We start from the raw sequence: 144,179 nt of genomic DNA, 5'->3' as shown, positions 1-144,179 counted from the left end.
AAGAATGACATTATAAATTCACAGACAGTGTGTGAAAATATGGATGCTCCACACACTGAAGATCTATACTATCAGCACAGTTTCAGGATAGAGTCACCAATTCAGTATCCGACCAAATGTCTCCCCTTCTATATATTGGCATATATTTTGGCGCTGTAATGGCGACAGTTGGAGAGCGTCCCAAGCTGTAAGTGATTCATGTTTTTTTTTTGTTGTTGTTGTTTTTTTGTGCTTTCCTGACTGAAAGTGTTTGAGTGGGTGATTCCTCGGACTCTATGAATGTTTGCCCTTTCTGAATGTGGTTTGCATTGGAGATCGGACCTTGCTAAGCACCTTATTTTCATGATGAGACTATCGGTGACACTGCTGCTGCTGCTCTGGGCAAAGGAGCTTCTAATGGCCTTTTTGGAAAGTCATGGAGGTGAAATCCTGTGGTACAGCCAGGACGATCTGCTGCTATTGCGGCACATGGACTACTCCGTACCGGACCTGGACAACTGTGGATCATTGCTACTGAGACAACGTGGACCGGGTCGTGTTACGACAAGGAAGCGGGGAAGGAGGGGTGGAGTAAGGCAGAGGCTGAAAAGACTCACCAGTAAAAGGATGAGCCAACAAAACCCAACAAAGCTCCGGGACCTGATCAGATCTCCGGTCAGCTGCTGAAGTCCTGCTGCAGCCAACTGGCAGGTGTTCTCTGTCATCTGTTCAATCGCTCCCTGTCAGAACACTCCATCCCATCATTCTGGAAATCCTCAATCATCTGCCCAGTACCCAAAAAGACAGCGCAATCCCACCTGCGACAATGACTATCGGCCTGTGGTATTAACATCTCTGGTCATGAAGGGGTTTGAAAGGCTCATTCTTTCCCAGCTCCAGGAGGAGGTCAGTATGCACGCTGACCCCCTTCAGTTTGCATACAAACAGCATAGAGGTGTGGATGATGCTGTTTTGACCCTGTTGCACGCCACCCACACACACCTGGAGAAGCCCAAGTCACTCGTCAGACTGGTCTTGGTGGACTTTTCAAGTGCATTCAACACTGTGCAGCCTCACCTGATGGGACAGAAACTGCTCCAGATGGATGTCAACCCACACCCAATCATCTGGATCCTCTCATTCCTCTCAGACAGACGCCAGAGGGTCCGAGACAATGGTCACCTCAGTACATCCAGGTCACTTTCCACAGGAGCTCCACAAGGCTCTGTAATCTCTCCAATCTTGTACACACTTTACACCAATGACTGTAGGAGCACTAACCCGGACATAACTTACATCAGATACTCTGATGACACTGTGATCATGGACACCACTGACTCACCGGGACAATTACAGACTGAGCTGGGCACTTTTGCAGGGTGGTGTAGGCAGAACTGTCTTGACCTCAACTCCTCCAAAACAAAAGAACTGGTGATTGACTTCTGTAAAGCCCCGTCCATCATCCCTCCTCTGTCAGTCAACAATCAGCCAATTGAAAGGGTTAATTCATACAGATATCTCGGGACCATAATCGACCATAAACTCACCTTTCACACAAACAGTGAAGCCATCTTCTCCAAATGTCAGCAGCGCCTCTTTTTTCTCAGGAAACTTCACAGACTCCAGGTTCACCAATCAGTTTTAGCAGCTTTCTAGAAGTGTTTCATTGAATCAGTTATAACTTTCAGCATATCAGCCTGGTTTGGTTCACTGTCCAACATCCACCGCAATCCACTAAACAAAATCATAACAATGAGCAGTAAAATAATCGGACTGGCACAGGAGCCACTTCTCAGCATCTACAATAGAAGGACTAAACAAAAGGGTTCTCAGATAGGTTCAGACACCAAACACACACTGCACAGCCATTACAAACCCCTCCCCTCAGGTCTAAGGTACAGATCTCTTGCTTTCAAAACAAAGAGAGTCGTGTCCAGCTTTGTACCCTCATCCATCAGACTAATGAATTGGAATCAGAACTCCCAATATATGTGGGTATGCTAAATTACTCTCTATAGGTTTCCAACAAGCAGGCTAACATAGTCAGGATTAAGCCAATCTGATAAGGGTCTCACAGACTGAGTGACTGAACCAGCTGACAGAGTGAACTGTAGAACTGCTGGTCGCAGCTAAAAACCATGAAGCAAAACACTTCTCTCAGTTTCCAACAAATTATGCATGAAAGGACTCAGCAACTACTAAATCCCACCATTATTTCTTTTATTCATCTTTGCTGAGCCATGGCTACCTTTCAGTATTCATCCTACGAAATATTTTCACATACCACATCATATTAAAATAACATGAAGATCTGAATGATTCTGGACTATCTTTGTTTTACATTAATAATACCAATGAACACTAACCACAACCAACATGTGGCCCCTGGTGATGTGAATCTAATTTCAGACAACCCTCTGACTATTTTCAGGTCAAGAACGTGCAGGGAGTCTGCTGTGAAAAAGATCATGCAGGACATGAAAGATGGATAGAAACTTCAGAAGAGCCTGGACAGCTTCACAAGAAGTCACAAATGCCGTTCACTGTCATGCGCTTAGGGTGGATATCGTCTGCATTTCCTGCTACGCCCTCATGTTCTCTTGGGAGGTGATCACTTCAGTGCCTTTAACTCTAGAAGAATCCAGCTCAAGCTATTCAAAGACCCTCGTCCTACACTAAGGTTTCTATTTGACAGAAAGGTTTTCAGATGTGTGCCGTACACCTTTTGTCACATCCCCTCCAAATTCATTTCTGCAAGGCTTGAAGCTCTGCCCATTGCACAGGATCTTTTTTTCATATTTAACTGTTACTGAAGGAGGACCATTACTGTCCAAAAATAACTTTGAGAAACAGATTCTATATTTGTGAAAACTGTGCAGTCTCTGCCACAATGTGAATCCTACTGTCCAGGTAAAACTTTATCTTACTTTTGTTAGTCATAGATTTTATCTGAGAACAAAAGATTATGATTGGTGTTTGATGGAGGAGGAGCCAGTCGGGACATTACTGACAGTCCTCATTCTCTTATAGTTGGATGGAGGTCTGCAGATGAGGAGGAGTGAGTGAGGTACACGTCAGATGTTTGACAGGAAGAGACAGCACAGAAAAACTGAGGTGAACATCACTCTTTGTAAATCCACAGAAACCTGTACACTGGTGTACCCCATACTGTAGAGAGGCCCACTTTACAACACACACACACACACACACACACACACACACACACAGTCACATTATGTTTTTTAAATATTTTATTGTAATTGTTAATTGTTTTAATAATTGTTATTTTCATGCACTTTGTGAAGCACCTTGTAACCTTGTTCAGATAAGTGCTACACACATAAAATTATTATTATAATTACTATTACTATTATTACTGTTATTATTGCTATTATTATTATTATTATCATTATTACTATTATTATTATCACTATTACTATTATTATTGCTATTATTATTATTATTATTATTATTATTATTACTACTATTAATATCATTATTATTATTATCATTACCATTACCATTATTACTATTATTATTATAGCTATTTGTGTGTGTTTGTAGGTGCATGTGAGGAGCGCCATGAATCCACCAGTACAGAGGGAGCAGTCACTGACAGCGTCCTCTGAGCTGGTGGGGACAGGACACTTGTTGAGTCTGGTGGGTGAAGAGGGTGGTCTCCTGGGTCGAGGTGGAGGTGCAGGGACATTCTGGACTCACTCAAGTGCTGAGAGTGGATCAGTGGTCTGCTGTGGCGTGGGGTCTACCTGAGATGATTGACGTCCACTCTCAGCTGCCCCAGGAGCACCAAAACCTCAGAGGAGTCCTGTCCTATAAAACAAACACAAGTAATGAAGACTTTTTAACTCAACTATACATGGAATGATATTATAATCAATGAATAATATTCAACAAGGCTCCTGTGAAAAAAATAATTCACATATGTAAAGTTAACGTTATTTCAGCACCACTTTATGTCACTATGGTACTTTTGTAGTCTTAGTGAGGGGATTACTTACTGAACTCACTGAATGAAAGACGCCCATCACTCTCCATCTGGTCCTGGAGTCATCCATCCTTCTCATCTGGTCCTGTCTTGGTCTTTCACGCTGTCGCATCTTGTGTGTGTGTGTGGGGGGGGGGGATCTGGTCCACCTATAAATACCTAAGTAAAAGAGACTTGGAGACTTTTCTTTCTGTTAGTAATAATTACTTTCTCTCTGTTTGTTGTATCCACCTCCACCTGGAAACACAGGACAATGCAGCAGAGTGGGCAAAAAAGGCAATGTGATATTATTATATTGGTCAGTGTCAGAAATACTTGTGTCAATATTGTCATGATGTATAGACTCACCTTTCTCTAGTATAGCCACCTATACTTAAAAAAGGAAAATAGATAATAATAGCATGCTTCACCTGTTAACTGGACTCAACCCTGACATCCCAAGTAACTTCAGGCCAATCTCCAACCTACCCTTTCTGTCCAAACTACTGAAACATGCTGTAACCTCCCAACTGAAACACCACCGCTCTGTCAATGACATGTATGAAACATTCCAATCCTGATTTTGATAAACCAAAGAACTGAAACTGCCCTGCTTAAAATCACTAATGACCTCTTTCTCTCCTCTGATGCCAGAAACCTCAACATCCTCATCCTCCTCAACCTCAGTGCCGCCTTCGACACCATCAGTCCCTCCATCCTTCAGACTTCAGACAGACTTCAGTTCATCTCCATCAATAACTGCAAATCCCCCACTACTCCCCTCCTCCAATGTGTCCCCCAAGGTTCAGTTTGGTCCTCTTCTCTTCATCCTGTACCTTTTCCCCATTGGTCACATAATCCGCCGTCATGGTGTCCAGTTCCATTGCATCGTCAATGATATCCAGCTCCTAATTTCCACCAAGACAATCTCCACTGCCACCCACTCAACCCTGACAAACTGCATCACGGAAATGAAATCCTGGCTTCAAACAATTTCCTTCAATTAAACTGCAACCCATCTGAAATTATCATCACTGGACCAAAAGCAGTCACCAAATCCACCCATAACTTCACCCTCAACAGCGACGGCTCCACAGTATCCACCTCACTCACATCCGAAATCTTAGTGTCATTTTCGATTAATTCCTGTCCTTTGACCGGCACATCAAACATATTACCAGTACAGCCTTCTTTCACCTCAGGAACATCGCCCGCCTCCATCCATCCCTCTCCTCCTAAGCTGCAGGATTTCAAAACGCTCCTCATAACATATAAATACCTGTCTGAGCTCCTCCACTATCACATTCCAACGGCACACTCCGCTCTGCCGATGCCAACCTCCTGTTCCTCTTCCATGAGGAACAAAGCACAAATCCTGGGGGGACAAGGCCTTCTCCATCGCTGCTCCCATCCTCTGGAGCTCACTCCCCAAATCCATCCAAGACTCCCCCTCTCTCTCCATATTCAAAAAATCACTCAAGCCTCACCTGTTTAACGCTGCTTTTATTAAATCACTGACAATTTTTTCTCCTCATCCCTTATTTGTTCTCTTGTTTGTTCCTTGCCTTTTTTGTTGTTGTTTTGTCCCTGAATTTGTAAATCGTCTCTGAGTGCACTGGAAAGTGCTATATAAGTATAATGTATTATCATTATTAACTCAGCACTGGAACATCCATCCAGTGTCATCAACTATAATGGAAAAAGTAAAATATAAATAAAAAGCCCTGAGGCTGTGTTAGCCTCGCCAGATGGAAAGGCTGCATGGGGCTTTACCCAATCACTGGTAGATGCATCCACCACCATCAACTATTACTCAAAAGTCAAATGTAATCAAACAGCTCTGGTGCAAGACGCTACCAAGGGCTGTGTTAGCCTCACCAGACGCAAAGGCTGCCTGGGACTTTATCAGTCCTTCCAGGCACAAAGGTTTCCCAATCACTGGTAAATGCATCCAGCAATGTCAACGATAATAGAGTAAAATGTAAATAAAAAGCCCTGGTGCAAGACGCTACCGAGGGCTGTGCTAGCCTTGCCAGACGCAAAGGCTGCATGGGGCTTTATCAGTCCTTCCAGACACAAAGGTTTCCCAATCAGGGCCATCAGTCTTCATCTGAGGTGCTGTCATCGGGCCTCCTCGGGTACCGGAAAGAACTCGGCCAATATCTTCTGGGCATGGAGGAGCTGGAGCTGGAAGTGGAGGGTGCAGAGTTCCTGTAGTCCTCTTCTCCGCTTCTGTGTGTGGAGGAGCTGTGGCAGGAAGTGGAGGGTCTTGGCTCTTCATTGCAGTCCTCACAGGTCTTCCTCTGCCTCTTCCCACTTACCTGAGGTGTATCGCTGTCCTCCCTGCTTCTCTTTGTGGCAGAGCTGAGGCCTGAAGCGGAGGGTCTTGGCTCACAGTCGCAGTCCTCACAGATCCACCTCTGCCTCTTCACACTTACCTGAAGTGTGTCGCTGTCCTCCCTGCTTCTCTTGGTGGATGAGCTGAGGCCGGAGGCTGGGGAAGCAGAGTCTTCAGACCTCAGAGAGACTGGGGGCAGATCTTCAGGACGCTCCACTGGCTGTGCAGGAGGCTTCAGGGAAGGAATGGGAAAATAACGGCATCCTGGCCAATATCTGTCGTCATCAACGTCCACTTCATCCTCTATGTCCTCTTCCTCCTCTTCCTCCTCGCTCATGGACCCGTACCCAGAATCTTCACTCTCCAGGGCACCCCGGTCCTCATCGTCAAAGTTTTCCTCGTCAAAGTGTTCCTTGTCAGTGTCTTCATCGTTGTCCTCCTCAGCCTCAGCCTCAGACTCATTCTCTTCATCAGAGAAAACTGGGGGAATGAAGTCACCTACGTGTACATCACCTGCCTGAACCTCACCTTCATCATCGTTGAGGATCCAGATGAGCCATCTGCCGGGTGCTCAAATTATAATATCGGAGTGACTATTTGCACCCCAGTATAAATAGCCTTGGCCTCTTAGCTGGGCTATTTTCACGCCTGTATGACAAGTAACAACAAACTTTGCACATACAAAAAACCTAACTGACGCAGACCTCCTGTCTGTTTCTGTATACTGACACCATTTCCCTCAGTGGAAACAAAGCTTTTATTTACTCTTATTTCACAGATAAGAAACAATAAATTGTGAAGACAATAAAGCCTCCACTAAAATAGCATTTTAAGTCTTGTGTGTAATTTATCCTTCAGGGATTTATACTTTGGGATTTGTAGGTTTCATATGAACAGAGGAAATCTCCACTCATCACTAGGCTAATTTATACAATGTAAAATGGCATAGGCTTGTGCTAATAACGTTAGCATTTTGTATGTGTTTGGAAAACCTGTTTAGTATGACAGTTGTTTTGTCGGTGAATCTTTTGAGTTGTAATGGAGCCAAGTTGTGTGCCGTTACCTTTGTTACATGTTGCTGTTGTCCCTGGTTTTATATGAGAAGAGGGAAAGATCGCCGGCCACTAGGCTAATCTATACAATGTAAAATGCCATAGACTTGTGCTAATAACGTTAGCATGTTGTAGCCTGTTTGTGGGGAAAATGTGTCCGGATAAAGACATGTGTTTGTCTGTGAATCAATGGCGCCACCACGGGGTGGCCAGGGGTGGCCACGGCCCCCCCTATAAATTTGCTGGCCACCCCACTCGCCAGTGGGGACCAGGCGTTAGTGCGACCTCCCATAGGTCCGACTACCCATAAGTCCGACTACCCGCTAATCCAACCATACAGGTCTACAGCGAGTTTTATCGTTTTAGTCCCATAATGTCGACCGCCCATTAATCCGACCATTTTAATTACATCATTCCGACCGTCGGATTTCATACCCAGTAGTCCGACCACCAGTTAGTCCGACCACAGCACTTCCAACATGAAGCAGTCTGTGCATTTCTCCCTCACTGCGCCGGCATGGACTGTGAGGACAGTTGCGTTTATCTCATCAATGGGAAATTACATCCATCTGCTATCTGTGACGTACATGCCCTTATTTGGATAACACATCCTGGTATTCCCCACACATGAAGCCTATTGACAGCGTAATGCGCTCTGGCTGCAGATGTATATTAAGCATTAATCCGTTCTTGCAGCACGTCTACAGAAAGTATTTTGTTAGAGACAAACCATCCACCTGTCTGTCATGTCACCTGTAGGCTACTAATGTTTTGCCTAGCCTTGACCAGCAAATTCATCAGCTTGTAACAATTCGCCAACAACAGAAACTGAGGCTTATGTCACAACGCTACTTTTACAGGTCACGGGAGGCACAGGTTCACGGTGCCAAGCTGAAACCCCTGATATAACATGAAACCCCAAAAAACTTAACTCTTTTTGCTTTCAAAATGCAGCAATTAATTGTATAAAAATGAAAAGGACTCGTATGGTTAGATTAACTCAACAACTTTAGTGTAATTAAATTAAATCAAACTCAAATTAACACGCGTCCAGCTCGGACGATTCACTCAATTAACACAGCGCTTCACACCGGTACAGAAAACAAATAACCCCCACTGTGCATTTACTGCTTGTTTATTAATTCCAGTCACGTTTTATGTGTGTGAGATCCTGCTTGTGTGTGCGTACACCTTGAATATCATATGTGAGGCTATTTCATAACTAAAATGGTGGTGAAAATATTTAACTTTGCTAGACGGCATTTCTCTGAGCCATTTGATAAAAGGAAATAATTTATTAGCTGTGGAAAAAAGGCAACATAATGTGGAATTATAGGTTAATCAATCTTTGCTTCCTTTAATTTAGTTTGGATAACAGTAGTAGCCTAATAGTAGCTGCAGCAGCAACAGCATTAGTTGCCAACAGCTGTCTTGTTTTTACTTCTTTATTACCTCCGCCAAGGAGGTTTTCGCCGGTGTTGGTCTGTTTGTCTGTTTGTTTGTTTGTTTGTTTGTTTGTCTGTTTGTTTGTTTGTTTGTCTGCAAAATAACTCAAAAAAGTTCTGAACGGATTTTGATGAAATTTTCAGGAAAAGTTTATAACGGGACAAGGAACAGGTGGTGATCAAATTTTGGTGGTGATTGGTTGAAGTGAAGTGGATAAAATAATAAAATGGTGGGAAATTCGAGCTGCTTGGCGGAGGTCTGCACTCTCCGAGTGCTTTTCGAGTTACAGATATGCGATGTTATTTGGCCATGGTGATCGCCACTTGCTGTTGGTTTGCAGGACTTCTGTTTTTCTGCTGATGCTGTTTTTTTTTTTTTTTATCTATGTACACTGTCTTGGTTCGTTGTGTCAGAGGTAGTGAGTTTTGGAGTTTAGACATTTGTTTGTTTTTGCATCTTCAGCACCAAGGACAGCGCTTAAAGTGATTTTGTTATAACCGCTGCCTGTAACAGGCTCGGGGACATCTTCAGCACCAAGGACAGCACTCAAACTACGGTAGTTCTTGTCTGTTTTTGTCATGTGGTAAATTCTACTGTTGGCCTCCTTATGGAAAAAATGTAATAAAATTTGCATTTGTTAGAACTTCTTAATGTTTTATTTGTGTGTAGCTTATGGCAGCCAGTCAGCAGCCTAGTGAGTGGTGATGTGCGATGTGCTATACAGCAGGAAAAAAAATACAATGATGTCACACATTCATTCATTCAGTTGGCAGCCCAGCCCCCCCTGCTTAAAACATCTTCCCCTGTGTGGGGAATATCAGGATGTGTTATCCAAATAAGGGCATGTACGTCACATATAGCAAATGATGTGATTTCCTGTCAATGAGATAAACGCAACTGTCCTCACAGTCCGCGCATAGAGGCATTGCAGCTGTTTAGTGGTACCATTGCTCTGTGTTTACTGAAAGGGGAAGTTGCCTGGTCCTGGTCCAGTACCTGCTTTTTCCCAGTAATGGTTTTGATTACAATAAATGTACACCTTCAAATTAAGCTGTATATGTGTCTTTTTAAGGAAAAGGATAACTAGCCTATTTTAAAAACAATTAATCGCCTAACACATATACATAACTCAATAAAACAAGATTATTGTGGAACTCAGAATGTTAACTGTACTGTTATTAGTCTATGCACATTAGATCATTAGTAACATCAAATGTAACACAATAAACCAAAGTATATCAGTGGGCATTTCCTTAAGTCTTTCTGATAGTTTTTTACTAGCCTATATACTACAACAGTATAATAAAATCCTGAAATTATGGCTTTTAGTTTTGGTGTGCCACCCCAAGATTTTAAGTGGCCCCATCTGGCCATCCCTATGAAACATTTCTGGAGGCGCCCCTGCTGTGAATGCTTCAAGTTATAGTGAAGCTGATTTGTGTAGGCTTTTTTTTTTTTTTCAAAAATTCTCTATTAAGCCATATTTAATGTGTTTTAAATCATCTAAACTTTACAGCACTTCACAGAAACCTCCGTCGCTCACTAGTGTTTTGGAGGTGTAACTGCAGAGTGACACAGACACACCACCGCAGAAGTAAAAATGCTCACAACAGTGTGGGTGACATGCGTGGTCTACGCACAACCATAAATCCGCTTAAAGAAAAGACACTTGGCATGGTTGCATAGTAATGGTAGGATAGTTAGCTACGTAGCTAACCTAGGTCCTGAGGGTTGAGGTTGAGAAGATAATAGTTTAGTTGTACAAAATAAGAGTAGGCTACAAATATTTGCACCAAGGTGGGTATAAACAGCACACATCACTATAATCCAGGGTATGAATAGCATCCGCTTCTAATTGTACCCGGTACAAATAGCAATATGTTGATATTTGCACCAGTGTGAAAATAGCCCTCATCTTATAATATATTAGCCATACATTATAAGGATTTCTGATTAAGTCTCTCTTTAAATATTTTGGATCAAATGAGCAGCAATCAAAATTTAAATTGGAAAACACTACAACATACACATATACTAGGTAAATACAGCTGCACTACATCAGTATCAAAGTTCACCAACACACAAGAGGCTACCTTCTAACAGTAATATCAAATACTGTACAGCTCAGCCTCCAGTTTGAACAGATGACAGCATGATAATCAATTAATGCTGCATTATATAGCATCAAATAAAGCTGCAGTAACAATGTGATCAATCCACATCACTTCAGTGATGACTTAACGCCCCATGGTTTGCAATAAACAGTGTAAATGTATTTCACATGTGTCGCACTACATGTATCATTACGTAACAGTGCACCATGGCTACATAAATCCAAAAAATACCTCAGTGAGCTCTGTGCAGACTCAACTACAAGTTTATAACACATTATTCTCAAAGTGTATGAGCTGCAAATCACAGTGCGTGTAGCAGGTGATCTCAACAAGGATGCAGGGCGCACACACATGGTCAGTCACGTACAGTTTAATCTCTCAAGACAGATTCTGCAATTTACATTGTAAAGGAAGAAAAAAAAAGTTTTTTGTTTTTGTTTTTGTTTTTTTACCAATGGATTTCCAGATTGTGTACAGTTAGGCTACATAACAAATCCTTCTCATGTCGCTGGCAAACAAAATACCACACTAACGAGCGAAGTGCATTTCAGTATTAAATATTGAAATTAAGTTTATTTAATATGATATACTTTGACACTAAGAGAACCAGATACAAAAAGCCAGGCTTCAACAATCAAAACAAACAAACTCAGGAGACCGTGCCCTGGTCTGATTACACCTGTGCATCCTCACATCCTGACTTTGACTTTGAAAATTCGGCCAGTCACCATCTTTTTTTTTTCAGTAGAACTTATCACAGATTGTCACATGTCGATAATTTGATACCCTCAAATAAGCAGTGTTTTCAAATCACTACATTAATTATTAACACATTCCGCACCTGTCCCGGTAGATTTAACACATCCTGTCCATCAAAAACATCAACTTACTCAACAAACCGTGCATTAGTGTGATAACTGAATGTGATCATTATAAATTAGCGTCTGTTTTCACCAAATCTGGAGTTTCTGACAGACCTAACAACATGCTGTGAACTGATCAACTTTTAAACCCAAACATTTACACTAATTTCTACACAGATGACCCTTTAAACAATTTCAGAGGTCGTGTCAACCAGTAAAATGCTAAAATAAATATAGAAGTTGTCTTACCTGGAGGGTTAAAGTCCCTGGGGGACATCTTTGGGTTTTCCACAAAGTTGAGTGGTCCGAAAGGTTGAAAAGTGTTTTCCAAAACTTCTGCTTTCTGCTCAAATCTCAGAGAGTAATCTTTCCACAGGTTGGTTCTGGTCCAAATCCAAGTGCAAAGTGAGAGATCACAATGATCTGAAGGCCTTATAAACGTGACCTCAGCCGGGTCACCGTTCTGTTTCTATGACATTGATGTCATAGAAACAACGCGCGTGCGAGTGACTGAGACAGAAAGACTGACACTATTCAGTTATATTTTCATATTTGTTCATGTCTTAATTTTAGTTTTAGGCTACTTGTCTCTTTTATTTTTCACTGATTTTCATTAGCATTTCTCTCTCTTTTATGACAGTGTAGCTGCTGCTTCTGTGTAATTACTGCCATTATTAACCCATTATTAACTAAAAACATAAATCAAACCATAGCCTTTATGAATATACAATAAAAGAAAGCTAGTAATGTCTACATAGATTACACATGCAGCACAACATTAATGACTGACACTGTAACACTCATAGTTTTCCATTTTATAACACATCTAACAGTAATGACAGCACAGTGTGACAGTTACTGCACCTATCAGTTCAGTAAAACCCTCTGCTGAGGTATGGCAACACCACCTTGACAAACCACACGCAGAACTGCAGCACAATGTAATACCAGAGCCAGCAGTAATAATTTTGATAATTAGTCTACTTTATATTTAATCATAATTACGTTTGCTCGTGATTATTAGTTTAGACAGCAGTAGGGTTGTCTGTTGTAGCATAGCAACATTTTTTATTATAGTTTGCAGAAATATACTGGAGGCGCTGGAGGGGGCAAAGCATACAGCAAGATAAATATATAGATAAGTGATATTACAGACAACAGAGCCTCCCCACAGCATTCAACCATCATTTCTTGGTTTAGGAAGTGGCTTCCAGATAATATTTGATATTCTAGGTCCTGCATAATCAAGGAATGGTGTCCATATATGATGAAATATACCAAATGTACCTCTAGACCAGTATGTCATATATTCCATGGGTAGGAGTGTTGGTGGCTTGTTTGAAATCCATTTCAGTGATATACATTTACGTGCAGCATATGTTAACACACTCTTTCTGTAAACCCTCTGGATCTGTACGTGTGGCATTCATAGCAGAAGGCAAACTGGATCCAAATCTAATTCTTTATTGAAAACCAAATTTAACTTTGAAACAGCTTTCAACCAAAACCTCTGAATATGTACACGTCCATATAGTGTGTCTAAAACCAACCTCCTCTGCACTAGCCTGCTCTGTTACAGGTAATAATCTTGCACTCCAAACCTTAAATCATTTAAAGGTAAGGGCAAAAAGGGCTTTTGTGTTTTATAGGTTATAGTCTTGGATTAGGAAGCAGCTTTATACTGTTTATTGTAGCTGGCTGATGTGGAGCTAAATACACATTACATGCACTGCCAGTTGGCCCAATGTACTGTCAACTATGCATTGCATTTTACAGGCTCACAGTAGGTTTTGAACATTCTAATCTGAAAACTAGTAAACTAGTAATAGAGTGCAATATTTAACTCTGAAATATAGGAAAGTTAAAGTATAAGGTAGGGGCTCTGATTTCAGCTTCTTAAATGTGATTTTTGTTTGTTTTTTTCTTTCTTTTCTCCTTTATGAAAGTATACTGAGTAGGCTACAAAATTTTTGAGGATGTCACCTTTTTGGAAAAACTAATCGACATTTTTCACCATTTTCTAATATTAACACTGCAAAAGATCAATCACACATGCACACACACACACACACACACACACACCTCCTGTATATCAACAGGCAAGCAGCAACCTCCAGGGCTGAAAAATGAAGCTAACGTGAAAGTGCCATTTCGATGAATGGCCACTTATATATAAATATATAAATAACTTATAATTATCCGACAGCAGAGCGGGGAAAAGCGAGTGGGAGACCCGGCTCTCCTGTCGGCAACGGAGCGGGAAGAAAGCGATGGCGACAGTAGCACCGCGGACCGAGCCCCTCTCCCCGCTCGGCCGAGGCCGGCTCCCCGCTCGTTTTTTTGGTCGGCAGGAGAGCAGGCAGGCAGGAGGCCAGCCGGCTCCCTGCTTGCCAGCCTCGTAGAATCTGCCGGCCTCCTGCCTGCCTACCGGCCTCAGACCGAGGAAAAAGCGAGGGGGACAGCAGTGGAGCGGGGAGGCATCGGATGCAGGCATTGGATCGCTTTGACTTGTAAAATATGCTAACCATGCTACTAGCTTATTTTTTATCTAAACTTAGCTTACAAAGCTCTGCATTAGCAGACTTTCGCGGTGTGGTTTTCCATATATAAAACTAGGTAACCTAGGTCAAATTTGATTACATTAATTAATCTGATATGATTGAAATTAATTCACAAACAGCCTATATCTTAAAGTAATGGTGGCGGCATGGAAGTACAGAGGAGTGGGGCGCTCACTAGGTCCACAGAGGTTGAGCTGTCCAGAGGGCGGGCCCATTGGCTCTGCAGTGAGCAGCCTCTCCTTGAGACTGGCTCCAAATCGAGCTAGTCTCTATAGACCCCCATGTTTAAATGCCCAACTTCACAGCAGAAATAAACATGTTTATTATTATTATTGGTACAAAAAATGTTTTTGGTCTTTACAGCTGATTTCCCCGTTCACAACAACTGTATGGGGGGTGAATTTTTCTATAACTCACTCACAGTTACACACCATTAAGGGTGCGGCTGCTTTAGCACTTCTCGCCCAAATCACTTCTGGTCCTAAGAACAAAATTGGTGATGGGCAGAATGCCGAACTTGACGCTTCAAAATGGGAGTCCACAAGGGCAATGGGTGATGTCACAGTAGCTACGTCCATTATTTTTATAGCTAGTCTATGGTAACAGGACATTTAGACATTGAACTGACAAAGACCTTTATGGGTTTTGATGCATTTGAAAGGCTCATTCTGCTACCATGTTTGTAATATAAATCACTGTAACAGTTTTGTGTAATACAAGTATTTCATTAAATATTTAGGCATTACTTTGGGTGTGTAAGACAAAGAAAAATCATGCTCCCTCCATAAATACAACAAGAGTAAAAGTCTGAAGCCATGCTGCGAGGACGTAATAATCATTTCACATAATAAATAAAAATAAGGATAAAAAATGGAGAAAAACCATTGCTTTGCTTGACCCGAGAAAGGCGTCACAGATTCGGCCACTGCCATGCACACACGCCTCCTTTATATCAACGGGCAAGCAGCAACCTCCAGGGCTGAAAAATGAAGCCAACGTAGAAGTGCCGGTTCCTTGAATGGCCACTTGAGACTGGCTCCAGGAACAAGTCAGTTCCCATAGACCCCCATGTTTAAATGTCCAACTTTGCAGCAGACATAAACATGTTTAACAATTCAATAACATGTTTGGTGATTGATCGCTAATATTCTGATGTCCCACATTAGCTTCTATAAATTATTAAGGTTAAAAAAAAGTTGTTTTTGTCTCTATATGCTCTGTACAGTTTTTCTGTTATTTCTTTATTTATTATAATTTTTTTAATATACCACTAACTACTTATTTTTTATAATGTCTCTGTGTATGTGTATTGCTGCTGTCTGTGCAGCTGTGACAGCCTTGTTTCCTCTCTGGGGCTCAGTAAAGGTTTAGTTTGTGTTAGTTACCATCCTGACCTGTAGGGGGCGCGTGTTGGCGCTGCGGCCCTGCATTGGATGATGTTGAGGTTTCGCGGATGTATCGGGAGCGCGCGGCGCGTCTCAGGGCGGACACTGTGCTATCAGCGCTCCACTCGCATGTTTTGATTCCTCAAAGTTACAGTCAGTGGACTAGCTGTAAAATGTCCACAGTAACGCAACCTGCCAATGACCAGTATGTTTTTCGTCGACGTGAGTTTGAAGAGCAGCCGCCAGAGAACCAGAGAAGATGGCATACTCCTCAACAACACGTCCACGGTGCACGGCAGACCGCACTACACCACCAGCGACACCGGGTAAAGCAAAAGTACATTAACAAGCTAGCTGTAGCCGTTTATTAGATTTCATGCTAACCGTGACACGGGACATTTACGGCCAGGACTCAGGAGTGGTTCCACTGTGTCGGAGCTAACGTTAAGCTCAGGGAGGTCCTGTCGTAGTTAAATAGCTCGTCAGCGTCAGTTTAACTTACTACGACTTCAATTTGATCAGTTTTCAGTTGTCACTTATCCTGTGTAATAAGCCTAGATAACCAGCGCGTGAGCCAAGCCCTAGTTAAAAAATCTAATACTTAAATATTTCTTTTCAAACGCAAGCAATACATACATGGCAGAACATGGGCTATGAATATTGCGAATGAACAGGATCAGATATTCAAGTCGGGATATAACTTGTAACATATAACATATAAGCCCTATATGAAATTGGTGGATAAGTGGCTGCGTGGTGTAATACACACAATATAATACAGCAGCTGTTCACACCGAAAAGAAGGGTGGCTCTTCGTCTTTTAAGCTTCTAAAGCCATGTCCTACTAGCAGGTGTCTGTGTATGTATTAATATGTTGGCAACTTTAAATCAAACGTTTTTTCAATGTAGTTTGGTGGCATTTTCTCCTCACAAGAGATACAGAATATCATGTGACAGATCCAGGCCTTACCAGTTGAGTAATAATCTGCAAGTTTAACAAAGTAGGAAGGCAGGCTTTTTTTGTTGACAGCCCCCCACCTATAGTAGTAGGGTTTTAACTGCTGTTTCGATGTCATTATGCACACAATGTAGCCTAAACACAATAGGAGTTAAAGGGATGGTTCAGGTTTTTTGAAATGGGGTTGTATAGGGTTCTCATCCATAGACCATATGTGACACATAGTAAATGTTAGTTGGCATGCCCTCAGTTTGGAGAAGCAGGTAGGAGTCTGATATTAAAGCTAGCAATCTGCAACAAAACGTGTTTTAGCCACCTTAAAGAAGTCCCACCTAAAAAAAACTATCAGTTTAAATGTATGCTGAATTGAGAGTATTTTCACTGCTTCAGGGTACCGTAAGGCAGTAATTTCTGACAGGAAAATAAAGCTGATATATCATTCTCTTCAAAGCCAGACTACACTGAAAAAACAGTGATTTAATATCACTGAACACAGGAGCTGCTGGTCAACTGCTGCTTGATCGGTTAGTTTGTCTGTGTTATTGTGATTGTGGTGTTTTAAAGGGTTAGTTTGGATTCACCAAAGTCACACAATAACACTAACTAACTGATCAAAGCAGTGGTAGATGAGTAGCTCTGGTGTTTAGTGAGTTAAAATGACTGTTTTTGTTGGTGGAGTCTGGTGGCTTTGACAAGAGCATAGAGAAGATGGAGAACTGAAGACGTTAATGTCTTTTCCTGTTGGAACAGGCTGTCTGACGGAGAGGTAAAATAGTAAAAAATACTTAAATATAGTGCCCACTTAAACTGATAAATTGTTTATGGGTGGGACTTCATTTAGGTGGTGAAAACATGTTTTCCAGTCCACAGCAGCACATTGCTTAGCTTCCATGTCAGACTCGAGGCTGCTTCTCCAAACTGGGGGCATGCCGAGTGGCATCTACTATATGAAATAAACTGACTGTGGATAAGTACCTCATACACTCCCACTACAAAATATCTGAACTATCCCTTTAAGACTGCTAACACCAAACAATACATACGACTTGATGCATATTATTATAGTTTGTTATTTTAGAAGATAAGTGACATTATTTGTGGCATAATTAGATCATTTATTATGTTACTGTAGATTTTATGTTTGTCATTGTACAACCATAATGTGATGTTTTGACATTATTTGTATTTCGAACTGGCTAGAGCTTTCACTTCTCCTTCAGGCTAACAAGTAAAACCACACACCATTTGGTATGTCAGTGTCACTGTCTTTGATGTGTTTTTCCTGGAATGAAGGTTCTAAGTTTCAGTTTATGACTTGTTATTTCACCTTTGTCTTCATTTATTAATTTTTTTCAAACCTGGGTGCAGCCGGTGTCGTGCTGCTGTGTAGCAGTCAATTTGTTATTTTTGTCTGTGGTAGAGCGATTGTTGTGTGAACCATTGCAGACGTGATGGGGTGTGTCTCTGAATGCACTCCAGTTTAGTAATGAAGTACATTGTTATACAGTGAATGGGATTACAGGCTGCCACAAGATTACTGATTCGGGGGGGGCAGTGATAGCACAGCTCAGAAGATTGTGTCATAGTCAATGAGTCTGTCCACAGTAAGAAAGAAAGATAGGATTTAGTGTCTTTACAAGCTGTTTTTAGCTACATCCATACTTGTCATTAATATTCACATTTCACAGAAGCTAATTAAAGTTAATAACATCAATCATGTGTTAGACAAGGTAATAATCAATCATTAACATCGGTTTATGGTCTATGCTTGCTTGCAGGCACACCTAAATTTAAAGTGCACCGATGTTAGTGCACATACTGAGGAAACGGACGCAGTTCTTTTTACAATGCATTCTGGAATTATCAAGGGAGATATTGCTTAATAATAAGGAAGTCACTGTAATTACTGTTGTCTGACTTGTATTGTTTATGTCAGCATCATTGTAAGAGTCACTGCTGGGAACTGTGTAACAGTGTGTTTTCTGAAGCTTTTAGTTACTAGATATGAGAGCTCATGATAGTTGTATGAAGAGATGATAATAGGAGATTACTAGGGATGTCCTGAGCTTTTTTTTTTTTTTAAGCCCTGATGTGAGTCAGTTCTGCTGAGTCCAATCCTTATATTAACCTAAATGTTTAAGTATGTGTCTGGCTCATTATAATAGCAGCTGCAGTCTGCTGTCACAAGCTACATGATCCAAATACTGGAGGTCCTGGTTCTAAACTGTTAGTCTGGTGAGCCTAATTTAAAATTATGATAGAAATAAAAGTTTAAATGGCAGAATGAGACTCCTGAAATTGATGAGACGTAGTCAGCTAGAGAGACGATGTATGACTCTGTTGGACAGACAATTCAAGCTTATTAGTACCGACCCGAGCTTGCACACGAACCAAACAGCCAAGATTAACTTTTGCATGTTGTTTTCACTGATAAAAACATCAAATGATGATGATGTAGTTTTTGCAAGGGTTCAAACAAGCATGTTCCTTTATGTCTGGAATATGATTTGTAGGCTGGGACAGACCTGTTGTAGCACCACAGTGCTTAATTTATAATGATATTGTGTGACACATTTTACCTTTATCAAACAATTGCAGCTACTGCGATTTGGATATTGCACTTGGTCATATTGCGATTTCTATAATATTTCAATTTATTGTGCAACCCTAACCAGATGACAGTTAGTGCAACAAGAAGACAATTGCAGTAATTTTTCAAGCAGAAGTGCCAAATATTTGCTGGTTCCAGCCTCTGAAATCTGAGTCCTTCCTTTACCATACATGATAGTAAATTACATATCTTTGGGATTTGAATTGTTGCTCAAATAAAAAAAAAAAATGAATTCATCACTTTAGGATGCTGGAAGTTAACATGGGCGTTTTTCACTATTTTTATGCCTCTGTGCTGACAACATCCATGGCTGGAGGCATGTGTTTTGGGGTTGTCTGTCCGTCTGGAATGCCTGGAAGAGATTTGCTCAAATTTTGGCACAAACGTCCACTGGGACTCAAGGATGAATTGATAAATTGGTGGTCAGACTCACTGTGACTTCAAAAAAACACGTTTTTAGTCATAACTCAGGAATTCATTAGCCTGGAAATCCAGACCCAAATCTAGAAAGATTTAGGGTCTGGCTATGAGTAATGAAAATGGCCCAACTCGAGGGGCGGCACCAAGCATGCATTTGAAAATATCACTGCGTGCAATTGGATAACACTACGACCAATCAGAACAATACACAGGGTGACGTATACGCTTAGCTACCAGCGGAGCTAACAGGTAGATTAGACTCTTGCCGTATCCGGTCGGCAAAACACCAAAAACATCCTTCTTGCAAAGGAAAGATTCGAGCGCCGTCTTCTGTTCCTGTTTTAGAGAAAAAGCCAAGTCTAACTCATTCATTGTAGTGGCCAAAGCCGTTTCAGACAGCTGGTGTTCATCCGTAGCCATCTTGCAATGTTAACTGACTGATTCCGGACTTCGTTTTTGCAGCGCTGTCGTCATCTGTTTAGCTTGCCTCTGGCCCGCCTATATCAGATACACCCATGTGATTGGTGCAGCTTGGCTACAAGGGCATGGGTAATGAGCATCATTACTGATTGCCAGAGTGACTCGCTGAGCAAATTGAAATTGTGCTCTTGAGATTGGATTTCCAGGGTAGGAATTCATATGCTAATTACAACAAAAATTCACACAAAATAAAATGACAAAGTGATGGCATTTTATATCCAAAAGGTCAAAGGTCAACTTCACTGTTACAACTCGTTTTCTGGCCATTACTCAATATCATATCTCAGGAACAGAGGGGAAGACGTTTGGTCAGATACTGAATCAGTAAGTGACACTTATCTCACTTATCTTGGGTGTCCACCTTGAAACTGTGCTGCTTGTATAGATCTTCTGTGCTGCTAGGGGGAAATCAGTGTTTTAGGGTATGTAGCTCCTTTATAGTAACATCCATATTTGATGCATTGTCTACTGTCTTGACTACATTTGAGTCTTGACAGACATGGATTTAAACGGATACTTGACTGGTTGGCAGAGGCGTACATCGCAAATTGATAATAATTGATTAATTGGGAAAATAACCACCAAATTAATTATCAGTTATGAAAAAAATGATTAATTGCAGCCCTCACTTTCTTTTTACCCTAAGAGACAGCATGCTAATTTGTCTCATTAACATCACAAGCTGTTGTGTTTATCCTTGTATGCTACTCCTACAAGGGGGAAAATACAGTAAACATCTGAGAAGGGAAAAAGTTGGAAAAAATCTTCTGAGTGGAAAAAAAAACAGGTCTCAAAGTGCTGAGAACGTTAAAACAAAGCCAAGAGGAGTATGATTAATTAATGAGGAATATCAACAGTATTGCAGCAGTTCTGCTCATTACTGATGGAGATTTTATGACCATATGATAGTGTGGGATATGTTCATTTGTATTTATAACCTGCTCTGAACTCTACCTCCACAGGCTGATGGCAGCCGGCCCCGACCTGGACCTCCCAGTGATCCCAGCGCCAGATGGCCCCACGTAGATGACCCCACCACCAGACAGCCTCAGCTGGACGACTGTGAGCGGATGGGGACTCTGTTTGGGATGCTCAACAAGTGTCTACGTGGGATGGGCTTCAGCCAGATGTACTTTGGGGACAAGATTGTGGAACCAGTTGTGATTGTGTTCTTCTGGCTGCTGCTCTGGTTCCTGGGCATCCAGGCACTGGGACTGGTGGGAACTCTGTGCATCATCATCATCTACATCCAGAAGTAATTGGAGTGGATGATCAGAGTGGAGCCTGCTGTTTTTCTGTGTTTATTGCTTACATATGCGGGACTCATTTCATGCTAATGGATGTTTGGATTGGAATCTGCAGTGGATCTGTGCTTATAGGGGGGCGGCTGTGGAGAGGGCTACACTGCTCTGTAGTGATGGGGGCTAAGCAGGTTTCTAGAAATGGTTTGTTCACTCAGAGTAGATCCAAAGCTGGGTCCATTCTTCAAGATTATCTGGTCAGGAGCTTCTCCTCCCTCAGTAATAGGAGAGGTGTTGTCCTGCTGCCTCTGCTGTTATTGTGATGTAATGGTATTGATCTGCTGATTTAGAGAAACAGGAAGATATTGCAGGAAATGGTTTGTCTCTGTTTGTATCAGAGGCTACAGAGTGAAGACCTGGAGTCCCAGCATTCAGGAAACAGAACTGCACACATGTCTGTGTAGCGTGTTTCACTTAAAGAGATCTTTGTTAACATACAGTATGTGAATGTGGTGTGCAAGCGCAGCACTTATATGCCTCCAATAATCACTTATAACAAAACAGTGTCTGAATGTAACGCTGACATGCAGTACACATTATGTTCTTCTGAAACCTTTTAGCTATGAAATATTTACCTACTTTGAGATAGATACTAGGGATGCACAATATATTGATGGCTGATAAATGACAAAAAGTTATTATTGTTATTCCATTGTCAGGTAATGCACAGACTTTTTGCAGCAGCTGTGGAGAGGGATTCCATCTGTGAAACTTAAGCCCCGTTTCCACCCAACACTTTCGGTATGGTACCTTTGAAACCAAAAGTAACCCTTCAGACATGGTACCTAGACCCTAGGTACATTTTCATCACAGACAGTACTCTGAAATGTGGGCGCGGCCGTTGTCACTCACTGCTTTGTCCACCACTCGCTGTATTTCCTCGTCCCCGGTGCCACAGAGGGAAGTCTGCACCGCATTTATCAGCCACAGAATGAGGCTGCATGCCGATATTTTCAGAACAAAATAGAACAGGCTGCAGTGAGAGTCTCTCTTGATGGCATATTTTAAAATAGCGGGTTTGTGCATTTAGTCCTTCTCAGGCAAGCACAGCCAGTCATAGCCCACAGGAATGACATTCCACAACGCTTTTTTTTCCTCCAAGTGAGGATTAGAATATATGCAGTTCACCAGTCTGGTCAAAATTAATATATATTTATAAGCACTTCAGAGATCTACTCATTTCTAAAAGTGTGTGTCATCTCATAGAGAGAATCAAGTAATGGAATGGTCAAAGTTTAACATTGAAATTTAAGGTGTGCTGATGGATCCAGGTTGTCAACTCATGCATTGAGTAACCTTAAATGTTGCCGGCAGTTGGCTTTGTGAATAAATTGACCAATCAACAGACTGCAGTGTTTTAGCTCCACCTTTTAGTACCAGATCTGTGTGCTAGGTACCCCAACAGAGGGATGACCAAAAATGAGGACAGTAAGGAACAGTTCCATTGGTACCATCCACAACTCTTCACAGTGGAAACAGAAAAAAGTGAACCAAACTGAACTAAACCATACCGTACCGAACTGTATGGTGGAAACAGGGCTTTTGTTCTGAGGGGATCAGTTCTAAATAAGTGAGCGATCCTGCGTCTCTAGCTTTTCCTCCTCTGCTCTCTGTTTTGGTGCCTGTGCTCGCTCCATTCACCTCCTCCCACTACCAGGAAAAACACATTATTATCACTTAACAGTATCAGTCCTGAAATTACACATAGGCACATCTCGAGCAGGTAGAGGTGGAAGCCCTCCTCTTTTCAAGGAAACTGACAGGAATGTGAAGGACTTCTTACAGTCATGGAAAGATAGACTGACATGTTGGGATAGACTTTGGTTTTGGAAACTAATTGTGTTCAACAGATACAGTAATGTTCTTGTGGAGAGAAAACTACATTTATGCTGGATGCAAAAAAAAACCAAACGTTCACAGTCTTCCAGTTTGTCTTCTCTGCTGTTGCAGAGCTGCAGTGTTACTCCCCTCCGTTACACTGACACACTGAATCTTAACATTGACTATATTTACATGCATTAATATTCAGGTATTCTGAAAAGGACATATTGCTACTAAACTGTTTACATGGCCAATGAAAAATGAATATTCCACTAAAACCCCCATTTACATGCAGCCAGGCATACTCTGATGAACATGCCCTAACTTGTCGTTCATGTCAAAATACTGAAAAATGAAAAAGCTGAAGCTGCTTGTGACATTTTGCTTTTTCTACACCAAAATAGGATTTTTCTAATTTTCCCACTGGTGGTGGACTTGTGTGAACACAGCCTTTCATTCCTTTAACCACATTTTTTTAAAAGGCCTATGTTGCAATATTTGCTTTAAACCTTTTAATTTCCAACTCTTTCATAATGTTTGAAAGTAGGTGTGTTTCTCCTTTCCACAAGAAATGTGGGCTTTTCTTTTGGGCATGTGTCTCTATCTGCCAGGCTCAAACACTGCCGGCAGGTTGGTTTGTGCACAACACAAAGAGCTGGCTGTAAACAGGCAAGAGGCCGTGTGTAGCAAACTGCTGTAAAAACCCCAATCAAGAGGCATATTGCAAATGTGCTGTAAACATGTCCAAAGAATGCTCCTTATTAATACCCACATATCCCACATGTCTTATTTGGAAAATACTTTATCATAATCATGGAATATTAGTGTGCATGTAAGCAGAGTGAATGTGCAAGAAAACTACACTGGAATATTAACTGAGAAACTGGCATTCACAGAGTTAATTCATATGTAGAGCTACTGGTAAAATATCTATCATATCAGACTAGTAATTGTTTTGGGATTTTGGTCATTTTGTGAACTACCTTTCATCTGCAGTCTGCATATCATCAAATGTACACAGTTGTCTTCACCTGTCAGACCGTTTCAGTTGAGTGCAATTATCACAGAATGCCTCTTTTTAATCACCATATCTGATTGTAATCCTACCCAGAATCCTCTGAGGTTTATGTGTCATCTGACAGCAAATCTAAATCTAAATGTTGACAATGCAAAGTGAATTAGATATTGCCAATCCTGTCTCTAGGAATCACTTGCATATGCAGCATTTTGGTGATGGCTATTTACATAAACTGGCAACATTTCCGTTCTACACTAACTACCCCATAATGACAGAGCCAGTGTAGGATGTTAAAAATATCTGCCAGCATATTAAAAAAAACTGGAATATCACATTAGTATTCAAACTCTTAGTACTTAGTTGAAACACCTGTGGCAGCAATTACAGCCTCCAGTCTTCTTGGGTATGACACAACAAGCCTTGCTCACCTGTATTTGGGGATTTTTTTCCATTCATCTCTGCAGAGCCTCTGGTGCTCCGTCAGGTTGCATGGGTTCTGTCGGTGGATTGTTTTCAGGTCTTTCCAGAGATGTTTTATTGGGTTCTGCTCAGGGCCCTTTGTGGGCCACCTGAGGTCATTTACAGAGTTGCCCCTGTAAGCCCCTCATGTATTGTCTTGGCTGTGAGCTCAGGGTCATTGTCCTGTTGGAAGGTGAACCTTCAGCCCAGTCTGAGGTCCTGAGGCCTCAGCTTGAACCACGTTGTCATTTATGACCTCTCTGTATTTTTGCTCCATGTAGATCCTGTGAGACCTTATAAAGACAGATGTGTCTTTCCAAATCATATCCATTTAATAGAATTTACCACAGGTGGATTCCAGTCAAGGTGTAGGCGCATCTCAAAGAGAAATGAGAGGCTAGATATCAAGTGTCATAGCAAAGGGTCTGAATACTTATGTTAGTCTGATGTTTCAGTTTTTTCTTTTTATTAAATTTGCGCAGAAATTCTAAAATCCTGTTGTGGCTTTGTCAGTGTGGGGTACTGAGTGGACTGATGAGGGAGAAAATACAACTATTTTAGACAACTGCAACAAAACAACATCTGAATGCCCTGTATGTTCACCATTTATCTTCAAAAATATATTTGCACCATTTTGTTCCCCTAGAACGGTTTGATGTTATACAAAGAAGTTGCATTTAGATGTAGTCATTGTCAGGAGAAATGGCTGACAAGGCAGGTTGAAGGAAGGTGAAACAAACAACTGATTGCAGTAACTCCCCTCACAACTGAATATATAATAACAGTATGGGAGTATTTGAGGAGGATAATTTTTCTGGTAGTCTCAGGTAGTTTTTACAGCTGAACATACTTTACTGTTTTGTTTATTTTATGATTTGAATGTGCAGATGTCCAGGTTAACTGACCGCACACTGTTGAGAAGAACTGAACTGTAGTCATCACACTGATTTCAAAGTTTACTACTGAGTGTCAAAGTTTTCCAAAGCAAACATCATCACAGATGGGATGTTCACAGCTGACTTACTGACATGCTGCATTTGTCCTTGTTTAAAAAAAACTAATGAATTATTTTAAACTTAAATTATTGTTTCTAAGGTGTTTGCACTGAGAGTTTTATGCATACCTATGAAAGAATTAATGAATCAAAATGTGTTGCAATGTCTATGATTAAAAGCGAGTGTTCCTAAAACTCTTTGGCTGTCACTGCTCTGTCAGACTGTATTTAGTAGTGCTTTTCGCTAAACGCTAACACGCTCATGTCGACATTCTGATGATGTTCAGCAGGTAATGTAATGTTTACCATGTTCACTATTTTGTATTCTGTACCCGACCTAGAACTATATCAGTCGAATCAGATTCAGCTGTTCTTTTTTTTTTTTTATGCCTCCACGCAGGCGACAGCTGTGGCTGGAGGCCTAATGTTTCTGGGTTGTCCATCTGTCCATCCATCAGTCCGTCCCATCCTTGTGACTTAAACTTAAAGGGACTCAACGATGAACTGATTAGGTTTTGGTGGTCAAAGGTCAAGGTTGCCATGACCTTGCATCCATCTGATTTTCGTGAATGCAGTATCTTAAGAAGAGCTTTAGGGAATTTCTTCAAATTTGCTACAAATGTTCACTCAGCAACTCGATGAAGTGATGACATTTTGGTCGTCAAAGGTCAAGATCCGTGTAGCCTTGTCTGTCTCAATCTTGTGAAAGTAATATCTCAAGAACACCTTATGGGAATTTTTTTAAAAGTTTGACAGACATCCACTTACTGAAGAATAACCTGATTAGAATTTTGTGGTCAAAGGTCAAGGTCACTGTGACCTCACAAAATATGTTTTTGGCCATAACTCAAGAATTCATGTGCTAGTAATGACAAAACTTCACACAGATGCCAAATAGGATAAAATAATGAAGTGATGGTATTTCATATCCCAAAGGTCAACTTCACTGTGACATCTAATGTTGTGCAAAAAATTATCTGGCCGTTATTCAATGTCATATCTCATTCACATTTTTTAAATCCAAACCACCCCCTTAGAATTTTTAAATAATTAAGTTTTATGCGGGAGAAAACTGCACTTATTCTTTTAATTATCTTCTAAATATGCTTTTAATATTATTAAAAAATCCCAAAGAACAGATGCGTGCAGTGCCTGCAGGTTCACGCTCTTCCTTTCCTCCTGCGCTCTTTGCAAACACAATGTTCCTGCAGCACCAAACCACATCAGATTTCTTTAATTTAATTTTCAGAACTGCAGTGTGGGAGACATAAACATAATTTTGAAGTTAAGTTCTGGTTTATAAAGACGCATAGACGTGGGAAACAGTCTAGCGTCTGTCTCTGCTTGCACTAAGCAGTTGGTAACTCTGAGGGAGACTGATTGTACACCAGACAAGGTTACTTGTCGTTGAGCTTAATAGTGGGTAGTAGCCTAAGATAGACAGTGACAAACAATGCCAAGGCTTAGGGCAGGCACTATCATTACCTGGCCATCTATGAAGGCAGGTTAGGGAGATGTGGATGCTGCTCTGCAGAGCACTTGATTTATGCTATAATGTTTCTCCATACACAATCAAAAAAGTGTTAAGAACACTTTGAATAATAATATAGGAAGAAGCAAAAGTTCTTTACTTCTCAATTTATATTTGGAACAGTCTCATGACACATTAACACTGGAAACAGAAAAAAAAAAAACATTTCTGTCACACCATTTTTTTAATATATTTCCTTTGACTCTTAAACTTCACAAATGAATGAGAGGGGCAAGGAAAATAAGGAAGAAAGGAAAATGGAGGTGGGGAACTGTAGAAAGGCAGGTTCAGGAGGTAAAAACATACTGACGGTGTACAAAATGTCCTGCAATATACTTTACAAGTGATATGATATAAAGAAGGCCATGCTGCAGCAAACAATAAGGTAGCTCCACTCCAGCTGTGTGTGTGTGTGTGTTCACATTTGGCACATTCTATGTCTTCTCTAATACAGAAAGTGCTGAGAGCCTACATGATTGAATTTACACATGCAAAAGCAGCCAATGTTTTAACCAGCAGGTTAGTCGAGTTATCTGTTTACCTTTGCACTGGTAATGTGTGCTCTGTGTGATGTGTCGCATGGAGCTGGATAAGATTTGCATCAGGCAGTAAAATGTCACCTAACCACAATGACTTCATGCTTCTTACCTCAGCAGGTACACAACATGTCTGCCTTTTGTTTGACTCTGGGGGCAGGTGCATGTTTAACAGATCTATAAAGCTGATTCATACATACCTGAGCTCTGAGATCATGCTGACAGGCTTCACTTAATACCTTGAATGCACACAGAGCTCATGGAATCATACCGGTAGCTACACACAACACTGCTCACTGAAACTTTCATTTGTAAATTGAGTTTGTGCCTGTAGCAAACTCTGCTGAATACACTCATATGTACAAGCTTACATATATTTTCAATAATATACAGAATGTTAGCAGCTTTGACTCAAAACCACTGAAGGTTATGTGAGGGACTACAGCTGCAGGACACTGAGGACAAAACTAACAGCATCATACAAGCACTGACATGTCATAGACAGATGCTTCTATGTATTTCACTGGATCATTTTATCTTTAGTGCAAATACAATTAAGTAAAACACACAGCAGTGACAGTATTTACACATCTCCTCTCACCTTACCCGAGTCTGTGCCTCTTATAGATTACTGGGAAACATCAGCCCTGGCAATCTTTGAAAAATCCACAGCTGTGACACCCTCTGCAGCTCTGGACAGATTTCAACAATCATCTGGATGAAAACACATATTCTGTCCACTGCACAATAAAACAGACTAAGTCTACTTCCTATCCGGGCTCACTTTAGTAGCCCCGACAACATCACAACGGCTGGTATTGCTTTGACATTGTACATCATGGCAAAATGAGGTCCTGGTATATAGTTAGGGATGCACGATAATATCTGCATGTCATCAGTACGGCCAATATTGGCTTTAAATGAACTGTTGGAATCTGCCAACGTGCTTTTTCTTATTTTGCACAATGAATGAATATTACATACAGTGAAAGGCATTCTGTTTAATGTCTCCATCTGCTGGTGGGCCATCATGATATCAGTATACAGGTATAATGTGATGTTAATTCCACTACAGGAGAGACTTGATGATCACTAAAATCACCTGGGGAAAAAGTGGACATATCAATATCAATATCGCTTATTGGTCAAATGAGTTGTTACTTATCGGCATATCAAATATCAGCAAAAAATTCAATATCGTCGAAAAGCAGTGGGAACTACAACAGAAGCTGTTTTGGGTACTTTGCCAGGTGTCTGGACAGATTTTTGTCAACATACAAAAACTGTACAGGTGTGTGGTTGAGAGCAAATTGAAGGGCAAATTTGGAGATGGGTGTGTTCCAAGCGAGGACGCTGAAAGTGGGGGAGTAACAAGTTGGGAAGGAGCCTTGGCCCCCTCATTTACACCCCTGGTTCACATTTATTTAAAGTCGTGTATCGCTGTGTCACGGCTGGAGTGATTACATTGCAAGATGGTCCCTAGTCTTATCTCTTTGTTCATTGTGTTCAAACTGTTAGTGTGTATTGAAATAAGAAAAATATAAAGTAACAATTATACAGATAAACAGAAAACATCAACATACTACAATCTTGATAAATACGAATTAACAGGTGCCTCTGGTAATTGGTTAAAAATCTTTTATATCATTCAACAGAAAAAATATTTTTTCATCCAGATGGTGAGAGTTTTGTAAGACTGGACATGTCACTCTTGACGTCAGCTGGATTATTCTAAGATTTCCAGGTATTTCTCTCAGAAAATGGACGCTCCACTGTGCGACTCCAATGTAATGGTTAATACATGAGCGGCACATCCCAGATATATATATTACACTTATATACATGAGGCCCTGTAAATCTCCCCACCACAACCTGAGGTGGTCTGAGCAACCAGGATACCATCAGCCTTCATTTACAACATTTACTGTATTTACAAGATGTACAGGATGAGAATAAATGTTGGAAAAAAAAAAAAAAATCTCTCAACACACTTTGGGATAAGGTCAAATAAATATAAGACAGGCAGGTTATAAATAGTGAATTTAGGATTTGTTTGTCCAAAAACAGATTTAAAATAAGTAAGATGTAGTTTCTAGAAAATGTTCAGTTCCATTATCTCATTAAAACCAAACACAGTCTAGCCTCTGCAGATTTGTTCTGTTCTGTATCACTGTCAATCAAATCTAGAGAGTGCTGCAGGGATGACCTTTTTTTTTTTGTCGGCTGGCGCGGAAGTAAAAAAAAAAAAAAAAAACCTCTGACATAACAGACATAACATAAATTTATGACACTTGCACGTTTTGTTCAGCAATAATTTTGGCAATGTACACCACCTGTGTGGTTTTCGAAGTGTAAACACTATCAGCAGAAGTAAAAAGCTAAAGTTGAGCAATGAACGAACTACACCACAGTCACGTGACTACAACGTCACCACCACAGTGAGGCTTTAAAGCCGTGTTCGGCATGATGGCATTATGTCATCTCCCTTTGCCACTTCTTAGCGACCGCCATAAAAGGTTCAAAAATTTACAAGTGGGGTATTTACTGATGTTTTTATGTCGTAGGACAAAACCTGAAAGTCTCTTCAGCTTGTGTTAACCACAGACCTTATTTTAGACATCAAAAAGACATTGACTTTGAGATGAAGGAACCAGGAGTGCTAAAGTGCCAACTCACTTCCTGGTTTTAGGACTTATTCCTGCAGCACTCTATTTGGGTCTTCAAACTAAGTGAGTCTTTTAAAGACATCACTGTGTGGTAACTTGTCATTGACATTTGTCATTAGTTTTATAAATTACATGAGAAATGATTTAAAAATAATTGATAAATTAATTTAGTCAGAGAGAGCAGAATCATTAGTTATGACCATGATAACATGAGATATAAACTAATGTGAGCACTGTGACCAGCTCTCAGTGTGGACGGTGAAGAGTCATACTCCAATGAGAACATATGTGTTTAACTATTATAAATACGATGGCATTCAGCCGTGTAAAAAAACTGACCCTGCAACAGATCAGACACCACCTGTGCTGTTCACAAATCATGAATGGAGTTAATTATACAGACCTAAAGTAATTATAAATTAATGTCCAACTTTAAGTGTTCATGTACTTCAGCAAATTTGGAGTTTTGGGATGTTTCCCAATGTCAAATAACATTCCCAGTCACATGATGTCATCACTAAATGGTCGTTGACTGGTTGAGCATGTTTGATCACATTAACCCAGAAAACTCCGTAACACTTTGCTGTCAGTCTACTGCTGCCTCAGTGCTGGAAGCTAAAACTCTGCACTGTAGCAATGTGTGAAACTGTATCCATGTTGGATTTGTCAGTGTCCGTTGCCCCCCTCAGACAGGATGCGACTGGGCTCAGTGAACTTGGCTGTGGCTATGTAGAAAAGGGCGGGGCCCGGCACGAGGGCCAACAGCGGCAGGTCCTGCTCCAGCTTGTCCAATCGGGAGATGGAGATGATGCCGTACGCGTGGAGCAGCCAGTGGCTGAACAGGACTACCAGACGCTTCTTCTTGGCAACCAGGTTCTTAAAAGACTGGTGATGGAGACACACAGAGTGAACAGGTCAGAACTAATCACACCAGGACATCAGCTCCCAATAAACACATCCTGAATATGCAGTGACTCTGAGCTGCTTCTCAGTCATGTCTTCGGTTAACCATAATTGGTCAGCTGTCAAGAATATTTCTGTTATGCATGTCAGTCAGTAGGCTAATTTTCCTACTCTTCAGTTTAGTGGTAGCACTTGCACTAAGCTGTACCCAACACAGCTAATAAGGTATTCATGCTACACAAGTTAGCCTTCTGCCGCCACTTTGTATTGCACCCCACCTGGGTTGGGAGCTAGCTAGCATCGCTATGCATTCGCTGATTATCACTGGTAACACCATCCTAGTCCATGGTGGCATTACTCCAGAAACATTGTGCCCTCACTCCAGTCTCCCCCCAGGTTGCCTCGGTGGGTAAGCAGCTTAAATGTGCCACAAACCCCCTTTAGCATTGTCTATTATGTTGACCTGTTAGCTCTGTTAGCACCATTAGCTGTGCTGACACAGCTAATGGTGCTGACATTTAACAATGCTAGAGGGGTTTTGCTGCTTAAAATCAAGCTGCTTACTCACCAGGGCTACCTGGGGGGGAAGACTGAACGGTGGCCACCATGTTTTCGCTGTAACATTACCAGCAGTAACTGCCAAATGAGCGGCACCACTAGCAAGCTCCTGCCCAGCAGAGGCCCACTGTAGAGCAGCTAGCTAACCAGTGGAGACCAGAGGGTGGGTATTGGGCACAAATGTGTGTATCCCAGGATAGTGAAGGAATGACCTGCCATACTCTTGCTACGTTTGGCTGGTACTCATACTCAATCAATTTATTGTGTTAGTCCGACTAAAACATGTGAACACGTTAGTCTGACTGAAATAATTCTAAATCAAATTTCTCAAAGTCGGACTAACACACCCAGATAATGCTATTTAGAGTCAAATTACTGCTGCATGTATACAGGCAGTCGGACCCAAACTGGCCCAGACGCTCTGTACATGCTCCACACTTTCCACCCTGGGCTTTGACCCAGAAGTTGAATAGCATTAAATGCATAACAGAAGAAGAAGCCAGTAACAACATGACAAAATCCACATCCAGCATACATCTCACTGTACAAAAAATAAAGCGTACAGCAGGTACAAATGTACAGAGCTCTGAAGTTTTCTGCCATGGTGCCAGTTTGACGCTAGCTAACCGTAGCTAACTTGTTTGTCGATTGTTTGGTCTGTGACGTAATAGGTCAACTGGAAATAGGTCCAATAATAAAAAGCTAAATAGGGGCATATCGCCACCTATGGTAGTGGAGTCGGACATACTTCAGTCAATAAATCCATTCCCCTCCCATGCTTGTGCACTGGGACAAGGACAGTAGTATAATGAAAATCCTAATAGGTATAACCGAAGCTCGACTTAACTGTGCATGTAAACATATTAACTGATTCTACAACTTAAAATAAAGGAATCAAGAATGTTTTTCATGGGGCGAGTGTCCACACAGTGTTTTTCTCCAGCAGAAAAGCGGTGGCAGGGGGCAGGGGAGAGCATCATCCCAGCACTTCATAAGAAAGCGCTCTCAGCGCTATTTGAAATGATGTGCTTCTCAGAAGGTTTTGTTTTTATGACAACGACACCTTGACACTAACATTAGCTAGGTAGCTAATGCAACACTCCATTAGCAGAGGATTGACGACACAGTCAACAAAGCAAAGGGTGATAAAAGCAAAACACTCACAAGCAACATCTCGTGTCAGCTGGCCGAGCTGCTCCCACAAAATGAGCTTTTCTGTTTTTGGTGTGACAGTAGACAGTAACACAGCTAAAAAAGCGGCAGTGACATCACCAGTTCCTTTCTGAATGGTTCAGAGATTTTCAACTCAAAGTGCTCAAAGTAGCCATACAAAAAAGGCAGAGCACTCTAATAAAATATGCTGGGCGTGGCACTTTTTCTCTAGGCAGCTGCATATGCTCTCTCCTCATTGGGAACAATTGAAAAAAGACGCCAGCGCTGAGAAAAAAAACCCACTGTGGACACAGGCTCTTAATCTGCTGAATATTAGAAAGACACACAGTATGCTGAGTGTTGTTACCTGTATCTCAGAGGCAGACATGTAAACAGCCAGTGTTACCAGAGACAGGACCAGTATGATGTACGGGAACGCATAATCTGAAACATACAAACTGTCACTCACAGCTGTAAAGGTCAACTACACAATTAACATTGTTATTTGAACTGTATTTGCATCATAAGTATGCAGAAATTTCTCATGGAATTGGGTGGAGTTGGATGAAGTCGGTAGCACAGGCCTACAGCTTCAGTACTCACAGAGCAGCCCTCCTCCCACAGCCTGCAGCACAGTGAGAATGGGGAAGAAGTACAGAGCAGCATAGATGCTCTTGAAGCGATCAGATTTGCCCAGACCACATGCTATCTTCTTCACCAGCAGAGGACGTAGCAGCATCATCAGCACCAAGCAGAATGCATAGTAAATCAACACAATGGTATAGCTGAGGAGGAGAGAAACAAAAGTCAGTCAAAGACTGTGAGCTCTAATTTATAAAAATAACAACAAACTAAAGGACACATGATGGACTCAGAAGTATCACAAAATATGGGCATGTGCGCGATTGACAAAGGCAGCGACAACACAGAGTTTCTATGAAATTAACACAGGTGCCCAAATATCTGAATGAACAATACTAAGAAAATAATTATTTGTCAGGTTAAATGTCACACAACTCAAAAGGAATAGGATGCCTCTGAAAGGTAATGCAATGATAATACTGAGTGTGTCCAGTGTCTGACACTATCTCTGGATGATGGCATGTGAGGTGAGCCCTCATATTCTTAGTATTCCCAGAGTATTTTATTCTCATATAACACTGCTTGCAAATCACATCATATCCAAGTCCTCCTTTGCATCTGTGTTAAAAAATGCGAAACGCAGGTGGCACATTTCTGATTTCTTTCTTCTTCTTCTTTCATTGCTGAATAAACTCCCCTCCTCCCTGCAGTCAGTACTTACAGTGGGTAGACGGCCTCCTGGGTACAGTGTAATGTGTTGACGTAGTCTGGACTGGGGTTGTACAGCATGGTGTACCAGTCTGACAGCATCTGGACCCGACAGGAATGGATACTGAGCTTTCCCACTGGCTCTGTGACCAGCAGGGTGACCACAGCTGAAACACTGCACTCCAACATGGCTGTGATGTGCTGCAGCAGAGCACTGGAACTGAACACACACAGACAGAACAACACACCATCACACAACTGGGTATCTGTTTAATTTCTTTAATTTGATTTATACAACATTTAAAGTTCACTAAATTATCTCAGATAATAACTGACTATAGCAAAGACTTTGGTTTTGATCTGATTTCAAGTAACTTTAGTGAAGGGATCAATGTGGAAGTGAATAAATAATGCTGATACTTCTCTTGCCTCTGAAGGTACAAAGCTTAGGAAATGTCCAACTCCATATACTGGCCTTGAATCACAAGGAAGTGAAGTGAAGTCAGGTTCATTTTGCTCCTGTGGAGCTGAAAGGAAGTTAACTAGACTGTGCAACCTGGTTACTAGTAACTTAACAGCTGGTTCAATTTTCCATCAACACCATTTCCTTAGTCAAGTAAATGAACCAATAGAAAGCTCACAATCAAAGCTGTGACAGCTTCAATCAGGCGCAAGTACAACAGTGTGACTCCAGACTGTATTCACAGGAGCACACACTATATTTACACTAGGTAAGTATTTAACAAACCTTTTTTATCATTGGGCTGGCTATCAAATATTACATGCCTTATCAGGGGTAACGTTAGCCACCATGATCCCTGTGAGCACCTGCTCGCCCATAAGGAGCCAATGAGTCACCAGCAGGGCACGTTCTAAAAGCAGCTGTCGTCAAGCCAGCCGTCACTTGCATCTCTGTGTTCAAATCAGCTGACACTACAACAGTAGTGCACTGATATACTGTCTGACTCCAATGGTAAATGCATTCAAACAGCCTACATCAAGCTCAGGGGAAAAGCTTGTGACTGACTTGGCAAAGTCAGCAGAAGGATACAGTTGTGACTCAGGCAGCAACCTACGGGTCTGAAAAGTGATGCCATCGTGAAATTGCCAAAAAATACAGTTCTTCAAATGGTCACACGACGCTGGCTCCAGAGGGCAGTCAATCCCCCGAGACCCCAATGTTACAATGTCCAACTTAACATCAGAAATAAACATGTTTATAGCCTGGAACAAAAACATTTTTTGGTCTCTGTCGCTTATTTCAACAGTCATGACGACTTTATGGGGGGAAGAATTTTTATATTACTCACCCATTCACAATTTATTAAGGCTTAAAGGGACACTGTGTAGTGTTTTCAGTTGTTTATTGGCAAAAATCGATGTCTGCAGTCATAAATATGTCATCATTGGTGTACTATTACCTCCACCAATAATCTGACTTATTCTTGTAAAAGAAGAATTTCGGATTTGTTTGTACATTGGGCAGATAACTCGTTTGGGGGTTCCATAACATTTCGCCATCTTAAAAACCACATCCGCCAGCAAGGGACATATAGCACTACCAGGGAATAGCCCCGCCTTCTGCGTTTTTGTTGAGAGCCAGGCCAGCGCTGAGTGACTGAGAAGCCGAAGGAGAGGAGCAAGAAGTGCTTCGCTACTACCCCGGCACTACTGCAGCATAACAAAGTCAGGGAATAGACAGTATCATGTTTATTTGACACAACTTATCAAAATTCTTATGCACAAATAAACACGCTCATTGACAAGTACTTTTCTATTTGCCTATTATTATTTCAGAAACCAGTATATATTTAAAAATATAAATTTATCCAGAAAAAAAAGCACCAAAAATTGTGATATTTTAAAGCTCCAGCTTAATTTCTAAATGAGGCTTTCTGGGGAGCTCGTGACACTTTCAGAGGAACCCAGATTCCTGATATTTCAAGCCCTGTTAAACACAAGGATCATATTACCACCATAACTACTGCGAGCTATAAAACTTACACTGGGGTCTTGTTTTACTGTTAAAGATTATTTCATGACAATGACTGGGTTGTTCCTTACTTTGTGAATGTGTGTGTGATTGAGAGTAATCCTGTGTGAGGCCTCACCTTTTCTTTCCAGAGTACCACTCGATGAAGAACCAGTGCAGCACTAGGGGTAACATGGCCATGAAGCCCAGATACAGCCAGTCGTATAGCTCGGGGGACTCAAGGCAGCGTTCACACACATTCTGGAGGTTGGCCCGCTCTCCACGAGGACAAACCTGGCAGGACATACAGAGATGGCTGTGATCAGGAACAACCCACTCACTACAAGCCCAACAGCCACACTACGGTTAGTTTTCCTTTGTTCCTTTCTTTTATCTCACTAATCTAAGTCAAAATGGAATCATCATTATCATTACGTTCATTTTTACTGTGAGAACAGTGATAAAAATGTATAAGTTCATTTTCTATAGCTTTCTATACCTTTAGCTTTGCATTCACAGGCTGACAGAGGTGGTGAGTGGCGGTGCCAGTGTTTTAAAGGGATAGTGTACCCAAAAATGAAAATTCAGCCATTATCTACTCACCCATATGCTGTGGAAGGCTCAGGTGAAGTTTTAGGGTCCTCACATCCCTTGCGGAGATCCAAGGGGAGAGGGGGTAGCAACACAACTCCACCTAATGGAGGCTTACGGCGCCCCAGATCCAAACGTCCAAAAACACATAATTGAAACCACGAAATATCTCCATACTGCTCGTCCGTAGTGATCCAAGCGTCCTGACGCCCCGACATAAAAAGTTGTTAGAAAAACGTCATTTGAACTCCTGTGTTCACATGCTTTCGCTGGTCTTGCATGCAAGCGCGCACACGTGAGCTCAGTGCACAGAGAGGCAGTTAGAGCTACAGGCTACAATGAGGCTAAAAACAGAGTTCAAATGACGTTTTTCCAAACAGCTTTTTATGTCGGGGCTTCAGGACACTTGGATCACAACGGACGAGAAGTATGGAGATATTTTGTGGTTTTGATTATGTGTTTTTTGGACGTTTGAATCTGGGGCGCCGTAAGCCTCCATTAGGTGGAGTTGTGCTGCTACCCACTCTCCCCTTGGATCTCTGCAAGGGATGTGAGGACTCTAAAACTTCACCTGAGCCTCCATCGGCATATGGGTGAGTAGATAATGACTGAATTTTCATTTTTGGGTGCACTATCACTTTAATGTATTCTTGGATACCAGGGGAATTTTCACAACCATTTCAGGAAAAAAAAAAAAAACTCGCCTGCAGTTTTACTCTCCCTCAGAGCTCCCCTTTCAGTCTAACACAGCGATACAGGATTAGACTAGGGCTGCCACTAACGATTATTTTCATTGTCGACTAATCTGTCGATTATTTCTTCGATTAGTCGACTAATCATGTCATCGAAAAATGTGTTAAAATGTTGCAAAATGTCGGCCTGTCTCGCCCAAACCCCAAACTTACATCATCTAATGTCTTGTTTCATACTCATGCCAAAGGGTTTTAGTTCACTGTCACAGGAGAGTGCGTAAAGCTGCCAATATCTGAATGTAAGAAGCTGCAGTAAGAGTATTTTGGGGTACTTTTATAGTACTTTTCTATGAAAAATGACTCAAACCGATTAGTCGACTACTAAAATTATTATTTTAACAGTCGATTAGTCATCAATTAGTCGACTAATCGTGGCAGCCCTAGATTAGACCTGGGTGTCATTCAAAATTATATGTTGCCGATACAATACCAGAGCACCCAGACAAATACCAAAACTATACCTTTTTCAGTATTAATTTTAACATAACACATTTTCCTCCAAAATCCTTTCTTTAGCAAAATACAGTAAAAGTCTCAGTACATCAGTGTTAAATGCTGTCTTAAAATGAGCAGCTTTAACTTTTCCTAAATAAAAGTTTTCCCAGTTATGATTCATATCAGAATATTGAAGATAAAGTAGTGTTACTAGAGCTGCAACGATTAATCCATTAGGTATCAACTATTAAATTAATCACCAACTAATTTGATGATCATTTCATCAGTTTGACTAATTTTTTCAAAGTATACTTAGCAGGAATTGTTGGTTACTGTTTGTTAACTGTATTACCAGCAGAAGAGAAAGACAACCCCAGATTCATTCTCGTTTGCTATTTGCGTTTTTTGGAGTTGTGCTCACGATTGTTGTCGCTTCCTCGTGGATGGTACTGCTCACAGTCTGGCATCTGGTCATTACCTCCTGGCCTCAAGAAAGTACAGGCAGAGGGCAGAGTCTCTGCAGATTAATACACCACCACTGACTTCTAGTGGGTCATAAGTAATAATTGAGAGGGACTGCTTTTATTTAAGTCTAGACATTGTTTTTCAGGAAAATCTTTTATACAATATCTTTAAGAAAAAAAGAGAAAATGATCTAATTTCAGCTTCTTAAATGTGAATATTTTTTTCTGATACAACATCATAGCAATTTTAAACATGCTGCAATATGCAGTGTATTGTGATAACATATATTCCAATATATTGTGACTTATTATATTTTTTCAACTGCAAATTATGTCCCAAAGCAACAACTTTATCAACATCTGTATTATCTAATAAGATAAAAAGTTTTTAGTTTGTCTTTCACACCTCTATCATTTTTATTGCACCAAACTGTATTTAGTGGACTGAAAAATAATAAATGTAATTATTCTAGTAGGTTACAAAACGTTTTGGTTGTATTTGTAATAATAATAATAATAATAATAATAATATAAAAAAATCAATATTTGGCATTGTGTGTTGATATGATATTGCCACGTAGAAAATATCTTGATATTGTGCTTCTTTTTTTTTAAGTTATGAGGCTTTATTAGCATGACTGCATACAATGTTCAAAGTTTCTAGATAATTTCCACGGTCTACAGTGAGATACATAATACCAGCCACTGAAGCCTATCTACTGCGGCACACAAGACTTGGTATGAATGGATGTGAATTTTTATCATTGTTTCTGGGAACAAAACAACAATCTCAAAGAAAAAGCTACTAGTCATTGAGACTAAAACCACAGCTCTGATCACTGATTTCAGGAAAAAAGGGGCAAATACATATACAGAAGTACCCACTGCCATACCACCAGTATACAGTATAGAGAATCTTCTTCCCTCAGGCTGTGACACTCCTCAACTTGTCGTCAACAGTCCACCATAATTTATTTATTTTTTTCTCTTGTGTAGCATAAAGGGGCTACATCTTGCATTTTGATGTCCAACCCCATGTTCTAGTCAATGACAATAAATGAACCTTGAATAACAACCTGATACTAACAACAAACAAACTAATAACAATCCCAGCTTTCTTTTATAGCACAGATAAATGACAGGAAATGCCCCACTGCCCCACACATACCCTGCAATAGTCAGACACAACTCTGATGTTCAGTACTCACACCACACTCTCCCTCCACTGTTCCGTTGACCATCATCCGGCCACAGTACATGCCAGGACACGTTGAACTCATGGCCACAACTGCAGGGACAAACAAACACCTTATAGCGCAGTCAACACTGCTGAACAACAGTTAGGCAGCACAATCACTTTGTCACAGGTTATGTTACATTACAGCTTCCAAGTTCAAGAGCACCTGGGGTTTTTAATCAGGAAGCTGAGCTGAACAACAGCACAAGTATGACTGTTGATGCTAGTGGAATTCATCTGTTTAGTGTGACAGTATTTTCTGGTAAGTTTAATAAGTATGTAGCTATAACATAATGTGTAGTATTTTTCAAGTCCTTGTCCTCCATCTTTTTCGTGCATTTTGTTAAAGCACTTCTTCAACTGTAGATTTAATATTGACCTGTCATAGTCCAAGTAACAATGACAGAGGGAGGAGAGACATGCTTATCAATAAGGCGAAGTCTCCTGCCTTCTCAGCAAATATGACTGTTGATGCTAGTGGGTATCTATCTACTTCATTTTAGACAGACACGGCAGCTAACGAGCTTCACTGTAAAGAAAAAAAAAGGTTAACGACAGCTCACGATCAACGCAAGAAGAAAACAGTTTCGCAGAGAAAAGAACCAAATTTCCGCAACTGTAACAACATTTTACTTTCACTGGTCAGTGTCTGAACTGCCATGAATACACTCGCTGGTATATTCAACATGAGAAATATCTCTTACTGAATAATTTGGGCAGCTAGAGTTAGTATGCAGGGGGATGTTGTCAGCTAGCTAGCTAGTTCACAGCTAGCTCAGCTAACGTTAACAAAAAACACATTGTAATGTGAGACACTGCGGCAAGCTAACTATCTAAACAAGCTAACTATTATCAGATGGAAAGTGACAAACGCAATGTTAACTCACCCATTGTGAGCCCTGTGGTGACAACAAACAAGGTTTCTGGACTCAATGCTGCCGTATTTTCAGCTGGTTGTCAGCTGTTACACCAGAGCTGCAGCTGCGCGACACAAACCGGATACAGACGAAAATGAGGTAGCAGGTAGCACTTTGTCTTCTTCTTCTTCTTCTTCTTCTTCTTCTCTGGGGTTTAACGGCAGCTTGTATCCTTAACGTTGCATTACCGCCATCTTCTGGAGTTATTTGACTCCTATATTATCCAGTGTCTCATATCTTCCATATCAGTCCAGTTCTTTTTAGAAAGCATATCAGACACTTTCTGCCCATTCTCACCACACACCAGTATGTCCTTTAAGCTTGATCCTGTGAGTCCTTCTCTCCTCATCTCCTCCAGCATTTCTTTCCGTTCCTCTCTGTATTTGTTGCAGTTGGTAATCACATGTTCCACTGTTTCTAGTGTCTGACAACAGTCACATAATCCATTTACATGTTTCCCGATAATGTGAAGTGTCCCATTCAGGTTACTATGTCCAATTCTCAGCCTTGTCATCACTGTCTCCTCTCTCCTGTTTCCTCCCCTGCTTCTCCCAGCGTCCACTCTCTTCTGTAGTGCATATAGATGTCTCCCTCTCACCTCCTGCTCCCAGTGCTGCTGCCATTTTTCATTAGTTTTCTTCCATACAATGTTCTTTCCTTCCAGTTTCGATAACTTGATCATGATATCTATATTTTCTTTTTTAACTGCTTGCTTGGCTATAAGATCAACTTTCTTATTACCCACAATGCCCATATGTGCTGGAACCCAAATAAATTTAACTACTATACCTTGTCTTATTATTCTTGAATGCATTTTTAATATTTCATACAATATATTTTGTCGATTTGTGGAAGTACCTCGCTTTAAACTCCACAAAGCAGATGCTGAGTCACTACATATAAGCACATGGTTTGGTCTGGCTTGCTCTATCCACTCTAGCGCCATCACAATAGCAAACAGTTCAACTGTATACACACTTAAATCATTTGACATTCTTTTACCCATTTCCACTCTTCTACTAGGAACTGCAACAGCAGCCCCAGTGCTGCCTGTTGATGGATTTTTTGAACCATCTGTAAATACATGCACATAACCCATATAACTACTTTCTGTATATCTATAAAATTCATGTACACAATCTACATTTTTATTTCTTGCTTTAACCTGAAGCAGCTCTAAATCCACCGTCAGTCCCTCTAACATCCACACAGGGGTTGTAGGCCACAATAGTGTCGGGCAGAACTCCATTTCATACTATGAGGAAGCACAAACAGGAAGACATTTTTTAAACAAACTTTACTGAACAAATTGCACAATTCAAACAAGCATGCCAGGTGGTTTAGGGAGATTAATTGGTTAATTCAGACTGATTCAGATTGCCACCTCAGAACTACAAAGAAGAACTCACATTAAACTAAAAATGGTGCCATTTGCTTTAATGCTAAAATGCAAATCCATCTCTTATGCCATTTTTTCTTTTGTTTTGTTTTGTTTTCTTTCTTTTCTTGGTTAAATTAGTCAGTAGCAAATCTACAACAAAACCATGTGCTTATTCTACCTTAACCAAAGCTCTTAGTAAACTACATACAAAACTCTTACATTAAATGAACTTTCTTTGTTTCTTCTCTTTGTTTCTTTGATATTTTTGTCATATCCAGGTATGCACTGATGATTGTTGATAACATGTATGTAAATGTTGTCTAATGTCAAGTCTCTTTTTAACCATGTGAAAAGACGATACGATCCATTTAGGCACAAAATGTGTCGAGACTTACAAGCTGAGCACATCTGCAAGCCCAGCAAGCAGTCATGCCTTTTAAACAGAAAAGCAGCAGTAAGAAAGGACAAGAGAGAAATGAACAGCAGGAAAAAGTAGCAAAGCTCCCTAAATAAGATTCATTTGGCATTTTATAAACAGTTGGCAGTGGTGTAAGCACCTTATAACCAGTAACTCGTGTGCACCTGGGCCTGTCACAATAGTGTGCACTGGGGCATGTGGGAACTACATTACGCCACTGCTTAGATCACATTTCAGTTAAAGAATAACTTTGCCATTTTTTCCTATTTCTCTGTGTAAATTGGTCAAAGAGGCTGATGTGAACAGCAGTTTTAGGAGTTGGTCCAGTGCTGAGTGAGAAGGCAGCAGGTAGTTACCCTTGATAGGATTTGTATCCCTGGCCACGGAAACACAAATGCATCTGTTCCTATGTTACTATGCTCCGATTTCACGTAATGAAATGAAAAATCAAAACGAGGATTGTTTATCGTTTTGAATAGTTGTGTTATCAACTATTATTTGCAGTGTAAAATCACTGTACAAATCATGCACTATCATCAAGTGTTTTATTTTGTGTGTACTTCAGATCATCCATAATAATCTAGGTGAAGATAGAAAAGTTTTTTCTTTTCCACAGCAAACGTTATGGGGGGATTCATATTATGTCAGACTGCGTTTTCAGTCCGTCACAAACTGTGTCCCCCATCTGTAATGCCTAGTTTCTGCCCTACCATCAACTTTATTATGTTGTGCTTATGTTAGTTAAATGTCAGAAACCAGAACTTTTGAAGAGAGTGCACTTTTCTATCTTCACCCAGATTATTATGGATGATCTGAAATACACACAAAAATAGAACAACAGCATCTCCCCCATTTCCACCTGTATTACTTGCGATATCCGCGCAGCCCCTACACATTCTCTAAATACTTTGTCTTGAACTTTGTCCAACTCAGACAGCACTGATTTTAATGCTGACTCATATGCTAAAAACAAATTTTAACAACTTTATTAATATAATATACAACACCAATAACAGTGCGTGGAGAACTGTCATTCAATTGTGACTGGTTAATACTACTCGCACAGACAGACCACGCACAAAACCCAGAACACTTCTAATACCAAAACCTTGTCCTGTCATCTGCAGATTCTGCATAGCCTTCATATGTAGAATCTGTTAGTAGAGATGACATGTCAGTGTACTTACTGGCAAGTCTAGTTGTAAAAAGCCTTTCTGTTTTAAAAGAGTGAAACAATCTCAGTGAAAATGGGTGATGTATGAGCGTACTGCTACTGTATTGCAATGGGATAGTGCTTGACTACAGGAAAGCACAGGTGTAAATGCACCCAAAATGTACTGAGGACGGATTGTGATCCAATTGGCCAGACCACCTCTGGAGGTTGTCAGGGACGCATTGTGAACACAAGTGTAAATACAATCCACATACAGCAACTGTGTGGGTGGAAATGCAAGCAGCTATTCCAAACAAGCAAGGTAGCAGCCGTAGGCCAATTAGCAAGATAAGCTACTAGCAAGAAAGCTTATGGATATTTTTGTGGATGGATTCAAGCGGAGACCAAGTATCTGCTTTCAATTTTGTTCGACTTAAGTATACAAGAGAAGATAAGATAAGATAAGCTAAGATACACCTTTATTGATCCCATAATTGAGAAATTCCAGTGTTACAGCAGTCAAGGAGAAAGTCAGATTAAAGATTTCAAATTTAAACTTAAAAAAACTTAAATAACTAGGCATGCAAATAGTACAAAAAATACAAGAGACAGCGATAAATAACAATAACAATAATAATAATAATAATAATAATAATAATAATAATAATAATAAAAATAATCGGAAGTGGATAATAATGAGCAGCAGTGAATGAAAATGACCAGTGGATAAGGTGCAAGTGATTGTATGTGCAAAACAGCAGACAGCTGTGGTGTCCATAAAGTGTCCATAGTGTCTATAAAGTGTCCATGGTGCAGTTTACTGTGAGCAGTGCTGTTATGTAGCCTGACAGCAGCAGACAGGAAGGACCTGCGATAGCGTTCCTTCACACGCTTTGGGTGAATCAGTCTATCACTGAAGGAGCTCTCCAGAGCTTTTATCTCCTCCTGCAGAGGATGGGAGTCATTAGTCCTCAGGGATGACAGCTTGGCTGCAGCCGAGACGCTGCTGCCCCAGCAGACCACTCCGTAAAAGATGGCTGATGCCACCACAGTGTCAAAGAAGGTCTTCAGGAGCGCCCCCTGCACTCCAAAAGACCTGAGCCGCCTCAGCAGGTAGAGTCTGCTTTGGCCTTTCCTGTACAGTGCTGTTATGTGATTAGTACAGTCCAGTTTATTGTTAAGATGAACACCCAGGTACTTATAAGATGTCACCATCTCAATGTCCTTTCCCTGGATGTTCACCGGTGTTGGGGGGAGGAGTCTGCGCCTGCGGAAGTCCACCATCAGCTCTTTGGTTTTCCCTGCGTTGATCTGAAGGTGGTTCCTCAGGCACCAATTCATACCCAATTCTTGCAATTCATACCCAACCGAACCATTTGTGAAGCAATAGCTACACAAATGGCTACATCTGTTCAGTTATCTGAGCTGGAAAGAGCCATTGGCTTTCAATTGGATGTTAGTCGGATCTCAATGTGAACACTGGAGACATATTAATACAAGGTGTAAATGTAATCAGGTCATATCTAGACACAATCTGCCCAGCTGGCCACCAATGTCATTAGACATTGATATTTGGTAGTTCAAATAAACACAAGAAATTTGTGCTCATCTTGACGTAGAATAAATACATTTAGTCGTATGGTATGGAGAACAAAACCCAATGTCTCAAAAACATCATTAGACATTTAAAACATTGTCAGCCCCATTTTCATTCCAACCAAATTTTCCGTATGTCTCACGTAAGCGTCCAACCTCTTTCTGATGTCATATTGACATCTGGTGCCAGCTGGTTGAACATGAGAAGCATTTTAATGCGTAGTGTAAAAAGGGTCTGAGCTGTAAATGTTCAAATCAGACATAATGGTGTTAATTAAGCACAATTAATCCACACAGGTGATTGAAAAAAAAACTCTTAGCATGTGTTACAGCTGTGTATGTGCTCTGTGCTGCTGTCCCCTTTTCCCTCCCTTGTAGATCTGCTCAGGTGTGCTGCATTACCTAACGAGGTGCAGCACACCTGGCATGGAGGAGGTGCTTAAGAGCTCCTGTGCCAGCAGCAGAGGAGAGAGGCTCTGGGGTGGGGACTGCTGGTCCTGCTGCCTCTCATTGAGGGATTTTTTTGTCTTGTTTGCCTGTTTTAATTCTAATGATGTGTTTTAAAGGTGTTCATGTGATTATTATGGGTCAGTGTTGGAGTGTTGTTAGCCCCATAGGGCCGCCTAAGGGTGCGACGTAACAGCATGTCCAAAACATTAACTGTGAAACTGTGCAACTGTGCTCCAGACTCTCCTTTTGTTGACTTTTTCTTTCAGATGACATTTGTGAGCTAGAGAAAATAAGAATACGGTTTAACGTGGTTTAATGGCATGTTCACCACAGCGTTGTTGAAATGTTAAGTTTTAACATATCTGCAACATGATAATGCACAATTGTAAAGTACCTGTGGCTTTTAGAAATGTACAATGCCAACATTTAATCTGACGACTGGGTTGTGATGACGCACAGTGGATGAATTCAGAATGAGCAGTTTATGCTGCTCGACAATAACTGTTGCTGACCAGCTTTGAATCCTTTTTTGCTGCACATTATAATCTCACCATAATCAGAGCAGCTCTGTGCAGCTGTAGACCAGTGGGGCCTGATGGTCAGGACAAAGCAGCTATGATGAGACTTGATGAGACTCTAAGAATCATCAGACTGCTCAGATGGTTGCAGATCCAGTGTGTTGTGGGTTCATATATCAATTTTCAACGGTATGTTTTGCAAACACCATATAATGTCGTTTTACAGGGACAAAGATGCAAAAATCTATCAGCAGTTACCATGGCAACTGCATTAAACGTCACATGAAGCTGTGAGCACGTCCATAAAGGAGGCGTGGTTTCAGACAAGGAGCGAGATGAAGAGACCAAAAGCAGGTAGAGAGACACTGAGCAAGACAGAGAGAGATGTGAGTGGATGAGCTCGTGTCAGTTCGCAGTCACACCTGGGATTTGTGAAGCTGGGCTCGTCTGGTTTCAGAGCTGGTGTTAGTGGAGATAAATCGAGGTAAAAGCGAGTGAGTGTCTGGTGTTATTTTTCTTCAGAGAAATCAACAGGGTGGGAGCTGCTGTCTCTCTGGCGGTGTTTTCTTTCTCCTCCAGCGGCGCTGAAGCAGCTGAGGAGAAAGAAACGGACTGACTTACTTCTCCTCTCCTTACCAAGGATTTCAGAGGCCAAACTCTGATATGTGGGCCTACAGAGCTGACACCAGCGACATGGAGTTGTGAATATACCGTGGTTCAGTGTGCTGTGTGCTCTCAGAAACCTCCAGAGGAAACAAGGCTTCTGCTATTGAACCCGCTGAAACATGAGGAAAACAAGCGTTTGGACCAAAATGACAGTCATGGCTTGTTTGTGTGGAGCTAAGTGTGGACACACTGTGGACACACTGTGACTGAGGTAACACGAGACACAGAGGGAATACACAAACTACGTTTCACAGAGGAATAACGGGCATTTTAAGCAAATGTAACATGCCTCAAGAAAATGTTCCCATCCTACGACTCTGGCCAGATTTTATGGAATGTAAACAAATGACTTCCGGTAAGTTATTGCATTGCTCCTGCGAGAACAAGTGAGGCTTTGGGGGCCTTTGTTGTGGTAACATCAGGCTAAACCTAAGGGACTGTTCTTTACTTATCAGGGGAGGGGGGTGGGTGATATGGCCCTAAAATAATGTCACGATATTTTAGGGTATTTTTTGCGATAATTCTATTCCTGACAATATGACAAATTACTAAAAACAAATATTTCATTATTGATTTAAGAACATAGAATTGCAACAAAATAAGTGATATATGTGTGTGTGTGTGTGTGTGTGTGTGTGTGTGTATATGTGTGTGTGTATATATATAATTTTGTTTATCTTAATCCAATTTTGTTTAACTGTCATTAATATCTTACAGAAAAGTTATTTCAGACCAGCCTTTGAACACGTTTGACCTCCCCTTGTCTTTTGCTTTCTTCTGTTGATGAATCTATACATAATGACAATAGAAAACCACAGATGGATGATGAGTAACAGCTACGTTTGCAGCCATGAATCCAACATGGACTGACTGTAATCTGAATGGATGTGTATGAGACAAGGGATGACTTTTGTTGGGCTGTTTTCGTGCTCCTTCGATGGATTCGCCTGTTAGCACAGCCCTGCGGGGCAGCAGTGGTGGCAACTACACAGCTGACACCTCAGGTCCAAGCTTCACCAACCAGCTGGGAACCACCTCACCTGTAGTGCCAAGGTAATTCACTCTGTCCGTCCACTTTAACATCTCTCCTTCCTGCACAGTCTGCCGAATCAGTGCCTTTTTGGTGCCCAGGACATTACATTCATAAATATGCATGAAAAGTATTTGTGTAATACATAATCAAGTGTCCTGCACTTTGTCCTGATTGCAGTTTGAAGATACATCATTGAAAACCTTAACGAAAAGTACACAGAACACTGAGGTTAGAATGACCTATAGCCAGCACAAACTGCCAAAGGAGAGAAACTAGCTAAGTTCATTAGAGACACAGTTAGTGAGGAGAACTGATTTCAAATCTCAAATGCAGAGTAGACTAATGGCCTTTGAAAAAATCAGTTATCAGCCCTACAGCATCAGTGGCGTGGTTACAAATTCCTGAAAACAGCTCCCTCAGGGCTTGAAACAATAAATATCTATAATCTGTGGCAGAGAACATGTGGCCACTGAATCGATCATGTGACATAAGGTGCGTGTGAAAATCTGAAGTGATACCAAAGTCATTGCACAATTCACTGTAACAGTGATTATGAGTTTTTTTATTCACAATATGGGATGACATAATAACCTCCATTTCCAGTATTTTATTTTGAAGGAACCAAGCCTTTCCCAGCCACAATTTTTATTTTTCTGCATATTTTATTTCAGACTGGACACCAAGATGTACCTTCACTAACTGGTCTTCAGTATACGTGTTTGGACCTCTTTTCTTTATGTAACATTTTGTTTAGATCTATGGCTATCATAGTCCCTTGAACAGGAACAATAAGGAAGCGATTAAAATCACGTGCTACCGATTGGTGAAATTTTGACTTAAACCTTAGCAAAGTAACTAAACAACAGTGCTCTACTGCCTCCCCTGGTTGATAGCTTGAAATAGGGCTGTATCATTGTCTATGAAAAATAGGACAAGGTATCCTTTTGTGGTATCAAGGTGTGGAGTGTTGAGGAATTGTTAAATATTAAGACCAGTTCAGACCAGAGATTCTTGACGTGACGAAACCGTTTTAGAATGTTGCAGAGAAAAGCTGTGTGAACTGGCCGATCTGCACTCGACTCAGCCTGGCTGATCGTGTCACCTGCAACTCAGCAGATCGAATCACTGCTGGTTTTAGAATATAAAGCACATCTCCTGTTCCTGGTCAATTCAAAATGACCGTAGGCTGCGTGTTCGCTCACTGCGGCAGGTGCACTGTCACTGCCGAGCCCTCTGTTTCCGTCCTTGCGTCCCCACTAATTAATTGGAGCTGATTATTTATATCATCGTGGCGTATTTATTATTAGGGTTGCACCGAAATGAAAATTTGTGGCCGAAGCTGAATAAAATTAAACACTTGGCCGAATACCGAGTACCGAATACCGTTGTTTAGTTTTTCATTAGTTTTTGCAGATGAACCCCCTCCAGATTAGTGTTGTCACAGTACCAAAATTGGGTTCTGAGTAGTATCAGGATACCACAGCAAAAATGAGGCAGATGTGCCTTTTGTCATTTATAAAAAGATAAATCACTTTTCTATAATACATCAATGATATTTCAATGGAATAAATTACTTATTGACTTACTCATACTTCAAAAACAGCATCAATAAGTGATTAACATAGGGTGGATCAAAATAAAATAAATTAATAAAATAAAAATCAACCAGCCACCCTCCTCCCCTGACAAGTAAAGAACAGTCCCTTCATAAGTAAAGAACAGTCTCTTCATAAGTAAAGAACAGTCTCTTCATAAGTAAAGAACAGTCTCTTCATAAGTAAAGAACAGTCTCTTCATAAGTAAAGAACAGTCCCTTCATAAGTAAAGAACAGTCTCTTCATAAGTAAAGAACAGTCTCTTCATAAGTAAAGAACAGTCTCTTCATAAGTAAAGAACAGTCCCTAAAGTGCGGTGAGGTTTGTGGACCGTTACCTGCCACAAAGAGTAATGTGAACGGCTCGTTTCTCCTCTGACACGTCACATACCTGTGTGCTGCCACGGCTCGGCTGTCCCGGTACTTTTGGGCAGTCATGACGCCAAGAAGAGGACGTTATAGGAGCCGGACTTCTCTGTCGCCTGTAAGCCTTATCTTGCGCCGCGGAGCACTATGGCTGCCGTATTGCTGCTGCTTGTTGAAATCTGTACTTGCACAGCGTGCTGAATGATTTATTTTGCCCGCACAAAACTATTTTCAGTCGCGAGTGCGGTGACGGACGGAGTAAAATATCGCCACACTGCCGACATTTTACTCCGTCCGTCACCGCACGCTGTTTGATTGCATTATCAAAACACGCCGCTATTATTCGGCCTTGCTTTTCACTTATTCCACCGAATACCGAATGTGTGTAATTTTTTTGCAATATTCGTCCGAATATATTCGGTTACCGAATATTCGGTGCATCCCTATTTATTATGAATACAATCCATCTGATGCTCGTTTTGTTTGTTTTTCACTCTTTTGTCACTACTACAAAGGCAACTGTAGTACTATCCTCATTTATATTTTAAGAAGCTACTAATTATATCAGGCACAAAATAAGCTTTTAAAGATAGAAATCAGAAATTGGAGAGTTGTTGCATAGAGATGATACACCGTCTCATCTCGTTGCATTGGTGTGAACCGGCAGGTTTTTAGAACGTTGCAGAGCGGCGCATTGCAAGTAATTGCATGTTTCAATTCACCTCGTCATGAATCTTTGGTCTGAACTGGGCTTTAAAAGCTTGCTTCAAATGTCTCGCCAGATTCATAATCTTATTTTCTTGTTCTTTGAACAGATGATTTTTGATTTAAATAATAATTTTGCCAGTGTTACTCTCTATTTAGCTAAGTTACTGTACTTTACTTTAGTCAACATTCACAATTTTAGAACTCTGGCGTCTTTTGTTAAAGTGATGCCAATTTTCAACCTTTTCTGTGTCACTGTGGTGTGGGGAGTGTGTGCAGATTAGCAGAGTTAAGGTGCCCCCATGCCACCAGCTCCTGGAGCCCCCTGCCCGTGTTGTGAGCAAAAAATGTGTATTTAGTGAAATCCATGTATTTATGCCCACGGAACATGTGGGCCATCCTAGCACTGCCAGCCAAAGGGAGCCAGTAAGACCATTCATCTACACACACTCCCCACACCACGGTAACACAGACCCGGTTAAAATCAGCAAAGTATCCCTTTACAAGTATGCCTTTACTAGAAAGTTTTTGGTATGCCATAAAACAGTATTGCTTTGGTATAGGTACCAAAATTCAGGCATTGTAATACACTAATATCAAAAATTCGCAGCCCTCATAAAAATTAAAAAAAAAAAAGGGGGGGGGGGGGGTTGTTTCTCTTTTTTGGGACATGCACAAAATGCTGTTGGTAGCTGTTAGAACATAATGTAACTGGATTCTGCTGATTGTACAATGATTTTCTGTCACTTTTTACTTTGTTTTTATTTATTTTTTTTCATTTTTTTGGTCCTGCAGGGTTGTTTCCATAGTGACCAGTCTAGTGACCGCCACCACAGAGGCCACAGTGGGAAACACAGGAAACCTATCGACGTTCAGAGACCAAAGAGGGAGCGAGCTCAGTCAGATCCATCAGGCGTCAACCCCATCGGTGCTGAGCGCCACTGAGAGTAATTCTGTCCTGCAGGGCATTACGGTGGCAACTCAGGCCCTGGTACTCCTCTCCATCTTCCTCCTCTCCAGCCTTGGTAACTCGGCAGTTGTCATCGTCATCATAAAACACAGACAGCTTCGAACGGTGACCAATGCTTTCATCATGTCGCTGTCGTTGTCTGACTTCCTCACGGCTGTTCTATGCCTGCCGTTCTCTTTCGTCATGCTCTTCAGTAAGGACGGTATCTGGATGTTTGGGGATCATTTCTGTGTAGCCAATGGCTTTTTCAACACCTGCTTTGGGATCATCTCCACCCTGACTATGACCTTGATCTCCTTTGACAGGTACTACGCCATAGTCAGACAGCCACAGGCTAAAATAGGACGCCAGAAGGCGACTCAGCTGTTGATAGCCGTGTGGTTGACTGCAGTCATTTTCTCTCTGCCTTGGTACCTGTTAGTTCGAACACCTACAGAAATCCATAAACAGGGTTTCTACCACTGCATGTATGTGTTCCATTCCGGGACCTCACGCATGGGGACTGCTTATAGCATCTGCCTTATCGTTGTGTGCTATTTACTGCCCTTCTCCCTCATGTGTTTTTGTCATTATAACATCTGTAAGACAGTTCGTCTCTCTGAAATCCGAGTCAGGCCGGTGACAACGTACGCATACTTACTGCGATTTTACAGTGAAATGCGAACAGCCACTACAGTTCTGATTATGATTGTTTTCATCATTTTTTGTTGGGGGCCATATTGTTTAATGGGGTTGGTTACAGCTTTGGGGGACTACACCTTCAACCCTGAAATGGACACAGTGGCTATCTGGCTAGCCTGGGCAAATGGAGCCATCAACCCTCTGATCTATGCCCTGAGAAATCCCAATATATCCATGTTACTTGGGCGGAGCAGAGAGGAGGGCTATCGGACCAGAAATATTGCCGCGTACCTCTCCAGCCAAACCCAGAACCGTGAGATTCGGCTCAACCAAGCCGAAAGGATAAGGGACCGCTACGTGAGTCGCGTAGGGGTGAATAATAACAGCCGACTGTCAAGTTCAAGTCCCGGAAAAGGAGGAGGGGGAGGAGAGGTGGCGATGTGGGCTTGTAAAAACCCTGCTGTGTTCTTCTGCAGGGATGCCCAGCCTGACACTGCAACACTAGCCAACTCTGTCAGTGCTCCGAAGATGAAGACAGCTGACACTAGCCTGTGACATTCTGAAGAATGCTTAACATCTAATGATTGTTTTCATCTTACCTGTATGTGTTGCTGTGGTTCTAGAGAATTCTATTACCAGTCTGTGACATTTTTGGAAATGGCTGATAGTATTCATGTCTCTTTGGATAATACTTTGAAAAATGTTTGATTCAACCACCACTTGATCAGATTTTGTTCCAAGAATCAAAAGGATTATTTAAGTTGTTCTTATACCACTGTTACATTACAGAACTGTTTATACAATGTCTGAAGACAGTGAAAACTCAGTGCAATCAGCTGTTTTACAGTAGATAGGAAAATGAAATTCCATCCTGATTTCAGAGGACACCATTAAGTCCTCTCAAGATCCAAGGGACCACCTGAAGGACCTCTGGAATCCCTTGTGATTAAACATGAAAGGAATGCAAAACATTTCTGTAGAAAACCATGACAGTTTTGTGCTTGTGTTACAAAGGTATTCATGTCAGCTATATCATATGTAAATGCAGCATGTGGATGTGGACAACTGATGAAGGATCTCCCATTTCCTAAATCCGAAACCGTCCATGCTTAAAACATATATATTTGTACTGTACTTGTCATTTTCAGACTGTACTCTCAAGAAAATGACACAATCTGCCATTTGTGTAAATGCTTAAAATGTCAGTTCCTAATAAGCACCCTCTTGCTGTCATGTGAATAATGACTATGGGCTGCCCTTCTTCAGAACTGACGGCCTGGTCAACCAGGAAGTGGCACAGTGAACTCATCCACATATCTTGGCAAAACTAGAATGACTTTTGGTAGTATGCCTCTGCAAACCAGCCAAGTTGCAGTTCCAGTTTACATCCATGTCTGTCCAGGCACATACATTAACATGCAAAAGTTGTGGCAACCCTGGTCAAAATGTCATTTACTGTGAATAGCTGAGCAAATAAAAAAATTGCCTGATTTCCAAAAGGCAAAAGGTTAAAGATGAAACATTTCTTCAGTAGTTTAAGCAATATTACTTTTTAATTTCTTATCTTTTACAGTTTCAAAATAACAAAAAAGGAGAAGGGCCTGAAGCAAAAGTTTGGGCACCCTGCACAGTCAGTACTTAGTAGCTCCCCCCTTGGCAAGTATCACAGCTTCCATACACTTTTTGTAACCAACTAAGAGTCTTTCAGTTCTTGTTTGGGGGAATTTTCACCCATTCTTTCTGCAAAAGGCTTCCAGTACTGTGAGCTTCTTTAGCCGTCTTGCATGCACTGGTCTTTTGAGGTCTATCCACAAATTTTTAATGATGTTTCGGTCGGGGGACTGTGAGGGCCATGGCAAAACCTTCAGGCTGTGCGTCTTGAGGTAGTACATTGTGGATTTCAAGGTGTTTTTAGCATCATTATCCTGTTGTAGAAGTCATCTTTTCCTCATATTGCTGGAATTTAACTGAATCCATTCTTCCTTCTACCTGTGAAATGTTCCCCGTGCCACTGCCCAAAGCAACACAAGCCCAAAGCATGATCCACCCCTGTCTTCAACAGTAGGACAGGTGAACTTTTCATGAAATTCTGCACCCTCATTTCTCCAAACATACCTTCGGTCATTGCATCCAAAAGTTCTATTTTAACTTCAAGTTTGAAAAGCTTGTTTAGATGTTCCTTTTAAAACTTCAGACACAGAATTTTGTGGTGAGGATGCAGGAAAGGTTTTCTGCTGATGACTCTTTCATGAAGGTCATATTTGTATAGGTGTTGCTGAACAGTACAACAGTGCACCACCGCTTCAGTCTGCTGAATGCTCCTGCAGGTCTTTTGCAGTCAAACAGGTTTTTGACTTGCCTTTCAAGCAGCTCTCTCTGAAAGTTTTCTTGGTCTTCCAGACCTCAACTTGACCTCCACAGTTCCTGTTAACTGCCATTTCTTAATTACATTATGAACTGAGGAAACAGCTACCTGAAAACACTTTGCTATCTTCTTATAGTCTTCTCCTGTTTTGTGGACGTCAGTTATTTTTGTTTTCAGAGTGCTAGGCAGCTGTTTAGAGGAGCCCATGACTGCTGATTGTTGAGACAACGTTTCAGAAGGTAGAGTATTTATAAAGCTTTGAAATTTGCATCACCTTGCCTTTTCTAATGATGACCGTAAACAAGCAATACCCCGAATAAGCTAATTAAGGTCTGAGACCCTGGTAAAAGTTGTCTGAGAGCTCAAATATCTTGGGGTGCCCAAACTTTTGCAAGGGCTCGGTTCCTTTTTTTCCCACTCTAAAATTGTACGAAACAAAAATAAAACACTAATCTTGCTTAAAATGTTGAAAAGTATGTTTCATCTTGAACTTCATGCCTTCTGGGGATCAGTTGATCTTCTACTTACTTAACTATTCACAGTAAAGGAAATTTTGACCAGAGGTGCCCAAACTTTTGCCACTGTATGTGGCCATGACAGTTGACAATGCTTTAAATATGGATGTTGCTGCAAAGAGGCTACATATTCTAAAATGTTGATGCTTCACACGTCTTCAACCTGGCACAGAAGATTTATTCAGTCATCACATTTTCAAGGTGGACACCCAAGAAAAGTGTCACCAATTAATGTCTGCCTTTCTCTTCCTGAGATATGATGTTAAATAATGGCCAGAAAAGTGTTTTTGCAGAACAATATGATGTCACAATGAAGCTGACCTTTCACCTTTTTAATATAAAATGTCGTCATTTCATTTTTTCGTAGACATTTATGTGAAATTTTGTTGCAATTTGTGTATGAATGCATTATGACCAAAAACATGTTTTGTGAGGTCACACTAATCTTGACCTTTGACCACCAAATTCTAATCAGGGAATGAGATATTGTGTTCACAAGAATGAGATGGACGCAAGGTCATAGTGACCTTTGACGACCAAAATCTAATCAGTTTATTGTTGTGAGTCCAAGTGTGCATTTAGGCCAAATTTGAAGAAGTTCCCTTGAGGCCTTCTTGAGATATCACATTCACAAGAATGAGACGAATTAGGTCACAGTGACCTTGACCTTTGACCACTGAAATCTAATCTGTTCATAGTTGAGTCCAAGTAGACATTTGTGCCAAATTTAAAGAAATTCCCTTAAGACAGCCTGTATAATTTACTCGAGACATTTTTGTACCAGTGACTGCTGTCAGGTGATCCATCTGCAAACAGTGCCTCTTGAAAAGCCGTTTGTTTGAAGGTGGCTTCTCAGTTCTGACTGTCAAGAGGGTTTGCTATCAGTTAGTTGTGCAAATGTGCAAGCGGAAGTTCACCAAATTTAATTTGTATGAATCTATTACAAATGATTTTGCTCAGATACACTGGGACCAGATCCACTGTTTGCAGCAATTCCATTGAAATTAATTGATTTTGCCTCAAAGTTTTCCAGTTTTAAAGTTAAGTGTGTACAGGCAAAACAGTCTCGTAGAAATAAGCGAAATCGACAGAAAATCTTAAAAATGCATTTTTGGGTGGTGAGAGCAACATGTGTTAAAATTCCATGCTGGCAACATGAAAACGATGCCAATGCAAAGTCTGTGATAAACGCTCACAGTTTGGTTGGGTTCAGGTCATGTGTGTGAGTTTCTTACTTTGTGTAGTTACCTAAGGTACCTACGGAAAATACTTTAAACCCATACCTGCCTGACACAGAATGTTAATATGACATCAAAAAGACACTGGGCTGTTACAACAGTCAGACGTTAGATACTCCGCAAGAACAGAGAAATTTGTTCTTTCTCGCAGGGCTGCAGCCCTGGTTTGGGACTTCTTGCAGCTTGTTCTCGACACATCATCTGAGCAGAACTTTTTTCTTGTGTGGTGTCCAAGAACTATTGTGTGATTGGTCAGAAATTCGAAGTGGGCGTGGTTAATGGGGAAAAGCGCATGTGTGTATGTGGCAGTGGGAGGGGCCTATGAGGACTAGGGCTGCAACTAATGATTATTCGATTATCATTATTATTATTATTATTATTGTTATTATTATTATCGACTAGTCGATTATTTCTTTGATTAGTCGACTAATCATTTTATCGAAAAATGTGTTAAAACGTTGAAAAATGTCGGTCTGTCTCTCCCAAACCCCAAAATTATGTCATCTAATGTCTTGTTTCGTACTCACGCCAAAGGGTTAGGAGAGTGTGTAAAGCTGCCAATATTTGAACGTGACAAGCTGCAATAAGAGTATTTTGGGGTACTTTTATAGTACTTTTCTATGAAAAATGACTCAAACTGATAGTTAACTACTAAAATTGTCAACGATTGTTTTAATAGTCAGTCAGTCATCGATTAATCGACTAATCGTTGCAGCCCTAATGAGAACTTCCCAGGAGTTCTGTACTTGAGGTTCTCTTGAAGTATGCAGTGTCCTGGCCAGAAAGAACTTTGCTCTTGTTCTTGCCACCTCGAGAAAAAGACCAAATTTCTCTGTTCTTGCGGTGTATTTACCGGGCTTAAGTCATGTTTGGAATAAAAACTGGGTTGACAGTATTTTAAATGTATAATGATGTAAGACTTTCACGCTGTTTGGATTTTAACATTATGACACTTTGGAGTTTCTCTCCATACCTTATGACTAAATTATGACTATATGTTGTTATTCTATGTCAAAATGACGTTGGCATGAGACATTTGGAAGAGGCAGGATTTTGGTTGCTGAACAACACAACTGAAAACCAACAAAATATCAGCCTCTTTTGCTGTCAGTATTCTATATCAAATTGACATTGGCCATCCTGATATTGAAATTTGGCCATCCAACATCACACCCTAAATTTGATGACATTGGCTGCACTGATATTAGATTTCAAATGGGACACAAACAGCGACCTCCTGTTTGAAAGTCCATGTTTGTTTAAACTATCCACCACCTCTCCTACCTGCCATATGTGGATTTCTCGCTCTTTATACTGAATTTGTGTTTCCACCATAACAAAAGCTCCTTATGGACTTAGCATTGGCATTTTTGTCTTGTTGCCAGCATTTAATTTTAACACATTTTGTGCCCACCACCACACAATGTTTTGTTAAGAGTTCCTGTCCATTTCATGTGTTTCTATGAGACTGGGCAAGACCATAGGAAAGTGGTTATAGGTTATGCACCTGATCCTAACCAAGTAGTTTCGGTTGCCCTGTAAACCTTAACCTTTGAGGTTATAGATCAGAAAGTGTGCATATGAATAATCATGGGTCATTTTGGAAGGCATCAACAAACTACCTGTTTTGTTGTTAAGGTATGAGGACATGTTTTTTTTCATGTCTGTTTGTGAGCCTGTTGAGGCAATATTTTCTGTTTATGAGGTATGACATCACTATTTATTGCATTTATGATGATTAATCTGTGTAAACGTTTCCGGTTGAATGTGTCTTAACAGGTTTTGGGTCACATTCTCAAAAATACAGTGAAAGATTGAACTTTGCAAGTCAGATTTGATGTCTCTGGACTGTTTAAACTGTTTTGTTCTGCAAGACTCTGAAGCTTCATTGGATGTTTTTGCAATTGTAAATACATTTATTATTATTTATTTGCACATTTCATAGAGATCATGGTAATGATTCTAAATAAGCATAGTCAATGAGCCAGAGGTGTGACCAAGTCATTGTCTTGCAGGTCACAAGTAAGTCTTAAGTCTTTTCACTCAATTCTGGAATCAAGTCAAGACAAGCAAGTCTGGACAAGATTGACAAGACCCAAGTCAAGTCCCAAGTACTAAACTTTGAGTTTTGAGTCCCAAACAAGTTATAATGTGCCCTTCACCAAATCTAATGCCCTTTTAACAATAGAGAAATATCATACATTTTCAAAAACCATAAATGCTTTTTTAAATTTGTATTATATGTGAAGAAAACTGCAACTGAACTGAATCATTAAAAAAAGTCTTTCATAGCAAATAGCACTATTAACCAGTACCACAACAGAATGAATTTTGAATTTTCTGTCCCATTTTGTTTTGTATAATGTAAATGTAAATGTTGAAAATAGTAAATAGAGTACTTTGATGTTGTATACAGAATTGCCACCCTTAAGATACTTTTAAATCTTCGGGCTTGGGGAACGTATCAGTTATTTTCAAGTTGAGTTACAAGTCTTTTTTTGAGTTTGTCAAGTCGAGTCTAAGTCAAATTTGTGAGTCAACTCTGACTCGAGTCCTAGTCATGTGAATAGAGTTCACACCACTCATATGAGCTGAATTTGTCAACGGAAGGAGGAGGAGACGGTAGATGGCGTGTAACCTATAGGCGAGACACCTGCCAAGCTGCAGATTACTGTTATAGACCCCCAAACAACAGAACTGGTCATGATTTAGCGAGTCAGTGCTGTGTTTCTAGTGCATTATTAGCCACCACCAAACATGGGTGATTTTTAGCAACATGTTGCTGTTTTTCCAGTGGAATACCAGGAAAAGTGGCAGTTTTTTACCGAGACATGGCTGCATTTCCTGCTGGGATAGCGGCATGAAAAGCGATTGTTTTTACAGAGACACTGGTACATGTGAGTAAAATGTTGCCATTACTAATGATTTCAGTTAAACAAGTCAAAAAATGTCTGATGTGTGAGGGGTTAATTACATAAGGTCACCTCCATGTACTAATAACAATGCTACCCAGACAGATGATGGAGAAGAGTGTGAGATGTCAATGGGTGTGTCCCAAAAGGAAAAGTCGGGTTTTTTTGAAATATATTTTAGAAGAAACTGAAGAGATACATTTCTTGATATGAGTTTGTGAACTCATCTGGCCACAGTGGCAATAAATTAAGAGTCAGGACCCAAAAAGAGTAATGCTTACCTTTTTTTAATGCTTTCAAGTCTTGTCATTGTAATTCATTATATCAACCTTCCTCACACATTTACCAACAACAGCTCTACTGTCTACTGAAGAATTCAGCTGCCAAGCAGGAGAAAAAAAAAGTTTTTATCCTCACTTTGGTCTGTCCATATGTCAACATGCATTATCATCTCAATTTTTTTGTGAACAATAAAGGGACTGTTACATTTTTTTATTAGGGGCCAGGCAGCTCTGCCTTATTTTCCTGATCATTAGTACCAAAGGGTGGCTGTTGCTCAGAGGGTAGAGTGGGTTGTCCACTAATCAGAACAGCAGCAGTTCGATCCTTGCGTCCTCCAGTCTGAATGTCAGAGTATCCTTGAGCAAGATACTGAATCCCAAATTGCTCCTGATGGCTGTTCCATCTGTGTGTGAGTGTGTTAAAAAACTTAACAGCAGGTGGCACCTTGTATGGTAGCCTTGGCCACCAGTGTATAAATGTGTGGGTGAATGTGACTCATAGTGTAAAAAGTGCTTTGAGTGGTCAGAAGACTAGAAAGGCGCTATCCAAGTGCAGGTCCATTTACCATTCTCTACAGGAAACAAGGACATTATATGGAACTCAAAGACCCAGAAGATAAGGGACAGCACCTAGATGAGCAGGGTAGCTGCTGCTCTGTGTCATCAAAGCAGTTTTATCAGTTCACTGATCCCTAAAGGTCACCTGTCTTTGAAGACTGTTACACTACAGGGCTATTTAAAGACAAGCACAAGCAGGACAGCAGATCAGAGAGAGGACAGGAAAGGACAGCACCCTGTTTTATTAGTACTGAACACAGCCAATGAGGGCAACATTTGGGGTAATGTGGGTGTTAAATCCTCTCGTATATGTTTTTAACATTTTAACACTGACATCTGCACCCTCGAAAATGACCTGAAAATTCAAATTGAAGCTCATTCTCATTCCACTCTGATTTATTTTTGGTCTTTACAGTTCATATTCCTTTCTGCCCTGAGAACACTTATATGAAAGTAAAATTCTCTGAGTGTTCAGATATATATAACAGCGCATCACCTTTTACAAGTTTATATGTTTTGTATGTAAAAATCTAAACCTGTAAAATATAGTAACTACAGCTGTCAGATAGATAGTGCCCCCCCAACCACATAAATAGATAATAAATAAATAAATATTATTATTGTTATTATTTCTTAGAGGAATGAGCGTTTATGAGAAATTAACACACATAAACAACTTACAAACAATAATAACTAGAGCACTCGGAGAGCGCAGACCTCCACCAAGCAGCTCGGATTTCCCGCCATTTTATTATTTTATCCACTTCACTTCAACTGATCACCACCAAAATTTTATCATCTGTTCCTTGTCCCATTATCAACCTTTCCTGAAAATTTCATCAAAATCCGTTCAGCACTTTTTGAGTTAGCAGACAAACAGACCAACGCCGGCGAAAACAACCTCCTTGGCGGACGCAATAAATGAAAAAGAATATGGTATGTGCAAATTCACAAACTTCATCTTCTCGTTTTTGTATTGCGCCCCTTATGGCTTTTCTCTTACTCTGATGTTGTGTTCATACCGGGGGCAAATAAAATTATTTGCGGCGGTGAATTACGTGTAAAGTCAAATTAAATGGAACCGATACCCAGCCCTGTCATTCATCAGTTCACAGCTAATACACAGCCATTTGTTAGTGCCATCAACTATTGATGCTATGCTTCGGTCAAAACCCCTTCTGGAACCAATGGCCAGGACTTTACTGAGATAATAATACAGTTCTTGAACTGGGCTGGTACTCCCTGGCACATTTGCCCATGAATACCTGAAGGCACAAGTCTTTGGTTAAACACTACATTACGCACACACACACACACACACACACACACACACACACACACACAAAGATACCTGCGACTCTGAGGAATGTTGGATAAACAGGTGATAGTTGCCCAACCAGTGTGTTCTCACTGTAAATTCAAGGTGACATCTCATTTACTTTCACTTAATTTCCACACCTTGCCTTCAGTGGCATTTTTTTCCTCGGTGGAATAACTCTTAATTACATATAAACTAACTCTTAACATCAAATAACAACGTATGCTCAGTTGGCTTTGCTGACAGACTCGCAAAATGTGGACTCACTGGGAAACCCATTGTAAAGCATGTACTGTACTACGGATCATATGTTGCGGAGTAAAGGTCCAATTTGAAAAAGATTTACTCTATAGTTGATTAAAGTGTTACATGCGATGGCCAGAAGCCATACCATCAGATCCTCAGATCAAAGCCACATGTTGTGCAGCTGCGGGCTCAGAGTAAAGGCACCTTTTTAATATCAATTCAAGCACCGGATGTATCAATGAGAGTCTAGTATGTGCATTATAGTTATTCTGTCAAGGTATGCAGCGTGCATCACAAGAGCTCATTAAATATGTCATTATATGAGCTTTCTGTTGTGCCACGGCCAAACACTTTTATATCAGAACCTGTAATGAAAATAATGTCCTTTGGGGGGAGCTAGCAGGATAAGTTTTTCAGTCTTGTTCGACTCACTGGCAGACATGTTCCAGTGTTGCTCATTCTCATACTACAGTATAAGTTTAAATGTTGTGCTCATTATGGAGCACAGCATGCACATTTTATGTTTAAATATGCAAAGAAAATTATGCAATGCACACATACACATACATTTTCAGAACAGAAGTCTAAACATTAGATAAAGTTAGGTTCAGAATTCTTGTTTCATTTGGTTGACACATTAAAGTCAAGGGTTTTTGCAGAGGGAATTTTGGATCTCTCTTTTTTTATCACTCAGAAAACATTGTCAGCAGAAAAAAAATTCTATCTATCTAATCTAAATGTATTTTTGCCACGTCTTTTTTTTTTTTTTATAAATTAAATGTTCCATAATTCATGATCTATGAATGATATATGTTGAAACCCCTTTGTAAAAACCTTTCAGAATACAGACAAGAATAAAACTGGAAAGTTTGGTGTAGTTTGGTGTATGTAAGTGAAGTGGAGATCTGTGGCTCAGAGTTCATGAAAACTACGTTCTCACCATTTTAATTCCAGCCCATTAACCCCAGACAGCAGAGTATCGACATGTGTCCCGATGGTTTGAAACAAACTGTTAATGTGACAGCTTAAGAGATAATGGGTTTATCCAAGCTACGCTGACATTACCTATCAGTCTGGTGTTTAAGACTGAAGACGAAACAAAAGCTGAATGTGATGGAATGTCACCTGTCTTCATTACACACACACACACACACATACACACACACACACACACACACAACAGAGAGAGGGTAGGAGTTAGTCATCAAGGTATTCATTTATGTGTGTGTGTGTGTGTGTGTGTGTGTGTGTGCATGAATTGTCAGACACAGTAGTGAGCTACACCCAATATCAGCTGGGATAGGCTCCAGCCTCCCCACGACCCTCAAGAGGATAAGCGGTTACGAAAATGGATGGATGGATATTTGTATTTCTTGAATTTGCCTCATTGTATTTGCTTGAATTCCACATTGTTTCAAATCCAAGATCAACCATGTAAAGCACATTGTAACTTTGTTTTTAAAAGAGCTTTATAAATAAAGTTTTTTATTATTATTATCATTATCATTAATAATATCACTATTATTTTTATAACTGTCACCAAGCCATCTTGAGAAAAGGCCGTCAAAATTTGCAGTACAGTGGCTGCAAAGATACATTAAACCACCATCTAAATGATGTTAATAATAATGATCAATCTTTCTAAACGTAGACCATAGCTTTAAGGGATATAAATTGTTAATCAAGGAATGGACACATATTTGGACCTTAGGACTTCTTCAAGGAAGGGTGTCACCACTTTTTTATTGTCCCTCTTGTTTACCATGCCGGGAATCCAAATGAGTTATACTTTAATGTTTGTTGTTTCTGTAAATTGAACTGAATGATTGAACTGCGGAGGATCTAACCAAGCTAATGATGTGTAGCATGTCCATACTGACAAAAGTTTAATTTGTAATAACCATATTTTGATGTGCAATGATAAGATACTTAAAACTAGCTCAAGCGGGTCGCCGGTGGGAACCATGTAGGTTTTAAGTGGTTTTAATATTCTGAAAGCAGAGACTTTGTTTATTTGAAATCAGACTGAAACCTACTGTCCTAGACTCTGTCTGTTTACTAAAATGTGAAGCCTTTTATTCATAATTTCAGGGAGACATAGAGGGAGGGAGAGAGAGTGGTGCAGAGTTGTACCATGGTGCAAGGCTGTAGCCATGGAGTCAATATTGGAGGGGGACCAAATCTGTACCCATTTTTTGTACTAATGCTACTGTACCTTATAACTAATGTTACTTCTATAATCTGACTGATAGGGTAACGCTACTCATTTTCTCACTGCTCTTAATTTACTTTGCTTCTTTTCTAAGACTGGCCAAAAAAAAAAGTCTCTGCCACCCTTCCTCTTCCTACTGTGAAATTACACAAGCAGCGCTAACATTATGAGAGACACTTCCAAGTTCATATTTCACAAAAGGTTATGGTTAGCTAGCTAGCCAGCTAGCTATTATAACGTGGTTACATGCGCTGCAACCATTCACGACAAATTTCATAACACTTTACAAAATCACAATAAACAGTTACACTATAGCCTACATAACGCTCATATTACCTTCTCTTTTTCCACTTTTATTCAGTAATGAACAGAGAGACAAATTAACGTTGCCTGCCTGGAACGTTATCCATACAGCAGTCTGGCAACAACGTTGATGGCAACCATAGCAACCAGCCTTGGCATTCTGCTACGGCAACTCCACTTGGACAAACCACACGCAGAACTGCAATACTTGAACCGACAGTAATAATAACGGGGATTTGTTATGTTCAGTTATAATTATGATGATTACATTATTTCGGATGGTGGTATGTGGTTGCCTATTGTAGAATAGATTAGATTACTTGTACAGAACATACAATGAAATTCAGTTGCATTCAAGATCGGACTCAATAAAAATAAATGGAAAGTAAGAATAAGTAAATAAATGCATTCATCCATCACTCACACTCTCATCTACACAGTAGACAGACCATACACTCATCATGCCAAAGTATGCAGTTAAAAGAGATAAAATAAAGTGCTCATAAAATTATTGCACATAAACAAATTATTGCACATTTTGTTGTGATGTGATCCGGGGGTTTGTTTTCAGTTCAGAGTTCATTATGGTGATGGCTTTGGGATAGAAACTGTTCATAAAATGTGTGGTGCGTGTTCTGATGGACCCGTAGCATTTTTTGGAGGGTAACAGTTCAAACAGGTGATGGACAGGGTGAAATGAGTCCTTTAGGATGTTATGTGTCTTCTTCAGGCAGCAGCAGATGAAGATATCTTCTATGGCAGGTAGCTGGTGTCCACTGGTATGATGTTTTGTGCCGTTTTCATGACTCTCTGCAGGGATTTTTTGTCTGCTGCAGAGCTGCTACCATACCACACCAGGATTCCATGCGTGAGGATGCTCTCAATTGAGCAGCAGTAGAATTGCCTCAGGAGCTGCTGGGACAGGTTTATCTTCCTGAGCATTCTCAGCAAGTACAGTTGTTGTTGGGCCCTTTTGACCAGTGCTGTAGTGTTAACTGTCCATGTGAGGTCCTCTGTAATGTGTGTGCCCAGGAATTTGAAGCTGGACACCCTCTCCACCCTCTCCCCATTGATGTATAGTGGCAAATGGGCATCCTGCTTCTTCCTGAAGTCAAATATGAGTTCTTTTGTTTTTTTTGATGTTCAGAGTCAGATTGTTTTCTCTGCACCACACTGTCAGCCCCTGTACCTCCTCTCTGTAGGCCGACTCATCGCCTTTGGTGATCAACCCAACCACAGTCGTGTCATCTGCAAATTTAACTATGGTGGTGGCGTTGTGAGATGGTACACAGTCATGAGTGTACAGAGAGTAGAGGAAGGGGCTTAGCACGCAGTCTTGTGGCTGAGTGTCAGAGTGGAGGAGCAGTGAGGGCCCATCCTGACCGACTGTGGCCGGTTTGTCAGGAAGTCCTTAATCCACAGGCAGGTGTTATGCTGTATGCCCAGGTCGGACATCTTGGTGAAGAGTCTGCTGGGTAGGATCATGTTAAATGCAGAACTGTAGTCCATAAACAGCAGCCTTACATATGTCTCTTGTTGCTACAGGTGATGCAGCACAGTGTGGAGGACTGAAATAGCAATGTTTTTCAGTTTCAGTTATATATTGGGGGGACATTTTGGGCATATCTGAACACTGGGGGGGACCTCAATGTATGTAGTGACTACTGCCCTGCCATGGTGCAGTTGATAAGTGTACACAGCTTGTCGTCATGTCTTTACAAGCTTCAACACTGTTTTTATCATCTGAATTTGGTGATAAGTGTTTTATATTCTGAAAGCTGAGACTATGTATTTAAAATAAAACACAAGCCCAAAATGAAACCTCAGAGAGAACTGCTCTGACAGCCTGCCACACTTGGCTGGTGACTTCTGGCCTCCACCGTGTTTGTTTTGGTAACATTTGGTTTCGTTCTCTTCACCATACAACATTCCATCACAGACGATGTAATGTCATCTGAGCCGTCTCTACGGAGTTTTCACATTTCTTTTCTCTCTTGTCTCATAGTAAGTTACAATTCATATTTGGTCTCCCTTTCTCTGTCCTTCAATGAGCTGCGTTGTGACATTCTAAATGAACTTGTAGATTACCTTTAAATTATATGCTGATACGTCAGGCTTTAAATGGTGTGCTTGTACTTCTCTGAATCTTGACATTGACATGACATTATTAATAGCTTTTTGCCGTAATGATATAGTAGAAGAGGAATTTTAGTTGGGCAGTGAGGAGTTGAGTTAGTGCTTTAGATGAACCCAGAATGATTCATATAGTTTCTGGTTTTAGTGAAATATGAATCGTGCAACCTTAGACAAAGCTGTGAGAAAGGGTTGCTTCTGAGGAATGACATTTATCACAAGTGGGTGACACATTTGGATATATGTTGTGTATTTTTGCCTGAGTCTGTGTAGGGTTTTAAATTGTGTGAGACAGTGTCTGATGTTGTTCGAGCATTTGTGTATGTGTTTGAGGCTTTCTTCTCTGAGGACATGTTGACCATTGACATTCTAAGTGCATGTGTGGAACCTGCTATGATTCCCATATTTAGTGAAGAAGCACCAGAAATTAGAGTTTAGATTCTCTGCCCGGCCCAACCCGGCCCGCGGGCCCAAGCCGGGTCTGGCCAGGAGCCCCCCTCCCTCTGACGGGCTCAGGTCGGGCCGGTCAGATATGACTTTTTTTTTTTTTTTTTTTTTTTTTTTTTTTTCTTAAAGCTATGATTTGATAATGTTATAGGTTATGTATTGTAGCGACCCTGCAGTAAATGTTCTGTTATAATGTCAATGTTCTGTGAGTTAATGGCATGTTTGGGATTGAATGAGGTGCGGGGTGCGAGTGTGACGGGGATGAGGGCTGTGTGAGTGCGCGTGCTGGTGTGTGTATGAGTGAGCTGGAGGAGAGAGCAGCAGTGCACAGTTGGAGTTACAGCTAAGTTCTTGTTTGTTGGTTGTTTTGGCGTGGTTACGGCCAACAGTAACCTGTACTGTTCAGCAATAAACGGTGGTTTAATTGCCGAATAACTGCGTCATCCTTCCACACGTCCAATGTTGCAACATTGTGCGCGCACAGCCCTTCACCACCTGGATCCTAAAATAAACACCTGTTTTATTACATAATCATGCTTCCGTATTGCGCCATTCATTAAGATCCTATATTTCTGTCATTCAAATAACAAGAATTGTGGTTTAATACTCTTAATTATAACAGCCAACTTATTGAAAAATGTCGGGTTTAAATCGGGCTCGGGCCCATAATTACAGTTAATTTTTTGGGCCCGATCTAAGCTCTACCAGAAATGTACGTTTTCTGCTGCTGTGAAAGGATTTTTTTACATCAATGTCTGTGATATCCAGAGGTAAAACAGCTTTACACATTATCTTGGACTAAAGGCCCTGACACACCAAGCCGACGGTCGGCCGTCGACCAAAGTCGGGCCGTCAGTGAGTGTCTGTCGCCCTAGTTTTTGCAGTGTGTCCCGCACCATCGGCACTTCGGCGTTGGCGGCTTTTCGGCCGATTGAGTATGTTGAATCGGCGGCGGAGCTTGTCACTCTGATTGGCTGTTCAGGTTTTATTTCCTCGCCCATGTAGCGGGTGAATCTGCCTGTAGTGAAACCGGGGCTAACAGGTGCTTCCTCCTCAGGCTCCACTTCACTCAGCTGCCCGACAGACCCGCTGGTTCTTCCCACTTTAACCTGAATAAAACCTAGCTGGGAGCGGCTAGTGGAGTGTTAGCCGCAGCATGACCGGAGGGAAGCACAGCCAGTTAGCCTCCGCTAGTCTCTGAGCTAGCCCCGGCTCTCTGTTTGGATCCAACCGGAGCACCAAGCCCTGGTTTGTTACTCAGGTTAAAGTGGGAAGAAGCAGCGGGTTTGTCGGGCAGCTGAGTGAAGTGGAGCCTGCGGAGGAAACACCGGGACTGTCTGGATGTGATAGTCCGTGGAGGTGCTGTGGTGCTCGGCTGCACAGATAGGAAACCCCTCGGCTGACAGGATGTATCACTCTCTCACTCCGCTCTCTCTCACACAGGCGCAGAATGTACGTGCTACTTGGCCGTCGGATGTAGTCCGTGTAGTGTGTTCAAATGCAACTGACACAGGGCGACATGAGGCGACGTAGACAACGCAACAGTTGGCTTTCGTTGCCGCTAGTTCTTTGCTGTCGGTTTGGTGTGTCTGCACCTTTAATGAGAAACACATAAATTCAAAAGTTGAATCATTGAGTCATTTTTATTATACATGTGTAAGGGCTGACAAGCGATTAAAAATGTATCTAATGAATTACATGCTTTGTGATTAATTAATCTAAATTAATTGCATAAATCAATTTTAGTATTAAAAAATTTCAATTCAAATGAATGTTGGCACATATGTTGTAGTAAAGCTGCTGGATTTTGGACATATTGTCCCCCTGTCCTGTACCACCGAAACTGGTCTGCAGTCTATTGCAATCCATTTGGCAAGAGAGTCAGTTAGTTAGTCACAGTTAGACTTACTCAGTTTGTGTCTGAACACCTGATCAATTGTAGCTTGATGAGGCTGGCTGCTAGCGCTAGCATCAGGGACTGCGCTAGCTCGGACCTCCAGATTCACTGCTAAATGCTTTGCATTGAGGTGATATTTCAGGCTTGAAGTACTCAGATGGTATGAAAATGCCTTACTGCAGAAAGTGCAGAGAACAGTGCTCCTATCAACAGTTCCATCTGGGCATTTTTAGATGTAAATGTTCCATTCACTGAGCCAAACAGCTTTGTCTCATCTGCCTCCATCATGTGACAAAACCACTGTGGCTTTCAGTGACACGTCGGGTCAAAGAGCAGCAGCGTGAAACACGATCAATCAGCGTTCATTTTTTTTTTTAACACATTATTTTTTTCTGTGATTAATTAATCAAAATTAACATGTTATTTTCACAGCCCTAGTACATATACATGGAGTTAAAAATGATGACAAATTATTTATGACTAGGAGAATTACAACAATAAATGCCAGCATGAAAGCATGAAAGTTCATTCTGTAATTTGATGTCACTTAAGTTTCACTCATTATCTTTATTCTTGTGGAGATTTTAAACACATCTTACACCTTCAACAGTGAATGGAGTTTGCTCAGTTAATTGTAATGGAGATGGTGCAAACATACGGAAGCGTATTGCATTCACTTGACAAATAAAAAAAGCCTTGTTTTTCTGAGTAATTTTTTCCCTGTTTTTCGTGGTATTTTTTTTTTCTGTTTTTCGGGGTATGTTTTTTTCTGCTTATTGTGGTAATTTTTTTCTGTTTTTCGTGGTAATTGTTTTTCCTGAACGGGGAGATGATATACTTCAAAATCTTGCGAGAGATAAGGGTAAGGCACGTAATTAGTTACACACAGGGTATGATAATCTAGCCATGTTTTCGACTGCATCCTTCTAGTGTAGGCCTATTGCTCAATGTAACAGGTTAGGTTAGTAACAGATTGTAACAACGTTAGCTGACAAACGTGTATGGGCATGATTTCAGTTGTCAGGTAACGTTGTTACAACCTGTTACTAACCTAACCTGTTACATTGAGCAATAGGCCTACCTACACTAGAAGAACGCAGTCGAAAACATAGCTAGATTATCATACCCTGTGTGTAACTAATTACGTGCCTTACCCTTATTGATCCTGTAGTTGAAATTGTCTAGGAGCAGGAGCAAGGATGCAAAATACATCCATGAGCAGGAGTCACCATGGATGCAGGGGTCACTTGCAGGTGCCAGGTGGGAGCTCCTCGCGAGATTTTGAAGTATCTCGTCTCCTCGTTCAGGAAAAAAAAACAGGGAAAAAATTACTAAGAAAAACAAAAAAAATTACACCAAAAAAACGAAAAATAAATAAATTACTCAGAAAAACAGAAAAAATTACTCAGAAAAATAGGGCTTTTTTTATTTGTCAAGTGAATGCAATACGCTTCCGTACCAACAAGTGTCAACATGTGATCTAAGTATTTTTTGGTAAGAAATGTTTGTGATATCCAGAAGTAAAACAGCGTGTTAAAAAAAAAAAAAAAAAAAAAATCAGAATAGCAAACAGGAAAACCTGAGATTCATTGGGTAGAAAAGGAGCAACACAATAGTTACATTTGGACAGCTGCCCTGGCAAGGTTCTGATCCAAATAGACAAGCTTCTAATGACAGCCATTTCTCACTGACAGTGTTTCCATCACTTGTAATATGTTGACAACAGAGCATGATCACATGAGAGCAGGCTGATGACGTAACAATGCTAATAAGGACAGTCACAGTTAGTAAAACTGGTTCTAAAGGGCTGTGCAGCAATAATCATGATCCACATCTCCTCATTATCAGACGTGATGAGACGCTGCACAGATATTACCACTTGACTGTCTCTCTCTCTCTCTCTCTCCCACACACACACACACACACACACACATGCACGCACGCACGCACGCACGCACGCGCATGCACACACTAAGCAGTGGGTGAGGTCTTGGTGTGACTGCCTCCACCAGGAATGCAGTAGTGTGTGTTTTGAACTCGCCACACTGTACAGTCTCACCCAGGCTGATCTGTCAGTTTCTCTCTACATTCTGCCTGACAGAGAAACAGAAAGGCAGACACACGCACATACACACACACACACACACACACACACACACACACACTGATCAACTCTCAACACATCAGAATGGAGCAAGGAAAAAGAGAAGATAAGGGGATTTGTATTTTCTTGGACACCTGCAGTCTTTAAGGAAATGCCTGTCTGAATCAGCTCCCGGTGATTTCTCTCTCTGTTGTGGATTTCCTGCTTACCTACTTTCTAACTGAACAAACTTCTTGTGGATCAGGATGGCGGACTCTGTTTGAACATTTGAATTCAACTCTAGCTCTACTGGAAGTGCCTCAGGCTGATTTAAGTTTCAGATTTGGTGCTGTATTTTCAAGTCAAATCTGTGTCTGTGGAGTTGAAGCTTCATCAGATTTTTATTCCCTTTTCGAAACATATTTTTTCCTTATTTATTTCTTTGGATTACACAAAACATCTAAAATATATAATGTTCAACGAACTGCTGCTACACACACTGCTGAGGCTCAACATGGCATCTCCCTGCATCACATAGAAGAAGATCAAAAAGGTAAGACACTCATGATGATCCACATACTTTATGTAGAAGATGATGACAGTATCACTCCAACTGTCCCCCAGCACAACCCAGCCCTCTGCAAAAACCAGAATAAATCAAGAACCAATAAAATAGTTTCCAGTTCCCGCTGGAACTTAAATGTAAAGTAAGTGTAAGGGAACAACACATTTAGAGGAAAGGAGAAATAGATAACACTCTTGAGCATTTTTCTAAATACAGGGTACAGTACTGTACAGCTCTGTCTCCTGGAAATTAAGTTTATATACAACCAATTCAAAACAGCAGATAGATTTTGATGGAAACATAATGCATAGCAAATTACGTTTTCTATTAACATAATGAGAAAATGTTGCAAATTAACGTACCTGGCCAGTTGCAAAAATGCTGATACTGAATGTATCAATAAAATGTTCACTGACAATGTATTTCAGTTGTTTTACACCAAAAGGCAATCTTACAATACAATATTTATGTAGTGACTACAGTGTTGTTTTTTGCATGATCTTTCCCTAACTGTGAAGGGGAACTTTATCCATTTTCAAAATTCAGGATTTTTTTTCCTATGGTCTAAGGCAGTCCAGAAATATTAGCAAATATAAACATCTCTCTCTCTCCCAAATCCAAAAACTAGAGTGCTAAAACTCAAATTTGTGATATCATAGGGCAGGGGTGCCCAAACTTTTTTGAATGGGGGCCAGATAAAATAATCATGGGTTTAAAAAAAAAAGTGAGACAAATGCAACCATTTTTATCTTTTAATGATTTACTTGATGCCTGTCTACAATGCAGTGTATGATAGTCCTGTCACTGTGAGGTGAAAGGTAAAAATGCGAAGTGATCTTGCTCGATTAACCATTATTGTGTGAAGGGCCACATATGGTATATTTTGAAAGTCAAGCCGAGGGCCAATTAAAATTGGTCTGCGGGCCACAATTGGCCCCTGGGCCAGACTTTGGACATGCCTGTCATAGGATACAAAGTTTGGAGCTGCTCCACAGACGATGTATGGTGAAAGATGTTCTAGATGACACTGAGACACTGAGATTGGGCTTTAGAGTGTCTAAAGCCCAATCCATCCATGACACAACATTTTAATATAATGTCAACACAAATGCCCCGGATTGTCAAAATGAATGAATGAAAAGAATGTAACCTCTTCCTTGGGTCATTAAAACATCAAAAAATCCCTGAAACAACACAGAAGATATAACCTCTGGTTCCTCAGTGATAGCTACAGTACAGGCCTGGGTGTTATCCATCATTATTTTAAGACCTAAATGCTGTTAGAGAAAAAAAAAAAAAAAAGAACAAATATGTCATGACAATAAGTGAATGCTACCCTGTAAATAGTCGGTGGTCAGTGAGCTGAAATAGGTGAAACTAAAAAGTTTCTGTGTCTGACCTTGAATGTTTGTGTTGTTGGATTTTGGAACCTGACAGATCTTCTATCTGGAGCAAATATTTGGAGTTCAAATAAAATGTGCACGGGCTTGCTGTGGCATTTAGTTTGTAGTTTCAGTTTGGTTCCGCTTTAGTTATTCACTTATCTGATCCTGTACTATTGAATCTGTAAAATGGAGGTTGAATGTTTCAGATTGGAGGATCACATCACAGGATCCTTGCCAGCAGACTTCTTAAGACCTGAAGTTCCCTCCACTCAGATATGTGTTTTAGTCACTGTTTCTACGCAGAGTCAGTCTGACATGTCTGAGCTTCACTGGGCAGAATAATGCCTGTGCAGAGTTGGCTTTCACATCCAACTGCTTAAAGGGCCAGTGTGTAATATTTGGCATGGGTTATTGTCAAATCTGAATCTGAATCTGAATATTCTACCCATTAATATGTTTATATAAGTGTATAATCGCTATAAAATAAAATTCGTTTGGTTTTTGTAGCCTTATAATTATGCTTTTATATATATATATATAGCAAGGGCCTTGCTTTAGAGAGGTCGCCATCTTGCGCCGCCATGTATGTAAGGCAGCCCTAGCGGACAATCCAGCCAGCCAGAGAACGCGTTTCGCATGTATAAATAAACCAACGAAGAAGACAGCGGAAGGAAGGAAGAAGGAGGAGGAAACAGCAGAGAGTGTTAGTAGTTCGTCGATAGAGTGTAGTGAAAAGTTTTTTTTAGTTATAAAGTTTGTGAATGGACCACACTTACCACACAACAGGAGAGAATGAACCCGAACCGTCATCTGCGAGGAAAAGAAGACGCAACTTCACTCCTTGTGATACACTCTCTGCGGCGCTTTTCCTCCTGATGATATATCTCCCCAAGGATGGTAGCACCGAATCCCATTCTGTGCAGCAAAATGGGAGCGGAGGATTCAGCCTCTCTTCTCACCCGCTCAGCATCCAACACATGGAGTTCCTCATCTGTGTGCTCCGGCTCAAACAGGTATGGCTCTGGATCTGTGTCCGCTACAAGAAACTCTTCAAAATCGCGTTCAAAGTCGTCCATTGCAGCTACTATAGTCCAGAGATATTGCTAGGCTAAATAAACAGCTGAGCACTGTTTACAGGCTACGCTGTCAGTCAGTGTGCGGGCTGGAGATTGGTGGAGCAGAGAGGGGAGGGGGGGTCCCCACTTGGTATTGTAAACGAGTATGTGTGTATGGAGTGTGTGTGTTACGCTAGAAGAGTCAGAGTTTGGGACGGAGTCTTTTACCCCCTGGAGTGTTACCGGAGTTTTTGGAGTGCTCAAATAAACTGGCCTTTTTCCCGAACGCTCCTCTGGTCTCCTGCTCGTGAGGGATTCATTACAATATGGTTTAGATTTCTAAATAAACATTTACCTCATCGCTAGATAGACCTACTCCTGAAAAACTTGTGTCTGTGCAAGGCTTTTTGTCCCTACGAGGCCACCGTCATTTACCCGACGGGAGGGGTGAGCGAGTGAGCCCTGCAATCTAGAATTTGGCCATTGATGTCACTGTTTTCAACCCATTTTACACACTGGCCCTTTAAGAGAGAAAGTTTTAAAATGCCACATGAAATATTCTTGTAGTATAATGTGTATTGTGCAGAAGTGTACAGACACCAACAACTTAATGCTGTACTGCACCCAAATAGTTCTAAGTGCATTTTACTGTCAAATGTCTGACTGAAAACCTACCAGCTCCCAACTGGCAGATGTAAGCCACTCATTGACATTTAAGCAGTCTAATGTTTGACTTGAGAAAAAAATGTATATTCATTTTTGATATTCTGTGGCAGCATGTATAAAAATGCTGCAGTGAAATTCTGAGGAGGTACCAAAATACTGTATAATACAAACTACCTGTTACACAATGATGACACATTTGAATCAGCTGTGATAGAATTGCATAGTGGGAAGAATTATTTTGGCACTGCTGGTTCCAGAATTTAAAAGGCTGTTTTTGCTTTTTAATGATTGCAACAGTGAAAAAAAACCCAGCTCAGTGGCCTTGTGGTAGAGTGTCCGCCCTGAGACTGGGAGGTCGTGAGTTCGATCCCCGGCCGGGTTATACCAAAGACTATAAAAATGGGACCCATTGCCTCCCTGCTTGGCACTCAGCATCAGGGGTTGGAATTGGGGGGGTTAGATCACCACATGATTCCCGAGCGCGGCACCGCTGCTTCTCACCGCTCCCTCAGGGGATGGGTCAAATGCGGAGAACAAATTTCACACATTCAGGTGTGTGACAATCAGTGGAACTTTACCTTTACCTTTAAAAGAAAAGGCTGACCCTGCTGTACAGGAACCAGTGAAGGGAAGCAGGGAAACTTTGCTGATATTCAAACAGGTGTGTGTCATTGTATCGTGCGTTGAACTGCGTTGAACGACTTCCCCAGGAGATCCCTGTCCTTCCAGCAGTGGAGGCACACAGGCCACACAGCTGGTTCAGTATCGGCAAAGTTTCCCTTTATATTCATTGTCTTCTGTTGCAAAGACCAGTGATGTGGTGGTTCACTTTTTCACTGTGATCTGTAGCCTATAGTTTGGTTTTAGCCTCTAACTATCTCTGTCTTTTTAACCTGCTTTTGCTGCTGAGTGAGTTTGACATCCTGGATATATCCTTCAAGCCATTTTGTAGACCCGTGTCTGCTCTCTCTGGAATCACTGTTTCATTTTTCCAAAAATATGATAATATTTCTTCAGGGAGTGCAGTTAGTTACAGTGTGGGCTTCATGCTGAACTCCAACAGCTTGTCGGACCATCACAAAGGGCCGGGGCTTAGCAAAGGGTCAATTTATACAATGTAAAATGCCATAAGCTTGTGCTAATAATGTTAGCATATTGCTCCCAACAAAAATCCCGCCCCCCCTCTCAGAAAATAGTTCCGACGTCCATGGACAGTTGTTGTGTCAGTGAACCTTGTGAGCTGTAATGGAACAGAATTTTGTAACGTTACCTTTGTTAAATGTTGCTGTTGTCCCTGGCTTCATATGAGTAGAGGAAAAGTCTAGTCTGTACAATGTAAAATGCCATAGGCTCGAGCTAATAACATTAGCATGCTGTAGTTGTGGGGAAAATGTGTCCAGCAAAAAAACAAGTGTCTTTCTGTTTTAGCACAGAAACACAGTGCGTTAACAAGTATTAGGACTCTGAAGAAATTGTGCCGAAAATTGTTTCTGTTCAGATGGACATACCACACAATTCCTGTGTTATTGTAAAGCCAATCCCTGTTCTTTTTTCCTAAACCCATGCACATGCTTATGTTGCCTAAACCCAACCACGTGCGTTTGTTGTTGAAGGAAAAGAAGGTGAATTTGCGGTGTTGTACCAATGTAATGTGTTTATTTTGAACGAGACTGTATGCAAACTGTACATTTCCTGTGAAAACAGAAGTGTATTTTGTAAACACACAAAGCATGTTACAGGCAGAAGTTGACACAGCGTCGAAGAACATCAGCAACCAACACACCCAGGGTACCTTGCACGCCATATCTTGACGTGAAAAGTCCATGACCAAACCTCGATATGTGACAAGGTTGGAGTGAAAATGTGTTGGATGGACCAGAGGAGTTGACTTTATTCCTGCAATGTAAAAAAAAAAAAAAAAACCTTCCTCCTTTGATTTATTTGCTCTTATACCTTGCACTGATACTGAAAGTTTGACTTTGTATTGTAATTTCAAATTAATCTTTAACATATTGACATTTTTCTCAAAATGCAGAATTTTGAGAATAATGAAAAACTTCCTGCTCTCATTTTTTCCTTAGATCTGGCCCTAATCAGGCCCCCACAAAGTGTGCAAGGCCTTGAGGCCAACTGTCATTGTGGCCCAAAACTTTTTCCCATTCACTTACACAGCAAAAGACACATCTATAAATCTGTACACGCACTTCCGTGAGAGAAAATAACTCTCCACACCAGCAGATTGTGGTAGTCCCCCCATTAAAAAGGGAAACTGGAAGACCAACAGGTAGGATTGGAGATGCTAGTTAGCCAGTTAGCACATTAACAACCGAACACAATGTTAAAAGAACAAAGGATATTTACCGTGCACCAGTGAACAATAACGCAAAACATTCCTCCTTCTACTCACTGTACTTTATTTTGTGTCAATCCTACCCACACTGTCCTGCTGTCTCAAATACTCACAACACCAGATGAGGATTAATCTGCAGCTGAAAATAGTCCCCATACAATCATTATTTGCTCCTCCTGTTTGAGTTACTAAAACTGCAGTGTCCAGTTGTTTTGGGAAGTTAATAAGTGTTTTTGTCCAAAATGAAACTATATAATTGTGAGGTGTTTTTAAAGATTTACGTCTCCAGTAAGAACCAATGGGCTTGGATCTGAGAGCTACAGGGGGGCAAAGGAAGTTATTAAGTATTAAGAGACGGACTGAGACATTATTAGTTTTGATCTTTTGACAAATGACAACTATAGAATAACACCAGCCTTATTCATTGAGACTGAGGACTGCAGACTGTGAGATGGAAATGGCTCATCAGGAGAAAGATAGAGAAGGCTTCTGTTTTTCTGCTGGATGAGGCAATGTGGTTTGCAGCCTCATCAACAACACACATTACTGTTGGGAAAGAACACACTCTAGCAAACATTTACTGGCTGAATCGTCCTTGAGTGAGACCGTGAATCCCCACCAGTTCCAGCGCTGCTGTTCTGTCACTGACACTGACCTTTGACTTCCTGTGTGGAAGTGGGGCTAAAGAAAATACGCTTCCCCTCCAATGATCAATAAAGTATTGATTAAACCCTGCGAACTCTGAGCTGACTGGTTCATCTGAACATCAGCATGAATTATAACCCTGTCATCATCAATCTATACACAACATAACCACACACACACACACACACACACACACACACACACAGTGCTGATCATTATTAGAGTCCTGCAGCTTACTGTAACACATTCACATGACTGAGGCAAGGTCACTGCCTGTGTACACTGTTATATACCAACAACACATGCATGGACATCAGCTGTAAAAGTGCACTATTTTTAGTTCTTTGTGATTTTGTTGTCTGTCAGTGAGTCGATCTGTCCGACACTTTGATATGGAAAAAATGACGTGTTTGCCATGAAATGAGTTTTGGATTTTATGATCCCCAGGAGATCATCTTACTGACTGTGGGCATTGCTGAGCTTTTCTCTACTAACAGCCATGGGCAAAAAAAATCTTCTGTAGTAACATCCAGTGGTGGAATACAACACTCACTCATGTACTGTACTGTTAAAGAAATACTTCACTCACATTCGCAGTGTTGGGCTCGTTACTCTAAAAATGTAATATATTACATTGTTATATATATTATATATATATTACTCAGTGGAAACTGTAATATTATCACTGAAATCTTTTTAGTAATTAGTTACACTACTCATTATTGGAAAAGTAATGTTATTACTCTAACTGCCCAACAATGACAATTTGTATATTATTTTGTCATGCTGTGTTACCTTGAATTCATGAAGAAAATTTTGTTTTTCTCCCATGCCTCCACAGAAAACAGCGGACATATTTAGCACCTTCAATTAAAACACAGTGTGAGGTATTTTTTAAGGATTTATGTTTTCAGTAAGAACCAGTGGGTTTGGATCTGAGAGCTTCAGGGGGGCAAGGGAAGTGAGAAAAATTAAAAGTATTAGTAGAGAAGAACTGAGAAATTATTGTTATATATATTATATATATAATTTTTTTTTTCATTAACTTTTGATCAGTGAAGTTGACTTTTGACCTTTTGAATATAAAATGTCATCACTTCATTTTATCCTGTTAGATATTTGTCATAGTTAGTGTATGAATTCTTAAGTTTTGGATAAAAAAAAAACAAAAAAAAAAAACATGTTTTGTGAGGTCACGATGACTTTGACCTTTGACAAACAAAATCTATTCATATCATTCTTGAGTTTCAGTGGCCGTTTGTGCCAAATTTGAAGAACTTTTCTGAAGGTGTTCTTGAGATATTGCATTCATAAGAATGGGACGAATGGACAACCTAACAACATAATGCCTCCGGCAACCATCAACTAAGAATCCCAACTGCTACTGAGGGAGTACTATCCTCAGTGGAAAACAAAGCAGAGGAAAGGACCTGGCACCAAAAGAAAGTCCAGTAGAGTCGAGTTGAGCTGAATATGCAGTAGAAATTCAGCATTGATCTTCTACTCATCCCATTGGACAACCTTTTAGTGTTCCGAGGCACCCTCTCTAGACGTTACATTTATCATTGCTACTCCCATTTGGCAGAAAGCAAACACAATAATCAGCCCCCTGGATTAGCTGTTGTTGTTGCAGATCAGCTGAAGATACGTCTCTACAGGCTATTGTACCTTTAGAATTCTATGTAACTGACATGACCCTACAGGGAACTGCTTCCAGACATTTTTGTTTGATTTTTGATGAGACGTTTTCATTTAAAAGCAGTACAAATTCCAGACTTGAATCAAGCATCTCATATCACTGATCTTAGCTGTCCTTAATCAGTACATCTTCTTCCTGCTGAAGGTCAGGGTGTGTCTCTGCCTCTGCCTGTCTGTCAGGTCAGCATGCTTCACATAACCACCTTGCTGCTCCTAAACCTCCTGTTAGTCCAGTCTAACCATAAAACGACATTACAGCCAGCGTTTACTTACCAGCAGTGAACCAAAAAGCAGAGAGCAACACGCCACAGGTGCAACCGAGGAGGACGCCGTTAACATTTACATCTTGCACTGTCATGAGCTCAAACCTGCTGTCCATAAGTAGATGCACGCTTCCTTTTACGCTGTATCTTAATGTAAACCTCTTCAGCAGTAAGTCAAGTAAGTTGACTAATTGAGTAAGGAGTGGGTGGTTAGGTTTAGGTGACAAAACTACTTTGTAGGGTTAGGAAAAAATCAGTGTTGAAGTTAGTCATGTCAGTAGAGTCACATAACTACTGATGTGACAAAATAACTCAATGCTGACTTTTAGTTTTACATGGGACACAAACACTGGGTTTATATTGGAGGTGGGTGAAAGCCCGGTGCACCTTATACAGACACTACAGGGTGCTCCCAGAGTCACTATAATAATGCCAGGGAAACTTCCCAAGCAGCATATGTTGATGCCCTGGGAGTGAGATCATGCTGAAATCAGCTTTACTATGGGTCAATGACTGATTAGCTCATATATCACATCAACAGTTGCACTTTTAAACATGTGGGTAATGCTGTGAAAAGGTCAGAACTGGAAAAAAAATCACATGACAACTTCACCTGACTTCCTGGTTTGCTCCTGTCATAATCACTACAGCCACTAGAGGTCACCCTCTAAAACTGAATGTACATATTGGTTGTAATTTCTGCTTGAATAAATTACCTGCAGGGTCATATTTTGCAGGAACACAGTCTTGGTGAAGAGAAAACATATTTGCTGTGACTCTGACTTTGTACCATCTGCATTTGCATTATGACAGTGTGAGGAGCTGAGTATGTTGCTGTTATTCACAGCTCCACTGAAACTACCTTTAGTGGCCAAACATACCAAAGTTCTGTTTCTATCATAAATCAAACCTTGAATAATGATCGAGCACAGGCCTGTGATGGTAGTGCTCCAAGCCACACCTCGTGACTCAGCTGTGTGAACAACAGCCCTTCCAGTTGTGGCTTGTTAATCACACCCAAATGAATATGTGTGTGTGTAGCTGTGTGTGTATGTGTTTGATCATGTTGCTGTTGATGGATGGATGATAAGTGTTTGTGCAGCATGCATAATGTTAGGTGTGCAGGCCAATAAATATGTCTGCTCACTTTATGTATTGGTGTTTAAGAGGCAGGTGGGAGGCATCTTTTCAAAACGCATTATTACAAGTCAGACTCCTTAGCTGCACCATGTTTAAGGGTACAGAGTTCATTTGCTTGCTTACAGAACTAAAGTTACACAAGACAAGAGTTTAATGGAGCTGCCCAGTTGATGTAAATTTTGTGTCAAGGAGTGTCTATTAAACTGATATTAGAAACATTATATATCAAATATCAAGGAAACTTTTTTCCCCCCAAAATTTTCTTTTTTTAAAAATTATTTTATGGTGTTTTATTAGATGTCTCTTGAGCTGTCCTTAGTTTGGTCTAAAGGGATAGTTTGGATTTTTTGAAATGGGGCTTCATAAGGTAGTTTTTCAAGTCAGTGTATCAGATACAGTAGATGTCCCTTGGTGCACTCCCAGTTTAGACAAACAGGCTGGCGTTCGACATGGAATCTAACAGAGAGCAAATTCTGACAGGGAGCTGAAGCCATTATATTGCTCTTTTCAAAGCCAAACTCCATTAAGACAAACAGCTAAAAAATGTATCTGCTGGTCTACCAATGCCTCAATCAGTTAATTTGTTTGTGCTATTGTGTGGATTCAGTGTTTAAAAGGGTTAGTTTGGATTCACCGAAGTCACACAATAACACAAAGTAACTAACTGATCAAAGCAGTGGTAGACCAGCAGCTCCCATGTTCAGTGAGCCAGTGAGTGTTTTTATCAATGGAGGCTGGTTGAAGTGATGAGAGCATTGGTAGTCCCTGAAACAGCTTCCCAGTAGAAACACTGGGAACACTGGTTCTGTCTGACAGAAAGGTAAAGTGGTGAAAATATTCTCAGTATAGCATACACTTAAACTGTAATAGATTTGTTTAGGTGGCTAAAATATGTTTTGCTGTTGTCCCCAACCACAGCATTAGATTGCTTAGCAACCATGTTGGCACTCCTGCCTGCTTCTCCAACCTGGGGGCGTGCTGACCAACATATAGTGTATGTAATATACTGTCTATGGATGAGGACCCCTTACTACCCCACTTCAAAAAAGCAGCTTATCAACACTTAAAATTTTGCATATCAAAAGTTTATGAAGGTTATGAGCTTTAGTTTCAATGAATGTTTTCCAATTGGCAGTTCTATCAAGAAATACAGTCAAGGCTTGAAAAAGCTTTTGTTTACAGCTGATTTATTTAAACTGTTGAGGAAAAAAAATCTATAGAAAACATGTTTCAAATCCCACTCCTCTTACCCATAGTGTTTATAAATCTTATAGAAACAAATATACTGATTAAGTTAGATCGGCAATAAAATAAAATAAAATAAAAATTCAGTGAAGAATTTAAGAGGTGTTCAAAGGATATTAAAACCATGTGGAAAGTCATGAATCGGTCCTGCAAAGAGAAAAGACTGCACCAGAGTTACCCCCAGTCTTTTTGGATGGGGAAAATTCTTTCAACAATCCATTTGATATAGCTCAAACATTTAATGATTTTTATTTATTTTTGTTAACATTGGTTATGAATTAACAAATAAAGTTCCTCCTTGTCTTGGTTATCCACTGGATTTTATTCCAAGAAGTTTTCCTATTATCTCTTCTTTTAAGCCCCATGATATCCATGAAATAAGTGACATAATTGATGAATAAAAATCATCATCAGCTGGTCATGACAATATTTCTGTATATCTTGTTAAATAGGTGAAACAGTCTAAGTGCAGTCTATACTGCAGCTATTGGTTCACATCTTTTTATTTTCTTTGAAAACAGGCATTGTGCCTGTGGATTTAAAGGTTACCAAAGTTTTACCTTTGTTTAAAGCAGATGATCTATGTTGTTTTAATAGTTATAGACCCATCTCTATTTCGCTATGTTTATTAAATATTTTAGAAAAAAAATATAAACACATTCGTTTTTACTTAGATTCAAATTCAGTTCTGTACAAACATCAGTAAAGTTAACTCTGCACTTGAGAACAATGAGTATACATGTAGTATTTTCATTGACATTTCAAGAGCTTTTGATACAGTAAACCATCAACCCACCTTTTATTAGAAAAACTGTATAAATATGTTTTTTATGATGCTACAGGCTATATTACCCTGTGGGATTCCGCAGGGATCCATTCTTGGACAATAAGTATTCCTCATCTATATACTCATCTAACCAATGTAAAGTGTCTTTGAGTAAATAAAATGTATTATTATTATTATTATTATTATTATTATTATATAAATGAGTTATCTAATGTCTCAAATATGCTTTCCCCAGAAATATTTGCAGACGACACAACCCTTGTTCTCTCCAATTCAAATTTTTATTCACTGGTCAAAGATGCCAATGCTGGTTTAACTGCCTGTGCTATATGGTTCAGACTAAAGAAATTATCTTTGAATATAAGAAAATCTAACTTTATTATTTTCAGTGGCCAAAAAAGGTACACCAAAGATTTATCCAAAATTTCAATTGAGTCTATTGAGATGCATCGAGTGTAGAGGTCAATTTTCAATAAGATTTAGCAGAACTTAACTATGGAATTTTCTTCCACCTGGTAAAAACCTGTATCGCTATGAAGTGCTACAAAAGATGCCCGAAAAAAATATTTTTAAGTGCTGTTTTGTAATGGGTTTTCCTCCTCTTATTAATTAATTAATTAATTATCCAAGTTTTGTTTTGTTTCAGTCATTATGATGCATTTTTATTGCTCGAGGGTCAAAACAGCATAAACTATTGGCCCCCTCATGCACACACACACAAACACACAAACACACACACACACACACAAACACACACACACACACACACACACACACACACGCCTAATTACACTAACATCAACTTACACATCATACACTCACTATTATAGCTGTTTTTTGTTGTTGCAGTCAAACATATTTTGGTATTAGTAGTTTGTTATCACTTGTTTTATTTTATTTATTGTTCTTTATATTTCTTTATTTCTGTAATTTTGAGTTCTTAATAACACTAAAAAATAGGCCCTCTGTTTTTTTTGCCTCTCCCTGCACATTCATTTTTCTTGCGTTTTTTGTGTTTAATTGTGCAAAAAAATAAACTATAAACTATACACATCATTCAAAAGTTACCAAAATATAGTATTTGCTTGACCTCAGCTTGTCCGATCTCTGACTGTAGGTATTGCTGCAAAATGCATCACCAGTACCAGCAGGGCGTAAATGACAACACATCTGATTACTAACACTGTTTGTCTTCCTCTTTAGTCAATCCTTCTGCTGAGGTCCCCGCTGTAACCATGGCATCCCGGCAGAAGCAGCCCCAAGGGCGTAGCCTGTCCTCTCTGTTTTCTTGTTGCTTCAAAGGAAGTGAACAACCAGAGATCACCTACTGCCATGATAACCTCAACACTGTGGCTATGGAGCCCACCCTGCCCATGCCCCCCCCTCAAGAGCTGGACTCTATGTTCACTGAGCTGGTGGTGAGTACAACACCAGAGAGGCCTTCAAATATCCATAATTATTCAACAGCTGACTTTTTATGTCTTTATATTTATCATTCTCCCTTTCTGTCTCCTATCCCAGGATGAGCTTGGCCTCACAGAGGAGCACAGAGCTGCCATGTTTTCTTTGCCAGCAGAGAAAAAATGGCAGATCTACTGTAGTAAAAGAATGGTAAGAAACTATAACTAAGGGACAACAAGAGTTCAGTGTGCTTCAAATGAACTACGTCATGGCATGAACATAGCTAAAGTGTTTTTAAATGTTGGAAATAGAAACACAGAGAGAACAGTGATGAATCACACAACACCTCATACTGTCAGTCTCTCCTAGAAGAGATTTATGATGTTGCACTTGTTCACATGAGTTTGTGAAGAATGTCAGATTGTTTCAGAATGCTACAAAACTTGTCGGCCACAGCCCATTTCAGTAGTTTATTAAACAGCTATTTAATTTGAAGCATACTGAGGTCTTAATATTGCCTGTGGAGCAAACAAAGGTATCCTGGCTAGCAAATCACACTGCCTTAGTTTTACATGTTAATGACCAAACAATCTGGCAAGTAACATACATTGTTTTATTATTCATTTTATCATTCATTCATCATTCAATGACTCTCTCTCAGTCTAACTCCTGCATGTATCCTCTTGAAGCTAATAGGCTCTATGAAAGCAGACGCCATCAGTTGGGAAGTGTCTCATCTTCAAGTTTGTTGCTGTATTTTGGGTTTTTACTAGAACATCTTTATGTGCTTTAGGAGTCAAAAACACTGTGATACTCTCTGTCTGAAACACTCTTAGTGCCTGTCTCTTTAAGCCCCCCAAATGAAAAAGTGCCATCTGCTCTGATTGATCAGCATTTCTCAAGTCAAGTCAAATTTATTTATAAAGCATATTTAAAAACAACCCAAGTTGACCAAAGTGCTGCACAGTTAAAAATGAATAAAAGAGATACAAGTGAAGTAAAATAATAAACAGAACAAAAACAGCAACCAATATAGATCAAGGCACAAATAAACACAAAGGCAACATCAGGAGGACTCAAAAGCTTTAGTAAAAAGGAATGTTTTTAGCCTTGATTTAAAAGAGTCGTTGGAGGGGGCAAGTCTGACAGAAGGGGGAATGCTGTTCCAGAGTCTGGGGGCTGCGACCACAAAGGCATGGTCACCCCTGAGTTTAAAATAAGTGCTAACCTGAGGGGTCTGGAGGTGGAGTATGGGGTTAAAAGTTCTGTCATGTAGGAGGGGACCACTCCAATCAGGGCTTTGTATGTGAATAAAAGAAGTTGAAAATCAATACGGTACTGCACTGGCAGCCAGTGGAGAGAGGCTAGGACAGAGGTGATGTGGTCTCTCTTTGGTTACCTGTCAAAAGTCTGGCTGCAGTGTTTTGTACTACTTGAAAATGGGAGAGAGATGACTGATTAATTCCAGTCTACAGAGAGTTGCAGTAGTCCAAGCGAGTGGAAATGAAAGCATGGATGACTTTTTCTAGGTCCTTGAAACTGAGGAATGGTTTGATTTTTGTGATGGTGTGAAGTTGGGAAAAAACTGGCTTTGACTACTGAGTTGACCTGTTGATCAAACTTGAGTGCAGAATCAAAAATGACACCAAGGTTTTTGACATGAGGTTTGATAAGAGTGGACAGGTTGCCAAGACTGTTGGATATCAGGTTGATGTTGTCAGAGGGGCCAGAGAGAATGATTTCGGATTTAGCTTCATTTAGTTGAAGGAAGTTTACTGCCATCCAGGACTTTATTTCATTGATGCAGTTGAAGATAATGGTGAGTTTGTATTGGTCGTTTGGTTTGAGGGGAAGATAGAGCTGGGTGTCGTCAGCATAGCAGTGGAAAGAGATCTCCGCCTTTTGGCGTCCCTTCACTGTCATTACAGCAATGATTGTAATGGAGAATGGCGGCACTTTTTTATTGTGAAAAATCACCCTTAAAAGTTCCTACGCCCAACTGGACATGTTCCAGCAGGAAAACGATCCAAAATCAGGGAAAAATTGACAACATCGACAAACAAGATTGCATGTTTCCCTGACGTTAGAATGTAGCTTATTGTAGCAATGTAGGCTATGTAATGTAAACACATGCGTGCCTGGAGCAGATGGCCATATAAAGGGATTACTTTTACATATGTTCATGTCATTATTTGAAACTTCAGCCACATTTAATATGAACATCTGTCACTGTAACATCATAAATATGACAGAAAATAAAAAAAATAATAATAGGTTCCCTTTTAAGATAAAGTACCTCTAATTGCTAGTAGATGCTAGCATCAATAAAGGGGCTAATAGGCAAGATCAGACACATTGTCATTATATGTAAGCATATCCATGACACTGACCTCTTTGTGTGTATATGTGTGTATTGCAGGAGGCAGAGGTGAATAAGGGAGCAACCAGATGGCCAGAGTATTATATTGACCAGCTCAGGGTCATGGCTGCTGTGAGTTACACTCTGTTTTTATTCTGTTCATCAGTTTATTCACAGACAGATTTTGCTTTATTACCAATTCTATTTATAAAATGTGGAAATATTGATGATTTTTATGGAAACACTTTGAATACATTTAACAACATTTGGTTGTATTAGTCAAAGGAACAGAGCCAAACTGTCTCCATCATTGCCTTTGAGTGAATATACAGCATATTTGGAATAATGAAAAACTGGCGTTATTTAGTTTATCCTGCCTTTTCCCAGAGGAAGACTCTGCTGTCACTGGAGGATGATGAAGAGCAGGGAAGACATTATATCGTGGATGATCTAAAGACAGCGCTTAGAACACAGCCAATGAGGTACGATTCCAGTTCTAACACACGTTATTCTGGAAATACAGAAATTTACCAAAGCTTTATTTCGTCCTCCCTGTACTGCAGGGACCTAAAGAATAATCTTTACCATTCTGATTTACCTCCTTCAGTTTTGTGACACGATTCATTGAGTTGGACGGCCTGTCTTGTATCCTGAATTTCCTCAAGTCAATGGACTACGAGACCACCAACTCTCAGGTCCACACCTCACTGATTGGCTGCATCAAAGCTCTGATGAACAACTCTCAGGGCAGAGCTCATGTCCTGGGTCACTGTGAGAGCATTAATATCATCGCACAGAGTCTCACCACTGAAAGCATCAAAACCAAGGTACACACAGTGCAATCGATACCCCAGAATAACAAAGCCAAAGTCGGCTTGCAATGTTCAAATGCAAATATACTGAATAGAAAACAATGAAATGTCAGAGACCCTTTGCTATGACATTTGATATTTAGCTCAGGTGCCTCTCGTTTCTCTCGATCACCTTTGAGATGTTTAAGCACCTTGAATGGAGTCCACCTATGGTAGATTCAGTTGATTGGACATGGTTTTGAGAAGCAAACACCTGTCTATATAGGGATGGGATGGAAGGAACTGCCTGCAGAGCTCAGTCTTCATGATTCTTTTCCAAACTGAGTGTTTCTCACACATTTATTACTATTTCTATTAGGTTAGACTTTTACTTCAATCAAACAATCAATACTTGGCCATCTAACATCCCCATGTGCCAGTAAATAATTATGAAATTCTTTCTCCCTCTCATTTGTAATTGTCTGATCTTCTTTCTCTCCTTAGGTTGCAGTGTTAGAGATCCTTGGTGCAGTATGTTTGGTGCCAGGAGGTCATAAGAAAGTACTAGAAGCCATGCTGCACTACCAGAAATATGCCTCAGAGAGAACACGCTTTCAGGTTTGCTTGTGCTTCATTTGTTTGTGCTCTATTTCATTTTCTGCTGGGGCTCATGGAAGCGTGGAGGAGATAGATTCTGATTTCTAGACATGATGACACAAAGCTTAAAGGAATTCTACAATATTCAGAGCATTAATATAGCAGCATGTAATTATTTGCTATGTATAGATATAGTGGAGTAATGGCATCCCAAGCATAGAATTAAATCACACCACCTCTGTGTGTGTGTTGTAATTCAAGCTTTTCTGTTAGTTGTTGTGGTAGATGGTGTGACCATGTGAACGTGTCTGTGCATGTGTCTCTACACTGGCTGGCTAATCAGTTCTCACTCTCAACTTGTCAAATACTGACGTTAGGTCAGTGGCCTGTCACATCAAAATATGATGCACTAGGTACCCTCCTGCATCAGTTTTGGAGTGTCAATTAACGCTCATTACATGCATCAGGAAGTGTACAGTTTGTTAAATGCTGTCTTTTTTTTTCAAATAAACATAGGTAGGTAAAATATGTAGGTTCACTTTCTAAGGTTTAGGCATCAAAAGCAAGTGGTAAGGTTTAGTAAAAACATCATGGTTTGGCTTAAAATAAACACGATTGTTACTAACGTAATGTAACGTAACATGACATACATCACTAGCATAGTATACGACACATACTAGCACACTACGCTGTTATTAAAACAACTTCATTGACTTTTGGTTTCACACAGGACATGAACAGTCGGCTCCCTGGTGAAAGTCCAGTGTTTGTTTAACCCATCCACCTCCCCTCCTGCCCATTCTATACAGACTTTGTTGCTATTTTTATGACTGTAGGTGTCCAGAGTGTCAACAAATGCTGCTGTATGGGTCATCTCATACCACTGCTCAAGTGTGCCTCTGTGCGTCGATGTCCATGTTGAGAACCATGTGCAGACAATCTTTGAATCATAGATATAGCTCCGTTAACACTCAGAGCAAACCATGTCACCAGGAGAAGTCTCTTTGTGTGCCATAGACAATATGTTATTATTACTGATTAATAAAATGCTGATTATAATAATCAATAGCAAAGCACTACTAGACAAATGACATACAGATTGTTGCAGAGAATGCATCTGATTGGGGTTCAGCAATAAAGTCATTGCAAATAGAAGACGGATGTTAGATGCTGATACCATAACCAACTAGATTTCTAGCCTACAGTTAATATATTTGAATTTAGCTCTCTGCACTGCTTGCCCTTCTTTCACTCATAGCAATCCCATCATGCTTCACCACAGGAATCTGTTGCTTCTTATTAAAATAGCTTATAGCTTAAAATAGCTTCTTATTAAAAATAAGCTGGGGTGGATATCTCTGCCTTGCTCACCATATTCAGTCTGTTTCAAAAGAATAAGCCCCACTGGTAACTAATGTGTTGACATGTTAAAGTTAGTAAATCAAAGTTTAAAGTAACATTTTCTCTGTTAAGATGACTAATTTTATGCCTCAAATATGTATCAACTTCATATTACAATTTATAGTGATTTCTACCATAATTTTGAGGGTTATCTGATATCTCAAAAACATAAAAAAGACCAAAACCTATTTATGATACAAACATGTTTTATGATGGTTTCACCTGAATATATTTTGCTGTGTTTACAGACCCTGGTGACAGACTTGGATAGATCCACAGGCCGCTACAGAGATGAAGTTAATCTGAAGACTGCCATTATGTCCTTCATCAATGCTGTGCTCAGCCAGGGAGCAGGAGAGGTGAGGAAGCATCTACAGTGCCCTCTAAAAGTATTGGAACAGTGAGTCCAATTGGTTTACTTTTGTTGTAGACTGAAAACATTTGGGTTTGACATCAAAAGATGAATATGAGACAAGAGATCAACATTTCAGCTTTTATTTCCAGGTATTTACATCTGGATCTGATACACAACTTAGAAGATAGCATTATTTGTAATGGAACACAAAATTTTTAGGTGAGCAAAAGTATTGGAACATATAAACTTAAAATAGATTAAAGTGAATGAGACTTAATATTTAGTTGCAAATCCTTTGCTTTCAATAACTGCATCAAGCCTGTGACCCATTGACATCACCAGACTTTTGTATTCTTCTTTTGTGATGCTTTTCCAGGCTTTCACCGCAGCCTCTTTCAGTTGTTGTTTGTTTTGGGGGGTTACTCCCTTCAGTCTCCTCTTCAGCAGGTAAAATGCATGCTCTATTGGGTTTAAGTCTGGAGACTGACTTGGCCAGTCTAAAATCTTCCACTTCTTGCCCCTGATGAACTCCTTTGTTGTTTTGGCAGTGTGTTTTGGGTCGTTATCTTGCTGCATGATGAAGGATCTCCCAATCAGTTTGGTTGCATCTTTCTTTAAATTAGCAGACAAAATGTTTCTGTAGACTTGTGAGTTCATTTTGCTGCTGCCATCATGTGTTACATCATCAATGAAGATGAAAGAGTCCGTCCCAGAAGAAGCCATGCAAGCCCAAGCCATGACATTACCTCCACCGTGTTTCACAGATGAGCTTGAATGTTTGGGATCATGAGCAGATCCTTTCTTTCTCCAAACTTTCACCTTTCCATCACTTTGGAAAAAGTTAATCTTTGTCTCATCAGTCCATAAAACTTTTTCCCAGAATTTTTGAGGCTCATCTCTGTACCTTTTGGCAAATTCCAGCCTGGCCTTCCTATTCTTCTTGCTAATGAGTGGTTTGCATCTTCTGGTGTAGCCTCTGTACTTTTGTTCATGAAGTCTTCTGCGAACAGTAGATTGTGATACCTTCACTCCTGCCCTCTGGAGGTTGTTGCTGATGTCACTAACAGTTGTTTTAGGGTCTTTCTTGACAGCTCTCACAATGTTTCTGTCATCAACTACTGATGTTTTCCTTGGTCTACCTGTTCGACGTCTGTTGCTTAGTACACCAGTGGTTTCTTTCTTCTTCAGGACATTCCAAATAGTTGTACTGGCTATGGCCAATGTTTGTGCAATGGCTCTGATTGATTGTCCATCTTCTTTCAGATTCACAATTGCTTCTTTTTCACCCATAGACAGCTCTCTGGTTTTCATGTTGGTTCCACCTCTAAATGCAGTCTGCACAGGCAAAACCTATCGTACCCAGTCTGAAACTGAGCTCAGACATCCAGTGCTATTTATTGTTTGAATAATCAATGTAATTGGGAGACACCTGGGCAACAAAACACACCTGTCAGTCACATGTTCCAATACTTTTGCTCTCATGAAAAATGGGTGGGTTCAAACAAAAGGTGCTATCTTCTAAGTTGTGTATCAGATCCAGATGTAAATACCTGGAAATGAAAGCTGAAATGTTGATCTCTTGTCCCATATTCATCTTTTGATGTCAAACCCAAATATTTTCAGTCTACAACAAAAATAAAGGAATTGGCCTCACTGTTCCAATACTTTTGGAGGGCACTGTATGTGTCTCTGCTTTGTTGTAAATAGGATCATTTTATCATGTCAGGTGTCTTTTAGGAGTTGGTTTATGATGCAGCATGATACTATAAGATGATAGATATGATACCACTTTTCCTCAAGATAGATAATTTAAAACCAGGTGGAAATGTGCACGTCAAACCAGCAGTTAATGTATACTGATATATGATATCATATGAATTAGCTCCGCACGAATGATGTTGCAAATTTAATGTAAAGTTACGTATCTAACATAAAGTTATGGAGGTTAGGTTCAGGCAGGAAAAATACTGTGGTTAGGTTAGGAAGAGAAACATGGTAACAACCCCCCTTCAAATGATTCAAAGTTCACACGGTTCCAAACACCAGTCACCTGGAGAAAGTCCCATTCTTTGTGACCCATCCAGAACCCCAAGCTACATCCTTATGGAGACTACTTCCTCCTTAACTCCCATCAGCACATTTGTCACATAATTACAGCCTTCCAAAAACTGAGGATAATACATGAATTACTAGCTCATCATTTCATGGGATATGATATCACTGGGTATCGTGGTCCAGATAGCTATAAAATCCGGCCACTGTGTTGGGTCACTTTGATGCAGGTAGAGTGACATGACGGTCATCAACATTTATGTATCGCAGACACTCAGGTTTAGACAAGGTTGCAAAACAAGTTTTAGACATTTCTATAACTATCACTTTCTTCCTTGCATCTGTTCCCTTCCTGTTGGACAATAACTCAACATGGCAATGTTGTGTGTGCGTGTGTGTGTGTGTGTGTGTGTGTGTGTGTTTAGACCAGTCTGGAGTTCCGTATCCATTTACGCTATGAGTTTCTGATGTTGGGCATTCAGCCGGTCATCGACAAGCTACGCTCCCATGACAACGCCACTCTAAACAGGTACATCAGGTGCACCAAAGGGTGCTAGCATATTGAAACATTACTACTATTTGACTTTGAACTAATATGTACATAAAAGGTCAGAAAACATATTTGTACTTTTAAATACTTTGATTTTAAATAGCTTTCTGAGTTCAGTTGTTATGTTTATGCTGTTAACAGACATCTGGACTTCTTTGAGATGCTGAGGAATGAAGATGAACTCCTGATGTCCAAACAGTTTGATGCTGTAAGTCATTTCAGACAAACCTTTATATACACTGCTCAAAAAAATCAAAGGAACATTTAAATCACACATCAGATCTTGATGAACGAATTATTTGAGTTGAATCTTTACTGATGTACATTGTATAATTTGTTGAGAACAAAATGATGCAACAATGGTCAATGGAAACCAAAACTGAGCACCAAAAATCAAGGTCAAGAATTGAAATCACAGGCTGATCCAACATGTATGAATTTTATAACGGCAACCCATAATGTGACTCAGTAGTGTGTACGGCCCCTGCATGCCTGTATACACCCCCCCGACAACTTCTGGGCATGCTCCTGAAAAGTCGGCAGATGGTGTCTGGGGGATCTCCTCCCAGACCTGAATCAGGGCATCAGTTAGCTCCTGGACAGTCTGTGGTGGTACTTGGCAGCATGGGATGCACCAATACATTGTGTCCCATAGGAATTGGATGTAGTTCAGAGGAATAAGAGGGCCAGTCAATAGCATCAATGCCTTCATCATCCAGGAACTGCCTAATCACTCTGGCCACATGAGGCCAGCTATTGTCCAGCACCAGGAGGAACCCAGGGCCCACTGCACCAGCGTAAGGTCTGACAATCACTCTGAGGATTTCATCCTGGTCCCTAACAGCATCCAGGGTACTGTTGGCTATGGCATGGAGGTCTGTGCGACATTTCAAGGATATGCCTCCCCAGACCACCCACTACCAAGCTGGTCATGCTGGATGATGTTACAGGCAGCATAACGTTAACCACGGCATCTCCAGACTCTTTCATGCCTGTCACATGTGCTCAGTGTGAACCTGTGAGGAGAACAGGGCAAAGATGGGGACCAGCCAATTATGTTTGCTGGCAAATGCCAGTTGAGCTGCATGGTGCTGGGCTGTGAGCACAGGTCCCACTAAAGGACGTTGGGCCTTCATGCCACTCTTGTGCAGTCTGTTTCTCACAGTTTGGTCAGAAACATGCACACCAGGAGCCTGCTGGAGGTCATTTTGTAGAGCTCTGACAGTGCTCCCCCTGTTCCTTCTTGCACAAAGGAGCAGAAACCAGTCCTGCTGCTGGGTTGATGCCCTCCTATGGCCCTGTCCAGCTCTCCTGGTGCAACAGCCCGTCTCCTGGTATCTCGTCCATGCTCTTGAGACTGTGCAGGGAGACACAGCAAACCTTGTTGCGACCTCATGTATGGATGTGCCATCCTGGAGGCGCTGGACTACCTGTGCAACCTGATTGGGCTGCGGGTACCACCTCATGTTACCAGTAGTGACAAGGACACTAGCAGAACACAAAACTAGAGAAGAATCAGTCAGGAAGGATGAGAAGAGAGCAACTGTAAAACCATTCTCTTTTTGGTGGTTGTCTTGCTTTTGCTTCTCCATGCACCTAAATGTACAGATTGATATCCCTGAAGTTTAACTGACTTGGTGTTATACTGTGAGGATTAAGTGTTCCCTTAATTCTTGGGCTGTGTAGATTTTCTTTGTTTTACATCCTATAGATCTAGTAAGCAGCTGAAGTCCAAGTAGCTCTTAAGGATGAAAAGACACTCAGGAGTAGTGTATTCCAGTGTTCCCTTATAATAAAACACACTTGACCCAGCTTGTCTTCAGCTTTACTTTTCTTTTTGATGTTAAATAAAGTGTAAAAATGCAAATTAGCTGTACACTGTGTTATAAACCTGCTGATTAATATTATTTGTTTCAGGTCCATATAGAAACTAAAAGTGCCAGCCAGATGTTTGAGCTGATCAGGAAGAATCTGAACCATACTGAAGCTTACCCTCACCTCCTGTCTGCACTGCAGCACTGTCTCATGATGCCATGTAAGACTGGCTGTCTGCCTACAAGTACATTATTAATAATATTTTTTTTTTATTGCCATAAATGATCCATGACAGCAGCAGCTTGTCCATCTGTTGACTCTTCTCTGTCTATCTGTCTGTCTGTCTGTCTGTCTGTCTATCTGCAGATAAGCAGAACAGTACCACTCTTCAGTACTGGGTGTTGTTGGATCGGATAGTTCAGCAGCTGGTTCTGCAGACGGACAAAGGTGAAAACCCTGATGTTGCTCCACTGGAGGACTTCAACGTGAAAAATATTGTGCGCATGTAAGTTTTCTGGGTTCCTAACTTTAGCACTTGATTAGTGCTGCACGCTTTCCAGTTTTTAGTAATGATGACATATTTAAATAGCCCCAGGGGAACAGTGCTCTATGATAAGCACAGACAGCTTCTAGTTACCTTCTACATTCAGTCAAGACTTAAGGTTACTTAAAGGTTGCTCAGTTGTTTGAATAAGCCAATAAAAACTAATGGAATGGTCAATGGTCAGTACATTGATTATAAGGAACAAAACATTTACTGGGAACAAGCCTTCTCAGGTTTAGGGGTGACTCATGGGTACACATGGACCACCAAGCAGTCCGGTATGGTTTAGTTCAGATCGTTACCCATTTTTTCTGTTTCCACTGTGAAAAGTTGTGGATGGTACCAGTGGAACCGTTCCTTACCGTCCTCTGTTGGGGTACCTAGCACACAGATCTGGTACTAAAAGGTGGAGCTAAAAACAGTCCGTTGTTTGGTAAATAGCAGACGGTGACTCTTGCTCAGGGCTGAGTTGAGGCTGGTTTTGAAGCTTATGTAACCTCTGTTCATACCATGGCAAGTCTTACATGCATTAGTAAACTACAACAATAAAATAAAAGGATGTTTTGCTGCCTCTTACAGCAGCTGTAGACTGAGAAAAAAATAACTTCATTCACTGGGCCGACTGCTGACAACTTTTAAGGTGGAACATTTACTTGTAATGTTACTCGGTGCTTGAATTGATGAATCGACTCCATCAGCACACCTTAAATTTCAAATAAGAAACCAAAGTGCATCAGTAAGTAAGTTTCCCTTACCCTCATATTGTCATAATTTTCAGCTAGCCTGTATACTACAACGGCATAATAGAATTCCTAAAATTCAATCATGGCTTTTGGTTTTGGTATGTCATCCCAAAATCATCAGTGGCCCCATCTGGCCACTCCTCCAAAAAATTTCTGAGGGCACCGCTAGTAGTCATAGTAATGGTCGTAGATCACCTCATGTTGGAGAACTTCTTTCAGTTGTGTGTGTGTTTGTGTCTACAGGCTTGTCAAGGAGAGTGAGGTCAAACAATGGAAAGAACAAGCTGATAAAATGAGAAAAGGTAAACGCACATATACTTTACTGTGGTATACATTCTACAAGTCTGCAGAGGGGACTGGAACTTTGCAACCTGTTACAAACACAAATGATGTAGAGCTGGACTGGACCAGTCAGTTTAAATATATCTATTGTTCCCATAATCACTGCAGGTTTTCATGTACACATGAACAATCAAAAACAATACAAAGTATGTTGCACTTTGCTAATTTCACTATGGATCAATGAAACAAACATCAAGGTCCAAGCACGCAATACAAGTCAGAGCCATAATCATGGTAAATAAGTCAAGATGCAGAAAGTAAGGCTGCTTGTTTGTTTATCAGCTTGATGAACATTTCTAATAACTCAACCATAGTTTGCAGAATGAACTACCTCCTGTAAGTCACTTGTCTCTAGCTGTCTCACCTTCTCTTCTCTCCAGAGCATCACAACTTACAGCAGCGGTTTGAAAAGAAAGAGAGAGAATGTGAGGCCAAGAACAAGGAGAAGGAAGACATGATGGCCATGCTGAACAAACTGAAAGACAAACTGGAGCGAGAGAGCAACGAGAACAAGCAAGCTAAACAACAAGTGGCAGAACTTTCTGCTCAGCTGCAGCAGCTCAGCTCTGTAAGTTCACCGACATGACATACATTTATTTTCTCAAAAGATCCCAGTTTCAGCATGATCATGTCTTGGTCAGCTGTTCATAATGAAAACTATCCTGTTGTCTTGTCAGACTTCCAGTGTTCCAGGAGGACCTCCTGTGACTTCTGGTGGTTTGGTTACCCCTGGTCCTGTTCCATCCATCCCTGTTCCTCCTCCTCCTCCTCCACCACCGCCTCCGCCTCCTCCAGGGGGCCCACCAGCTTTTGGTATGGTTCCATTTGCCCCACCTCCTCCACCAGGAGCTCCACTAAGCACTGCCCCGAAGAAGAATATTCCTCGGCCAGCTAACCCACTCAAGTCCTTCAACTGGAGCAAACTGCCTGAGGTACACTTTCTACTGCCAAGGCCTGTTAATGTTACTGCTGCTACATCTCCTGTTGGTACTGTCACTTCTGCTCATATTATACTTTTTCACATACACATACTGCATATGCAACTGCAGTGTTGCCACAACTATTCCAGCTGTTACTACAGCATTACTTCTGCAGTGCTTCTCAGGTATCTAAACAATACGAAGGCCCGTTTTTATGTTGTGTTGTGAAGTAATCGAAATCCAGCATCTTCCAAACTTCTCATGCCCAATGTTATCTTGACATATAATAACAACCTGTAGTGGTAAGGTATGGAGACCAAAACCCAACATCTGCAGAATGCCATGATGTTACCATCCATACAGCATGAAACTCTAAAGCGTTAGACATTTCCAATGAAAGAGTCCAACATCCTTGTAATTTAATTTAATTTTTTTTAAATTTAATTTTATATACTTTATTAATCCCTGAGGGGAAATTCAATTTTTCACTCTGTTGTCAATTACACACAGGTCCGAACACACACATGCACAAACTGGACCTATACATGCACAAAGTGGAGAGATGTCAGAGTGGGCTGCCCATGACAGGCGCTCTGAGTGGTTGGGGGGTTCAGTGCCTTGTTCAGGGGCACCTCAGCAGTGCCCAGGAGGTGAACTGGCACCTCTCCAGCTACCAGTCCACGCTCCATATTTTTGGTCCGGATGGGGACTTGAACAGGCGACCCTCCGGTTCCCAACCCAAGTCCCTATGGACTGAGCTACTGCTGCCCCCAATGTCATAATGTCATAGTGACGTCCGCTGCCAGCTTGAGAGGGACTTTATGGTTTTCAAATATTTTTTTTGACTGAATGATTTAGGCCCAGAATCAGAAAAGATGAAAGCTTGTCACTATAGCATGACCAAAGGCAGGTATCAAACAGAATGAATTAGAAATAAAGGCCTGTGTCTAATATAAGCCTACTTCAGAGAAAGGTCTGGCACTGACATAAAGAATGTCATTGCAGAGAGTTGTTGCATAGAGATGATACACCATCTCATCTAGTTGCATTGGTGTGAATCATCAGGGTTTTTTTAATGTTGCAGAACCATACCATACCAATTTTATTTATAAAGCACTTTAAAAACCCAGTGGACCAAAGTGCTGTACACAATTAAACATAAAGTGTACAATAGGCATAAGATAAAAATAAAATATACATAAAACAAAGCATAACAATAAAGATAAAAACATAAAGTGCAATAAAATAACACAATATAAAACCAATAAACATTTTTAAGGCACAGCACATAAGTAAAATTAGTCAATAAAATGAGTAATAGCAAATTAAAAGACATCGATTTATGCGGGATCAAAGGCCATGGAGAACAGGTGGGTTTTAAGGCGCTTTTTAAAAACATGCAGTGATGGAACTTGTCTGATGTCGAGAAGCAGGTCATTCCATAGTTTTGGTGCTACAACTGAGAAAGCGCGGCCCCCTCTGAGCCTGCTTGTCGTTTTGGGAACTTTCAGGAGCAGCTGGTCAGCTGACCTGAGAGGGCGTGTAGGAGTGTATGGCTCTAGCAGCTCAGAGAGGTATAGTGGGGCGAGGCCATTAAGAGACTTAAAAACAAATAAAAGAATTTTAAAATGGATCCTAAAATGTATGGGCAGCCAGTGTAATGCGGTTAAAATAGGGGAAAGGTGCTCACGATTGTTTGTGCCACTTAAAAGGCGTGTGGCGGCATTTTGCACCATCTGGAGGCGGGTGACGGCGGATGTGCTAACCCCTATATATAAAGCGTTGCAATAGTCTAGCCGACTAGTTACAAAGGCGTGGATTATCATTTCTAAGTGTTGCCTTGAGAGAAGAGGTTTTATTTTTGCTAGCTGCCTCAGTTGAAAGAAACTCGACTTCACAACTGCCCTAATCTGACTGTCGAGATTAAGCCCAGGATCCATTATTACCCCAATGATGGTTGGTTTAGAATATTGAGCCAGTGAACCCAAATCAACGGGTGGGGTCCTAACAGTACCATTAAAGACCATCACCTCTGTTTTGTTTTCATTGAAGTTTAAAAAGTTTAGTGCCATCCAGGCCTTTAAGTCATTAAGACACTTAAAAAAGTGGTCCCAAGGAAGGTGCGTTTAAGGGGCAAGTAAATCTGGCAGTCATCTGCATAGCAGTGGAAAGATATACCGTGTTTGCGTCAAATGGACCCCAGTGGGAGCAAATATAGTGAGAACAGAAGAGGGCCTAAGACCGAACCTTGTGGTACCCCACATGGGAGGGACGCACAAGAGGACGTGAAGTCACCAATGTTGACACTGAAGGTTTGGTCTGCTAAGTAGGATTGAAACCACTCCAGTGCTGAACCCCTAATACCCACCCAGTGTTTTAGACGAGATATTAAAATTTTGTGGTCTAGAACGTCATAAAGCAAGTAGCTGCCTGTTTCATCTCGTCTCATCAGGAGACTGACCGATAATGTATCTTCATCACTTAGACAGTCATTGTAAGTCAGTCAGATACAGACTTTCTGGTCCCTGCTTTGCTGCGGTTAAACCAAAAATGAAACTTAGACTATGTATTTGTAAGCATTTTCACCACTGGAACTGCTGGGCCTTAAGCTAAGAGCTGTAGAGGAACATCAGGCAGTGTTGAGAGATGGACTAATACGTTGTTGCCTTTGGTCTTTTCGTGAAATTTGTTGACAGTAACAGCCGAAATACACGGGGCATGGACACAGCGCGTTACGTAGGCAGGGCAGGGCAGGGGTTTTTACCTTTTACAGAGAGTCCATCTTTGCAGTGTGTGGCTGCTGCCAGCTTCACTGTGTATGTACAGTACAGGCCAAAAGTTTGGACACACCTTCTCATTCAATGCGTTTTCTTTATTTTCATGACTATTTACATTGTAGATTCTCACTGAAGGCATCAAAACTATGAATGAACATATGTGGAGTTATGTACTTAACAAAAAAAGGTGAAATAACTGAAAACATGTTTTATATTCTAGTTTCTTCAAAATAGCCACCCTTTGCTCTGATTACTGCTTTGCACACTCTTGGCATTCTCTCGATGAGCTTCAAGAGGTAGTCACCTGAAATGGTTTTCCAACAGTCTTGAAGGAGTTCCCAGAGGTGTTTAGCACTTGTTGGCCCCTTTGCTGTCACTCTGCGGTCCAGCTCACCCCAAACCATCTCGATTGGGTTCAGGTCCAGTGACTGTGGAGGCCAGGTCATCTGCCGCAGCACTCCATCACTCTCCTTCTTGGTCAAATAGCCCTTACACAGCCTGGAGGTGTGTTTGGGGTCATTGTCCTGTTGAAAAATAAATGATCGTCCAACTAAACGCGAACCGGATGGGATGGCATGTCACTGCAGGATGCTGTGGTAGCCATGCTGGTTCAGTGTGCCTTCAATTTTGAATAAATCCCCAACAGTGTCACCAACAAAACACCCCCACACCATCACACCTCCTCCTCCATGCTTCACAGTGGGAACCAGGCATGTGGAATCCATCCGTTCACCTTTTCTGCGTCTCACAAAGACACGGCGGTTGGAACCAAAGATCTCAAATTTGGACTCATCAGACCAAAGCACAGATTTCCACTGGTCTAATGTCCATTCCTTGTGTTTCTTGGTCCAAACAAATCTCTTCTGCTTGTTGCCTCTCCTTAGCAGTGGTTTCCTAGCAGCTATTTGACCATGAAGGCCTGATTGGCGCAGTCTCCTCTTAACAGTTGTTCTAGAGATGGGTCTGCTGCTAGAACTCTGTGTGGCATTCATCTGGTCTCTGATCTGAGCTGCTGTTAACTTGCGATTTCTGAGGCTGGTGACTCAGATGAACTTATCCTCAGAAGCAGAGGTGACTCTTGGTCTTCCTTTCCTGGGTCGGTCCTCATGTGTGCCAGTTTCGTTGTAGCGCTTGATGGTTTTTGCGACTCCACTTGGGGACACATTTAAAGTTTTTGCAATTTTCAAGACTGACTGACCTTCATTTCTTAAAGTAATGATGGCCACACGTTTTTCTTTAGTTAGCTGATTGGTTCTTGCCATAATATGAATTTTAACAGTTGTCCAATAGGGCTATCGGCTGTGTATTAACCTGACTTCTGCACAACACAACTGATGGTCCCAACCCCATTGATAAAGCAAGAAATTCCACTAATTAACCCTGATAAGGCACACCTGTGAAGTGGAAACCATTTCAGGTGACTACCTCTTGAAGCTCATGGAGAGAATGCCAAGAGTGTGCAAAGCAGTAATCAGAGCAAAGGGTGGCTATTTTGAAGAAACTAGAATATAAAACATGTTTTCAGTAATTTCACCTTTTTTTGTTAAGTACATAACTCCACATGTGTTCATTCATAGTTTTGATGCCTTCAGTGAGAATCTACAATGTAAATAGTCATGAAAATAAAGAAAACGCATTGAATGAGAAGGTGTGTCCAAACTTTTGGCCTGTACTGTATGTATGTATGTATTGTGCATGACAATGCAGTTGGTTATGCAGGGTTTGGAAGCATATAGACTATATTAACTATACTGAATGAATGAACTGGATTGTTTCAACAACAGGATGCATCGATTTGTTTGATGTATTTTAATGTGAAATGTAAAAAAAACACAATGTTGCTCTGCTGCATCACATTGCCTCTGTTATAATGAGGTATTTGTTTCTACCATTTTTTTTACAGATTGTAGGCCACACTTCTTTATACAGTTCCATGTAGTTCCAAGGACCAGCAACATAAAAGTAACGTTGAGCAATGAGGTGCCCGTGGTCCCACCCATGTTCAGTGTAGCAGCTTCAGTTGATTTCAGTGGATGCGGTCTGCTGTGGGCATGCTGCTGTCACCATGTCCCATTTATTTTGGCCATTAGAAAAATATAGGATAACATCAGACTGATCCTTTACTCAGTGTGTGCCAAACAGCAGCTGGCAGTCTTCTCAGGGAGTAAACAGTGATATTCAGTTAATCTCTGGATGAAGATGTTAACTGGATCGTGAATTAAGATTATATTGACAAACTTGTATTATTGTTTGTTTCAGAACAAGATAGAAGGAACCATATGGAAAGAGATCGACGATCTCAAGGTGTTTAAAGTTCTGGATCTGGAGGAGTTCCAGAAGACCTTCTCAGCTTACCAGAAACCACAAGTATTACACATTGACAATATCCTCGCCATGCCCTCAGCAACACTTTCATTTTCTCTTTTGCCTTTTGTACTACATTCCTTAATTCGTTGTGTTATTGGCAGATCTATCCATCCATTTGTAGATGATTTAAGTGCCAAGTGCCCGATCTTACATTATATATTGTACTTCTTTATGTATTAACAGAAGGATGCTGAGGATGACCATACTGTGGTTAAGAAAGTCAAGGAGCTGTCAGTGATCGACGGTCGCCGAGCACAGAACTGTAACATTCTGCTCTCACGGTCAGTGTGTGTGTGATCATTAGGAACCAATGAAAAAGCCTCTGTAGGTTCTCAATAATAGAAGTTACACATAAGCTCTTTTTGTTGCTGTTAGCAGCCTGGATATGTTGTTCATGTCTACATGTGGGTTGTTTCCACACATCATGACAGGGAAACAGGAGTAACATTGATAAATATACCAATACTTATCAGAACATTGTGGTTTATTATATATTGAAGTGAAACATCATCATCATCATCATAAACTTGAGTGTCATGATATGGCCTTCACAAACCACTGGGAATGGCTGCACAAAACACCTTAGGTGAAGATTTTCCTTTAAATCTGAGTTAAGGGTTTTCTTTAAATAAAATTGGTTGCACAAAACATCCTTAAGATTTCCTTAAGTTTTTCTCCTTATCTTGGTCTTAATGGATTGCTTAAAGTTTGGTAAACTGTTGTACAGAGGACCTCAGCAACCAAGGTAAGGAAAAAAATGTAAGGTACTCTGATTGCATCTTAACAGCAACATGGCTGAGTTTATGCTGATAACTGAGGAAAATTAAGGCATCTCGAGAAGAGTGTTCCACGACTTGGAGAACCTGATGGACACCCTTGATGATAAGCAATTGATTTTGCACTTAAAATCTGACCAGAGGTCAATTTATGATTTTGAGTTGGATCACCCAACTTTCCAAAGCTGCGCTCTTCCAGCCCTGTTACAATTAATGATTGCTCTGCGGTTTTATGAAACGGAATCTTTCCAATTAGTTATTAGCGAAGTATTTCATGTACACAAGCCAACAGTGCACTGTGTCTGCTGGATACAGTGGTGAAGTTCCTGTCCAGATGTTGCAGTTTCCTCCCACATTCGTTGGTTCATGTGTGCGGTTATTTTCTAATCAAATTTACTTTTCAGTTTGTTCTTCCTGTTATTGAAATCCTCTAGAAGTATGATTTTTATTTCCCTCCTTCAACCAATTTGGATTTTGAGTATTCATCTCATCTGCCATTTTTTTCTATCAGGCCAACTTTGTGAGAGGATATTTAGGTGCAACAACGGGTAACCTAGGCTATCACAAGCACACGTTTCAACAAACACAATGGTCTCCATGGAAACAGTAGAATTTTACTGCTGTAAAATCTCTTTCAGTGCATTAAATGACTTAACGTCTTTCCTTGACTAAGGAAACCTGTTCAGAGATTCTCTGCAACACCCTTAAAAAATTTCCTCAGCTAAGGGAAAACTAAATCTAAGTGTCATACTTAAGGAGCAAACTTAGGGTGCTTTGTGCCATCCCTAGTATTTAGCCTACCTAAGTGTTGGCTGTTTAAGGGGAATTTCCTACCAACAAATTCCAACTTCATGACCTGCTTCAATGCACCATACATCTGTAGGGAATTTCCATCTGTGCTTTTGGCTGCACCAATTAGTGCTGTCAAAAATATCAATTTGTTGATACATTTTGATTCTGAATATTTAAAACTGTTTCAATACTCATTTTCTGCAGTATCAGTACATTGGTGTCAACTAAACTTTCTCATTTACTCTTATTAATGTTTATTAGTCATTCTGCTTTTATCTGCTACTAATCAATATGTATTGATAAATCTTTAACACTAGTATCAGTATAATGTTAAGTGGGGTGTATGGTTATACAGTAATGTATCCTCTTTTTGCACTTTATATTCGTCTCAGTCTTCAGACGTACAGAAAACAGGAGACAAACTGAAGATTCTGTTACAGCTTAAGTTAGAACACAGTGACTGTATTTTGGTGATTGAACCAGCTTTACAGTCAAACTAGAGTCTCAGAAGAATATTTGCTTGATGACAGGAGAACATCCTCCGTCCTCCTCTCTGATACAGCCACACCAACAAAAAAAAATGCTTGTTCATTTTCACCAAGGGAAATATATAGCATGGCCCATGTAATGTATTGCTTTAGGAATTCCTTTGAAAAAAAATTTAATCTAATAAATTGTCTTACAGACTGAAGCTGACCAATGAAGAGATCCGCCATGCCATCCTGACCATGGACGAACAGGAAGACTTACCTAAAGACATGCTGGAGCAGGTGCCAAACATACACACAAGCATACAAAGTAACACACCACACTCTGCAGACATAGGGATATGCTTCATGGTCATTACTATTTTTATATATATCAGCTGCCCAGAATTCTTCCAGTAAAAATCCAGTTAATTTTTCCCTAGACTAGATTTTTTAGTGATATAATACAGTACATGACACCAGATATTGTTATTATCATATATAATTGCATGTACTATGACAGAAAATCTTATTGGCTTCATTACTTTTGAGTTTTGGGATAAAATTTGATCAGTTTACCCACATTGACACCTGTCTTTTGGTTGAAACATATTTATTCGGGGCTCATACATGATAAATAAATACATAGAGAACTTTTCAAATGAAATGCACCAATGACAGTTTGTATGTGTCTGCGTGTAGCTCCTGAAATTTGTTCCTGAGAAGAGTGACGTCGAGCTTTTAGAGGAACACAAGCATGAGCTGGACCGTATGGCCAAAGCAGACCGCTTCCTTTATGACATGAGCAGGTAGACACACACACACACACACACACACACACACTACTTCTGAACCAGCCCGGTATCATAGAAATATGTGAAATGGACATGAAGTTTTAACGAGTATCCATTACAGATAATGTATTTTTGACGAGTGTGAGTATCAACCGAGTAAAATGTGTCAATATCTGTTCTGGTGATGAAGGAAGGTCCTCATTTGGGTAGTTGTGTTCACTCTTTCACTCGTGATCAAAACTAATCTGAAGCTTAATCATGATATTATGTAGTGGTGATAGAATTACGCGCTGGCAACACGAAAACAATACCATTGCAAGGTCAATAGGGATCTTTTTTCTTTATTTTTAAGTATAAAGACTGAGAAAGTCTGAAGCGTGGTGGTGGACAGGTCAAACAAACATAAAGTGGCAAGCAAAAGTTTGGGCACCCCTGGCCAAAATTTTGTTTACTGTGAATGATAAAGTAAATAGAAGATGAACTGATCTCCAAAAGGAATGAAGTTAAAGATGAAACATGCTTTTCAACATTTTAACCAAAATTCAATATTCATTTTGTTTTGTACAATTTTAGAGTGAAAAAGGGAAAGGGGCACCATGCAACAGTTTGGGCACCCCATGACGTCTGAGCTGTCAGCCAACTTGTACCAGGGTCTCAGACCTTAATTACCTTGTTAGGGCTATGGCTTGTTCACAATCATTGTTAGGAAAGGCCAGGTGATGCAAATTTCAAAGCTTTATAAATACTCTGACTCCTGAAACCTTGTCCCAACAATCACCATGGGCTCCTCTAAACAGCTGCCTAGCACTCTGAAAACATAAATAACTGATGCCCACAAAGCAGGAGAAGACTATAAGAAGATAGCAAAGTGTTTTCAGGTAGCTGTTTCCTCAGTTCATAATGTAATTAAGAAATGGCAGTTAACAGGAACTGTGGAGGTCAAGTTGAGGTCTGGAAGACCAAGAAAACTTTCAGAGAGAGCTGCTTGTAGGATTGTTAGAAAGGCAAATGAAACCCCTGTTTGACTGCAAAAGACCTGCAGGAAGATTTATCGGACTCTGGAGGATTGGTGCACTGTTGTACTGTGCAGTGACACCTGTCAAATATGACCGTCATGGAAGAGTCATCACAAGAAAACCTTTCCTGTATCCTCACCACAAAATTCAGTGTCAGAAGTTTGCAAAGGAACATCTAAAGAAGCCTAATGCTTTGTGGAAACAAGCCCTGTGGACTGATGAAGTTAAAATAGATTTTTTTTGGATGTAATAATCAAAGGTATGTTTGGAAAAAAAAGGGGTGCATAAATTCATGAAAAGAACACCTGTCCAACTATTAAACACTGAAATGGATGGATCATGCTTTGGGCTTGTGTTGCAGCCAGTGGCACAGGGAATATTTCAAAGGTAGAGGGGAGAATGTATTCAGGCCCTTTTACTTTTTTGTTGTTTTGAAACTGTTAAAGATTGAAAGCTTAAGACCAAAGTTTGGTCAGGAAATCACTTGTGAGATCTTCTGGTGTCTCAATTTGAAAATTTGGCCAGGAAAACTACTTGCTCATCTATAGCAGCAAGGTTGAGGCAGTTGAGATATCTTTATGTGGTTCCCTCATCTGTCTTAACTTCTCTTGGGACTCAGTATCTTTACCCTTGTCCCACTCAGACTTCAGGTCGTCTGAGCTAGCTCCATCTTCATGTTACTGTGACAGTGAGGTAATATACACATCACTATGTCTGTATTTATTAATTGTAACAGTGACACAATATCGCCATTATGAGGCCAAACAAGAAAATACAACAATACCAGCTATCACTTGCTCTTAGGAGAACTGGATACAGCATTCAATGTGGGGCCCTGTTCATTCCAATGAGAGTTGCTCAGTGACATGGAGTCAAAATGAAGTCAAAATGATTCAGCTGCCTTGTTTTAAATTACCTGGATGAACAACACTGATTCCAGACCATAAAGCAAGCGTACTCAAGACGTATGGCAGCCAAGCTCTGCCGAGTGTGACAGAGCAGGTAACTTCCAGTTCAGTGCTCTGCTAACTTGAATGGGGATAAATGATTTAATCTTGCAGCTCTTCTAGACTTTCCAAATTTTTGCGGATGGAATGGGTCAGGTTCTGATTGTAAAATGAATGATTTCGCAGGGGGTTGTGATGCTCAAATAATATATCCACTGATTTAAAGATGTCTCTCGCCACGTAGGTCTATGGGGAAAATATTTTTGGGCCCCAGGGCATCGCATGACAGACCCCAGAAAATGAAGTATCACTGTTTGGCCACTATGAAAACTGGCTTCTAAGCCGGTCACACTTCCTTGCGACTCTGCGGCATCCAGCACACAGTGTATAAGAAATGGAACACTCTTACAAAGCACAAGTCTCGAGCGACCCTATAAACCTTTTTGAAAAAACATTACAAAAATAATGCTTTTTATCATTGTTGACATTTTGACACCATAATGTTGCTAAAGACAAATAGTTTGAGGAATACCAGGGAGTTGATGTGTAATTGGTTTGTTAGTTTAATCACTTAGGGATTTTCATCAGATTTTGTACAAAATATTGCTGCATGTCTTTCTGCTGGTACATTTGCCAGTTACTCTTTATAGATATTTAGGATATGAGTCCACTCATGGGTTTGCTGTCTCATTTCTGTCCTCCACCAGCATCAGTCACTACCAACAGAGACTCCAGTCTCTCTACTTCAAGAAGAAGTTTGCAGAAAGAGTGGCTGAGGTCAAACCTAAAATCAAAGGTACTCTTTTCTATCCCAAAGGATCATTAGTTCACATTGAAATTGATGAAGTGAGGGTCTGCGAGGAGGGTTACATTTGATCATCAAGGTATATATTAGTAATATGGATGAATGCATTTCTTTCTTAAAGTTTCTTTAAATTCTGTTTTGTATCTTGTGCTGAGGATATTAGATGGGACAGTATTGGTTGGAGTGCTGTCTATGAACATATGTGACATGCCCTCCTCATGTCTGTGGTTTCAGCTCTGAGTCTTGCGTCCAAGGAGGTGGTACAGAGCGGGTCCCTGTGTCAGCTCCTGGAGGTGGTTCTGGCCTTTGGAAACTACATGAATAAAGGACAACGAGGAAATGCCTGGGGATTCAAAGTGTCCAGTCTCAACAAGATAGCTGACACCAAGTCAAGCATTGACAAGTACAGTTCACAACAAGGCTTTGCACATCAAAGGTCTTTTTCACAGAGGAGATTTTGACATGTGGCAGTAGTAAAAGCAGATGTAATAGTACAGGGATCTGGTATTGTTCATGTGGGCTCACTGTCACACTGTCATGGTTTACTGGGACACTAGAATAGAACAGTTATTGATCGTACTAATAACACTGTTGAAGGAACAGTTCACAGATCACATTATATTGGAGAGAAGGCAAACATCTTCACGGCTGATATCTCCAGCCCTCGGCAACTCACAACAAAACAATCTAGGCTCATAAATAGCGCAAAACAGGGGAAACATGTATATTTAATTTAGCAGTAAACTGTCTCTTTAATGTTGTTAGTAACACCTGTTTTTTCCTACTATGACAAGAGAAATTTCTGCTGTGAAAAAGGTCTGTTTAAATGTTTAGCTATTTCCTCTAAAAGACACAGAGAATTCATCAGTAATCGATTGTTAAATGTATGTGGTATGTGTTTGTAGAAATGTCACTCTGCTCCACTACATGATCACTGTACTGGAAAAGAAGTACCCAAAGGTGGCAAATTTCGGTGAAGAGCTACAAAATGTGCCAGAAGCTGCCAAAGTCAAGTAAGAACAAACACACACATTGTTGAAGTAATACATGCAGAATCAAGTCTTAGTTTTAAAGTCTTTAAAGTTTGTCACACACAGAAAAAATATTATCAAACATCCAGCCAGTATGAATGGTTAAAAATGGCTAAGTATATAGTTGTACAACGCATTCTTATGTGGTCAGATGAATGTGCCTCAGTGTCCAGAGCTCCCCATTCTTCTGCCGGCAGGGGTCCTCCAAATAACATATGAGCAGGGAGCTCCGTGCTAGCAGCATGGAGGGTGGTTGGCATATACTGATTACTTTACAATGACATACAGCTGGTTGAAAATAGCCGAAGTCCAAAGTCAAGTATTGGCCAGAACAGTGTTTGATGCAGAACATTATGATGTCACAGTGAAGATGACCTTTGACCTTTTGGATATAAAATGTCATCACTTTATTATTTTATCCTATAAGCCATATGTATGAAGTTTCATTATAATTAGCATGTGAATTCTTGAATTATGACCAAAAACATATTTTGTGAGGTCACAGTGACCTTGACTTTTGACCACCGAAATCCAATCAGTTCATAGGGGTTTTCGTGCCAAATTTGAAGAAATGCCCTCAAGGTATTCTTAAGATATTATGTTCACAAGAACGAGACAGATGATGTCACAAAGACTTGAACTTTGCCTTATGACCACCAAAATCAAATCAATTCAGCTAATCGCTAAATCCAAGTAGACATTTGTGCCAAATTTAAAGAAATTCCTTCAAGCTGTTCTTGAGATATTGTGTTCATGAGAATGAGATGGATGCAAGGTTGTGGCGACCTTGGCCTTTGACTCTTGACAACCAAAATCTAATCAATTCATCCTTGAGTCCAAGTAAATATTTGTGCCAAATTTGAATAAATTCCCTCAAGGCTTTCTTGAGATATTGCGTTCATGAGAATGAGACAGACAAGAACACAGTGACCTTGACCTTTGACCTATGACCACAAAAAAACACTTATTCAAACTTATTCATTTTATTTAGTTCATCCTTGAGTCCAAGTGGACATTTGTGCCATATTTGAAGAAATTCCCTTCAAGCATGGACATATGGACGGATGGACAGACGGACATAATGAAAACATAATGCCTCCACGGCTATCACCAGTGTGGAGGCATAAACAAAAGAAAAAAGTTTAAAAATGCTATATTGTGTAATTCAGCTGTTAACCTCTTTCACCATCTCTCCAGTATGACAGAGTTGGAGAAGGACATTGGCAGCCTGAGATCTGGCCTTAAAAGTGTTGAGGCGGTGAGTAAACTCAGTCGTGTGCTTGAAAAGCCAGTAATTGTCCAAGTGGCCACTGTTTAATCACCTAAAGACATTTTAATCTATTGTTAGGTAAAGCAAAAGATACATGTATAGATAATATTCCAATGTCTAAAATCAGTGTTTGTATATGAGTCTAACTGCATGTCTCTCTGTCTGATATGTCTATCTCCAGGAACTGAAGTACCAAAAGGACCAAACCTCTAAGAGTCCTGCAGATAAGTTTGTCCCTGTGGTCAGTCAGTTCATCACTGTGGCCTCCTTCAGCTTCTCTGAGGTCGAGGAATCACTCAGTGAGGCCAAAGACGTGGTAAGTAGGCAACAGATCTTTCACTCATGTTCAGTCTGTCCCATTTTCTGTCTTAAAAACTTGTAGCATCAGCATAAATACATCATGTAATACAGTACAACATAAGGCTAGTGGTTTATGTACTTTATGGACTCTTTATGTTAAGCTAGGCTAACTATGACTCTAGTTCTGTGCATAATGCGCTATAAGCCCATTTCTCCAATTGTTGCACTATTCCATTACAATGTGTTAACAGGATGTCCATTAATATTCCTTTGCCTTCACATTTCGTCAGCATGAATTTCCCTCCAGTAGACCAGACTAGCACTGGGTTGCATCAGCTGTGTTTCAATTCAGACTTAGCCTAGTTTGAACTTAATTTCAAACTTAGGTTGGAGTTTGTGGACTTACTTTCAAATGAAGGTATTTAGTAATATGTGATATATTGCATTTTGAAAGTAACTTGTCCAACACTGCATAGAAACATCCTCTGTGCCATTGGTGAGCAAATATAAACAGTAGGGTTAGAAAACCTTCTAATTAACACCTACTAATTGATATCAGTTTACCCTTGTAGGCTATCACTATATGTTTGTTATAACGTTACAATTTCATCTGACCAATATAAGGGACTGTTATACTGTATCACCTATGTTGTAGTTGATGGTTTCACTGTTGTCACCACTGTCATTTTGCACGAGCTGTAGGTCATGGTTGTATAGTTATTGTCTAATCATACAATGCTTTGTCCTAGTTTCGGGACCTATTTGTTGTTTGGTGATTAATATAAGCTAACTTCAGTTGTTAGACAGAATAGTGCTTTTCACTAATTGGCCACAGGAAGTGAAAACCTAATTCATTATTTTGGTTAGTGTGGATTTTAGATCACATCTCTGTGATGCAACCCAACATTGACACAGCTTTATGATCAAACTAACTTGTTTCCTCATATTGTTGTCTGTGGGCTTTGTAGCCTAACTGAAAGTGTAACGTCAGAATCTTCCAACTTGGACCCTATTTTTACGTTTTTGTGTCTAACTAATGGAGACGTATTCTTTACATTGGTCCAGTATGGAGAGAGACCGCTGCAGCGAGCAGCAAGGAAACAGTCTGCAATGTAATCCCTGCATGCAATAAAGCACCGCCAATTTATGTTCACTGAGGCCCTGTTTGGACGACAACAGTTTCTCTAAAAACAGAAAAGTCTGTCCTTTGTGTTTTAGAAAACTTCCACGTTTATATGACGACATTGTTGAAACGATCTCCATTCACACGGAGATGCAAAATCGAGTAAGGCAAAGCTGCAGTACCGGAGGCTGCACTTTCAGGACTGCAGTTTTAGGACCTTTAATTTTCTGAGTGGTTTATTTTAATTTTTTTGCAATACCCATGTACTATTTCTTATTAAATAGTTATAATCAGTGTTGTGCAGTAACGCGTAATTTGATTGATGAAGCCCAGGCAACTATACATTACCATTGCCAGTCCTCTCCGCTCCTCCGCTCTCCTCCTCACCCACACCTAAACACCCGTTCTGGGATACACAGTGTTGGCCCGCTTTGCCTGACCTCCGCGGTCCTCTCCGCTCCTCTCACCCACACTTGAGCACCCGTTCTGGGACACACATTGTCGGCCCGCCCGGCCTGACCTCCACGGTCGTCTCCGCTCCTCTCACCCACACTTGAGCATTCGTCTAGGGAGGGTCAGGCTGGGCAGGCCGACACTGTGTATCCCAGAACGGGTGCTCAAATGTGGGTGAGAAGAGCGGAGAGGACTGCGACGAGGTGGAGTTGCTACAGTAGATCTACACTTTGCTGGAGAAGCGTTGATAAGATCAACAGGGTGAGCAGCACAAACAGAGCTCGGCATTGTTGTTGTAATGGTCGACTTTGCCTAGTGACTGGAACCGTAATGTGTGTGTGCGAAAAGTCTCAGTTTTCAGAGGCACTGCATATTGCAAGTTTACATGACAACGGAGACGGTGCCGTTCCCAAAAAATTGCACTCTGGAACCCGTTTTCAAAACGTTGCATTTTCAGGCACCCAAAACGCCGCTGTCGTGTAAACGATCAGCCAAAGCGCAACTAAAGTTTACCGTTTTCAGCTGAAATTGCTGTATTATAAACAGGACCTAAAAGTGCTTGTTTTTGTCACTGACAGGCTCATATTGTTATTCTAAGTATCTGATAAGATAATGAAGAGGATCCCTTGAGAGGTTGACCTTTTTGTAAAAGAGTAAGATCCTGTTTGTTTGAGCAGAAACAGATTCAAAATCACTACTGTCAAACTCACCAGGCTCTGTTTAAATTAATAGTAATTCTAGCGTGTAAAGAGCCAGTGCATTTTCACATCTAACTGGATGAATTAATGGTTTCTTTCAACCAAACCAGAGTTAGAAATTGTTGGAAAAGTGGGAGGATGATTTAAGACAGCTTTTGTGATTTCTAATTTAGCTTCTGTTGACTTTGAATGAAGTATGTGTTTTCATGTTAAATTACTGTTTATTTAAATGGAGTCTGGTTGGTTTGACGATGGTGATTTTGGGGCTGTTTCTGGTTAAACAAAAAGGATCTCTCTTTAACAAAGAGGTTTATCGCTGTAGGAATCCTTTCTGTAATGTTGCAGAACACTTAGAATAATAATCTGAGCCTGTCAGTGACAAAAAAGCATTTTTAGTGGACATACAGTACATTAATGGTGCTCAGTAACACACCACTGCTGGCTGCGGCTCTCTCACTCAATACAGGACAAATTATTAAAAAAAAAAAAAAACGTGTCTGCATTAGTCACTTAGACACAAAAACATGTAAAAAAAAATGGTCTAGGTTGCAGCTGCTGCTGTGAAACAGGATGCATCAGTCTCTCAACACTGGACCAATTTCAAAAATTGTTGTCTCCAGCCTCAGGCAAATAGACAACACTGACACTATTTCAACCATCCTATCTCTTTTTGAAGTTGGTAAAGGCACTGAGACATTTTGGAGAAGATCCGTCCAAGCTGCAGCCGGATACGTTTTTTGGGATCTTCGACACTTTCCTCACAGCTTTCACAGAGGCCAGACAGGAGAACGAGAACATCGCCAGACGCAAGGAGGAAGAGGAGAGACGGGCACTCATGGAGGCACAAGTTAGAGGGCATTATTAACTCACATATGAGAGAGATATACTGTATTTTAAAAGGACACATAATGTATTTGAATTATTCTTTTAGCTGTTAGATAAAATGTGTTAAGAAGTGTCTGATGATTGCCTCATTTATGGATCAATGTACAGTATCATCCCTCCTCTACTGTCATGATCTTTCTTTTCTTCTACAGCTGAAGAGAGACAGGGAGGAGAAGGCAAGGAAATCCAAAGCAAATGAAGAAGAGGGTGGTGAGTTTGATGACCTGGTGTCTGCTCTGCGCTCTGGAGAGGTGTTTGATAAGGATCTGTCCAAGATGAACCGGAGAAAACAGAGAAGACATGACCAGTTCGACAGCAGCCGGGAGAGGCCAGTAACAAAACTAAACGAGTAACTGTTAAAGCCCTGCTTGAAACACCTGAATACCTCGGTAACACTGTGGAAGGCATGGACTTATTATTTTCATTTAAATCCACATTTGTATTCATGGGTCATGGTTGTATATAGGGTACATATAGATACATATATGTATATACAGTATGTGGAAACAGTGCAACCATTTTTGTACTTTGTTTAAGCCATGCTTAGTTTAACTACCTGTAAATGTTTATAGGAGGCTACTGCCAGCTGTCAGTTAGCTAGCATCCTACCAGCACCTCTAAAACTCAGTAGTCAACACGTTATATCCCACTTGGATAATCTGTACAAAAAAAAAAAACAAAATCTAAAAAATTGGTTTTATAGGGTTTATGTGCAAGACTATAACTTGATGGAATGCAGTGGCTTCCTGGAGTCTCTGGTTGGTTGCGTGGCAATGTCACGGTAATGACAAGACAACTATTAAAGAAGGAGGGGTTATTACATCATGGCGACAGCATTTGAATTTTTCATTCATAGTATACACTCCTTACAGTTACATTAATTTTGTAATTTAATTACATGTAACTAGTTACATGTAAGTAGTAACTCGCAAATACTGTCTCTAACATTACATCATGATACATGACCAAATGGGGCAGGTCAAATCAGTTATCACTCGGTACGTTTACATGACATCAGACAAAAATCTATTTATTGTGTTAGTCCGACTAAAACCGGACTTTTAAAATACATATACACATTTTAGTACGACTGAAATCATACTAAATTGAATCTCTCAAAGTCGGACTAACACACAGAGATAATGTGACTGGGAGTTGAATTACTCCTGCATGTATACAGTTAGTCGGTCCCAAACTGGCCTAGGTGCTCTGCGCATGCTCCACAGTTGCCACTCTGGGCTTTGACCTGGAGGTCGGTTAGCAGTAAATGCTCACTAGAAGCAGAACACAGTAACAACATGTTGAGATCTATCCAGAGCCGTGCACATTAGGATGGATGAAATACAGCTAAAGAGCTGTAAAGTTGTCCACCAGGTTACCAGTTTGCTGCTAGCTAGCCATAGCTAACTAGTTTGATTGTTTGGTCTATGATGTAATAGGTCGACTGGAGAAAGGTCCAGTACTAACAAGCTGAAAGGGGACATATCACCACCTGTCATAGCAGAGTCTGACGTACTTCAGTCAATAAATTGATTGCCCTCCTGCACTTGTATACTGGGATAAGGACAGTAGTCCAGTTAAATGGCCTAATCAAGCTGTAACCATAGCTCCACTTAACTGCGCATGTAAACGTGCTGACTGTTTACACATTATAACCAGAACAATTCATCAGTGGCTCTGATTAAAACTGGCTGCACTCAGTGATATGGCCTGTCAGAGTTAGGTAAATATCCTTAAGCCAAACTAAACCTTGCTGCAATGCTATAATGCCCTGCAGTTTGCCTCCGTGATAGACACTCATACTGATCATTTAGCCTGTATTATTAGCTGACAACAAATAAATTAGAAAGGCTTCAATATTTGCTGTCATTCACTAACACTGCAGCTCCCAAACTGACAGAAACAAAGTATAAGAATTTTTTCTTACTAACGTTAAAGGTTTTATCTCTAAATGTAATATCACAACAGAGATATTGCTATGTAATGTTAGCTAAACAAAGTGCAAAGAACTGACAAGACTACATTTTGGCCAGTAGCGCCATCTCCTGACAATAACTGATTATCATTGACAGTCTGAAGGTGGGTTAGGTATTGAAAAGAAAACACAATGTACATGTACAATATATACCTGCTGTTAGAAGAAAAGGAGAGTGGCCCAAATGTATGTTCCCATGTTACAGAGTGATGTAATGACCCTTCCTTCTTTTATAGTTTCCTTACAAGACTCCAGGAAATTGAAAACAGTTACTGTGTCCATCAAATTGTGTTTTGCTAAGAAACAGTACAAGCACAGAACTATACCTAAGATCACAAACTGTCAATTGAGAACAATGCAAATGAAAGCTGTAGAGGTTTTGGGAGGCGTAATGTGACAGTTTTCAGAGCCAGGCTAGCTTTTCTCCCCTGCTTTCAGTCTTCATGCTAAGCTAGGCTAACCACATCCTGTGAATATAAAATATAAATATAGTTAACAAGACAAAGGGACCACGGAGTTTCCCTTTAGTTCCCCCCATTTTATAAATGTTATGTAAAACAATTACTTAATTTTAGGCTGTGTGTGTGTGTGTGTGTGTGTGTGTGTGTGTGTGTGTGTGTGTGTGTGTGATACGTGTGGCTGCAACTAAGCATCATGTTTTTGAGTGTCAAGCATGGACAATGAATGGTTGTCTTACAGAATGTATTGCTTTATCATGTGTTCAAAATGTATCTGTCTAAGATTTTTTACATAATATAATATATAACTGATGAGTGACGCTGATTCATAACATGGGATAGATTGGATGTGGATGAAATGCGTTATTGTTTTATTTGCAATATATTTCTTGAGCTGGTTGAACCTTTAATGTGTGGTGTCATTGGTTACAGACAACAGCAGACACTGGGACTGTCTACGGACACAATTTGTAACTGTCATTTATGTAACATGATGAATGTATCTAAATGTCTGATCTGGAGCAGAAAACAGTTCATGTTTGTGCTGTTACTGTACAATAATTGCACAATAATAATTTCCAAAACAGTCTCAGTCTGCAGACTGATTTTGAGTATTTCTATGTGCTTTTAACAGGAAGCTTTTGTAAGAGAGAGAGAGACACTGTATGTGCTCTCAGATAGAATATGTAATAAATTATAGTGTTATAATATCCCCTGTATATTTGCCCAAGTTTGCACACCTCTAGTTCATTCGTGAACTCCTTTACGAATGTAAACAAATCTGAAAGTTCATCATCTCAAACAGTTACTGATGATTGATGTACAATGATGAAAAATGGAGGATTTATTAACTGTCGATATTAAAGTTCTTACAGTTTCATCTCTGTAAAATGTTTGTTGCTGGCTGTCACACTCTACAGCCATTCTAAGCATTTAATCTTTGATGACATTTTTTAAACGGCAAATTTTGTATTTGGTGTGGATTGGATTCCCTATAAACAGATGATTAGAATTGTTCTTCTCTAACCAAGGATCAGTATTATCACTTGATACGGGTAAATAGTTAAGTGTGATATGGGTGAAATGATGAAGTCACAGGAGTATTATTTATAAGAAGTCCCATAACAAACAAAGCTTGTTCCCTGGCAGCTGTAGCTTGTCCATGTGTCTTACTCACTTATGGGCTGGAGTGGGTTTGGTGAAAAAGCTGAGGAATGAGTGTGTTTATTCAGCTGCAGACAGGGCACTCAATGAAATATAAAAAGGGGTATCATATTTGTGTTACTGCTTATTTTAAGAATGAGTGTAATGTTCTGCATTTGAACAGAAGGCACCTGGATCAGTTTTGAGCACTACTATCGCTGGAGTAGGAAGAATACTGGAAAAGGCGTGCTGTAATGTAGTCTGTAGTGGCAGGGAGGGAGCAAGACCAAGGCTCTAGCTAATTTGAAGCTGCAGCTGAAGGCTTTTGCTCTGGTTAGCAGGAGGCTAAACTATTAGCAACATTTTCTCTCCACCTCAGAAATGCTTTGCTGATATCGACATGATTTATTTTGTTCATTGTCGGGCTCTCTTTAAGACTCTCTTTTTGATCAGTTCATCTTCCTTTATTGGGTTGCTTTGCAGTGTAGGCAATTGTTGCCAATGCTGGAATAACAACTTCCTCTGCAGGATTCTTCACCACTGAATCAGGCTTTCACCATCTGAAGGGACAAGCAAGTGCATCTTCATGGACAAAGTCTCCCATCACAGATTTTCTTAATCCTGTAAACAGAGCCAAGAGGAGGAACAGTTTTCTCTCACACCACTTGAATTACAATATGTTCAAAGTTTTGCCCAGTAACGCCGAAATAAAACTGCCTACCCCAGCTGTAGGACTGCCCGTATCCATCTGTCTGTGTAGAGAATGTGGCCTTTGGAGTTGAATGGCCTCTTTGGTTGAAACTGACACTTAACTCATATGTTCCATTATCTGGGAGCCATTTACATCATAACATGACATTTTTATTCCAAGACCTCAGAGGATTGTGATGCTTCTTACTGAGGGAAGAATGATTCCATACAGGCACAAATCTGTCCAGAATGTGTTCTGTGGTGAGAACGAGTTTCTAAACCATGTGGGATATTTGGATTCTTTAATTTAATGTATATAAAACATATAATGCTTGTTCTATCTGTGCCGCTGGCAACAATTAATGCCACCTATGTCAAGCTCCCTAAATGTTACTGAAATTTCTTCAGTTAATAAAAGTGGGAATAATGATAAATCTACTGATGTTTTTTTCCTGTCATTTGGTGAATAACAGTGGTGAGCTGACACAGCCTTGGGGAGCGCCAGTACTGGTTGTCAACATTCTGCCAGTCTAATGTTTGGTATATTTAGTAGGCTATGGAGATGGATTTCTCTCAATATTATTCAACAGTCAATGTGTAAATGTGTAATCTGTATAGTATCAAACAATTTCCACAATTACAAAAAATATATTTGCAAACTCACAAAAACATTTTGCAAATATAAAACTGATCTGCAAATACACAGTTCCCACAAGTAGATTTAAAAAACCCATCTGTGAATGCTTTCATTAATATTATAATAAATGGTAATAATAAAATAAATGAAAAGCATTTGTGAATATCTTCCTAACATAAAAAGACCAAGGGTGTGTTTTGAATCACATGCTTTACTTTTAGCATGTACTGCAGCTGCCCTTAAAAAGTATGTACTGTTGCATGCAGTATGCATACAATGGACATACCACTGTCTCATAACATCACACCCTGACCCTCTCCCTCATATATTTGTTACCTTGGAGATAAAGCAAAACTGTTCACTGAAACAAGAGAAGGAGAGCAAACTGGAGAGCTCTGCTGTTATTTTGTAATATAACTGCATACACTGTAGATTCTCAAATACTATCATAACTAAACACTGAAATTACATGTGCACTTCTTTGTCATTGTTATTTTAATAGTAATTTTTATGATTATTTTGTTCACTTAAACTGTTAATATTCCTAATATTACTATTTGACTGGTCATCACTTACTTAAATGCACTGTCATCCGTCTGTCAACCAACTGTCAAGCTGTCACTTGTTTGCAGGTGTGACATACTGTGCATTCCAGTACCCATACTATGTAGTATGGTAGTAGAAAAAGATTTAGTATGTCCCAAAACATAGTATGTCAAATGCAGTATGCCAAAAATACGAAGATGTTCCACTACATTTGGTCCAATTTTGCAGTGTGCAAGCCAGCAAGCTTTTCTTGCAATCCTGTTGTTTGCTGCAGCTCAACAGTCTAAGTACTATATGTTTATTGGCAAAATGTAAATAAACAAAATAAACAACCTAGCTAGGTAAAACATAAGATAAAAGTATGTGCTAATTTGCTGTCAGTAACATGTTGTATGTGTGTTATGATAATCATACAAATCAATGCTTAATTTAAAAAAAGGATTAACTTGTTAACTTAAGCTAAATTAACTCATTCAGGAAAAATAAACAATAAAATAGTATATGTAATTCTAAAATAATAATAAAATATACAAATTAACTTTCTAATTGAACTAGAGATGCACTGATTTTGAATTTCTGGGCTGATACTGATAGCGATCTTAAAAATAACCAATAATCACCAATAGCCGACACTGATGTTTTCCTATCGGTGTTTCTTCTGTTTTTTTTTTGTTATTTATTCTTCTTTTGTTCCAGGGGAACACAGAAATCTACACTATAAAAAAAACAACACATGAACAGTTTTAAAGTCATTCAGTCCTTAATTACACTACCTGTGAATGAGCCCAAAGTCAATAATTTATGAAACAACGTTAGACATAACCGTCTTTCACATTAAAAACATATTTAAAAAATAAGCAAATATATGATACATCATAATTCCCTCCCTAATATCTATTTTACATTGCTGTGAAAACGTCAACAAATTTGTCTTTCAAACAGCTGTATTTATTCAAATCTCTCACCAAAAGCTACATTTTACAACATTACTATGAACACATCACGAGAACGTTATAATTTACCTTCGCCCAGTACTCATTTTGACTGAAGAGAGCTTGAACGCTGCGCAATGAAAATCAATGCAACTTCAGTCAGCTGTTGGCTGAGGCCACCGGCTGCTTAGAGGAAACAGTTATAGCTCTCTTCCTGCTGTATTCTTTATTTTTATTTCTTTGTTTGTTGTTTTTTTCACGTTCTGTATATCCGCACCCACTACTCTCAGTGGTGTAGTGGTAGTTGAGTGGGTACCAGAGAGCTTCTGTCGTTTTGCCATGGTAACGATACAGCGTGTTTCAGGGTTCACGTCACGTCTGATAACTCGCCCATGCCCCCTGGAGAGCAGGTAGTGTAACAAACTTGGGGGTGGGGGGGGGGGTAGGCTTAGCAGGCTTTGCTATGTAATTATGTTGTTGTGGCTTTATGTAACAATAGTAATAATAGTAGTTATGGTATTAGTAAAAAATTGAAAAGATAAGCATTTCATTTTTTTTCTTCTTTCTTCTTCCCTTTCGCCCCCCATGGATGACGACACCCTTAGCGTTCGCCTGAACTGCCTATGACAAGGCCAGCACTGTGTAAGAAGCGAGTGTGTGTGTGTGTGTGTGTGTGTGTGTGTGTGTGTGTGTATGTGTATGTGTGTGTGTGTGTGTGTGTTAGCCATGGAAATATTGTTTGTCGCCCCTTGTGGAGGCTCTCGTGCGCGCAGAAACAAAATAAGGCTGCATTCAAGACCCAGCCTCAGCAGAGCACTTTGATCATAAATCCGTCAATCTCATTATAAAATTAAGACTTGATACACTTGGTTAACGGGTTTCAGATGCGGTCTGTTCGGTCGTCTTTAAATAGCCCGTCACGGTTTAACGTGTCAGAAATGCCCCAATTTTCTGTTGTTTTCTTCCGCTCTGTGCGGTGGGACGTTCACTAGCGCCCGGCCCACATATATTTTATTAGGCAACAGCGCTGCGCGAGCTGCTGGTGTCCACTTCCTGAATTCACAGCAACAGGAGCCAACAAACATCGCAACGTATCACTTTGTCCCGATAACCACAGTAGAAGACTCGGGTTTGAACTCCAGCACCGTCGGCCTGCGTGGACGAGTGTTGCCGCTGTGCCGCGATGGTGGAGACTCCGGCTGTGTGTCTGTTTGAGGACATCCAGTATGAGGACATCCAAGTTGAAGCGGTAAACTTACTGACCAACAACAGCTCAGCAGAACAGAGGACATTAACGTTAGCTCTGCATTACCGAGGGAGAAATGTTCCGTACTAGGAGATGAAATACAAGCACGTATTGTTTCTGTTCATGAGCAGGGCTGAGGACAGACACAGGCTAGTCTGCTGCCATTACTGTAACGTTACTGCTTACTTTAGTGTTAAATCCAGCGAGAGATTAATACACTGAGGTCTGAGCAAACCATCAAACATGACAGCATCTGCTGCTGACAAAACCCTGAACAACCAGAGCAAGGCCTCAGACTGTAAAAGGGAAGAGTTAGTAGTAAAATGTGAGCTGGTAAAACTCAACTGGAGTTACTTGTAAAAGTGCAGGGGTGGTAAAAATACAGTTAATGCTTTTAAGACACAGAAAGTGAGAGCATGTAAAAGCCTCCTCCTGATGTTGAGGGGGATATGTGCTGTCTACCATGGCCACATTAACCTGCTTGTGGGGTCCAGGGTAAAAAAATAGCCATGGGACCCCTGTTAACCCCCCTGCTCCTCCTCATCCTTCTGTCCTGAGCTGGAGTATTATAACTGATACGATTAATTGATTAATTGCCAACTATTGCATTAATTACCAACTAATTTGCTAATCAGTTAAGCAACATGAGTAATATACAGTGGCATGCAAAACTCTGGGCACCCCTCATCAAATTTTCTCTTACTGTGAATAGCTAAGTAAAAGATGAACTGATCTTCAAAAGGCATTACGTTATAAATGGAACATGCTATTCGACATTTTATGCAAGATTAGTGTATTATTTTTGTTTTGTACAATTTTAGAGTGAAAAAGGAGAGGAGCCCCATGCAAAAGTTGGGGCACCCCAAGACATTTGAGCTCTTAGACAACTTTTACCAGAGTCTCAGACCATAATTAGCTTGATAGGGCTATGGCTTGTTCACAGTCAATATAAGGAAAGGCCAGGTGATGCAAACGTCAAAGCTTTATAAATACTCTGACTCCTGAAACCTTGTCCCAACAATCAGCACCCATGGGCTCCTCTGAACAGCTGCCTAGCACTCTGAAAACTAAAATAACTGATGCCCACAAAGCAGGAGAAGACTATAAGAAGATAGCAAAGTGTTTTCAGGTAGCTGTCTCCTCAGTTCATAATGTAATTAAGAAATGGCAGTTAACAGGAACTGTGGAGGTCAAGTTGAGGTCTGGAAGACCAAGAAAACTTTCAGACTGCAAAAGACCTGCAGGAAGCTTCCTCAGACTCTGGAGTGGTGGTGCACTGTTGTACTGTGCAGCGACACCTGTACAAATATGACCATCATGGAAGAGTCATCAGAAGAAAACATCTCCTGTGTCCTCACCACAAAATTCAATGTCAGACATTTGCAAAGGAACATCTAAAGAACCCTGATGCTTTGTGGAAACAAGTCCTTTGGACTGATGAAGTTAAAATAGAACTTTTTGGATGCAATAAGCAAAGGTATGTTTGGAGAAAAAGGTTGCAGAATTTCATGAAAAGAACACTTGTCCAACTGTTAAACAAAGGGGTGGATGGATCATGCTTTGGGCTTGTGTTGCAGCCAGTGGCACAGGGAACATTTCACAGGTAGAGGGAAGAATGTATTCAATTAAAGTCTGGCACATTCTGGAAGCAGACATCACACCATCTGTAAAAAAGCTGAAGATGAAGAGAGGATGGTTTCTACAACAGGACAGTGATCCTAAACACACCTCAAAATCCACAATGGACTACCTCAAGAGGCACAAGCTGAAGGTTTTGCCATGGCCCACACAGTCCCCCAACCTAAACATTGTTAAAAATCTGTGGATAGACCTGAAAAGAGCAGTGCATGCAAGATGGCCCAAGAATCTTTAGGCCCTTTTCCTTTTTTGTTGTTTTGAAACTGTTAAGAAATTAAATTAAAAAGTAATCTTGCTTAAAAACTTGAAGAAATGTTTCATCTTTAACTTCATGCCTTTTGGAGATCAGGTAATCTTCCTTTCACCTAACTATTCAAAGCAAATGAAACTTTGACCAGGGGTGCCCAAACAAAAATTCCATCTTCTTAAATGTGAATAATATTTCAGGTTTCTTTACTCCTCTGTGAGAGCAAACTATTTGGGTTCTAGACAAAACAAGACATTTGAGGACGTCATGTAGACCAAACAACCAAGAAAATAGGTGAAAGACTAATCAACACTGAAAATAATCAGAGTATTATGTTGTCTTTCTTCAGGCTGTCGGCAGAGGGACATTTGGAGTTGTCTTCAAGGCTGTATGGAAAGGAAAGGATGTAGCAATCAAGACCATTGAGAGTGAGAATGAAAGGAACGCTTTCCTTGTTGAGGTAATGTGAACACCTTGTGTTGTCTGCTCTGTGCAGCATCAAACCTACAGCCAGCCTTGAACTTCCGTTATGTGGTATTCTTCAAAGATCCCAAGCAGCTTTTTTGGGGATAGCTGTGTTGTCTTAACCTCTTGAGAACTATGGTAACTGGTTGGAGCACAAGTCTCCATGAGTTTGATAACTAGAGAGGGTTGGGTTACAGGTGTGGCCATTTAACAGGGATTGCTTAGAGCTGGAATATTATATATTGTAATGACCAAAACGTAGCTGCCTTGTCCCATTAAATATTTTGCAAGTTTGGCAACAGTGTGCAGGAATCTTTTTTCTTTCTTAATAAGACTAACATAAAGTTAGTTCTCACTAAGTTTAATATCCTATTTTTTCTTTATTCAATGTTAGTGTTGTTGTAAAATCGGACAGTAATGACCAATAACAAAACAATTCTAAATTGTATTGCTTTAGTTTTAAGAATACAAACACATGTTTGCCCATTTTAGAAAAAGCCAAAGTTAAATGTTACACACAAGCAGCCATAAAAGAACTTTGTCTTTGTGAAATTGGCAAAATTTTGATTTAACTGAGGAACTATCTCATCTGTTAATTAATGAATAAAAACTATTAAAAGCCTTTTTTTTAAAGTATCCATACTTAAGGCATATTTTCTCAAGTGCTTTAAACATTTTCACAGTACTGTATATATTAATGATGTGATATAAAATTACATATTCCATGTCCCACCCCTAGGTCATGAATGTTATCACACTTAAGTCTAGCAGGGCTGTAATCAACCACAGAAAATCCTGGTTGACTGAAATTGTACCGACTCATCTAACAATAGATTGGTCGATGAGGGGAAAAAATCTGCCTGGGTTATCTTTAGATGAACTAAATCAGCCACAGTGCATTGAGTGCGCTCTACCTGCTAGCGTTGTGTGTCTACCAAAGAGTTTTTTTCCTGTCACAATGAATAAATAAAAGAGTGAAATTTAAATGTGATCGCCAATGTAATAATGTTCCCCCCCAAAAACGCGCACATTTAACACTTTTCCACCTGAGCTGATTAAAGGCGCTGTATGTAAGAATGTGGCCAAAACGGTTACTGCACTCAAATTCAAAATACTGCCGCGAGTCATGTCCGACCCCCCCCCCCCCACAGATTCAAGGTAGATTCGCTGGAGACTGATTTGTTTGCCCATGGGTGGCTGCTGTGGCAGGGCCGCGATCTTCGGTTTTCCAGCGGACCGTTCGAGCAAGTCCGGCTTCTCTGCTGCTAACGCTGCTGCCGGGATACAGCTCATGAGGAGCTGGCTGCTAATGCTATGTACCAGGACACTGCTAACGCTGCTGCCGGGATACAGCTGAGGAGGAGCCGGCTGCTAATGCTATGTAACGGGACACTGCTAACACTGCTTGCCGTGATGCTGTAGCTCAGTCGTAACTGTAACTGATGCTGAGACTCTACTGACTGCGTGACTGGTAGATGGCGGTGGGTGGCACAACAGGCCAAAACACAAATTCAAAACATAAACATGATTTGGGGACCGTAACATTTTTTTTAAAATACAAATATTCTGGCCGTACTATTGTTGTCGGTGAGATCAATATGTTATATGAACATTATTCCTTAGTCTCTGTGACATATTAGGATGATTTTACGACTATTTGCTTTAGATTTCTTACATATAGCTCCTTTAAGTGAGTCCATCTCACCACAAAGTGTTGCACATGCAGCAAAAGTTAACTCTGGAGTTGACAATGTCACACACAACATAACGTTAAATATCTCTGTAACGCTGCATGAGAGGGAGACACTTACTATTTTTAGCCCAGAAGCTAACATTAGCCATCATGCAGCTCCAATGAAGACTCCCGTGTGATTGTATCCTTTTTAGAAGCTTTGTGATCCAGCCTTCCACTGCAGTGTCTTTTTAAAGACTTGGTAAAATAAATCCATAGTGATAAATCAGACACCGAATGTCTTCTGTGACTATTTATCTGTTTTCTGATTAAAGTTGAAAGTTGAAAAATGTTTAACTTTTAAAATACTGCATGCTTCACTGTCACCAGCCGTCCAATCACAGCAGAGAAGGGGTAGGACAAACACAGCAGAGACCTAATCATCATAGAGGACAAATACAAGTGCTGAACAACAACAGCTGTTGTTTTTCATCTGGGTAAATAAACCTTTGGTGGACACACGACCTCAGTAAAGTAACACCAGCCATTGTCTCACCAACAAGAATTTGGTCGGACAAGAACATATTGACTAAATAATCGACCAACTGAACAGAACTTGACAGCCCAAATGTCTAGAGAGACACACACACACACACACACACACACACACACACACACACACATACATCCTATTTGTTAGTTCACAAATACTGGAGCTTGGTTTTTGGATAAAGGTCAGAATACAGTTATTACAGTTATAAGTTTCAGCTGGTGTTGCGAGCAGCGTTGAATGGGCCCTTGCACATTCTCGCACACTGAGGGTACTGATGGGACACCGGTCAAAACGGCCTTGTATTCATTCCCAAACATCCAAATTGCTCGCCTCGCAACCAAAACACACACGCATTTTGGCATCTTGAAGCTCTTGAGACTTTGCTGACCAAATTGGAGATGGATATGTCAAATCCCCAAGGAAGAGAGAGGGAGAAGAACACAGTTTTTTAGAGATTGTAGGCAGTTTTGAAGAGGTGTGTTTTGAGGGATTTCTTGAAGGTGGAGAGTGAGGGGGAGTCTCTGAGGTCTTTAACGAGAGAATTCCAGATGGTGGGAGCAGCAATGGTGAAGGCCCTGTCCCCCAAGGTGCAACAGCAGAGCTGATATTGAGGGAGGGAGTGTGCCGGAGCTCAGACAGGTAGAGGGGAGCCAGGTTATTGAGGGCTTTATAGGTAATGAGGAGGAGTTTGAAGTGGATAAGCTGGGGGATAGGGAGGCAGTGGAGGTTATGAAGGACGGGGGTGATGTGGTCATGTTGTGGGAGTGTGTGAGAAGACGAGCAGCAGAATTCTAGATATTTTGTTGTTTCTTGAGAAATCTTTACAAAACAAAAGGTTCCTTGCTCCTACAGGGATCATTTGGCCCTGGCACTGCTGTACCCCTAAATATCATTAAAATCCATAATACATGTTCAGTATATGCAGAAATGTATACTTAATATGGGTCAGTGTAATACACACTCACAGACAGACAGGGATTAATATATGGATTCATGTGTACGTGGTAATATGTATTTTTTTATCTGTGCACAGCTCCGCCAGCTCTCCCGAGTGAATCACCCCAACATTGTTAAGCTTTATGGCTCCTGTGACAATCCAGTGAGTATACAACACTCAACACCAATAGCTCATATATTGCCTAACATATCAGTGGCCTTCTCTTCTGATGTGTGGTAAAGGACAAACCACTTCCTGAATGAACCTCAGAGCTCATCACCAGGGTTTTAGATAACATAAGTTTCAGAGTTGTCCCAATTTAGAACACTTTTGGACATGAAACTTTGCATACATGTATTTCTCCAACTCCAAATGTTTGTCCCTTTATAATGCTGTCAGGTACTTCCTCACTTGATAGCGAGGTTAGAACTCTGAAAGGGAAGTGAGAACACACTGACTGGAGCCTCCAGTCATTTATGTAAACCACACATGGTGGCTGACTGTCAGTGGAGCAGCTGCGATGTGGGTTTATGTCCATCATAATGTAGCTGAGCTTAGAGTATGTTACAGACGACCCATGCCTCAGTGTCATGCTTTCAGTGCTAAGGTAACATGATGGCGGCTGTGGTTCAGAGGTAGAGTGGGTTGTGCACTACAGAGAAGAGTGGTGGTACGATCCCTGGCTCCTCCATTCCGCATCCTGAAGCATCCTTGGGCAAGATACTGAACCCCAAATTGCTCCCGATGGCTGTTCCATTGGTGTGTGAGAGCTTGTGAATGGTTACTGAGTAGCAGGTGGCACCATGTATGATAGCCTCAGCCACCAGTGTTGGAATGGGTGAATGTGACAGTGTGTAAGCGCTTTGAGTGGTCAGAAGACCACAAAGGCACTATGTAAGTGCAGTCCATTTACCATTTTCCATGATTTGTGTTCTCAGGTGTGTCTGGTCATGGAGTATGCAGAATGTGGCTCTTTATATAACCGTAAGTCATATTGTGTCTAGTTGATTCATGTTGACTGAATATCATGATAAACAACATAAGCTACAATTTTGTCACACCATAGGCTGAATAGTTGTTGCCCAGAATAACAATACATATTTTTTTTTATCTCAGTAACCCCTTTTTATTTTTCACTTCATCCATCAGTCCTGCACAGTGCAGACCCACAGCCCCACTACACAGCATCCCATGCCATGAGCTGGTGTCTGCAGTGTGCCCAGGGAGTTGCCTATCTGCATGCTATGAAGCCAAAGGCCTTAATTCATCGGGACCTCAAACCGCCAAAGTGAGTCTCTTTATGATCAAGCGCATACACGTTACACAGCTCAGAGTTTTTGTGAGAAAACACGGTGATGATCACAAGTCACAGGAAGCTTTAAAAGACACCTCAAATGAAAAGATTATGCAGTCACAATTATGTGTGACTGCACTAATAACTCGAGATGATCCAGATATCACTGGTATGCACTGGAATGTAGGGTTGGGTACCGAAACTCGGTACTTTTTGTAGTTGGTACTGATTCACGTCGGTACTACCAAGTACCGATTCACTTAAAATGAATCGGTGCCAAATTTCGGTACCTGAGGTGGAGGCGGAGCGAGCGCATGACTTGCACCTAAGACTCAGCAACAATGGCGACAAAAAAAATGTGCAGACAAAAGTTAACGTGCAGCAATGTTCCTAAATGTTCTCAATAAAATGTTGAAACTGAGAAGTTTAGACTATGGGCCCGAACGACGCATAGTGCGTCCAAATTCACACCCGTTTTTCTCTGTGGATTTTCTCCGCGACCGTGTGTCATAGCGAGAAGCCACGCATATCACTTGAAACAGCGGAATTGTAGCTTTCCGACAAGCACTTGTCGGTAATCCAATGTTTTCACAGCGATCTTAGATGTAAATATTGCATGTTTCTTTCAGATGAAACACATTTTTGACTTGTGAATGAGTCAATGGAATTTCTTGCAATAATGAAAAAATACTGGCAATTATGTCCGCCTGGCACAAACCACATGTTTTGGACAGCTGTGAAGTGACAGAATGTCCCACCATCATGGTTCTTAAATTGCCAGATTCCAGAGAGTCTCCCCTCTTCATATATGGCAGAATATGTCAACTTCCAACTTGCTATGGTGAGATACATGTAAAAATGTAAGAATTTTTTTTTTTTTTTCAATGATAAAAAAATTAATATAAAATACAGGCACATAGAAGGACATGGAATGATGGCAAATCTGGTTAGCCCAGATTGTCCTGAAAAAAACAAACAAGATATAGCATGTGTATGTAGCCTTTATAATGACTGTGATATGAGCTTAAAAGTAAAGGCAGTAAAAATACCCCAAAAAGGCCTAGGGCCCATAGGGTTAAAAAGTACCGAAATAAGGTACCGTTTGGCACCGGTACCGAATTCCAGATACCGGTACCGGTACCGTATCTGTTCAGTTATGAACGGTACCCAACCCTACTGGAATGTCTACTTGTCTACTTGTTACTGTATTGTTCCTGCTGTGACTCAGCAGCCTGAAGATGAATACAGGTTCATCTTCTTTATAGAAAAGGACTCTTGGTTTTTGTGGCTAAGGATTTGACCTCCAAAATTGAACTGCTTGTTGAAATTGCCTGCAGGCCACCACTGTGTTAGGCTGCATTTACACCACGTCCAACATTACAGGAATTAGCCGCAGGCTTGTGTGGCATTGTGAGAGTCTCACTTAAGGTGGATTTATACTTGTGCCCCAGCTCTATGCAGAGCCTAAGCTGTAGCCTACTCATGTAGCCTATGCCACGGGCATTTTTACTTGCTTGATTGTGTGACAGTGTCACTCTGCAGTTACACCTCCAAAACACCAGTCAGCCCAAGCCTGGGCTGGCATTGGCATTTTACATTTTATAAATTAGCCTTGCAGCTAGCAGAGATTTCCTTTACTTATATGAAGCCAGGAGCAACAGCAAAATTTAACAAGGGTAATGTTACAAAATCAGACTCCATTACAACTCACAAGGTTCACAGACAAACCAGCTGTCTTATACTAAACATGTTTACAACATGCTAATGTTATTAGCATAAGCCTATGGCATTTTACATTGTATAAATTAGCCTAGTGACTAGCAGAGATTTCTTCCACTCATATGGGGCCAGGCCAAATCACACTTGAGACTTAAAATGCTATTTGGTTGGGGCTTCATTGTCTTCACAATTTATTGTCTCTTATCTGTGAAATAAAAGTAAAAGTAAGCTTTGTTTACACTGAGGAAAATGGTTTTTAGCTTACAAAAATAGACAGCAGGTCTGCGTCGCTGCAACATGTAATTACATTTCTGGGGAGGTGAACGTCAGGCTATGGTGTAGGGTACGGTTACAGCAGAGCCTATGCCATAGGTACAGCATCGATTCGATGCAGAAGTATAAATACTGATTTAAAGGTCCAGTGTGTGAGATTTAGGGGGATTTAGTGGTATGATGGCATGTAGTGATGAGGATTGTAAATTTCAAGTAACTGAAACTTCTCCTGATTAGAATTCCTTCAGTGTTCATTAGGTTTTTTCCCAGGAGCTGAGTTATCCCCAGAGGTCTCTACCTCTCCGTAACAAGCAGCCTAGGTGATTAATATCAGTAAAAACACTGCAAAAAGCAGTTTCATGTTTAAAAAAAATCTGTTTTTCTGACACTCATCCGGAGGGGCTGTATCAACAGTGACAGATGTGACAACTGGCCCTGTCAAGCCAGTGTTGGTTTGTCTGTTCTGGGCTACTGTAGAAACACAGTGGTCCAACACAGTAGATTGTGTGGATGAGGACCTGCTCCCTATGTAGATGGCACATTCTAAAGTAAAAAAAACACAATGATTATTATTTTCAGATGATTATACACATATATACTTATTATATGATATTCCATCTGCACACACAGTTATCAGAGAAAAAAGGAGAGCACAGACCAGCAGGTGCAGTTCTAGCAGCCCATCTACGACAAGCCAAACAGCGCCTGAGAAACACTAATTTGTAACATGAAACTGCTGTTTTAAGTATTTTTTCAAGTTTTGATCACCTGGTCTGTTTGTTTTAGAGAGACAGAGACTTCTGTGGATAATTTGGCTTCCGCTTAAAACCTCAAAACCCTGAAGGAATTGTAACAAGAAGTGTCAGATGGTTGCAATCTGCAATCCTAACCACTAGATGCAACTAATTCCCCCTAAATCTCACACACATCCTTTAAATCTGTTTCAACTTTTTGCCGCAGGTTACTGTGTTATATTTTCGGACCCCCCTGCAGCCCCCCTACCAGAGTCTAGACACACAAGTAAATGGGAGGACCGGCATAATTGCAACAATGCCAGATCTGGTGTAAGCAGTCCTACACAGCTGCTGACTGGTGAAGAACAGGAACCTGTTCATGTTGCAAAGACATTTTGTACAAACATTCATGGTCCCCAGAGGATGTATTGTAATACTTTGGTGACTTTTAAACTAGTGTCTTTCTCAGGATAAAATTTCATTTTGTCCAATACTTAGTTTTGTGATCAAAAAACTGCAAAGTTATCCTGTGTGAACTTGGTTTCATTCACAGATATATTGGACCGAAACATAACAGCATGTTTATAGTGCATAACATATTTTCTTCACTTTTTCTCCACTGCACTGTTTCAGTCTGCTCCTCGTGGGTCGTGGCACCGTGCTGAAGATATGTGACTTTGGAACAGCTTGTGATATTCAGACCTACATGACCAACAATAAAGGCAGTGCAGCCTGGATGGCACCAGAGGTGTTTGAAGGTGAGCTACAAACATGACTTCCACTTCTCATTTTGGAGTGCTAACCCAGAGTTTTGATTATTAGAGTAAAGATTTGTTTTCTACAATCAGTGTCTAGATTTGTTTTTTTTTTTATAGTTCATGTCTTTGTTTATTTTCAAATCATGAAGATTTAAGATCACAGCTAGACTCAGTTCTGACTGGATTTGCCCTCCAATAATTATACTTCACTTGACATAGATGAGCTGGAGTTTTTAGCCAATCAGAATGCAGTCACTTTGGAAGTGCTGTAATGTATTACAATTAGGGTTTGATATTAACTACCTAGTGTAAATTTCAAACTTGCTATCCACTCTGAGTTGTCACTTATCATCAGGTGTTTCAAAAATATGTAACCAGTCTTGTGACAAACTGACAAGATAGTGTTTAATTACTACACTCCCATTATCATTTTTCTTCTCCATCCATTTCTTTTGCATGTAGCAGATAGCGCACAATATGTTGCAGTGTCTAAATACAGCCAACAGAATTTGATAACTTGACAACATTACCAGCCAAGCTTCATTTTTACCTGTGTTTTGTTTAAGTCCTGAGTACAGTAAATGTAACTCTGGTGTGTGTTCTTCAGGCAGTAACTACAGTGAGAAGTGTGATGTGTTCAGTTGGGGCATTATCTTGTGGGAGGTCATCACACGCAAGAAACCCTTCGATGAGATTGGTGGCTCGGCGTTTTGTATAATGTGGGCTGTCCACAGAGGTGAGAGAAATCCTGCATCAACTGCAGCTATGATACCAACTGCTTCTGAGTTTGTTATTTTAAGATGTTCTCCTGCAGCATTTTTTTAACTGTACACTGTGAGTCTGACAGTATTATAGTTACAAAAGTTTAAAGCTAAGTTGTACTTTTTTAATAACCTACTATGAATGAGATTATTGATAGTAAGTTACCTCCTCCAGGCTGATGTAACATGATCTGCAGACTTGACATTGTCATTTCAGATAGATAGATCATAGTGAGAAAATATACCAATGTCTATCTAAGTTATGATGGTAGAAAGTGACTTATGCCACATGACATGATGATGATAGCAACCGCTTACTTATGATGATTAATAAATGATATGCCATTATGCCTGGTGAATGTTCCCCGACTTGGTGTTTTATATGATGTACAGTGTGATCACATTCCACTATGAATGTTAAACATGACAAAAATAATACAGTTACCTGTATTATTAATTGGCTCCAACTTCAGTTATCAGTTGGTCAAATTGGTTATGGTAGCTAGGCTATCAATAGCCATGTTAGCTAAGGCTAGCTCTAATAAAGATTTCAGATTCATTGGCAAGGATATTCCTAATATACAATTATCTAACTGTCATTTGCAATCTAACTAAATTAAACTAAACTAAACTAAACTAAACTATATGTGCCGGTGGAACACAGGCAGCATACCACTCCAGGGACTGGCTTATGGCGCTTAGGGTTTGGCATACGCTGCTGAACCCCAAATGGTCAGCCACTTTTCAGTCTCTGTGCTACTGGGACTCAGAGTAGTATCAGTTGAACTTGTAAAGACCAATGTGACCAGACATAACCATCACAAGCAGTGGTGATAGGAGCTAGCAAAATGTATCGCATGCAGACCTTCCAGGCGTCTGACTACCTTTTTACTGTGACACAGGTACACGGCCTCCTCTGATTAAAGACCTCCCAGAGCCCATAGAGACTCTGATGACCCGCTGCTGGGACAAGGAGCCCAGCCAGAGACCATCCATGGAGGAGGTCAAGAACACCATGAGCCATCTCATGAAGGTATAGTCCCAACACGAACTGTTCCTCCCCCTGAAACCACACACATGATCTTTTTTACATGTATGTTTGTGTGCAGAATAAACAAAGGGAATCTAACATATTAATCGGCTGTTGAGGTGTTGGTGGGTGTATTTTAAGAACTGACATTGAAACATATCATGCACTGATCACAGCCACAGAGTTTTACATATTAAACATAAAACAGCAATAACCAAGAGAACCACTGCCAAAAACAAAGCAAGAGTGATGTTTCAGCAGCATGTTGTAGGTCAGCACAAAGCTCAGACTTTGACAGAAGTGGAGATGAACTCAGCTCCTTTGTGAGCTCAGTCTCTTGCAGTATCATATGAGCTGAAAATTAATGTACAAGATGTGTAAAGGCCCGAACATACTCGGGCAGAGCGTACGCGGAACGGACTCCGCGGAGGTACGCGCGGACTCAAAGTGGACGTCCGCAAGCCCTGTGCGCGCAAAGCTCAGATTTTACGACCGCGCGGACTCCGCTTCGCGCACCACTGACTGCTCTGCATGTATTTTTCACATCGCGGGGATTTTTCACAGACATTTTTACAGGAAACTACAACGCGGAAGTGCGCTCGACTATGGAAGCCCGAATGACTGCGGACATTCCTCGCGGAGTCCGTTCCGCGTACGTTCTGCCCGAGTATGTTCGGGCCTTAAGACACAGCATAACATTTAAATCACTTTGAAGTACTCAATAGGATACTAGCGAAGTAATTTATGTTATATCAAGAAAATGAGATGCAATTTATAGTAACTGAAGTTCTGTATAAACAAAAAATTTAAAGAGAAAAACAGTGAAATGTTACTTGTGCTTATAAGGACTACAGCCATTGGACAAAGCTAATTATTACCTTTACATGTATGTCTATGACAGGGAATTTAAAACACATCTTTTGATTGTAATACTGTGAAGATCAGATTTTAAAGGGGACCTATTTTGATAATTTTCATACTTTTATTAAGAGGTCCAGTGTGTAAAATTAAGGGAGATTTAGTGGTAAATAGCATTGAGGATTGCAGATTGCAACCAGCTGAAACTTCTCCTAGTTAGAATTCCTTCAGTGTTTACTGTTCAGGAGGTTTTTATCTGTAGCCGAATTGTCCGCAGTTGTCTCTTCCTCTATAAAACAAACAGACCAGGTGATCAAATCGTGTAAAAACACAATATAAAGCAGTTTCATGTTACAAATAAGTGTTTCTCTGATGCTGTTTGGCATGTAGGAGACAGGCCGCTGGCTGAGCACCTTTTAATGTGTGCTTGACTTTTTACTCTGATAACTTAATGTGTGTTCACCTTATCTCTGATCCAGATGTTTAGTAGGTTTTTACTGTAAACCAAATTATCCGCCGAGGTCTCCTCCTCCCTAGAACAAACACAGCCGGTGATTTAAACTGGTAAAAACATTGAATAAAGCAATTTCACATTGAAAAATTCAGTGATCTTTAGATGCTCTCACCTCAGAGGGGCTGCTGACTACACACTGGACCTTTAAGGTTTCTACTAGGACATGTTTACATGCTTTGATTTTCAAAAAAACACTTCCTCATACCGTCTGTGCTGGAACACCGGTATTCACCCTTTGCCTGAAATGCTCTGTTCAGCCTGTCTCTTTGAGCTCCCTTCCTAGTCTGCTCTGATATGTCAGTGTTTTTGGGTCTTCCATATCCTGGTGTCTCTTCACCATCATTGCAGCTGGAGGAATGTCTGTGAAATGATTCGATACTGGGGAGAAATTAATCAAGTTTCTAAGTTTAAATGTTTGTTAACTTAACACGTTTCCTCGACGTTAGGATGTAGCTACATGTATCAGTGTAGGATACATAATGTAAACACTTACAGAATTGTGCCTTATCAAGAAATCTGGCACACTATGATGTCATACTTAAGCCAGAGTAAAAAATGAAAGTTTGAAAAAGTATTAAGAACAGTCTGAAGCCTGTTGATTTTGCTCACAAGGATTTCTTTAAGAATTTCTTTTACCTTATTATTTGAAACTTTGGCCACATTCAAGATGAACATCTGCCATTATAACATAATACACAAGATACAGAAGTGCTTAACAGGTCCCCTGAAGTACAGAGTAAGTGCAGCTCATGTCAAACTGTGATCAATTTGACATGTGTTCACAAGCAACAGTTTATTAAGAGGAACATTCAGAGTGGAACTCTGGAGAAAGCTACGTGTGTGTCAGATTCTTTGTAACATTGGTTTAGCCTGAAGTAGAGATGCACCGATCCAGCTTTTTCAGTTTCGATACCGATCCCAGTGCTTTGGCTTTGAGTATCAGATCCGATACCATGGTTGACCTAAAAAGCAGAAAAGACTAGAGGCATCAGGCATTGATGACTACATAGTTCTTTCCTAAGAAAATGAAACAAGATGAAACAGATTAATGCAATGATGAACAATTTATTTTTAACAAAAAAAAATTGTGTAACAACAGTTGAAATAGTGTGAAATACCTCCACACAGCAGATTCTCTCCTTCGCTCCATGACGTATGACGTAGCTCGCGTCCCAATAGATTTAAAGGAAAAGGATCGCCTCAGGTATAGCTTGCATTTTCCAATACCCGATCCATCTATTTTGATGATATCGGGGCCGATATTCGATCCAGATATTGGATCGGTGCATCCCTAGCCTGAAGTGAATCTAGACGTGATAACTAACCTGACCAGGACAGATTAGTCTGGGGAATCCATTTCCATGGTGATTTAGTCAAAATATATTTGAACCTCAGTTATGAAACAGAATTTACTGAAAATAAGCCCGACTTGCTGAAATAAATGTGGTTTAACTGGTTCAATGAAACAGCCTTCAGCTCGGTGCCCAACACATAGACATCATCTCTCACTGTGGGAGAGAACAAGGGTTAGAACTGTTCCTTTAGTGCGGTAATGCTTTGTTAGTTGCAACAAATAACCTTCTGATCTTTTTTCTATCATATGAGACTCTACAAGTCAGGTCAAATTGTAATGATATCCTTTGTAAAAGTGCTGGATGGTGTGTTTGGATCTTCCAGTACTTCCCAGGCTCTGATGAACCACTTAAGCTCTCTCACCAGTCTTCAGCCAACAGGAGTGGCTCCTCATCAGCCACAAGCACAGGTAATTATTGGCTCTGCAGCTGCTGCTAATGCAAGACCGTTTCTGTCTATAGTCACTGTGTTAAATTAATTATATGTTGCAGTCAGAGAAAGTGTTCTCATGAATCAGTCTCTGCTGTGTGCAGGCTCGTATGCTGACTACACCATCAACAGCAACAGGAGTGATGACAACACAGAACGCAGGAACTCCGTTGGCAGAGAAGAAACCCTCAAAAGCTTTGAAGCTAAATTTCCACTCCAGTTCAAACCCTCAAAGGTAACCTGACTGCAAACACTGATGGTGCAGCATCATACTGTCAGGACTGTGTTTGATCCCAGCCAGTGTTATGGTTTCTTCCCCCTCAGACAGCCACATTGCGTACTGGACTGTCCAGGGTGTCCAGTGTAGACAGCCAACCAGGACGCTCCCAAAGCCCCACCCACTGCACCAGCCCTACAACCACGACCGGCCAGTCAGAGCTGAGGATGACATTTAGTCCCACAGGTAGGGAGCTTCGTTAGAATGAACAACTGACACTGAAGCTCGGTCAAAAGGAAATCCACTAGCAGGCTAACTACAGCATGGAGTCTAGATGCTGGTGTTGGTGATGGTGGGGATGAGATGAGATGAGATGAAGAGGGAGCATAGGATCTGGATGTGAAGAGGAGTGGGCATTGATGAGCTTGGGCAGGGCTCTGGATAAGGTGGCTGGAGGGTTGAGGAGGGTGTGACGATTCTGCTTAAAATGACAGCTGAAAGAAGCACAGAGGAGAACAGATTTAAAGTTTGGCAGCAGCAACATGAATGGCTGAAGGAGATCGTGGCAAAGTTTGATTGTCTAACTAGGAAAGGGAATACCCATAGTTAGCTGGTCTTCCTGATTGAATTTACGCTGAGCTTTGGTTGAACGTAACGTGCGGGCGAACACAGATCTTAAAATAAAAAGAATTCATGCAGATTCTGAGGCGATATTGTTGAAAAGTGGAGATGATGGCCCACATTTCAGAGTCTCTCCTGAAAGACAGTCAGTGTTGCACACAGTTGTTCACATGAGAAGTGTCAAGAATGAAAACAGAGAGTTGGAGAGAGTTCAAACTCAGCATAATCTTTTATCTCCTCCACACAGCTGACCAAGAGTTAATTGTGAATGCAGGATTGTCGTTTCTTTACTATTTACGGATGCATCCGCCACTTTATTCCACTCCAAGCCTGATTGACAGTACATGTGACAGACCTGTGGGGTTTGCTTTTCATTTTCTCCTTGAGTCTTTCTTAGACAGGTTGAGTTCATCAGGAGTTTGACATCACCAGGATGACTAAACACACACACACTGTCAGAACTTTAAGTTGCACTGCCCACATTGCACCACTAAGGGGCATTACAGTGTAACCTATCAGTGTTTGTATGTCTGTGAGTGAGTGCTTTTTGCTACAGGAGCTCTCTTACAGTGACACTGATGTCTGTCTGTCTGTCTTTAGCTACCAATGGTTTTGACAGCTCCATTCCAATGGCCTACCTGAAACTGGATCACCAGTTGCAGGTAAGTTGAAAATACATTTTTGTGTTTGTTAGGTAAAAATGTTCGTTAGGTTAAAATGTTTGCCTTATTGCTATCACATCTGTCATAAATAATATTAATAATAATAATGATAATGATAATTATATTTTATATGATGAGTTGTTTTTTTATAACTTAGGTTGGCTCAGTAGATCACTTTAGCCTGGTCTGGTTCAATACAAGGTCCCAGCTATAGTGTGTCCTCCCAGTAAACACCATGTCCCTCTATTAAAGGTTTCTCTGACTTCTGCAGTGGAGTAGCAAGATACATGCAGACACATACACATATCACATATATGCAAGTTTGGCATACACACATCGTGACTGTGAGTGAAACAGTACAAGTATGTAAGTGAATTAAAAATGAAAAGAAACAAAATTCTATTGAAAAGAGAAATATTTACAGGTCCAGTATGTAGGATTTCAGGGGATATATTGGCAAAAAATAAATATAATAAGTGTGTTTTCTTTAGAGTATAAACACCTGAAAAAATAAGAATTGTTGTACTTTCGTTATCTTAGAATGAGCCGTTTATATCTACATAGGGAGTGGATCCTTGTCTACCAAGATCGCCATGTTGGTGGAATCGTTACTTATATATCTTGGTCATTGAATTAACTGTAGTTTGGTAGTGTGAGCTAAATAGTTTGCCAAGTTAGTGTACAAGTTTAAGATTTGAGAGGTTGGTGTTTAATTTAAGACTAAACAATGGTATTGTTTTTCACACTACGACTCTAATCCAGTTGTGTGATGTTGATCTTGATGAAAGCTGTGTACAAGTCACTCAGGTGTCACTCTACTTTCAGCCCCTGATTCCATGTCCAAACTCCAAAGAGTCCATGGCCGTGTTTGAACAGCACATCAGAATGGCTCAGGAGTATCTTAAAGTCCAGTCTGAGATCACTCACCTCGTTCTGAGAAAGTAAGTCCAGTCTTATGTCATTTGTTACTATCTTTTTTTTTAACTCTATACGGCTTTGAGAAGTTTGTAATAGAAGATGTATTGCTAAGCAAAGGATAATACCCACAAGGTGCCCATTATTAGGAATTAATGGGCGACATGGAGGCGTGGGTGTTCGTCATCATTTTACCTTAATGTTCATTTGAACTGACATCATTGTGTGTACTTGGAAAGAGTATATTTTTCACTTCTGGTATCTATTCCCATGGCGAGTTTGATCTTAAATTTGATTTGAAATGGTCTTAAAAAATCTTGAATTTAACTTGTTTCTGCCTGTAGATACTCTGTACACAACATCTATCCAATAGGTGAGTCTTCTGTCAGTCCGGAGCTACAAAGGCAACAATGTAGCATGTGTTCTCTAAGCCAGACAAACTGAACCAGAAAATGCTAAACTTGTCCACCTTTATTTCTTCTGTAATTGCTAATGATGTTTACAGACATTACATCACTCTTTGTCTCTCTGTTTGTGTCATTTCATATGTCTACTAATGGATAAAATAAACACTGAAAAAAGGAGCTCACAAATGTGGTGAAAACAGAAATATATTATAAACCAAAACTAACTGGGTGATGAGATTTCAGGTCAAATTTTTACTCAGAAATATGACCCAGTGTAGCTTCAGTCATTAAGAAAAAACATTCTGAAATACACAAGACATTTTCAAGGATGTCTGCTGCCGCTGGCTCCCCTGTAATTGCAATTCTGCATTTAAAGGAGCAGTTCAGCATTGCGGGAAATAGGCGTTTTTCTGAGAGTAAGATGAGAAGATTAAGACCAATTTAAGTACAGAGTCAGGACATTGTTAGCCTAGCTTAGCATAAAGACAGGGAACAGTGGACAACAGTACTCAACTCTCTCTAAAACCATGTGCTGTCATTTTTTTATTTTTATTTGTGTATGGGTTGATTAATTTGTTATCTTTAGAGGCTAGCTAGACTAACTTTTTCATCTGTTTCCAGTCTTTATGCTAAGCTAAGCTAACTGTAGCACATAAGCATAATTCCAAAAATGATGTCAGTCCATCCCATTCTCTTGAATGGGTTATCTCAAGAAAGCCTCGAGGGGTTTCTCAAAGTTTGGCATAACTGTCCACTTGGACCTAACAATTAAGTGATTAGATTTTGGTGGTTGTAGGTCAGAGGTCATGGTCACTGTGACCTCATCCATCCTATTCTCATGAAAGTGATTTCAGAAACATCTTGAGGGAATTCCTTTACATTTGGTTCAAACATCCACTTGGTCTCATGGATGAACAGATTTTGATTTTGGTGTTCAAAGCTCAAGGCCACTGTGACCTTGTGTCTGTCTTATTCTCGAGAACATGTTTTCATAGACAGATGTAAACTGTAACTGCAATTTGACAGGTGTGCGGAGGCATACAACTGCATGGCTGTAATTCTATTTTTTTAACAGTATTTAAAATTGATAACATCTTATTCCATTGTAGATCTGTGCTCAGAGCACTGATTTGCTGAGTGTCTTGCCCTGCTGTCTCTCTTCATCTCTGTCTCTATCTTATAAGAATTGCATGCTAGCCACCCTGCACTTCCTCTGCCTCTTCTTGCTGGTAGGAGACTATTACCCAGAAAGACAGCTGGTGTAAACCCCAGCACCAGGATAATATGGGTCTAACAGCAGGCTGGGTTTGATCTAGGGGGAAAAGTCTCTTTGGGCCCCATGGCATCACGTGACGGGCGCGGATGGTGCAGTTCCACGTTTGACCACTATGTAAAATTGGCTTCAGAGCCCAGCACTGTTCCTGGGGGCTTTGGTGAAAGTTCATGTGCTTGGACTGTCCACCATTGTCTGCTTTCTCGCTTGGGCTTTATTTTTGTTGAAATAGATAGGAGGCCACGTTACTTGTAGATTACCACATTAAAGCAGCAACGTCTTTGATTTTAGAAGGTGGTACAAGTCATGCAGTTAATCCCTCTATCTCTCTGCATTTCCTATCATGTGCTGCTGAGCCCATGTTTAAAGTATTTTCAGAGATGTTACAGTTCTGACAGTTAGATTGCTGTCTTTTCACTTAAAAGTGTCCAGGTTGCTTATTTAGACATGAGACTGTCCACAATGCACTGACAGTAACAAAGGGCTCTGTGCTGCCCCCTCTGTTTAGACAGGAGCTAATGTCTGAGCTGGAGCAGGACCAGAGGGAGCAGCAGACTTCATCTCGACTCATCCAGGAACACAACAAGCTGCTGGAGGACAACAACAGCCTGTCTGCCTACTGCCAGGGCCTGAAGAGCAAACTGAGTCTGATCAAGAGTCAGAACCAGCAGCACAGCTAGGACAGTCCACTTGTCAGTCTCCTCTGTGGTTTTTAATCTCTTCTCTTCCCCCTTGACGCTTTCCCTGAAGGCTGAGAGGAATCACTCCATGAGCTGACCATGAAGTAGGGAAACCCATTATCCAGAGAAAATAACATATTTTACACACCAGTAAATAATGTATCAAGACATGAAAAAAAACTCAGTGAGTTTGGCCATATATGTACAAAGCAAACTTTTAAATTTCCTTGCACAAACACACCTGTTTGACTGCAAAGGGACAGTTCACCCAAGAATCAAAAACACATATTTTTTCTCTTACCTATAGTGCTATGTATCAGACTAGATTGTTTTGATGTGAGTTGCTGAGTGTTGGAGATATAAGCTGTAGAGTTATCTTCCTTCTCTCCAAGATAATGGATCTAGATGGCACTCATGTAGGAACTATTTTCTTTCTAACGAACTACACCTGTCACCTGTATCTCCGCACAGAAGGAAGCGTGCATATCCTAGGTAAGAGGAAAACTGGATTTTTTATTTTGGGGTGAACTGTCCCTTTAAATAGATTAAAATCAGTATTGAGTATACGGCTATACTTTAAATCTTTGGGAGCTGTCCCTTTTAAAATATATGTGAGCACCTTTTTTTTTACCTTAAGGTGATGAGATAATTCAGTTCTGAGATCATGAGCCTGAAAAATGAGTAGCCACCACGTCCTTTCTGGGTCTCCATACTTCTTTTATTTCACAGTGGTATTGACATGATGGGACCAAGGTGATTTACATGGACTTGTAGTCTGAAATGGACTTTCATTGAAAAACCCTGAAGCTTCAGGTGTCAGAAGGTGACTTGCCTTTTAGCCAGTGAGTTTTATTTTATTGCATTTTATTTTTTTGAGTTGTTGAAAAGAAACTACACCTGTAATTTGTAAATTCTTACTTTTATATATTCACTTTATCAAACCCATTGTATTATGTTGTATGGAAAGAGGAAAGGCTCTGACAGTGTGGGCCGTATCATTTTAAACCAATTTTTACTGTGAATACAAGACTTAGCAAAGGAAATGAGCTCTAGAGACGCGCTGCCTCGGAGCAAAAGAAAAGCTTTGTTGAAAGGCTGTTTGAAATGAAAATAACTGTAGAATAATGAACCTGGCAGACATTTTATCCATCTGTTTAATTTCTAATTCCTTTACTTACTTTTTACACAGTTATATTTCACAGAATTATATTAACATTTCTTCTTCACTGCACTTATTTGGGTCAAGGAAATCTTGTGTTGTAGTCTCACTCTAGTTTTGCAGTTTCTATGTCAGTGGGTTACTATGGGATGGATTGTTGTTTTAATGCATTTCTTCAGATGTTGCCTAAGGATTGTTCTTGTACAGTTCATTTTCTCATCTCAGCTTATTTTTTTATAAAACGATTCTCTTGTGATTTTAAAATGTACAGACTGCAATTATATGCTTTTAGAAAGTAAAAACAAAGTTTGTAGTACATTTGTGAGTCATCTTACTGCTCTTATTGCAACTTTACTGCTTTGTCTGTAGGAAGATTCTGTATTGTGAAGCTTCACCTGCCAGTGACAGCCGGACATACGTGTGAACTATGACTAACTTAAAGGATAACTTCAGCATTTCCCAACCTGGACCCTATTTCCCCGTGTAAATTGGTCAAAGACTGATGTGAAGGACCATTTTTGAATTGGTCCAGTACTGAGCAAGCAGGCAGCAGCCGGCAGCCAAGGGACTGGCTATAATGGACATACAGGGGGCAACTGAACATCGTCACTGTATTTCCATTATTAGTGGTTATTTTTGATGCAGAGTGGCTCAGATTGTTATTATAAGTGTCTCAGGTGTCTCTTTACCTTCCTCTTGATCCAGTCTGTGTGTCTCTTTCCATACCCATTGGAAGCTTTGTCACCTTCTACCTATGCCAATCCTCAATGCCTATGTGCAGGTTCACATAGGTTGACCACATCAGTGAGTAGAAAAACATGGGACAGACAGAATGACTGACTGACACAGCGATCGGTTGCATTTTAGCCATTTTTAAGCATTTTTCTGTTGTTATAGCGCCATCCAGCTGCCAGTTAGAGTTAAATTTCTCCAGTCACCTTGAGGCGTCCTGTTCTACATATCTACCAAGTTTAGTAAAAATCGATATGGCGGTTAGGCCTAGATAAGAAATTAGCTCTCTAGCACCCCCATTTTGTTTGATGGGGTCAATAATGGAGGGGTCCCCTCAGATTATGTGTGGTCATATGCCTACAAAGTTGCATGGTGATCGGTGAAACCCTTGAGATGTTATACACCTTTATGTGATGAGCCACGCCCTCCGCAATATTCATTGCCTTATAGAAGCTCAGTTTTAGTAAGTCTTCCAACTTTTGCCAAGAGGGAACTTTAGATATTGGTCCCTAGATTATGTTCACCGAGTTTCATGCAGATCGGTCAAACTTCCTAGGAAGAGATCGATTTTAAGTGTTTTTCAAAAAATTCAAAATGGCGGAAAATCTATATAACCAGAAGTTATGGGTTCATTCATTCATTCATTCATTCATTCATTCATCTTCTACCCGCTTCATCCTCTTGAGGGTTGCGGGGGGGGCTGGAGCCTATCCCAGCTGACATTGGGCGAGAGGCAGGGTACACCCTGGACAGGTCGCCAGACTATCGCAGGGCTGACACATAGAGACAAACAACCATTCACGCTCACATTCACACCTACAGACAATTTAGAGTTATCAGTTAACCTAGTCCCCAATCTGCATGTCTTTGGACTGTGGGAGGAAGCCGGAGTGCCTGGAGAGAACCCACGCTGACACGGGGAGAACATGCAAACTCCACACAATTTGTTCTTCATGAGGAGAGGCATCTCTGTGCAAAGTTTCATGTCTCTACGACATACGGGGCATGAGATATGCCCATTCAAAGTTTGCAATTTCAATCGGTTGCTATAGCGCCCCCCTTTGGCCAATTGATGTAATATTGCTTCATTCCAAGTGACCAAGTCAGTGAGGAGAAAAACATGCAACAGACACACCCACAGACAGAGTTTTCGTCATTATATAGTAAGATTATCTTGTTAGAAAAGACTGTGTATAGGAGCTCAAACAATAACTAACATTACAGTCGTCATTGCCAGTAGGTATCTCCTTGATGTATAAGAAGGACAAATGTAGACATAAAATACCATAAAAATATAGGTTGTATAATACCAAAGCATAAATATTTTTCCACCACAGACACACTGTGGCAGAGAAAGTGTCAGCTTGTCATTTTATACTATGAATGTCAGCTGATGAAAATGGGTAATCAGTCTGTATAGATGTATTATCAGTGCTGAATCAGTCGATATTTTGCACCTCCTAATCATTTATTGATTGATTGTTTTGCCATTATCCTGCTATGCTTACATGTGTAACGCTATGCAATGTAAACATAATTTCTTTAGCAAATAGCATTAGCCTACCTCCTCTCGTCTGCAGCAGGTAAATCCACTCTGGGAACAGCCCAGCCCAAGCTCTGGATTTCTTCTCCTCTTTGACAGGTAGTAGACATCCCTGTGTCACTGCAGACCCACAGGTCTGCGTGCACAATGTATGGACAGGAGTGTTAGGA

General features: G+C 40.5%; 5 protein-coding genes across 8 annotated transcripts; 4 read left to right on the top strand and 1 right to left on the bottom strand.

Annotated features, from left to right (window-relative positions):
- The first annotated feature begins 15,792 nt into the window (after positions 1–15,792).
- Positions 15,793–21,994, top strand: fam241a (family with sequence similarity 241 member A). Its single transcript, XM_033642312.2, has 2 exons — positions 15,793–16,049; positions 21,155–21,994. The coding sequence occupies exons 1-2, from the start codon at positions 15,897–15,899 to the stop codon at positions 21,449–21,451; spliced, it is 450 nt and encodes a 149-aa protein (XP_033498203.1). The 5' UTR covers positions 15,793–15,896; the 3' UTR covers positions 21,452–21,994.
- Positions 21,995–30,059: 8,065 nt separating this feature from the next.
- Positions 30,060–40,892, bottom strand: jkamp (jnk1/mapk8 associated membrane protein). Of its 2 annotated transcripts, XM_033643634.2 has the most exons (7): positions 40,760–40,892; positions 39,844–39,923; positions 36,533–36,687; positions 34,435–34,641; positions 33,735–33,916; positions 33,499–33,575; positions 30,060–31,403 (listed from the first exon to the last, which is right to left on the bottom strand). In XM_033643634.2, exons 1-7 carry the CDS (start codon positions 40,761–40,763, stop codon positions 31,185–31,187), a joined length of 924 nt encoding a protein of 307 aa, XP_033499525.2. In that variant the 5' UTR covers positions 40,764–40,892; the 3' UTR covers positions 30,060–31,184. The 2 variants fall into 2 exon arrangements, with proteins under 2 accessions (XP_033499525.2, XP_033499526.1); XM_033643635.2 differs by lacking the exons at positions 39,844–39,923; positions 40,760–40,892 and adding an exon at positions 38,593–38,735 and having other exon boundaries at positions 31,043–31,403.
- A 5,745-nt stretch (positions 40,893–46,637) lies between these two features.
- On the top strand, positions 46,638–54,389 carry gpr135 (G protein-coupled receptor 135). The gene is made up of 3 exons (XM_033642242.2): positions 46,638–47,326; positions 47,780–48,024; positions 51,465–54,389. Exons 2-3 carry the CDS (start codon positions 47,909–47,911, stop codon positions 52,813–52,815), a joined length of 1,467 nt encoding a protein of 488 aa, XP_033498133.2. The 5' UTR covers positions 46,638–47,326; positions 47,780–47,908; the 3' UTR covers positions 52,816–54,389.
- Positions 54,390–70,643: 16,254 nt separating this feature from the next.
- On the top strand, positions 70,644–117,642 carry LOC117267337 (disheveled-associated activator of morphogenesis 1). The gene is made up of 26 exons (XM_033643190.2): positions 70,644–71,321; positions 83,771–83,985; positions 84,089–84,178; positions 86,388–86,459; positions 86,715–86,809; positions 86,935–87,154; positions 87,623–87,736; positions 89,365–89,475; positions 91,949–92,052; positions 92,215–92,281; positions 93,991–94,108; positions 94,255–94,393; positions 95,419–95,477; positions 95,898–96,085; positions 96,195–96,449; positions 101,474–101,581; positions 101,765–101,862; positions 103,835–103,919; positions 104,319–104,425; positions 107,081–107,169; positions 107,413–107,581; positions 108,084–108,191; positions 109,407–109,467; positions 109,661–109,795; positions 112,730–112,900; positions 113,091–117,642. Exons 2-26 carry the CDS (start codon positions 83,803–83,805, stop codon positions 113,289–113,291), a joined length of 3,147 nt encoding a protein of 1,048 aa, XP_033499081.2. The 5' UTR covers positions 70,644–71,321; positions 83,771–83,802; the 3' UTR covers positions 113,292–117,642.
- Positions 117,643–119,689: 2,047 nt separating this feature from the next.
- On the top strand, positions 119,690–142,052 carry LOC117267585 (mitogen-activated protein kinase kinase kinase 7-like). 3 transcript variants are annotated; one of them, XM_078174870.1, is made up of 15 exons: positions 119,690–119,729; positions 119,925–119,961; positions 122,800–122,910; positions 126,174–126,239; positions 127,016–127,061; positions 127,227–127,365; positions 130,731–130,855; positions 131,463–131,591; positions 132,519–132,649; positions 135,696–135,780; positions 135,905–136,035; positions 136,125–136,263; positions 137,239–137,300; positions 138,126–138,241; positions 140,404–142,052. In XM_078174870.1, exons 5-15 carry the CDS (start codon positions 127,028–127,030, stop codon positions 140,573–140,575), a joined length of 1,263 nt encoding a protein of 420 aa, XP_078030996.1. In that variant the 5' UTR covers positions 119,690–119,729; positions 119,925–119,961; positions 122,800–122,910; positions 126,174–126,239; positions 127,016–127,027; the 3' UTR covers positions 140,576–142,052. The 3 variants fall into 3 exon arrangements, with proteins under 3 accessions (XP_078030996.1, XP_033499475.1, XP_078030995.1); XM_033643584.2 differs by lacking the exons at positions 119,690–119,729; positions 119,925–119,961 and adding an exon at positions 120,363–120,568; XM_078174869.1 differs by lacking the exons at positions 119,690–119,729; positions 119,925–119,961; positions 140,404–142,052 and adding exons at positions 120,363–120,568; positions 138,560–138,765.
- Positions 142,053–144,179: the final 2,127 nt, after the last annotated feature.

The sequence above is a fragment of the Epinephelus lanceolatus genome, chromosome 15 (assembly GCF_041903045.1).
Source record: "Epinephelus lanceolatus isolate andai-2023 chromosome 15, ASM4190304v1, whole genome shotgun sequence".
In the NCBI taxonomy this organism is placed as follows: Eukaryota; Metazoa; Chordata; class Actinopteri; order Perciformes; family Serranidae; genus Epinephelus; species Epinephelus lanceolatus.
Note: the sequence above shows the minus strand (reverse complement) of the source record. Positions and strands in the feature narration are given on the sequence as shown.

What these genes read in the sequence shown, in the direction of transcription:
- LOC117267585 (XM_033643584.2), top strand. Translation starts at nt 120,503, where the DNA reads ATGGTGGAGACTCCGGCTGTGTGTCTGTTTGAGGACATCCAGTATGAG. An exon ending in CGGGACCTCAAACCGCCAAA is followed by an intron (nt 127,366 to 130,730) that starts GTGAGTCTCTTT and finishes GCACTGTTTCAG; the next exon opens with TCTGCTCCTCGTGGGTCGTG. An exon ending in CCATGAGCCATCTCATGAAG is followed by an intron (nt 132,650 to 135,695) that starts GTATAGTCCCAA and finishes TGGATCTTCCAG; the next exon opens with TACTTCCCAGGCTCTGATGA.
- fam241a (XM_033642312.2), top strand. Translation starts at nt 15,897, where the DNA reads ATGTCCACAGTAACGCAACCTGCCAATGACCAGTATGTTTTTCGTCGA. An exon ending in TACACCACCAGCGACACCGG is followed by an intron (nt 16,050 to 21,154) that starts GTAAAGCAAAAG and finishes CTACCTCCACAG; the next exon opens with GCTGATGGCAGCCGGCCCCG.
- jkamp (XM_033643634.2), bottom strand. An exon ending in CAGTGGAGGGAGAGTGTGGT is followed by an intron (nt 36,688 to 39,843) that starts GTGAGTACTGAA and finishes ATGTCCTGCCAG; the next exon opens with GTTTGTCCTCGTGGAGAGCG. An exon ending in CAGGAGGCCGTCTACCCACT is followed by an intron (nt 33,917 to 34,434) that starts GTAAGTACTGAC and finishes TCTCCTCCTCAG; the next exon opens with CTATACCATTGTGTTGATTT.
- LOC117267337 (XM_033643190.2), top strand. Translation starts at nt 83,803, where the DNA reads ATGGCATCCCGGCAGAAGCAGCCCCAAGGGCGTAGCCTGTCCTCTCTG. An exon ending in AGCTGATAAAATGAGAAAAG is followed by an intron (nt 95,478 to 95,897) that starts GTAAACGCACAT and finishes TCTTCTCTCCAG; the next exon opens with AGCATCACAACTTACAGCAG. An exon ending in CCAGAAGCTGCCAAAGTCAA is followed by an intron (nt 108,192 to 109,406) that starts GTAAGAACAAAC and finishes CCATCTCTCCAG; the next exon opens with TATGACAGAGTTGGAGAAGG.
- gpr135 (XM_033642242.2), top strand. Translation starts at nt 47,909, where the DNA reads ATGGATTCGCCTGTTAGCACAGCCCTGCGGGGCAGCAGTGGTGGCAAC. An exon ending in ACCTCACCTGTAGTGCCAAG is followed by an intron (nt 48,025 to 51,464) that starts GTAATTCACTCT and finishes TTGGTCCTGCAG; the next exon opens with GGTTGTTTCCATAGTGACCA.